Below are 131,659 nucleotides of genomic sequence, written 5' to 3' on the forward strand. Positions count from 1 at the left end.
AGATTTGCAAGCGTGATCAATGGGTTGTTATGAGATTACCAATGCGATGCAGCACCCTACAGGTCCATAGAAGATAGTCTATTGTAGTCTATAGTCGTAGGCTGTCCATCAACTACGTACTCATTTTTGGCCATCTCAGACCCCCCTCCCCCCTCGTACACTTTTGTCCATACAAAATTTTCGAAATTTGTATGGAGCGTAGACTTTGGCCAGATCCACCCCCAGCATTGCGAACGGCCTGTTTACAACTATCAGAATAAATCTTATGAATCCCATTGCAACTCTACATAGATTAGGTTCACTCTTTAAGGACAAACTTGTTAGAACCCCAAAATTGCCGACTTTGGCACCTCCTCACGATATCGATGGCACAAATCTCTTCGTAAACAAAACCAGCGCACCTGATCTTCTTATTTTAGGTTTTTATTACAAGTGAGCAAGAACAGAATAATGAAATGTTTTGTTGTGAAGCTTGTTTCTTGAGATTTGTGCGTTTGAAGTTTTGATGCACTGTTAAAGCGGGATGTCAAGACGTTTGTTCTTAAACCAAGCCTTAAACCCTTTGAGTTATAGGCATTAACATCTAAAAGGCTCTGGCAGCATCCTTTTATTACATAACGCTCAAATCGACGTTTTTCGACCCCCCTCTCCCCTCCGTAATGCTTTTTTGTATGAAAATCTTTTTTGTAAGGGCCGTAAAGCTTGGCCGTACTCGCCCCCTCCTTGTAGATCAGACGACCTTCACTCGCGGAAGTTCTTGGAGGACCTAGAACATCGTTGAAAATTAGTTCTTCACAGAACAATGCTCCAGTTATGATGGTGCACCGTGTCAGTAATGTAACAACAATCCATGGATTACGCTTGTAGATCTCAAGGCTTTTACTCTCGTCCTTGGATGACCTAGAATATCTTTGTAAATTTGTTCTTTAAAGAACAATGCTCAATGGCTCTGTATGTATTGCTCTGTATCATTTATGTAACAATCTGTTGATTACGCTTGTAGATCTTGATGCCTACTGGCCTGGCCTGACGTACTATTGTTGGTTATGTCTTGTCTTAAATGTGATGTTGAACAAATAAATGTATGTATGTATATGCATGTATCTTGATGCCTATATTCGCGAGAGCTTGTGGAGGACCTTCTACATTTATGGACATAACTCTATAATTCATAGACCTATAGAATGTTGCACATCAGAAGAATGGTAACAAAACCCCATTGATAACGTATGTAGATCTGCTGAAAATGTCCTGGAACACCCCTAAGCCTTATGTCCCACCCAAACAACGCCTTATATCCTCTTGAACACTTTATGACAGTGTCCTTGATCTTTTGATTTGTCCGTCTAAAGTCTGAACCGTCCTTGACACCTCTAAAAATAACTGTGGAAGTGCTAAAAAACACTAAGTTGAAGCGAGGCAGGCCAAGTCCCAGTGGGGACGTAGAGCCCTAAAGAAGAAGAACCTCTAAAAATTCTCTGAAACCCTCCTTAAAACCAGTATGGATTCTCCTCCTCCAAACCCTTCAACCTTCCCTTGCCACCTCTACACTAATCCCTAGAATCCACCCATGCTACATTACCACCTCCCTTTCTGCTTGAACTCTCTGAAACAATCTTCGGATATTCAAAGGTGAGAACATTTTCAATATTTTCAGATTTTCCAGTGTTTCTACACGGTCCCCCGTGTAAGCATAGTTCCTAGGATATGACCGATGCCTTCGAGGTGCTATAAATCCTATAAATCACATTGGAAGACTACAGTGCCTTTTAAAATATGAAAATTTTGGTAGAGCAAACGACAGCTTAGAAAATCTTGGTTGAACACTTTCTTCGTCAAGGTCCAATCCGACGGCTCCAGCTGGATGGCCAGATCATTTACACATCGTCCCACTTGGCCAGCTGAATGTGGGGAATCTTGTTTGCACCGATTAAGGTCGGTAATAACCGACTGCCGCCTGAGTTCCGATAACATGGCGAGAAGTATGTCCTTCGAGTCCACCAGATGAACCTGGAATTCATCCAGCCGGAGCGTATGCGCGGGTTCATTCTCGGGGACATCCCATTGTTCGCCCTCGATATCTTGCCGCAACTACTTGGTTTCTCCTGTAATCGTGTCAAAGAAAATTTGAATGTCAATTACCATCAGACACCAGTAGCCGCTCGTGTTCCAATAGCCGCTCACCGACTTAAAAATGATGTTTATTGGCATAAAAATGTACGATTGTCTTCATCCGTGTATAATTTGGCACGCATATTTTGAATATCCGTGGAAAAACAATTATTTTTGCAGGGAACTCTGTTTTCTACACTCTTGATCGGCGATTGGAACACGAGCGGCTACTGGTACACTGAGGGTATGTCATTCCCACTTAACACTTACAGTAATCTTGCACAAGTAGGGGAAGATCGTTCCGTTTGATCTGATAATGGGAGGCCTATCTGATAGCCTCCAGTTGATCCTTAAAGTTCAACGTTCAACCAAACACACCAGTTCCAGCTGCAGTTCTCGTTCCGTTTCCGAAACAGTGTCCCACAGTCGGCCCTATTCAGGCGGTCTTCAGCAATCGACATCTTATCTTGAATAAACAGTGGCATCACAAAGTATGCTCATCGAATCCATCTAACAGGTCCAGATCTAACGGAATCTAGCCAGCTTCTGTGCTGTCGAGCAATTATCTTCCGTACTTTGTACTTTCGGGGTGATCATCTCGCGGCACCGTAGTTCACAATTATGCAGAACATTACGCGGCGTCTCATCAAGCTCTGAAAATCAACGCATATCATATGTATTCCAAATTAAGGGACCAGTATTTGAAACTCACCCGTGTACGCCAGCTAATTGTTCTGCGGTGAATTATGGTCCGGACAGTTAGCACACAGCTTCAGTTGCACTTATATGGATTTCGCGTGTTCGTATAGAACATCCGCAGTCGCTAGGAAATCCGCGGTTCCTAGATTGTCTTATAATTATCGTGGAAGTTCTCACACCAAGCGGCAATATCGTCTTCCAGCTCGATATCAAAGCCACGATCCCCATTCCAGCCAGCTAACCGATGTGTGGTACAATCTGGATTCTTGAAAGCACCTTCCGGACTCTCCGGATGCCGATTTGTACGGCATCACCATCTCGTCTTCGGATTTGTTATTATCCTCACAGGCAATATGTATAAAAATTTAATTTGTATTAAAACTAGTGAAACTCCAAAGAAAAATAAAACGCGTAAATTAATAATTCTCGGCAAAAGTTTCGGATAAACAGTACTGCGAGAACCACCCGGATGATCGTTTTGTTTTGGATTATCAAAATCCAGGTTGTCACTAATACCAATGCAACTAGTGGGAAATGAACGATAGTCGATAAAAACGATACAAGTCGACGATTTGAACGTCGACGAATTTTGATGCATCCGCGCAAATGCCAAAATTGCTCGTTTTCCCGTCAAAAAGATTTTCGCCTTTTGTTGTCTCTCGCACTTTTGACGCAATTCTCGCCAAAAACATCGCATTTCTCGCGCAGCTTCCATCACGGATCGCATGCATTTCGCCGTGGACAAAAACGGAACGAAGAAGGAGCAAAAAGCAACAAGAGCAGCAGCAGCAAGCAGTTCAGAGGCCATCAGCCATCGTATCGCACGCAGAGTGAAAATAAGACGAAAACGACAAACGCGAGAACCATCATCCGCCGTCGAACTCCTATCGCGAAAAAGGAAGAGGAAAAACCGATTTTCGATGGACGATCGTTTCCTAGGTGGTGAAAAGTTGTGAAGCCCATCCAGGTGCTCGGTGGAAAAGGCTAAAGGAAATCTTCGGAGTGCTCGGTAAGAGGTGAAAAGTGGCCCCAAAAGCGACCGACGAAAACGTCGTCGCCGTCTTCGGAAAAAAGTGGTGCTTGTGGTTGATTGGTTGGTTGGTGATTGTTTCCGACTCTGGCAGCAGTGTGAAAAATCTCGGTCGAATCTCGTCGCGACCCGGAAACTGCACATCCGCGGCCGTGCAGAGTGGTTGGTCGATGCGCATCCGGAGGATGGGTTTTTCTGGGGAAAATATTTAGTTCAAACGTCGCGTAAAGTTTGGCTGGCGGAACAGCAGCTGCAGCAGCCAGAAGCAGGAAGCTGCCAAAAAGGTGCCGTGGAGAAGGTTCGATTTTTGCTTTTTTTTCCCGTGAAAGCTGCTACGATTCAGTGCTATCTGGTGTGGGTTGTTGGTGTGTGGGGCTGCTGGTGGGTGAAGTGAGACGGGGGAAATAGAATTATTGGTTTTGTGCGGAGCTTCCAAAACTTTCCACGAAGCCCCAAGCCAAGCAGATTTGGGGTGGAAAATCAGTGGCGCTGCGCTGGTAGAAAATTATTTTGACAGTGAGAGTGTTTTCTCTACGGAAAAGAAGCAATTTTCAACACATTCGATTCGACGACGTTTTCGTCACTCGCGTCAGGTCCATACGATCCCCCAGGGAGTGCTGGCTGCGGGCAGGAGGCGACCGAGGGGAATCCGGCGTAACATGTGAAAAGAGTCGGGAAGTCGTTTGAACAAGTTGTAAAATTTGCGTTTTTACATATTTTTCATAGATTACAATAAACAAACCTACATAATACAGGTCTCGCGTTACATTTGAAAAGGGCCTATCCCTAAAATGTAAACAAATCGATTTTAATACCATTCCATAGCATCCCCCAACAGTAACCTACTGTGCAAAGATCACCTACCTAACCGTTAATCTTATCAGAATAAACCCCACCTTCAAAACGGCCAATCCCTGCTTTTTTCCCAATCATTCATAAGCCCGTGCTCCAAATGGGCCAGTAACGGTAAAATTTTGTTTACATTGGTAAGCCTTCTCGTTTAAAGGGCCGACAACCGAAAATTTTCCGAGCGGCTCCCGGCCCGAGCGCCGGGAGAGAGAATTCTCTCTCTCAAAAAGGACCGAGCCTTGATTCGATGTCAACAACGGACTCATTCGGGGGGCCGAACCACGCTAAGAAAATTTCAGAAAGACTCACAATAAGGCCGATCCCGGGTGAAATATTTCAAATTAGCTTAACATGTTTATCATTTTTCATACTTTTTTGATAAAATTTAATGCAACTTTGATTATTGATGCATAGATACATCTAATCTTGTGTCATCATAACGAAAAGCATGTTGAAAAATCCTCAAACTGAAAAATACGAATAGGAAATGTGATGGAAAATGTTTGCATCGGTTTTTCTCAATGTTTACGTTCTGGGGATAGGCCCTTTTCAAATGTAACGCGAGAGGTATTCTTCGATATAACGTACCCTCGATATAGCGAATTCGATATAACGTACAACATTGAAAAATTTCATTTTTTCCAGTAATATATTCCTTGACATGACTTAAAGTTAAAAACTAACATGTTGCCGTTTCGTAAAATAAATACAATACAATAACCACCATCTAATCTACGAAATGACTCAAATCAATGTTTTGTTGCAGCATTAGCCTTGCTACCCAGAATTAGCGCAAATTGGGAAAAAATTAGTGTACGTTATATCGAAGCACAAAAAACAAAAATACTTTTTCGTGAAAACTCATGCGTTTCATTATTGATTTTGTGAATTTCACCGAAATCATTATTTAGGGTTAATTTCTCGTCGAATACATCAACACTGGGATCGAATCCCACTCCCGACATACTCACAAAAGGGAAGTAAAAAGTGGGTCCCGAGATGAACTAGCCTAGGGTTAAAATCTCGTTAATACAGACAAAAAAAAAAAAAAAACACTAGCATAAAAAATACTAAATTTATCTCTGCTTCGATATAACGTACAAAGAGATTTTTTTTTGTACGTTATTTCGAAGAGTACCTGTACATACATACGCAAAAATAATAATACATGTATGTATTACATACATATATTCTATATACCTATTAAGAAACTCAACATTTGTTATGATGATCGTTTATTCGATTCCAAATCGGTCCAGGATAGCATTGGGCAAGTTTGGCTGAGAAATCGATTTTTGTTATACGATTCGAATCTGGCCAGCAGAATCGATTCACCGATTTTATGGATGCTTTGAATCGATGTTTTCACATCGATTCGATATTATAAAATGTTGCAAAACCATAAAATGATCCTTTGAGATTGTTCATCGAGCCGTCTCTGGAGGAATTCCTGGATGAATGCGTGGAGGAAACCCTAAAAAAAATCCTGGAGGTATTCCAGGAGAATTTCCTGGGGGACTCCCTGAAGAAATTCTTGGATGAATGCCTAGTGCATATTTTTGAAGAAATAGAGGAAATCTGAGAGGAATCCCTGGAGAAGAAACATATTGGGGAATTCCTGGAGGAATCCTTAGAGAAATTTCTGAAGAAATTCTTGGAAGAACTTCTGGAAGACGTTTTGGAAACTCGCTGGAGGAATCCCTGAAGCAATTTCGGAAGGAACCTGAGGAGAAATGCCTGGAGGATCTCCTAGGCAAATTCCAGGTGGAATCTCCAGTGGAACTCCTGGAGAAATCCCTAGAGGACTTCTAGAAGAAATCTCTGGAGGAATCTCTGAAAGAATTCTGGGAGGCATCTCTGGAGAAATTGTAGAAGAAATTCCTAGAGGAATTCCCGAGAACTATTTCTGGAGGAATCGTCGAAGAAATTTCTGGAGGAATGTCTGGAAGAATCCTAATAGGAATCCCTGGAGAAATTTCTAAAGAAATTCCTGGAGGAATTTCCAGGGGAACTCCTGGAGTAAATCCTGGAAGAAATCCCGGAGGAATCCCTGGAAAAAATCCTAGAGGAATTCCTGAAAGAATATCTGAAGGAATCCATGGAGGATTTCCTGGGAAAATTGTTGGAGGAATTGCTGTAGGAATTACTGGATCAATTCGTGGAGGAATTCTGGGTTAATTACTGAAGAAGTTATTGATGGAACTCCCGGAAAAGTCCTGGAGGAATGCCTGGAATAATTCCTGGATAAATTCCGGGGGGAATTTCTAAGGGAATCCCTGGAGGATTCCTCAAGAAATCCTTTAAGGAATTCCTAGAAGAATCTCATAACCCAAGTCAAATTTTATAGTCGAGTAGAAGAGGTTCTTAGAACCATCATAAAACCAAAATAAAAGGTACTGTGTTTTAAAACGAACCTCTACAAGACTAATTGGCTATCAAAATGTTACTTGGGAAGGAATTCATGGAGGAATCGATAGAAAAAAATCTTGGAATAATTCGTGGATAAATTCCGAGAGGAATTCCTAGGGAAATTTCTAAAGGAATCCATGAGGATAAATTCCTCGAGAAATTGGCGTAGGTATTGTGAAGGTGTTTCTTGAGAAATTCCTGGAGGCTTAGAGCAACCCCAAGAGGAATTCCTGAAGGAGTGCCTTGAGGAACCCCTGGAGAAATTTTTGGAGATATGCTTGAAGGAGTTCCTGGAGGAATCTCTAGAGAAATTCCTTGAGGAATCCCATGTTCAGCCCCATATTTTGATTGGCACCCTAAAAGAAGTAATTGGTCAAAATTTCAGCCAAATCCATTGAAATTAAGAGGTGCATCAAAGCAATTGAGTGTTTTTCGACTACATATTTTCGAACTTCAAAAATTATTTTTTTTTCAGCACAAATGGAACACACAAGATGAAGATTACTCCAGGAATTCCTCCTAAATGAGTTCGGGCATTCACCATGCAATGTATAGTACGGTGAAACCCAGAAGGAAGTACTGAAGAAATCGATGAAATTCCAGAGGAAATCCTGGAGAAATCCTGAAAAGAGTAAGCAGAGGAACTTTTGGAGCAATCCCTGTAGCAGTTCCTGAAGAAACCCCAGGAGGAAGCTTGAATGCAATCCCAAGAGGAACTCTTAAGAAACTCTCTAAACAGTTTCTGCAGGAATTCTTAGATTAATTCCTGGAGAAGTTTCTGGAAGAATTCCAAGAAGAGCTCTCGGAGGCAGTTTAAAAAAAAATCCTGGAAGTTGTTCCCGAAAGAATCACAGAACGAATTCCCAGGTAAATCACTGAAGGTATCTTGGAGAAATTTGTGAAGCAACCCCATGATGAATCCCGGAAGCAATCCCATGAGGAATCTCACGAGAACATTCTTAGTGAATTTCTGTAGGAATACCAGGGTAAAAATTTGAATAAATCCATGGACGAATTATTGAAGAAATACTCAGATGGACTCCTAATGGATTTTTAAGAAGTTCCTGGATTAATTTTTGAATAATCTCTAGTAAAATTTTCTGAAAAAAATTCTTCAATATATTCCTGCATAAATACTTTGAAAGTCTTTGAATAATCCCAAATAGAATAATTGGAGCAATCTCCAGCGGAATACCGGAAGGAATATATGTAGAAATCCTTGAAGAAATCTCTGAAAGAATACCTGCAGAAATGCGTTAAAGGATCTATGGAGAAATTCCTGGAGGAACCTTTAAAGATATCCCAGGTCAAAATACCGAAGAAATATCTGGTGGAATCCCTAGATGAATTCTTAAAGGAATCTCTGGATGAATTCAAGATGGAATCACTGCAGCAAGCTATGGAAAAATTCCTGGAGGAATTGCTCATACTCATACATACTCATATGGTTTACGAAACTAGAAACAAATCTTAACTGTAATTTTGATTCCTCCAAACTGCAATGTCTATTTGCATATTCACATATCGGGCGCCCATGCCGCTTAAAGGGCGAGGACTTTTCACTTTTAGGGCCCATGTGGATCCTTTATTTAATGGGCTTTCCGACTCTTGGCATATTTGTTATTTTTCTCCCAGCATTTGAAGAATATCTTCGGAATTTGACTACTCCATGGCCCCTCCTTGCGTCGATCATATCTTTCGATAATTCATCAAGAGAGGTGCATGATACGATCACTGTGCTACAGTGGAACTGTTATAGCTTAAAACCTAAATTATACCTGTTTAAGGTTTTGATTCACAACTTTGATTGTGATATAATTACACTTTGTGAAACATGGCTTTCTTCTGAAGACGAACTCAGCTTCCACGTTTTCTACATTATACGTCAGGATCGAGATGGCAAGACCTATTCATACGAGAGGACCTTCGTAAGAATTCCTGGAAAAAAAAAACTGGGACATCTCGAAAAAATGTTCTGGGAGTAAACCAGGGAGTGAATTTTAAGGAAGTCCATGGAGCTCTGAAAAGAAAAAAAAAATCGGGAGGGACTGCGACCGAAAACCCGCGAGAAAATCCAAGAGAAATAAAAGAAACCTCTCTGAAAGAATATCTTCTGAGATTTTGATCGAAATTAGACAGAACATTTATTCAAAAGTTCCTCCACGAATTCTTTTTGCAACTTCACTTCTACATGAATATTTCCAGAGACTTCTTCAGTAGTTTATGGATTTTTCTATGAATGTCAGCAAGGAGTTTTATCAGAAATTCATCCAAAGTTAAAAAAAATCTTTAGTGATTTCGGAAACTCTTCCAGGGCTCTTCCAGGAATTCCTTGAAAAATTTTGTCAGAGGTAACTGAAGAAATTTCTAGAAAGTTTATTTTTGCATATATAATGGGGCACGTTCGGTGTAGTACTAGATTTGTAGTAATGAGCTGAATTTTTGTATGGTGAGAAGGTCAATTCTCCGTTTCTGCAAAAAAAAATGGTGCAAAAAGCGTGGGTATTATGATTCCTTGCCTAATTTGATACTGTTTGAGCAAAACTTTGGATAACTATGTTGTTTATGTTGCAAGAAATGGAGAAAACAACAACACTGTTGCCCAAAGTTTTGCTCAAATAGCATCAAATTAGGCGAGGAATCATAATACCCACGATTTTTGCACCATTTCATTGCAGAAACGGAGAATTGACCTTCTCACCATACTAAAATTCTGCTCATTACTACAAATCTAGTACTTCACCGATCTGTCCTATTGCAGAAATGGAAAATTGATCATCTCACCATTCAAAAATTGAGCTCACTATTTTCAATTTAGTACTTCACTGATTGCGTCCTATGGGAAGCAATCAGTGAAGTACTAGATTGAAAGTAGTGAGCTGGATTTTTGTATGGTGAGATGATCAATTCTCCATTTCTGCAAAGAAATGGTGCAAACAGCGGGGATTATAAGATTTCTTGCCTAATTTGGTGTGTTGTTGAAGATGCAAGAAAAATAATACAACACAGCTTCCCAAACTATTGCTCAAACATCATCAAATAAGGCAAGAAATCATTTAACCCACGCTGTTTGCACTATTTCTTTGCAGAAATGAATAATTGATCATCTCACCATACAAAAATCCAGCTCACTACTTTCAATCTAGTACTTCACTGATTGCGTCCTATAGGATAGATCGGCGAAGTACTAGATTTGTAGTAATGAGCTGAATTTTAGTATGGTGAGAAGGTCAATTCTCCGTTTCTGCAATGAAATGATGCAAAAAGCGTGGGTATTATGATTCCTTGCCTAATTTGATGCTGTTTGAGCCAAACTTTGGGCAACAGTGTTGCTGTTTTCTCCATTTCTTGCAACATAAACAATATAGTTATCCAAAGTTTTGCTCAAACAGCATCAAATTAGGCAAGGAATCATAATACCCACGCTTTTTGCACCATTTCATTGCAGAAACGGAGAATTGGACGCAATCAGTGAAGTACTAGATTGAAAGTAGTGAGCTGGATTTTTGTATGGTGAGATGATCAGTGCTCCATTTTTGTAATGAAATGGTACAAACAGCTGTTATATGTTATATGATTTTTTGACTAATTTGATGCTATTTGAGCAAAAGTTTGGGTAACTGTGTTGTTGTATTATTTATTTCTAGCAACTTCAACAACACAGTTACCCAAAGCTTTGCTCAAACAGCATCAAATTAGGCAGGAAACCATATAACCCACGCTGTTTGCACCATTTCATCGCAGAAATGGAGAACTGATCATCTCACCATACAAAAATCCAGCTCACTACTTTCAATCTAGTACTTCACTGATTGCGTCCTATTTAGTCCATTATTTAATGAAATTCTGCGGTGTAATCGTGTTTATGTCAAAGAATGCTTATGCCAAACGCATCATATCCGGATACTAACACCTGGCGAGGTCAGAAGAGTTTACAAGAATTAATTTTCGAAACCTACTGAAATAAAATTCATAAAAATGTTTGATTCTGATCCATACCTAATAATGCTTGCGTTCTTTTCACATGCTACGCCAGTAGGGGTACCGAATGAGTGGGTGCTAAAAAAGAGCAAAATAACACGGGAAAAAACCCCTCAGCCGCCTCGTCCGCACAAGAAGAGTCATTCTAAATTTAACGCCGCGAAAATCGGAAGGCAAAAACAAGCAGGAAAAATAGTTTGCCCCTTTGCAGCAGCAGCAGTGAGTTTATAAACGCGAGAAGAAGAGATCCGTCACAGTCACAGCAGCGGCGAAGAAGTCCCAGTGTCCAAGGATCCCCGCGTCGGTGGAGGGCGGAGGTGTGTCGTAGCCGCAACCGTCGTCCAGCTTGTTTGTGTGAGTTTAGTGTCCCAAAGCCGTTTCAGGCGGCCGGCGGGAGATCATTTCGGTGGAAGCGAACCCCAAACGGAACAACCACGGAGACGGCACGGAGAAAGCAACGCGGATAATGAAGAGGAGAAATGCCGATTGTGGCAAGATTCGGCGACCCATCAAGAGGAACAAAATAGCGGAGCAGATTGGAAGGTGAGTGTCATTCCACTAAAAACAGCACAACACCAAATGAACGGGAAAATTGAAGGGATTTTTCAGGGGGGTGCGGGAGATAGGAGAGATGTGGGTGGGAACGGGAGGACGTTTGCGTGGGGTATTATTTTATCGTGATCATGATATTTTGGCTGGCCACGATATATGTTGGACACTTTTAAATGGACAATTGCATCTCGATAAACACGAAATGCAGCTTCCATTAAATGTTTTAATATTGAAAGCATTTTTGTGTAAAATAAACTTAATATGTATATAACTTTTTGGAAAAAAAAATTCAGAAATTTAAATAAATCTCCCTACTTTATGCATTTTATCATCTAGAATTGGCTTCTTTAGCTGTGTTGAGATAATTCCATATTCTGAATCTGCATGCCAAATTGAGAAGAAATACAAATTTTCATGAATGTGGAGCGGACCTGGTGTGATGGTTAGAACACTTGACTATCACGCCGAGGACCTGGGTTCGAATCCCACTCCCGACAAACTCGCAAAATGTGAGTTCTTCCTTCGGAAGGGAAGTAAAGCGTGGGTCCCGAGATGAACTAGCCGAGGGCTAAAAATCTCGTTAATACAGATAAAAAAAAAAATTTCATGAATTTTGGTGCCCGGGAACCTATTTTAAACTCATTTTGAAATTTGCCTGGAAGCGATTTGTTGAATCCCCCCTCGTCGCATTTTGTACTGGCCGGAGCTGTCAAACAGTTGCCCAGCTGTCAAAAGGTGATTTCAGAAAATCTCTTTGAATTTAATTTTAGTTACCAAAATGAAGTTCTAAAAATCTGAAAAAAATCGTAGTGGCTAGCCATGGCTCTGAAAAATATGCTCTTTCGTATAAAATCGATCAAAAAACAGTACATTTTTTTAAATTTAAAAACCGAATTATAACAATATATCGTATCAAACTTCAAAATAATATACAAGTACAAATTCCAAAATGTTTGTATGAACAAAGTCTACGAGAAGGGAGATTATGGGGTATGAGATGGGTTAACTTTGACCTACGTGGTTTATGAACATCCAGTTCCTACAGGTATTTTTTGTGAAAACCTTTTGAGGAGTTTCGGTATAAATCCCATGAATAATTTCTGAAGGAATACCTATTGCAATGTCCGTAGAAATCTCTAGGGACATTCTTAGAGTTATTCCTGGAAATCCCTATCAGAATTTCATATGAAATTTCTGGAGAAATTCACGAACAGTTCCTTATCAAAAATTCTGAGGGAATATCTGGAGCAATTCCTGGAGGAATCCCAGCAGAAATGGCTTGATAAATTCTAGCATGAATTCCAGGAGAATTCCCAGCAAGAAATTCTAAATTTTCTGTAAGAATTTAGGAAGAAATCACAACAGAAATTCCTTAAGTAATTCAGTATGAGATATTCGTTTAGGAATAACACGAGGAAATCCCCTAGAAATCCATACATGAACCCATTGGGAAATCTATAGAGAAATAACTAAAGAAATCTACATATTTTTTATGAAACCCTAAGAGGGATCCCCGGAAAGAAATCCCTGGATGATTCCTCGGTAAAATTTCTCGAGGAATCCCAGTAGGAATTCCTCAAGGACTTCTAAGAGGAAATTCTTGAAGGAAATTCTGAAAGAATCCCTAGAAAAAATCCTGGATGAATCCACTGAATAATTCTAGGAGGAATTACAGGCGAAATCGCTATAGCAATTTATGGATACATCTCTGTGTTCCTGCAGAAATTCTTGGAAAAATACTGCAGGAATACCAGAAGTAATTTCTGGAGGAATCCTTGCAAGAGTTTGTGACGGAATCCCGTGAAAAAACTTCTGGAGGTACCTCATGAGCAATGCTTGAAAAAAAAATCTTAGGGACACATCTAAAGGTATTCTTATAAAAATCCTCAGAAGAATTCCTGGAAGCATCCTCCAAACATTTCCTGGTAGAATCCCCTTAAGAACTTCTGGAAGAATTTTCAGATAAATTCCCGAAGGGACAAGCAGAAATTTATGGAAGAATCCCTTCCAGAAATTCCCGGAGCAATCGTAGCATGAATTTCTTGCTCTTGAAAAATAATAATTTTTGAGTAAATGTATTAGGATTTCTCCGAGAATGCAAATTACAACTCTAAACTTTAGGTAGCTTTCAACAAAATCAAAATGTCTCATGATGATTAACCTGGGCTTGTTAGGGGAATATCTGTAAGTAAAAAGAAAATCGCGTTAAGTACTGTTCCTTTGAATTCCACTAAGAATTTGCATCCTTTGACAGATACGTATTTCGACCTCAACTGTCGTCTTCAGTGTCTTGTAAATGTCTCGTCGTTTATATATTTTTGTTATGTGTGGCTGGATCTCCGAAATTCATAGCCGTTGTAAGTGGGCAGCGACATGTAGAAGTTTGTGAATTACTAGTTTAGAGGAATTTTCAGCTAAAATCTAGAAAAATGTCTGACAGATTTCCTACCCAACAGAATTTTGTTGTGACCTGCTAACATGTTCGTATCGCTATGGAAAGGTTGATTCCAGAAATCGTAATGGTCATGATGATTTTCAGTTCTACGGCAAAGAAAGATTCAGATAGCAACACGCCGTTGAAACATCCTTGCGCACTCTCGGTCGCCATTTCATATGCTCTGGTTTCCACTTGATTCTGTAGCAATTTCACCAACGAAGGCGTAAGGTGTCGCAGCACTTGGGCAGTAGCTGCTCTTTTGAGCACTTTTTTGCTATAACTCAGTCATTTCAATTAGACTTGATTTTTAGTAGGTACACGGCCAAATACAGTAAACAACCTATAATTGCAACATATTTACATTTCATTTACCGATTGAAATTCGTTAACGCAACAACTAACAGACGTCAAAGAGCTGACAGTTGCTGCAGACTACAGCCAATGTTCATTAGGAAAACATCGCACAACAACAAAAGTGCATGCGAAACACATCGCATGGCTGTTGCCGGATAGCGTTGCGATAACTGTAAAATAGTTGCATTTATGCGGACTTTCAGTCAAAAATCACTGTAAACACAGTAGACGTTCGATAACTGCAACAACTGACAGACGTCAAAAAACTGCCCGTTGCTGCAGAATGCAACCAATGTGCGTACAAAAAACATCGCATTGCAACGAAAGTGCATGCGAAAAACATCGCATCGCAGTTGACATTTGATTTTGACGGATAGCGGTGGGATAACTGCAAAATTGTAGCACTTAGCGAACTTGCACCTAAAAAGCTTTGCAGTTAAACCGTTTGCACCGAGCGAACGTCTACTGTACCTAATAGAGAAACCGAAATTGAGTGTGTAGATACAGTAGACGTTCGCTCGGTGCAAACGGTTTAACTGCAATACTTTTTAACTGAACAACAACAATTTTGCAGTTATCGCACCGATATCCATCAATCTGAAATGTCAACAGCGATGCGATGTTTTTCGCATGCACTTTTGCTGCAATGTGATGTTTTTTAAAGGCACATTGGCTGCATTCTGCAGCAACTGACAGTTCTTTGACGTCTGTCAGTTGTTGCAGTTATCAAATTTTATTCGGCAAGTGAAACGTAAACATGTTGCAGTTATCGAACGTCTACTGTACTCATAAAACGAGGTCTATAAAACACTAAATCGAATCTTGAATTACATTCAAATGTTTCCACTGCTACTCCAAGCTTGGTTCGGTATTTGTTTACCTTTTAACTGAGTTCTCAACGGCTGCTTTAACTAAGTACAGTTGACTTTCGATAACTGCAACATGTTTGCGTTTCACTTAAAATGCCATTACACTGTTTGTCATTATACCGAATGAACTTCGATAACTGCAACAACTGATATACGTCAAAAAACTGTAATTTACTGCCGAATACAGCCAATGTGCATTTGGAAAACAACGCTTCACTGTTTTAACGTCTTGTTTCGGAGGTTAGCATTACACCGAGCGAACGTCTATTGTACACATGATTGTCTACAGTAGACGTTCGATAACTGCAATTTGCATTCAGAAAACATCGCATTGCAACAAAACTTCATGCGAAAAACATCGCATCGCTGTTGACTTTTCATTTTCACGAATAGCGGTGCGATAACTGCAAACTTTTTGCGTTTATTGGACTTGCAGTTAAAAACCATTGCAGTTAAAGCATTTGCAACGAGCAAACGTCTACTGTATTTTCCTGAAGCAGATCAGTGTCCAAAATTTACCGTGAACAGGCTATATTTGTTGGTTTTGCTCCCGTTTCTCCTCTCGGGGTGGTGCATGATGGACAAACGCATGCACGCTCGCACGCACATGCTTTTCTGTTCTGTCACTAAATTGCAGCAGCACAAGACTGGATTGCGTTACGTACGACGACGCACGGCTCTCTTCACTGACTCGGACTGTTGTTGGTCTGTCGGTCGTGTGGTGTCGTATATGTACGTTTGGCGACTATTTGACGCCACCGTTGTTGTACCGTCCGCCGACGTACATAGATGTTGTACGCGTGGATTGATTTGTGTTGTTATGACTAATTTTGGAAATTCTCGAGATGTTCACTGTGATTTGTGGGACCTACTGCTATGGGTCAAGGCTGGTTGTACCCTAATTGTGGCAAGATTTGTGCATTTTGGTAATGCCATACGGTGTATAAAACGTGTTAAATCTATACACTTGAGGTTAAGCTTAAAGGACTCAATGGTTGACTAATATTCCCCTGTACTCTTTTCCAAGGACCCATATATATGATTAGGTATTCTAAATTGTTTGCAAGTTGAATAGACAAATGCCCAGTAATTGTAAAAAAAATTCATAGGGTTAATATAGACTGTTTCAGAAATTATAAATACACTAACGATTGACCGCCATTTTAATTTGAGCACAATATCCAAAAAAGTTTCTTCAAGCTCTTTTAGTTAACATTCTAACGATGCAAATACTTAATACCAACTTTGTTGATGTTTCTTTTTTTATTCTTAATCATTTAACCTAGTTTACAGCTCAATTGGCAGCGCCTAAATGTATTCTATTCTAATTCTACTATTATATCGAACTGGTGCCTTTGTGCTGCTTTCACTTTTCTACGCTGTCCACGGTAGAATGATAAGCAGGATGAAAGTTACTGCTGCGATAAGGAGAGATATTTTACGATTGATTAAAGTAATTTTCACTGGAATATTTGGTCAACAACCATCATTACGGGCCTTGTCAATGCAAAAAATTTTGTTTCTAATTTCTCAACAACACAGGTAACAACAAACGTTAAGCAAAAAAAATGTCTTCCTTACTGCTCAATGCATTATTTTTTATGGAATGACAAACTATGCCATTAATGAGAATAATGAGATGAAAAAATAAATTAGTTCAAATCAAATGTGTTCAGAAAAGCCAAGAAACTGTGTGGTAGTTCTTATGTTCTGTAGAACACCTTAAAAAATAAGAAACTTGATATCAGAAAAAATGTTGCGCAAATGCATTTACAGTAGACGTTTGCTCGGAGCAAACGCTTCAACTGCAATGTTTTTTAACTGCAAGTCCGCCAAGTGCAACAATTTTGCAGTTGTCGTACTGCTATTCGTCAAAATAAAATGTCAACACTGATGCGATGTTTTTCGCATGTACTTTTACTGCAATGCAATGTTTTTCGCATGTACTTTTACTGCAATGCGATGTTTTACACATGCACATTAACTGCATTTAACAGCATCTGACATTTCTTTGACGTCTTTCAGTTGTTGCAGTTATCGAATTTCATTTAGTAAGTGAAACGTAAACATGTTGCAGTTATCGAACGTCTACTGTATCGACTTTTCCCATGTTTTATTGAAGGCATTTCTTGGCCAACTTGTTGAGAAAGCGAATACAGTAGACGTTCGGTAAGTGCAACATGTTTACGTTTCACTTACCGAATGAAATTCGATAACTGAAACAACTGACAGACGTCACATAACTGTCAGTTGTTGCAGAATGCAACGAATGTGCATACGAAAAACATCGCATTGCAACAAAAGTGCATGCGGAAAACATCGCATCGCTGTTGACATTTCATTTTGACAGATAGCGGTGCGATAACTGCAAAATTGTTGCACTTTGCGGACTTGCAGTTAAAAAACATTGCAGTTAAAGCGTTTGCACCGAGCGAACGTCTACTGTATGATAAAAAGTTTAATTGGGTATTTTTTTATTGATAAATAATATTGTTTGTGCAAATGCGAATTTGTAGAATGAAGTTAATTGTTAGAGAACTCGACTGTTCTTCAAAATATTATGACAATTGAAAGGAAATACAAGAATGTGGATTGCTGTATTCTAAACTCATCAGAACAGCTCATTTTATTTAACAAACAAAGTGTATTTATAATTTCTGAAACAGTCTATATAGTCGTAGCAACGAAGACGCGGGAGTTCAACAAGGTCATGCAGGGTCCGAGATCTAGAGGTCCAAGATTTTTTTGCAGTTTCCTGGACTTTCTTGAGCATAGACTAGAGTATCATCGTGTCTGTCACGATTTCTAAAAATGGTCAATGATACAGGCAGTCCTCAGTAAATACATAACTGTTGAAGTGCTCATAGAACATTAAGTTGAGAAACTTTGCTCTGTCCCTATGCCGTCAAGAAGGAGAAAATTACTCTATTCGATTCTCGTTTGGTGTATAACAACGCTGATGTCACACTCGAAACGTTAAGCTTAGCAAGCGCACACCACACCAACTGGATTGAGACTGTAACGGTAACGAAGGCCTGCACCAGAGATAGGTACCAGATGTAAACAAAAACAGAAACGCAAAACGAAAAGGTAGCTATACAGCTACAATAAAACAAGAACGAAAAAGACGACGCGCGCTGGTTGTGCGAATCAGCTGTCGGTCGTTTGTGCTTAATAAAAATGTGCATAAATACCAGCCGGCACGGTTGGGTCGTCCGTCTGTAACCAACCACGGACAGGCGTCAGAGCGAGTGGTTAACATTCGAGGATATAAAGTGGGAACCCAATAATATTGTAGAATGTCGTTGAACGAACGCTCGTGCGTGCTGGTTCAATTAGTATAAAGAGGCCACTACAGGTGTCATTCATAAGAAAGGGATAGTGGTCAACGAACAAAGAGGAGCTAGATCGTATCCGCAAATGCATAGGGTTTTTTTTTTTGTAAAATTGTTGTTATCGATCGTATTGGTGGTTTTTACCACATGTCGCTTGTATTTATAGTTACCAGCTGACTTAACATGTATCATTGTGATAAATTTATGGTTCCAAGGCTTTATGCTGTTGAACTATTTCACCTATATCTTCTTTTCCCTTGTACTCACTCTGAACCCACCACAATTTCTCAGATGTATTGCTACCATTATCAATATACAAGACTTGTAGAAGACTTTATAGTAGACTAGCTGTCTTCAACTTTGTCTTGCCGTCTTGTGGTGGTTTGACAACTGTTGAGCTCAAAATAGCACCGCACTCTAGATTGGTATTATTTCAATCATGTTGATTTTCTTCCCAGTTCATAAAAAAATCAGTACTTTATATTTTTTTACTTTCTTAGTTGATTAGTAATTAGTAATTTTTAATACATATAAACACAGCTACCATGAATACGAATCAAATCGTGCAAGACTCATGCTGATCGGTTCACCCGTTCGTGAGTTTTGTTGCCTCAAAGGAACTTCAAACTTATTTTTATATATATCTGGAGCTCGATTTGAATAGGTCGTATGTGCTTTTGTCGATATAAAATTCGATCAGGTTATTTTAGTTATTTTAGCAATATGGGAGATATTTTGGTGAGTTTTGATATTGGAACGGAATGCTTGTTTTGTGAGGATTCTGCTGTATGTATCAACTTTGTTCAATTTTAATGATTTGCGCTGTTATAAGCGAATCTAACTGATCGAATTTTTATTCGACAAAAGCACATACGACCTATTCAAATCGAGCTCCAGATATATAGATTTAAAACAGGGGTTCCCAACCTTTTTGAGGTGGCGACCCCCTTTAAAAATTGTCGAAACATCTGGGGCCCAATGATTTTTTTTGGAAAAAAAAATTGAAACCGAGTTTTTTTTTTGGATACAGTAACGTAGCCAGAATTTTAGTGTGGGAGGGGTTTTCGACGGTCAACGATACGTTTTTTTTTTATTCGACACTCAAATTTCGTAAACAATGATGTCATGTACATTCAATTTAAGTAATAGCTGTAAAATAGCAGCGCAGCCGAAAGTTTTTTTCTTCTGAAGGTGTTTTATACTTTTTTTTTTGCTAAAATTGTGGGTTTTGGGGGTGGCGGTATAAAAAATTAAAAACTGGTATGATTTGCACAAAATAGAATGAAAATTTTACAATTTTTGGTAACATCGCGGCCCCCTTGGACTTGCTTCACGCCCCCCAGGGGGCCGCGGACCACCGGTTGGGAACCCGTGGATGAAAAAAAAAACTGCGGTAGATTATCCAATTTTCGTAAACCTGTACTAAAATAACTTAAAAATCGCTTGAAATATTGATAGTAGCTTGGAGGCCTAATAGCTACCGCTTCTGATTAGTAAACAGAAGGTTCTGAGCTCAACCCATGTCTCGCTCTCCTTTTCTGCTACAGTAGACGTTCGATAATTGCAACAACTGACAGATGTCAAAGAACTGTTAGTAGCTGCAGGATGCAGAGTAGACGTTCGCTCGGTGCAAACGCTTTAACTGCAATGCTTTTTAACTGCAAGTCCGCTAAGTGCAACAATTTTGCAGTTATTGTACCGCTATTCGTCAAATCGAAATGTCAGCAGCGATGCGATGTTTTTCGCATGCAATTTTGTTGCAGTGCGATGTTTTCCGTATGCACATTGGCTGCATTCTGCAGCAACTGACAGTTCTTTGACGTCTGCCAGTTGTTGCAGTTATCGAATTTCATTGGCTAAATGAAACGTAAACATGTAGCAGTTATGGAACGTCTACTCGTGATTCATGCGACTCCGCCAGACACCACCGAGTATTGTTTGCAACACCTTATGTTCAAAGACCAAGGATCGGTATATTCGCCTCACTCCATTCATATTCACTCCTCTTTGCTGAAGCGAATCGAGGAAGATGCAGCAAACGGATCGTCGTGATCAAACACGCAACCCCATCACCAGTGGGAAGCGATGAGCCAGCTGCTTGACATGAATATTCGTTGCCATTCGTCGCAGTTTGGATCGCAAGCGAATGAATGAATGGCGAATGGTGAAGAATGCTGGTGAGCGATTGAAGCGGCTATTATCATAAGTATAAGAGAATTTCTGCATGTAATGCATACATTTTTACTGTATTGTTATTGAAATGCTAGATTAGCAAAGAAAATAATTCGAAAACATCAAAAATTCGTATGCACAATATCAATCGCATCACTCACGAATCGCATTCGCTTACGATGCGAATGTGGACGAATGCGTAATTTCCAAGTGTGGCTTCCCACCGTTCGCCGGAGTTTGCTGTCGTCGCTGACAAGCATACACACGAATATAAAGCGACAACCGTTCGCTGCTGACTGTCTTCGAATGTGGAAGAAGATGAAAAGTGGAAATCAGGAACCCTGAAAGACACCAAACGCTCTCCGTTCGATATCTTGCAACTTCCAAGACTTGGGACCTTATTGAGCAACCGGGATCATTTGCGTTTTATACATTGCAAATTTTGTCTTCATCTGCAAACTACGGGAATTCTGCTTGTTATGACGGCTGCAGAAAGTCCTAATTGACAGCTGCAAAACGGTTTTTAATCTCCCGAGTACATGTACACTCCCGTTCAAAAGTTTGGGGTCACCCCCTCAAAAACATGTCATTTTTTTAGGCCCATATCTCCGCCAATTTGCGTCCGATTTCAAAACCCTAGGTTTCATTCAAAAGATAATAAGTCAAAGAAACTTTGAACATGATTTAAAAGAAACTTTTTCAAAAAATTTTGTATGTAAACTTAACCCAAAGTTGCCAAATTTTCTAAAAAATGAATATAAACTTACGGCAGTGTCGTTGGAAGTTGGGTCGACCAAATTTTAAGATGGCTACGTGTCCAGCCCACCGCAACCTGCCGTGTTGTATTTGCTTCACTATATCCATCTCTTTATATACCTGGTACAATTCGTTGTTCATGCGACGCCGCCAGATGCCGTCCTCCAGTTTACAGCCGAGTATTGTTCGCAGCACTTTACGTTCGAAGACTCCAAAAGCTCTCCTATCAACTTCTTTCAACGTCCCTGTTTCATGACCGTATAAAGCGACCGGGAGAATCGGAAGGTTGTACAACGCGAGTTTTGTCTTCGTTTGCAGCCTGCGTGGTGCAGCTGGTTTCGCAGACTGGAAAAAGACAATTACACCGTCTTCGACCTTGCGGCCTCTACAGACTGAACAATACTAACATTTGACAACGGACAACACATATAACACCCAGTGGCCCAGTGGAGAATTTTTCGTTTGACGAAAAGTTTTCCCCGACTGGAGCGGGAATCGAACCCACACTCCGAGGCTTATGAGACACCTAAACGACTGACGCCGCTAACCGCTCGGCCACGAAGCCCACCAAGTACCAAGTACCAAGATAAACAAATTCATCCACAACTTCAAACTTTTCTCCACCTAGCACCACTCATGTACTTAGTCTTTGTGGTGTTAATCATAAGTCCAATCCTCGCAGTCTCCCTCCTCAAACGCCTCCCTCCTCGAACGCCTCTTCCACGGCCCGACGGTAAGTTCGAAAGAGCATCGCCCTGCTTCAGTCCGTCAAAGTTTACGAACGATGACAAAATTTCATCCGCAACCCGTACACTTGATTTCGATCCGTCAAGCGTCGCACGAATCAGTCTAATCAGCTTTGCCGGAAATCCATGTTCGATCATAATCTGCCATAACTCGTTTCTCTTCACTGAATCGTACGCCGCCTTGAAATCGATAAACAGATGATGGGTCATGGGTCTGCAAGTTGTACTCCCGAAATTTATCGAGAATCTGCCGCAGGGTGAACATCTGATCCGTCGTTGATTGGCCCTCACGAAATCCTGCCTGATATTCGCCGACGAAGGACTCCTCAATCGGCCTCAGCCTGTGGAACAGAACTCCGGACAAAATTTTGTACGCTGAGTTGAGGAGTGTTATTCCTCTGTAATTCGCGCACCCCAGTCGATTTCTTGAAAAGAGGGCAAATGAGACCATCCAATCAACTAGCAGGCAGTTCTTCCTCCTCCCATATCTTCATTATAATACGGTGTAAGAGTGCTGCTCACTACCGTGCTTGAGAAGCTCGGCTGGGAGTTCGTCCTTCCCAGCAGCCTTGTTGTTCTTCAGTCCCCTAATGGCTGTCTTGACCTCGTCTAGCGTTGGAGGTTCCACAGCTTGTCCGTCGTCGTCGATTCGAATTCTGTCCGTCGCTCTTCCACTCCCACCGTTCAACAATATCTCGAAGTGCTCTCTCCACCAGGCAGCCACCATTGTATTGTATGTCAGCAAGTTTCCATTGCGATCGTTGCACATGACGGGAGAAGGCGCTGTTTTTCTCCGCACATCATTGACAGTTTCGTAAAATCTCCGCATATCATTCTGTTCCATACACTCTTGCGCCTGAGCAATCACATTTTCCTCGTGCTCTTTTTTTTTTCTTTTTGCGGTGGATTCATTTTTCGGCTACTCTTGCTACCCTATATCGCTCCCTGCTCTGCCGGGTCCCCGACACCAACATCCGGCTTCTGGCAACATTCTTCTCGTCCGTTACTCTCTGGCACTCCTCGTCGAACCACCTGTTTCTAGGTCGTCTTTGAGCAGTACCTATCACCTCCCGCGCTGCTGTACTCATCGCTCCGTGGATAGACTCCCACAGAGTGTTGAGATTATCGCTCTCGTTGATTTCACTTATCCGCTCGTCCAGCTTCTGGTGATAGTCGGCTACCGTACCGTCTGCTGAAAACCGCTGGATGTTGAAACGCATCGATCGCCGGTTCCTAGAGTCCGACACGGTTGATAACCGAGCTCGAATCTTACTAACTACGAGATAGTGATTTGAGTCGATGTTGGGACCTCGAAAAGTTCTAACAGTTCTAACATCAATTACGTCCGAGAAATGTCGGCCATCTACCAGCACATGGTCGATTTGGTTGCAAGTATCGCCGTTTGGATGTCTCCAGGTGTGCTTGCGGATATCCTTGCGTGCAAAGTAGGTGCTACTAATGGCCATCCCCCTGGCGGCAGCAAAGTTTACTAATCTCAGGCCGTTGTCATTAGTGACGGAGTGAAGGCTCTCCGTACCGATGATTGGACGGAAAAAGTCCTCACTTCCGACCAACGCGTTGGCGTCACCGATGACAATCTTAACGTCGTGTTTTGGACATTCTCCATAGGTCTTGTCAAGATATTCATAAAACGCATCCTTCACATAATCAGTTTTCTTGTTGGTCGGCGCATAGACATTGATCAGGCTGTAGTTAAAGAATTTGCCGCGGAACCTCAATACGCAGATCCGCTTGTTGATCGGCTTCCACCTCATAACTCGCTTCATCTGTTTCCCGATCACTATGAATCCGACCCCATGTTCTGCCTTTTCGCTGTCGCTGTCGTAGATGCTATATTTGAACGATGTGTTGGCGACGGGATCCACCGCCCTGAATTCACATTCACCAGTTTTGGACCACCGAACTTCTTGTATAGCAGCCACGCACACACCAACTTTCTGCAATTGACGAGCCAAAAGGCTCACTCGTCCAGATTCATTTAAGGTCCTGACGTTCCAGGTACCGAGTTTCCAATCATAGTCCTTATTTCGTTGCCGGGTCGGTTTCCGAGAGTATCGTTCGCATATTATATTTCTTACTTCATTTTTCGTAGTGTTGAAAGGCTTCGACAGGCTACCTAACCGGGGTCGCACTGCATACATCGCGTTGGTGGGGCTGCCACCTTTGGTATAGCTGACGTGATACAGCGTTTTATATTCAGCCGCTGGATGCCAGAACAGACGCTGTTTAATCCGCACCTTCTTGGTGAACAGACGCTCGGGACGTACCTCCTCAATCTAGCTAAAGTCAGAGGGACAACAGTACCCAGGCTGCACTACCAGCTAAGCACACAACTCTTAGCTGGCGGTCTTTGTCATCGTTTGACCCGTGGAAGCATGAGGTCACATAACATAAGTGGAACTCTGGCTCAAGAAGTTGATGCCTTTCCGATTTCGTACGCTGGTATACAGGGCATGGAAATGTCAAACGCGTTATAACATTATTGCCATACCATTTTTCAGTATGTATACCATTTTTCATTGCTGTGAAGTAAAACTAAGACCTCATAGATCTAGACAGGCAGCGCGTGTAAATCTTAAAAAGGACATACATTATGATGAATCTTTGTAAACTCAAGTCAAAAATACGCTTTCTAGCCTCAAATATGAAGGGAGATCGATATGTGAAAAGTGGATGTGTTATTTCGAAGATTTCAATGAATTTAAGACAAAATGAATAAGTGGATTTCTTGCAGCTAGTTTTGTATGTGTATAGGTGGATGCATTGCCCACTGAAAGGACAACGCAGATGGGCGAATGTCAGAGAATATTTTGATAATAGCAGACTAGCAGAATAGCATTGGGGCTCGATTCGAAACAAAAATGGAGCATTTGTAGGGTTCTATTCATTTAATTCATTATTTATGCAATCATAGCTCAAGCAACTTCAAGCACTGAAGAAACTAAACTTCTCGCTTGTGTTCTTTATACTTGTAACAAATAATATTGGCACCCTACAAATGCACAGTTTATTTCTCATATTGGGCCCACGTTGGGAGCCAATGTAACAAATAAATTGGAACCTTACATATGCTCATTTTATTTTTCGTATCGGGACTCACGTTTGGGAACTAGATACGAACAATAAAATGGAACATAACAAATGCACAAAACACACAACATTAATTGTGCCCAGTTATCTAAATAGATAACGAAGTCCAATCCCAGGATGACGAGGTTTCATTATTGTTCTTGGTCCATCAGTCATTCATGTGATCGTTTTTCTTCTGCCTTTTGTTTGCAGCGTTATTTGCTTACATAGCTTGTGTTAGGTCTAGGAATTTCTAATCCTAAGGGGCAGAGATGGCATAGGGTAATTGTTCCCTTCGTTGTGGTAGTACCTAATGTTGCGGTAGTGGTAATTGAGCACTTTTTCGACTGAAATGTTACCAAAAGGCATTTTTAATAGATGTATTATGCTTAAATTATGAGATTGCATCATTTGTGTACTTAAGATTTGCCCAAAAACTTATTTAAAAAAATATTTTCCTTAATTTTTTTGCTGCTGTGTTCCTATTGTTGCGGTAGTGTTCCTAATGTTGCGGTATCCCATATGATTTCAATGGGATACCGCAACAATAGGAACCAAAATTAAATTTTACCTCCATAATAGGAACAGTGTGCCTAATGTTGTGGTAAGCGATTTATGATCGAAAACAGAGAGAAACGATAGTTTTTATATTTTTCCAAGCAAATTTGGATAGAAAACTACCAACTAACGTTTTGCAACCCTTCAATAGATAATACGATCATTGTTTTAAAAATGAATTTACCTTAATACCACAACGATGGGCACACTTACCCTAGATACACTGATAAACAGCTCTGCGTACACAATATCTTCAATAAAATGTGCGCCGCTTTGTTTTGCTACGAATGTGAACCGCCAACAAACACACATCGCGCAGCCGTAAAACTTTGCGTGAGAGTGCGAATGTGTAAGTTGCCACCAGTGTCTTAATTTGTCAATTTACAGTCATCCAAACCGACGCCCAGAGGCTCTTGCGTCGTAGATTTGTTTTTGTTTTGATTATCGCCTCGACAACCCCTGCGCCACTCTGTGAAGTTCAAGCGATGAAAAATTCATTACTTCGCTGTCTGCTGAATTTTTACCACGGACTGATATTCAAAGTCAGCATATTCATCTTCAATTGATATTTTTGGTTTAAGCACGATTTAAAAGCAAAAAGTGCTGCTGGTGCATACCATTCACTCAAAGCAAGCATAATTACAGAATTAGGGCAACATATCGACATTTGCGTGCTTTAAATAGCCTAAAATCACAAAAACTCATTTCCATATTAAAAATTCATATTCATATTCACCGAGCTCGGACTGAAGATCAAAACAGAACTTCAGCTACAGTTGATTACACTACGAGGCGTCGCTCTCATTGTCTTGCTTTCTCTTTGTCATGTTCATTCTCTGTGTCATGTTGGTGGGAGACTGCATTCTTTTATTTGTGTGCGTTTTCGCACTGATTGAACATCATTGGGCTGAATTTTTTAGGCACTGGTTGCCACACCAGCTGCGTGAGACGTCGGAGAGCTCAAACTTCTTCTGCGTGAGCTTCGCTCATTTCTAGGAATGTGCTACACATCTGCGCTGTCTGAGCTGCAAGTTGTAGGCTCTCGGCAATACAGAGTAGCGCAGCGCTGCGATGTGAGCTGTGTGTTGGACTGTACCGTGAAGGTCCCATATTCTGCGCACCTAAGCCTTTTTAAATTTCAATCACATGCTATAAATTACAAATAAAACATAATGGTCTCAAATTTTGTCTGTGAATACCTGTGGGCCTTATGAATAATGTAAAAATATAAAAGTAATACAAAATTTTGAATTTCAATCTAAAAAAGCAAAAATTCTGAGGCGTGTCTGTGTTCCTTATTCTGCGCACTTTTTCTGCGATGTTCCTTATTCTGCGCATTGATGTTCCTAATTCTGCGCATCCCAAAATTGTTCTAGAATAGGGAATCGCGCTACTTGGGCGGTGGCTTCTATATTCGTCTGTTTTCCACTATAACTCAGTCAATTTTGAACCAATTGGCACAATTTTTGGAATGCGGTGAGATAGGTATAGTATCTACCCGTGCACAAAATTTCAAGTCAATTGGTTCACAATTGACTGAGTTATAGTGGAAAACAGACGAATATAACAGACGAAGAAAGCCACCGCCCAAGTAGCGCGATACCCTATATATATAATTAAAATGGAAACATGATTATTCGATCAAATTGACATGTACTCTTTATTTTCTTTTATAGACGGCTTTACACTCCCATTGGAACTTGCCATGTCTTCGACATAAGTGTTTACTACCGTATTCTGAGCACATGAAACATTTTCAACTGAAAGCAATTGTAATAAGCATAGCAAAATAAAAGGAAAGTTCGGAAGACGGGATAAATATGAAAGCTTCTTAAAAGAGTGTTTTCTTAGTATAACAAAATCTATCATTATTTATTTTACTGTTACTCTTTCTTTAATTCTGTGGACGATCTACACGTCCACCGGCATCAGTTGCGGTGTTCTACTTTTCTTTTCTTCTCTGTGAGTTTCGTTACTGTCCCATTGGGCTTTCTCTTCAAAGATTCTTGTTGTTTCTTACACTTTTCGGCTCGAGCTTCCAACTTTTTCTTCGCTGCCAACTTCCTCTCTTCTCGGATCTTCCTCTTTTGTAATTTTAGCTGCTCTTGATTATGTTTTTCCTTCTCCATCTTCTCATGATAAGCCTTGAATGCCTCGCTGGTTGCCACCGATGGGGGTCTTGGCCGGTTCCTTTTAGCAGTACACATTTTGCGCGTTGCTAGGGATGGTATTTGGAAAGCTTTATCAAAAAAGTCGTCTTCGATGCCGTGCTCTGTATTGGCTGGGCTTTCCAAAACAGTTTCTGCTGCAGCTGATGTTTTATTCCCTACTGCAGCGTGGTCAACAATTGAGCAATGAGCGTGACGATCGGCTGGAAATATAGAAATAACAAGCATGAACGGATAGGTAATTACAACAAAAGTTATCAATGAATATTACCGGTGCGTTTCTCTGGAGTATCATTTTCCGGTAGAACATTTGTTTCCACTGGGGTCAAACTCTGTTCAGTGTTGGTAACTTGGTACTTTTCATGAAGCTTCTTTCTTTCAGCTGAAATTATTGGTTATATTTAGTGGAATATTTAATTTTGTACCATTGCAAAATATTACCGTCTAGTTCAAGTTCTTGAAATCCACAGAAAGAATTGTCTTCAGATGAAGAGGTCGTGTTAGGATGGAACCTTTTTTCATATGCAACATCTCGTTTGGCACGTTGCCACACGTAAAACAAATTAGTATTTTCAACGTGTCCCATCCATTTGATCTTATTTTGATTTTGCTCAAAATTCTTCAGCTGTCGCAAAGTAAGATGAGACTCCAGTCCTTCTAAGATTGTAACGGCATTGTGAGTTGGTGTGGCGTCAGTCGAATTGAAGATTGCGTCGGATCCTGTTGTATTTATACCGGATTGATTCTGATTTTCCTTGTTCAACAGCATGTCATACTGGACAGCGTCCGGGTTCCAGGGACACAATCCGCATTTGCGGAACCCGTTTATGAGGTTACCAGTTATGTCATGTACGTCATCAACAGCCTGCTTTATCAAAGGTGCAAATTCGTGCCGTTTAATGGGTTCACCTGCATGAAAAGTACGCCACCTTATTAGGTGTTTATTCCATTCCACCTTCAGACTTCGGAAAAACGACACATCAAGCGGCTGAAGAACATGTGTCGCATTTGGGAAAAGACAAATCAGTTCAATATTCTTTGCTCGGCAAAAGTCTGTAGTTTGAAACGATACATGGGATTTGTGGCCATCGACAAATAGCAAAATTGGCCGAGGAATTTTGTTTTTCTCAATCCACGGCTCAAAAACGTGTTTCAGGTAGTAATAGAATGTTTCCTGATTCATCCATCCTGAATCATTTTTGCCGATGGACCAACCTTCTGGTGCGCTGCTAATAATATCTGCTGGAATTCGTTTCTTGTACGGGAACAAAACTAATGGAGGTGCCAGCGTGCCGGCTGCATTTGCCGAAAATAGCACGGTGTATCCTTCCTTCTCTGAATTTGCGTTAGCCGTGTGTACATATTTCTGTCCAGTTTCCGCTAAAACTGTCTCCTTCGTTGGCACCAATCGTAATGATGTTTCGTCCATGTTGAAGATGCGTTGCGGGTTGGCAAAAACGTCGTGTAGTTCCTCCTGGTGGATGAATTCGTCGATTTCACGGAACCATTTTCTAATTCCGCTCTCCGTAACACTCACCCGCTGCTTAGATAAGGCGCTTGGTATTCTTCGAGCAATATTCGGATGTCGTCCCAGAAAGAGTTTCATCCATTTACGTCCAGGAGCTTTCCCACAAAAGGGATTATCGGACTTACGTGTGATACTTAGATAATATGCTACAGAAGTTTTCAAGCGCAGGGAATCTACTGGCAAACCAACTCTCGCCGAATCAATTATCCACTTAACGATGCGATTCTCCTCTTCCTTAGTCAAGACGGTCGGTTTTCCCGGAAGGCAAGATACGGATCCACGATCCAACGCAGCTCTTAGAGTACTTTCCGGAATATGATGTGTTTTGGATGCTTGCCGGATAGAAATGCCTCTCCTTGCCATAGAAATAGCTGATTCAACTTGCTGTGGAGTATACAGCCTTGTTTTTCTTCCGGGACTCATGTTGTCAACCTGTGCGCAGATTTACGAACATCCAATCAAAATGTGTGCCATATTCCGCGCATAGAAAAATGGTTATTTTTCGGCAGAAAACAGCGAGTATGCATGTAATCTTCCATGAATAGAGTGGTGAATACTTACGTCCAGCGATTAGTACAGAAAACAATTTTTAAAACATTTATTTACGAGCGAAAATGATAAACTTTCACGAACGATCGTCTAAGCACTGCCGCAAAGGGAGGCCATTTTTTGACATTTGCGTTGTTGTCGATTCATTTTTTATTTATTTTTTCAACTAGCGCTGCAGTTTTTCGATTTTTCGTTCAACGTAGCATAGGAATACATGTGTGAGATTATTATCTGTAATAAGTTTAGTTGATTACTATAATAACAACGGTTAAATATGACTTTTTGTGCGAAAGTGCGCAGAATTAGGGGCCGCGCAGAATAAGGCACCCTCACGGTACTTTCTCTTGCTTTCCTGCGCTCACCGTCGTGCGCGACGCGACAACGATGCCGAGCGCGTGCAGTCGGACCACACAGAAGATTATTCTTTACACGCACTCTTTCTCATCTGACAGGCTGTGTGTATTCTAGACGAACATTTGAAAAGGGCCTATCCGCTTTGCGTAAACAAACATGTTTTGTCTCTGTAGGGCCCATCTGCATCCACCCACGCACATCAACACCCTTAACAGATAGCTTGAAGAACACTCTTTCTGATAAGGGTGTTGATATGCGTGGGTGGATGCAGATGGGCCCTACAGAGACAGAAACATGTTTGTTTACAAAAAGCAGATAGGCCCTTTTCAAATGTTCATCTAGTATTGTGTATTTTTTTATCTTCTCACTTAGCACTCTGAGGAGCATGTCATCTCTGCTAATGGGGCATCCTGATTTGGGAAACAACACAAGACCGTCTACAATTTGATGTCCGTGTTAGGGGACGGCTTGCGTGTTTTGTACTGGATTGCTCCTGAAATGTTTGAAGCGCTACAAATGCACATTAAATTTCAGAGACAGATGTACAAACCTTAGTATAACATACAAAATAAACTGACAAAATGTTCACAACAATTTACTATTTTTTTTTCTTTTTATTCGTGAATATTAACTTAGGCTAATTCTTCACATACAACAATTTACAAACGTAACACACTCCCATGAAACAATCGACGAATTTTCCATGAATTGCATTCTCCAATTCATAGAAAATTCTTAAATCTACTTTACAACGTATCAGCTGTATTACAAACGTATTTAACATACTATTTATATATTATTTAGGCTTTATCCAAACTGAATGAAAACTTTAAAATATCACCATCAGGTATCAGGTATCAGTAGGTCGGCTCTAGAGGCACGTTCTCCTCCATTCGGGAAATTTGTGCCATCGCCATGAACACGAGCCTATTCATCATTTACCTGACGGAGAAGGGAAGGAAAAAGGATAGGACATGGGAAAGGACAGGTAAGGGAATAGGATCGTCATACTCGCAAAAGCGTACCACAATGGGTTCACATAGCGTCCTGAAAAGGACACTGTAATAACGCATAAGCGTGCCACAATGGGTTCGAACAGCGCCCAGAGAAGGGCACTGTGAGAATGCATAAAGCGTAAAGAGAGCCTATAGCTCTTTACCACAGCGGGTCAAGAACAACAGAACGTCCTGAAGATTCAGGTTTCTGAAGTCAGTTTCACTTAATAAGTGTTTCCCGAGTACTCGGAAACGCAATTGCGCAAAAACTGGACAGTTACATATTAAATGATACGAAGTTCCATAATCGGATTCACAGCTATCACATGCAAATGAATCAGCTTGCTGAATATTCGCCATGTGATAACTGAGTCGGCAATGGCCAGTCAATGCTTTGACCAGCATGCTGCAATTCTGCTTTGACAGATTTGTTAGATACTTTGCCACCCCTAGAGATGGCTCAGTACAATACAATTTTGTTTGACGACATGACTCCAAACTATTCCAGTATTGTTTGTGCTGAGTGGCAGCCCAGGTGTCAATCTGAAGCTTCACCCAACACTTGGATACCGGAATAGCTGGCTCAGGGCCAATGAAGTCATGTGATGCTCCAGTGCGAGCTAACTCATCAGCCAATTCATTTCCAGCGATGGAAGAATGGCCAGGTACCCATACAAGGTGAACAGTGTTTGCTGAATTCAGCTCCTCAATTTGAGTTCGACAAGCGATAACTATCTTCGACCTGGAGTTGGCCGAAGCAAGTGCTTTAATAGCAGCCTGGCTATCTGAACAGAAGTATATTACTTTGCCCATTACGTGCTGCTGAAGTGCTGATTGCACTCCGCACATAAGAGCAAAGATTTCGGCCTGAAAAACGGTGCAGTGTCTGCCAAGTGAATAAGACTGATACAGCCTTAGCTCACGAGAATAAACACCAGCACCTGCTCGACCTTCGAGAAGGGAGCCACCAGTGTAGCATACGATGCCGTCTGAAATACTTCTCTCCAGATAACCAGATGTCCACTCTTCCCGGGAAGGGAATTTCGTGGAAAATGTCCTATATGGAAAATTACAAGCAATTGTAAGATCACTTGGAGCAAGGACAACTTTGTCCCAATTCACCAAAAGTGGAAACAACGAGGTGTGTGTTGAACTGCGGTTCACAGGAGTTTCCTCTAGTAAACCGAGTACCCATAGGCGGTAAGTGCCAGAAAGTGCTTCTTGTTTGAGATGAATGTGTAGTGGGGCAACGTCAAAGAGAACTTCGAGCGCTGCCGTAGGAGTTGAAGAGAACGCTCCAGACATCGCCATTAAGCACATCCTTTGGAGATGGCCTAACTTTGATTGGACCGTTCTCACTTCCCCCTTTTGCCACCACACAAGACATCCATAAGCCAATATTGGCCGAACAACAGTTGTGTAGATCCATTTGATATACTTGGGTTTTAGACCCCAAGTTGTACCAAAGGTTCGCCGGCATTGCCCGAAGGCCATACAAGCTTTCTTGATTCTGAACTCAACATGAGGTGTCCAGGAAAGCTTGGAATCAAGAATGACTCCAACGTACTTTACCTGTTCAGTCACATTGATTTCAGAATCAAAGAGACGCAAAGTTCGAACACCATTACGGTTTCGCTTTTCCGTGAAAAGAACAATAGATGTTTTACTCGGATTTACCGAAAGGCCATATTGGCGACACCAACCCTCAACTACCTGAAGAGCGTTTTGCATCAGGTCGAAAAGGGTGTTGATGCACATACCGACTAACAATGTTAGGTAGTCGTCGGCAAAACCATAAGTAGGAAAACCGCTATTATTGAGTTGCCTCAATAGCGTATCTGCTACGAGATTCCATAAAAGTGGTGATAAGACTCCCCCTTGGGGGCATCCACAAACACTCAATTTCCTAATCGCCGCTTGACGCAATGTCGAGAAAAGATGTCGGTTTTTGAGCATTTGGTGAATCCAATTGGAAATCATTGGAGATATACCATGACCCCATGCGGCTTCCAATATGGCATCGAAAGGCACGTTGTCAAAGGCACCCTCGATATCTAAGAAAACACCCAAGCAGGATTGCTTTTGAGCGAATGCCTTCTCGATATCGTAAACAACTTTGTGTAAAAGAGTCACAGTGGACTTTCCAGATTGGTAAGCATGTTGGTTCACATGAAGAGGCACATTGGCCAGATGAACATCACGGATGTGATGATCGACTATGCGTTCTAAGCATTTCAGAAGAAAAGAGGTCAAACTGATAGGTCTGAAGCTCTTTGCTTCTTCATACGACGCGCGACCCAATTTCGGAATAAACTTCACAGTAATATCCCGCCAGGATTTGGGAATATACCCTGTAGCAAAACTGCAAACAAGTAGTTGTTTCAAAACATATTTGAAATGATCAAATCCCTTCTGAAGCAAAATAGGATAAATCCCATCTGCCCCAGGAGATTTGAAAGGAGCAAAGCTATTAAGTGCCCATTCAATCGATTCTAAAGTTATGATACTCCGAGCCGAAGCTAAAGAATCATAACTACAAGAAAAGACATCAGGTTCATCCGAAGATGTAATATCCACACATCCGGGGAAGTGTGTACTGAATAAACATTCTAAAACTTCCTCATCAGAGGAAGTGAAATCACCATTTGGCAAACGAAGTTCGTTCACTTGAAAATCCTTAGATTTTGCAAGGATTTTGTTCAATCGACTGGCTTCACTCAGACTGGAAACATTTGTACAAAGGTTTTTCCAGCCGGATCGTTCAGCAGACCGAAGAGCTTTCTGGTAGGCCTTGCGAGCCGACCTGAAAGCCTCCGATCCAGCCGAACGTCGTCTGTTCCAACTCTTTCTACATTGTTTCCTGAGCTTCGCCAGATCGGAGTTCCACCAAGGGGTTCCTCTTGTGGTCTTCACAGACCGCAGAGGGCAGGCTTCTTCAAAAGCTTCCATGATGAAGGCCGTTGTAGTATCAACGGCATCATCTAAATCACTTGGGGTGTCAATTGATGGTGAGTATCCATGAAATTTGGCTGCAACCAAATCGGTAAAGAGATCCCAGTTGGTTGACCGGGGATTCCTGAAACGCAAAGTTTGCGAAGTAACATTCACATGTTCAAACAAGATGTAACGATGGTCAGATAAAGATTCTTCATCTGACACATGCCAATTGGTCAGCTCATGACTAATTCTGCTAGAGCAAAGCGTTATGTCTAACACTTCCTCTCTACCAGATACCATGAAGGTTGGGCGGTTGCCTATGTTAAGTAATCCAAGATCTGTACTACTTAAGTATTCCATCAAACTGGAGCCTCTCAAATTGATGTCTGAGCTGCCCCAGATTATATGGTGAGCATTAGCATCACTACCAACAATTAGCGGAAGGCCTTTTGAAGTGCAGTATGCGATGACTTGTTTGAAAGCATCCGTAGGGGATGGTTCATCATGCGGTAAATAAACCGAACAATAAACGTATTTCCTGTTGAGGTTTCCAACAGATACATCTATTATGATAGCACATACATCTCTGGTAGTTAGTTCAGAGATGAGTGTAGCAACGATTGCGTTGTTGACAAGCACACATGCTCGAGGCATGACACGTGAGTTTGCCATTTCATTTTTACTGAAAGAAGCAAACACCGGATTCACAAGGTTTCCTAAATAGAAATTCCCCTTACGAAAGTAAGGTTCTTGGACTAACGCCACTTGGGCTGTACCATTTTGCATAAGTCTACAAAGATTGATCGTTGCTGTTCTTTTGTGCTGAAGATTGATCTGAGCTATCCTAACCGTAGCCACTACCCAAACTAGGCAAGATTAAACTCTTAACAATCACAGCACAAAAAAGAACAGCAACAATAAAGCCAGATCGGTATCGATTTGAGTGCGCCAAAGGCGAGGATGCACAGAATACACTGTGTAAAACGCATAATGCGAAACCATATAGGTGAAAATCTAAACTAATTAATAACATCTTCATAATCCCGCCCTTATTCAGCCTCAAGTATGAGATTGAAGAAGGGCAGCTGATTGTCTCGGAGAAACACAAGGTCCACCGCGCTATTGCTCCGGTTAGCACAGTAAGGGCAAATACTGTGGAGGGTGCCCTGGTACTCCACAGGCTCCGTTTGCGATTAGGTTTTTATAAGACCCCCCTAACCATTCATTCCTAGGCACGGTAAGCGTAAAGCCGCATAACACCATGAATTAGGGGTCACCTGATTAGTGGATTCCTACCACTGGAACAGGCGGTCCGTAGTGCTATTCTTAGCCAGTTGAACTAACCGCTACCGACACTACACAGCTATCTAGGCTGATCGGGAAAAGAAGTTAATATTGGTGATCTACTACTACTAAATCTACTTTACAACGTATCAGCTGTATTACAAACGTATTTAACATACTATTTATATATTATTTAGGCTTTATCCAAACTGAATGAAAACTTTAAAATATCACCATATAAATGTGTTCAGTAGATCTCCAAATTAATCTACTATATTTTGTCCACTCTCTTCCAGCAACACACTGCTGTACGTAAAATTCCTTCTACTATGGGCGTTCGTAATCACGGCTGACTTCTTGCTCGAGTTCCGGTTTGAATTCCTGTGGCCGTTCTGGCTGCTACTCCGCTCAGTCTATGACTCGTTCAAATACAAAGGACTGGTAAGATTTGGTTAAAACCTCGTAAATATCATAGATCTGGTACACCCATGTAAACACATGCGTCTCCATTTCAGGCTTTCTCGGTACTGTTCGTCTGCATTGCCATCACCTCGGACCTAGTGTGTTTGTTCTTCATCCCGGTGCAGTGGTTGTTCTTCGCTGCCAGCACCTACGTGTGGGTGCAGTATGTTTGGCATACAGGTGAGTTCTGCTTCCTTCAAGAATTTGCGTCGAATTTAATGATGGATACTTTTTCGTTTCAGATAAAGGAATCTGTCTGCCAACCATCATTCTGTGGATACTGTTCGTCTATCTGGAAGCCGCCATCCGGTGGAAGGATAGTCGAAACATTCCACATCTAGATCTCTGCCGACCATTTGCGGCGCACTGGTGAGTATTTCGTATTAGCATAAGAAATAAGTGTAGTATCTCTTGAAAATTGTACTAATCTTGAACCCCATTACAGCATTGGCTACCCGGTGGTAACGCTCGGGTTCGGCTTCAAGAGCTACGTAGGCTATCGAATAAGGCAGCGCAAGCAGCGCGAGGTGGCCAAGGACAATGACTTCTACATGCAGTTGTTGCAGGAGGCTCTGCCAAAGGACGAGTCCACCCTGAACGGTGAAACGAATTCGTCCGTCGACCAGCCGCAGCCGGATCACCAACTATCGCCTTCTGCCCAGCAGAAGGAACTCTCGGTGACGGCCACGGCGGTACAGCTGCAGAGCAGCAGCACCATCAGTACTAGTAGTAGTAATAGTAGCAACAGCAGTGGCGGTGGAGGACATCACCATCACCACCATAGTAGTAAGAACGCTCAAAGTCATAACAAATCACAGAGCAATGTGACGCCCACGAGTCACGCCAATGGTCATGCCGGAGTTGGGAGCACGGCAGGATCGAGTTCAACGCCTACCGGCAGTAGCAGCGGAAACAGCACGATGAATGGCGGAGTGAGTCATTCGAAGCACCTTCATCGGAAGAGTTTGGACAAAGATGGGTCCGGTACGCCGAGTGGGAAAGCCAACAGTTATTCATATCACCAGCAGCAGCAGCAGAACAGTACTGGGAGCAGTAATTGTGCTAAGGAGGGCTCACGATCGCACGATAGTTCACACACGAACGGTGCTGCCATGTCTCCGAAGGAGAAAAAAGACTGCGACTTGACGACGGGCCAAAAGTCTCACTTTGATAGTCTCTCTTCAAATAGTTATCATCACACAAACAGTGGCGGCGGCGGCGGCGGCAGTACCAACAAGTCTACGCAGGTAATAAGAATGGTTCTAGGTCGCTTAGTTAGGGAGCATCCATTAAGTACGTCACGCTAAAATTGGAAATTTTTGACCCCCCTCCCCCCTTCGTACGGGTTTTTCCTATACCTAATACATTGCTTGTCACACCTTCACAAACCCCCCCCCCCCCTCCCCCCTAGGACCGTGACGTACTTAATGGATGGCCCCTTAGTGTTTTTTAGGGAATTTAAGAATAATTGTAAAACATTTCTTATCATCTTTTTTGTTCATTTGCAGGCCAATGAAAGTAACCATGACAGTGGAGGAGGAAATCGAAGCAAGGGTCAACAAAATGGCCACGTGATCAACTGTGACGTGGATCTGCATTCTCACCAGCAGCAGCAACAGCAAGTACAGCAGCACAATCACATAGAGAACGATCCTCCGGCAGAACCGAAGACGAATCGTTCCGGCCGCAAGAATCGCGTAAAACAAAAGGAGAACGCCAATCACTTGGCAGCGGTACGCCTCGCAGCAACCCTTGCTTTGGCTTCCTCGATCACGACGCTGACGACGACGGCGGCTGCTGCGACAGCGACGGTATCCACATCAGCGGCTACTACGACCACCTCCACTGCGACGACGTCGATGACTTCCAAAGACAATCATCTGCACAACCATCACCACCATCACAACCACCACGATCAACAGCAACAGCAAGATCTGCACGCCGCAGCCAGCAGCAACAGCAACAGCAGCACAGTCTCGAACAATACTCAAAACGGGGGCCCGAACAGCCCGACAACCACCGGTTCTACGGTGATCAGTTCGAACGCTGCGGCACTTGCGCCGCAGACCCAACCGGTGCCTCCGCCGGTGGTGCCGAAAGTGTGCGACGCTTGCAGCCGGCTGGAGGCAGACGCCAAGAAGCTCCGCACCGAGATCAACAGTCTGAAGCAAGGGGATAACGAGATGCGGCAAAAGTACGATTCGAATATTGGGAACCTGAAGACCTGTTTGCAGGCCAAACAGAAGGATTTCGATGAATTGCATAACAAGTAAGTGGACTTTTGATTCAGATGTTACACTCATTTAGATTAATTGGTGGGCTACAATTTTCCTTTGAATCTACAGCGAATGAAGAATCTTTCTCCACTGGAACCGCTCCTGGACCAACAGTTTTCAGCCGGGACTTTAAGTATCCATAAGTAGGTCTTCCTCAACTTCAAGGAGTCTGGAAGCTATCCTTCCACAAATTGCCCCACAAGGATTTCTTCATAAGGATTTCTTTCTTGAACGTTTTTAAAAGAAACCTTTTGCAGACATTAGAGAATATTTTAAACAATTCTTTTCAGAAATCAGAAATCATGAAATATTCTCATCCTGCAGAATTTGTTTACAGAATTTCTTCAGTATAGCTTCCAGAGCTCTTCCTGGAAATTTTCCCGGAGTTTCTCATGCGTTTCACCCAAACAAATTTTTATAAAATTTCGACAAACATAACATATTTCTTCCAGGATTTATTCCGAGATCTCTTATGATATTTCTCAGATGTTGTCGCGGAATTTCTCTTGAAGTTTTTCTCGGTATTCCTGTTTAATGATTTTTCGCTATTGCTTCAGCAACAAATTTCTCTAGGAGTTTTTCACTGGATTTCTCCCAGAGTTTCTCTAGGATTTCTACTAGAGTTTTTCCAAGGACTTCTTCAGGAAGGAGCTCCTCTCGGGATTTCCAGGAAGGGCTTCACTGTATTGTTCCCAGCAGAATTCCTAACGGGATTTCTTCCGGAGTTTCTCCTGTAATTTCTTTAAGAGATTTCCAAGAGATTTCTTCTATAGTTTTTCCCGGAATTTCTCCGAGTTTCTTTGATGTTTTCGTGGGATTTCTTTTGAAATTTCTTCCAGAATATTCCTTAGTTTTTTCCGTAGTCACTCCCGGGTTGTCTCTTGAAGTTTTTCAAGATTTATCCTGAACTTTCTCCAAAGATTTTTTTCTGAAATTCTTCTGAAGTTCATTTTTGGGAGTTTTTGCTGATATATCTCATGGAGTTTCTCCCGCCATTTCATTCAAGAGGCTTCTTTGGGAACTGTCTAGAGATTCCAGTTACTTTTGAAATTTCTCTTTTAGTTGCGTGTTCTTCCAGGGATTTTTACAGGAGTTTTTTTCGGAATACATACCTCCTGAGATGAGCTACGATATTTGTTGTCACAAATCCCAAAAAAAAAATATCGAAATGAATCCAGGTGAAATGTTGCAGCTACTCCGGGAAGATCTATTGGAGAAATCTCGAGAGGAACTTCGAAAGATATCGTGAAAAAGTGGAACCTCTCGGAAAACAAAATTCTGGTAGTCTATTGATTGCAAGACCTATTTTTGCCGTCTTCCATTTATAATCGAGGAGTACGACGATGTTATCGCTACTTTTCACGTTAGCTCTCCTTTGTCTTCTTCGAAAGTATAGCACTGCTGAACAACAAATGTGAATGCGTAACAATCCGTCTAAGGTTACGAAGGACGACGAACGCTCATCCGCAACCCGTATGCTTGACAGTGTTGTACGAATCAGCCTAATCAGTTTCGTCGGAAAACCGTGTTGAACTATAACTCGTCTCTTTTGTGGTTTATGTATTCTATGAGGCGTTTGAGGCGAGTATTTAGTCTGTCTCTTTTCCATCTTTGAAATAAGTTGTTGGATATTTTACTCAATTTCCAAATGTCGAAGTTGTATCATGAGCAGAAGCTGGGTTTAATCTAGTCATTGTACATAGTCGATTTGTTATATCGCCTAAGAGTACTGATCGGCGATTAGCGAAACAGAGAAACATGTGAAGACTCATCAACAGCGCGATCCAACCTATTGCATCTCACTTTCCGTGGCTCACTTATTTCTTTCCCTCTTCCATTCCCAGATTCCAAGACCTGACCACGCAACGGCAACAGGAACGACAGAATATGCAAACGGTCGAACGACGGCTGGGAGAAGAGCGACGCGTCCGCCAGTCGCTGGAGTCCCAGCTGCAGAACGAACGCAAGCACCGAAAACAGGCCGAGGAAAAAGCTGCCCGGGCCGAATGTGGCGATTCGTGCAAGCTCAAGCGCCAACAGCTGGAGATGGACATCCAAAAGCTGCGGCGGGAGCTGATCAACTCGGAGGACGCAAAGCACAACGCCGAAACGCAGAATCGGAACTTTGAACAGGAGGTATTACGGATGGGAAGGTGCTGCTAGCTGTGTGATTGATCTCTAAACATTTTTGCTTTCATAGATGCGAAAGATCGAAGTGCAGCTACGAAACCGCGAATCTCAGCAGAGCTCCGAGGTGCTCATGTCGGCCCTGGCAGCAATGCAGGACAAGAACGCCACTCTGGAGAAGAATCTGTCGGCCGAAACGAGAGTTAAGCTGGACTTATTCTCGGCCCTCGGCGACGCTCGGCGGCAACTGGAGATTGCTTCCTGTGAGGATTTTCCGCTCAATTTAAGCGCAACCCTCTCCAATAATCATTATTTTTCGTTGTAGGTGCCGTTCGTACTAAGGAGAAGGAGATTATGGACCTGAAGGCGAAAATCGTGCAACTTTTGGCAGTAATGCCTGGGGTGGCCGGTGAATCGCTTTGCCTGTCGGTTCCGGGTGGACCATCTTCGGGAGGCGGCAGCGGAGGTGGAATGCGATTGGCTGACGCCCCGCAGTTGCTGTCGCAATCCTCGTTGAACGGACAACCCAGTCCCATGTCGCACATTGTGATGAACTCGCCGCCATTGATCAGTCAATTGAGCCAGCTGGGAGTGCTGACTTCGACGATCACGACTCCGACCGCGGCCATGTCCTCCGGTGTCGTGGGAGCTGGAACAAATGTGGTCACCGGAGGTGTCGGAATGATTCCGCACTCGGTCCATCAGCAGCAGCAATCTGCGGCAGGAGTGGTGACAGTGGCCGCCGCCGTTGCCGCTGGCTCCAATGGCCAAATAGTACAAATGCAAAACTCAAACAACTGTCCCTCCAGTCTGGATCCAAACGCGTCGGTCTACACGCCCAAGAACTGCTCCTCGTCGATGGTCGGCGGGACCGAGGCCTGACCTGCACCGTTGGAATTGCAGCAACAATTCCTTCCAATCAACAGCAGCAGCAGCACATCTTTTCCCAGTCTTGATCTAATCAGCAGCTCGAGCTCTAGCGGTACCAATCAGTTCATTGTTCCAGCACACGCCCTTCTGCATCAGCCAACGACGCAGCAACAACCGCCAGGTAACCCCTTCGCGTAATCACCCTAATGGAGATGAAAGATGGTGTATTTATCTTTTTATTATGATCTCAATCCAACTCGCGAGATTTTTTAAACACAGAGAGATCCATTCGAAGAAAACGTTCCTAGTCTTTACCACAAAACAGCCTGCTATGTGTTGCGCCCTTGTCTGATGCCCCCGGGGAACTTTTCCGTTTGCATATTTTTAAGAGAAAACCAAATTCATCCTCTTCCCGTTTTTTTTTCTTATAATTTTATATTTCTGAAAGCAACTAAAGTTTCCCCCCCCCCTTTAGTGTTAGGATTAATGAGTTTCCTACTCGAATTTGAACTTATCAACTTTCAACGCACACTAGATCACGGTGAGTGAATACGAAAAATGTTAATCTAGCAACCATTTCGTTGTATTAGTTTTATTCGAAGAAGTCAAACCAAATAATTCCTTCGAATCCCCAGAAAAATCAATGAACGTACTTGTTCCTCCCTTGCAGGTGGAACACATTTGGTATCCTTCACCAAGGAGATTTTTTCGCCCATAACGAGAACTGAACTGAGCTATTTTTCTCTCACTTTGGAAATGGGGCAAACCCCATTGTTGAGCGCGATTGGTGTGTCGTACATACACGAAAATAAACTGAATTTCTTTTAGCGTGCACTGTTCCTCTAAATCTTTCTCTCTATTTTTTTGTGAGTTTGGAAAAAACTGAAGTAACTTTTTTGTGGATGATTCCTAATTTCAAAATTGGACTGCTTAACACAGATTATCAAAACAATTCCAATTTTTTAATGTATACCCTATTTGGTACAATGCCGATTTGCATAACGTTGTTGTTGTTTGACAAAATACCCATTCGGCATACCTTTCCATAATGCCGTTCGACATAAAATAACCTCGGTTCTTCATTTCAATTTAGCTATCAGGCTTATCCTGCAAGTCGTGCCACTTTCGTCTAAAAAAAATGAGACGACTAACGTATGTAAATCGAATGGGAGCGAATCGACTTTTGCAATCTCATTCGAATAGTCTCACCTCACACGACTCGCAGAATTAGCTCGCTTATGCCAAACGACCATTGTGCTAAATGACCGAAAAAGCAAATTTCATGAAATTTTCTAGAAGTCTTCATTTTCCATTTGAAATTTAATTTTCTCGACAAAAATCAATGACTTCGGTACTTTTAGGTATAAGTTTGTTCAAATGGTTTCCGAAATATTTCGTTGTTTTCCGCCAAGAATCACTCCGCTGCTTGTTTCTTCAGTCACTTTCCATCAAAGCCACAAAACGAACTAAATCTTTTAAAACTAAGGGATAAAAACAAGAAATGTTGTGATATTCATATTACTTAAAATTAATGATTTAACGTTTTAATTTTAAAACAAATTATAGCTTATTATTATTTATATAAATCGCAAACACAAACAGAAAACGCGCGTGTGAAAATCGAAATCAGCTCCTATTTTTATAATTACATAATTAAAGGCAAAAACCATTATTACTCGCGTTAACCGACGATTATCAATTCATTGAATTTGCAAAGAACTAAGGATCTGCTGAAAACAGCTTTTTTGTGTTCTCGACTGGAAGGAAAGCCCCCCTACTTATACACATTATTTAAACGAGTAAGCGAACAGCGCCAGACAGAGCCCATTCGAACAACTTTCTCTCTCTATATATATAGATCGACGACAACAACTGCGAATCCGAATTCGTCATCCACCCACAGATGATTATATGAAGAAACGTTAAAAAACATTAGATCAAGCTGACGTGTGTGCAGTGTTTAATCTCACTTTATGAAGTAATAATACCTACTTAAGGAGGCAAATCGAGAGAGAGATTGTGTGTGCGTGTTTCAAGAACTGACTCTACTACAGACAATGGATAAGGATCGCAGTTTTTTTTGTGTGTGCGTAAGAGTATTGCATTAGTCTTATTGAAATCCCTTCGGCTTCTGCGCAGATGATGCGGAAACGGTTGGGAAAGTAGATTTACATGAAGAAAAAGTAAATGATATGTGTGTTGTGTTAAGCAAAAGTAAGGAAGCCGTTGGAAACAATGGCAAGCAGCATACAATCTACACTAGGGTGGCCCACACTTATATGAAAAACAAAAATTTCAAAAAATGCCCAGTCTTACCTCCTCAATCAGATGTTTTGGACTCCCAGAAGCTACGTTCAAAATTTGAGCAAAATCAATTGAGCCTAAGGGGGCGCTCAAAACGCTTGAAGTTTGTATGGGAAAACTTGGCCAAATGTATGCAGAAATTTTAAGTTTTCGAATTTTGCCGCTAGGAGGCGCTGTAAGCGTTCAATAATCACACCCTTTGGTATTATTGTAGGTGACTATATGCCAGAGAACTTTGTCGAAGACCGTGAAGTGATCCGACGGCTATGAAAAAAGTTATACCCTAGGTAAAGTGAGGTAAAGTATTGAGATTTCATTATTGATATTATTCCTTTACATGTATTGGAAAAATAACAATAAAGTTTATCCTCACTTTTCCTAGGGTATAACTTTTTTCGCAGACGTTGGATCACTTTGCGGTCTTCGACAAAGTTGTCTGGCATATAGTCACCTACAATAATACCAAAGGGTTTGATTATTGAACGCTTACAGCGCCTCCTAGCGGCAAAATTCGTAAACTTAAAATTTCTGCATACATTTGGCCAAGCTTTCCCATACAAACTTCAAGCGTTTTGAGCGCCCCCTTAGGCTCAATCGATTTTGCTCAAATTTTGAACGTAGCTTCTGGGAGTCCAAAACAACTGATTAAGGAGGTAAGACTTGGCATTTTTCGAAATTTTTGTTTTTCATATAAGTGTGGGCCACCTTAATCTACACTTTAAGGTATGAACAGAAGAAGGTTTACTTGCATAGTAGAATGAAATATGGACAGAGTCACCACACCCATTGGAATAAAGAAGCCCAGAAGAAGAAAAAAACACGCAACATGAGAAAAATAAAGCAGTTACATTTACTATCTTAACGGTAACCATGCATTGTGGCGTGACAGCAAACCGATAATGAAAAAGCGCGCTATGCGATACACGTAACAAAACCGACACAATTAATGAATGACATTTGACAAGACATGAAAAGTAACGATAATGATAAGAATACACTGAAAATGCAAAACAAACCATGTGTTCCTTTCTTGGAGTTGAGTTGTTTTCTTTCCGTTGCTATTCTATTTTTATAAGTGAAGTATCCGAAGTAATCCCTGTTTTCAAGGTTAAGGTTCTTTTTAAAACTAACATGAACTAATCCAACCGAGTTCAACACAGCGGACAGCACAACACACAATACTTCATTTTATTGAGAAGTAAATAAACTTTAATGGTGCCATTAGACTGTTCGTTGTAATGTCAAATATTTGTCATTGCAGTCTGACATTCATCCAACGTTGCTATGATTCACGTTGTGTTGGCCTTTTGTCGGGCTTGTTTGGCTAAATATGTGCCATGTGTAATGGGAGCTAAACGTGTAAAAACGTCTATTCTTGTGAGATTTCTGCCAGGAAGTCATGCCGGTTCCTGGGTTTTCTGAACTTATTCGTTTTCGTCCTTGCTCGGCACTTCCTTCCTGGACAACATCATTCGGTGATAAAAACACCGCCTCTTCGTGTTCCAGAAGAATTAACTCATTGGCGCTATGTACTTGAACTTTCTTGGTTTAATACTTAGTGTCACACTTCTTGCGTGGCTACCGCTTCTGATTCGTATGCAGTAGTTTCTGGATTCAATCCCTGTCATGTCTCTTTCCTTCTACTTTGTATATTTCCTATCTACGTTCTTTTCTACATGTTTCTAGCCATCGCTAGAACTAGAAACGGGTTGAAGGATCTATTGGCACAGTCCGCTATATCGTTCTTGTTCCGAGGTACATATACCATACGCTTTCGGTGTTCGATGGCCCATTCCATGTTTCTTCAGATACTTCGCGTTTAAAAGATAGTCTGTTCTTGTTGGAAATGGCCGTAGATCGATTAAGGTAAACGTCTGTATTGTTTAAGGTTCTAATAACGAATGAACATTTTATTAATGGCTGTCATAGATTATAAAAGTCATGGCTTGCTTGTTCCTAGCTCGTCGCTATCTCCCACACTCCTCCTCGACGGCAGGACACCGGCAGCCTCCCGGAACAGTTTCAGCTTCACGGCTTGAAGTGGCTTGGTCAGCATGTCCGCCACCATTTCTCCCGTCGGGCAGTACCGAAGTTCGATTTCGCCGTTCTGCTGCAACTCCCGGACGTAGTGATATTTTGTTTCGATGTGTTTCGATCGTCGTCCCACGGAAGGTGAACTTGATTGTTTGATACATCCTTGGTTGTCTTCAAACACGATCACCGGACTTGGAATCTCCACGGAAAAATCTTCAAGTATGCGTTGAACCCACCGGAATTCTTGGCAGCATTCAGTTAGTGCGACATATTCGGCCTCTGTACTACTCAAAGTCACACACGTTTGCTTTCTGGCACTCCAGCTAATTGATCCTCCAGCAAACCGAAACAGGAATCCTGAGGTTGATTTTCTGTCGCTTGAATCGCCGGCCCAGTCAGCGTCAACGTAGATGTGCAACGGAGAGTCATCCACACCCAGCACCAGCTCGTAGTCCATCGTCTCCTTGAGATACCGTAGTACTCTTTTGGCTTCAATCCAGTCGGCTTGAGAAGGGTTGCTTGTTTTTCTTCCCAGGATAGACACGCTTACAGCAATATCCGGGCGAGTGTTGACGGCAACATACAACAACCCACCGATCAGACTTGCGTACTGATGGTTGTTCGGCAAGTTGTCTGACTCCTCCTCCTTTGTTTGGATGTGGCCGGGGCTCAGGGGAATTTTGGATGACTTTGCATCTTGCATTCCAAAACGTTGAAGTAGCTTGTTAATGTATGTTTTTTGCTTCAGGGATACTCCTTGGTTTGTTCGTTGAACTTCAATGCCGAGAAAATGGCGAATGTCTCCCAAGGACGTAACTTAAGTTTTGATTCAGTGTTCGAATAATTTCTTCGTACTCCGCTTCTTCCTCACAGCCACTACGAGATCATCCACGTATACAACCAGATAGGCGATCTTTCCACCGTTGTTCCGGATGTACAAACACGAGTCGTTTTTTGATTGTACAAATCCCATTTTCTTGACGACGGTATCGAAGGTTTTGTTCCACACACGGGCGGCTTGTTTCAATCCATACAGACTTCGTCGTAGGTGACACACGAGACTCGGATCGACCTCTGATCCCGGTGGCGGCCGCATGAAAATATTTTCCTCCAATTTTCCATGCAGGTAGGCTGTCTTCACATCCGCATGCTTGATGATCATACCCTTCTGACTTGCGACAGACAGCAATACCCGGAAGGTCATCTGCTTCACAACTGGCGCAAAAACTTCATCGTAGTCGGTGCCGTATTTTTGCGTAAATCCTTGCGCCACTAAACGTGCTTTGTAGCGAACAACGTTGCCATGCTCATCTTCTTTCCGCTTGAAAATCCACTTCGATCCTATTGCCTTCCTCCCGGGTGGTAACGTGGTCATCTCCCAGGTGCAATTCTTGTTGAGTGACTTCATCTCCTCCTCAATTGCGGCTTTCCACAGGGCGCTTTCTGGTCCACTAATAGCTTCATCGTAAGTTCTCGGTTCAGGAATAAACTTCTTTGCCATGTTGATGGTTTCACTGTACCTTACCGGCGGCAGTCCTCGTGTAATTCGCTCCGAACGTCGTATTGGCGTCACTACCTCTTCAGACGATGATGTTAGCGTCTCCTCGCCGGATTCGTACTCCGATTCGCTTTTAATCTCGTTTGCTGCAACGGCTGGCACCGCCTCAGGATCACTCTCGGAAATAATCGCCGACTCGATTTCAACTACGTGGGGATTCTTCGGGTGTTGCTTGACGGCCTTCTCATTCTCCAAAAAACGTGCATCTCGACTGAAGGTAATCTTGTCGCTCGCTGGATCGATGAAACGGTACGCCTTGTGATGGTCCGAGTAACCCACAAACGTCATCTTCGTTGCCTTCGGTTCCAGTTTTGTACGGTTCTGCGCTGGGATGTGCACGTACGCTTGACAACCAAAAACGTGCAGGTGGTTAACGTCGGGTTTTTGTCCATGCCATATTTCTTGAGGAGTCATCTTGACGGATCTGCTGGGCAACAGGTTTTGCAAATACGTTGCAGTATTGACCGCCTCGGCCCAATAGCGATAGCTCATTCCAGCGTCCAGTAACATGCATCTTGCCATTTCAACCAGGGTTCGATTTTTCCGCTCTGCAACGCCATTTTGCTGTGGCGTGTAGACGGTGGTGTATTGCGGTGTTATTCCCTTCTCTTGGTAGAATCTTCCCAGCTGCTTCGCTTTATATTCTCCTCCTTGATCCGAACGGATGGCAGTCGGATATCGTCCAAAACGGGTGTGCACCATCTCTGCATACTCCTGGATTTTCTCCACTGCTTCAGATTTGCGCTTCAGGAAATAGACTACAGTATAGCGGCTGAAGTCATCTATCATCACCATGAAATATCTTGCTCCTCCTGGGGTTACTGTATTCATCGGTCCGCAGATATCGGTGTGCACCAAGTCGGCTATCTTCGTGGATTGTGGTCTGGTGTGATGCGGAAAAGGCAATCGGGCCATCTTACCTGCCAGACAACACTCGCAATCTTCCTGGATGGAACAGTCTTGAATGAGCAGGCCAGTCGTGAGCCCCTCGCGAACCATGCGTTGAATTGCTTCCACATCACGATGTCCAAGTCTTCGGTGCCAGTTATGCAAACAATTCTTCGGATGTTGTTCCGCAACCGTCATCGCATTGCCCTTCGAAACTTGCAGGTTGTAAAGGCCGCCTCGTCTGGCAGCCACCGCAGCTACAAAGTTGTTGTGCTCGATAGAACATTCCTTGGCAGTGAATCTGACCTCCGCACCCTTGTCGGCCAGTTGACCAACCGATATCAAATTCGCGTCGAGTTCTGGAACATGAAGCACATCCGACAATGTGATAACCGTTTCCTTACCGTTTTTGTTTCGGCAGCGCAGCTTTCCTGTTCCTCTTGCAGCTACTTCAGCTACTCGACCATCAGCTAGTGTTACGGACATGTTTGAAACGGGTTTGATGTCTTCGAAAAAATCTTCATCGCTGCACATGTGGCTGGATGCCCCGGAGTCTACGATCCATTCCTTCATCGCCGGACGCTCCCGAACTGTGGGTGGGACAGTCGAAAAAGCAGCAACAAACGCAAAATCGGCCGGATCGTTCTCCTTAACGGCTCTAGCTCTTTGTTTGGACATCGGTGGTTTCGGTTTGAACTTTCGCTTTTCATCCGTCTTCTGATTCAGCAAACGACACTCTCTTTTCACGTGACCGGGTTTCTGGCAGTGATGGCAGATGATACTCTTGGGTCCAACTTCGGCACGCAGCATGGTTTCCGCGCGACCCGATTTGTCACTTCGCTTCAGACATTCATCCAGTAACTTATGCTTGATTACGTCCATCGTCAGTTCGTCCTCCGGGCGGCTCTCCAAAGCCGTGGTTAGCGCTTCAAATGATGATGGAAGGCTTCTCAGAACCAACACTACTGTCAGGGTTGCCCCGAGCTCCAATCCCGCGTTCGTCAGCCTCTGGAACATGTCTTCCATTTCATGAAGGTGGTTCTCCATATCGTCCCCATCGGCGTACGTCAGATTGCAGATCTTCTTGAGGATCGATACCTTGGTGGTGAGCGACGTCTTCTGGTAATGGTTCTTGAGCGTGTCCCAGATCTCCTTGGCTGAATTGCACTTCCGAATCAACGATTGCTGCATGATCCCAACGAATAACGAGATTGTTCCCTGGGTCTTGGCATCTCCATTCTTCCAGGCTTCGGTGACGGGAACCGGCGGAGCAGTCGTGGCAAACTTCCAAAGCTCTTCCCGCATCAGCAAACTCTTGACCTGGAAACTCCAATTTTCATAATTATCGCTTCCTAGCCTCTCGATTCCAAATTTGTCCATCTTGATAGCTTCCGGCAAATCCAATTGCGGCGGACTCTTCACAGGACTTGAAAATTCGACTTCAATATTCTCCAAATTCACAGCTGGCCCATAACCTGTTGGAAATGGCCGTAGATCGATTAAGGTAAACGTCTGTATTGTTTAAGGTTCTAATAACGAATGAACATTTTATTAATGGCTGTCATAGATTATAAAAGTCATGGCTTGCTTGTTCCTAGCTCGTCGCTATCTCCCACAGTTCTGAGTATTATACGTGTGATCATTATATCACTGGGGAAAGACTATACGAGCTCAAAGTTCTAGGTGACGCCTGTCTCTCTCTGTTGTGTGAGAGTGAAATTGAGAATACTCTGAGTCAGCCTGGCCTTACTGAAGACTAGCTACTACGTAGTTCGCAAGAGAAGATGGAAATAGGCTGCCCCTCAAAACCTACCTTCCGAAGCAGTACATGTTTCGACAGAGGTACTGGTCCAGATCCGCAGCACCCCTTATCTACCGTCTCCAACCTGCTAGACATGGAATATAACGAGGATGATGGAATAAGGAATAAGGAACAATCTTTAGCATATATAGCAAAGGATCCGAAAACATAATGGATTCTACGGAACACGCTCACACGCCTACAGAGAAAGCAGCTCAAAACTCTTCGGAAGAAGAGATAAGACCGGAAAGCACCAACTGTCTTCAAACCGTGTGCCTCAGAAAAACGATTTTGGATAATGATACCCACTCAGGATTGCATGCAGGATTGAGTCACCTGGTATAGACTATGGTGATATGGCCAAAAGCGTAAACGGCGGGATAATATCCAGAGACTTTCCACCGTCCAACTCATTACAGCTCAACTAGACCTTCTACAAGAAGCACTTCTGCTCAGAGTAGTTTAACAGTGAAACGAGCCGGTAAAACCCAAATTCAACAACTTCATCTACAAATCTGGTAACATGGTTCTAATCTGTAGGGATCGAGAGGCGGTTGAGTGCTTCTACTGAAGGCTAGCCTGTCCACTTCTAAAGGAAAAACTCGAAGCTTACATGCGACCCCCTGCTATAGTGATACCGAATCAAAACTACATAGTTATGATTTTTTGAAGTTCGAAAATAGTCGAAAACACAACATTGGTTTGATACACCTCTTAATTTCAATGGATTTGGCTGAAATTTTGACCAGTTACTTCTTTTAGGATGCCAATTAAACAATAGGGGTGGACATGAGAATCGGAGAATATTTTTGAAAAAGTGGACAGGCCTAGTGTGCATCCATACTGCTCTGTAAAAATGGAAGTGAACAAATATGTACTTACTACTTTCAGTCCTGAGCACCCACGGTAGTACAGAGGACCGAATTGAATGATCTCCATCCTGGGCGATTGTCCGCCATCGCCTTGACCTGTGAAATTACTGTCGACTTGCTTTATTTCCTTGTTGAGGCTGCTGCACCGCCATGAGCCTCTGGGTCTGCCTCTGCTGTGATGTTCTGCTGGGTCCAATCTAACGCTTGCTTGCAGATTTCGTTTCCGCCCCTGAGTGTGGTCAACCCACCTCCACTTCCACTCCCGATTTTTTATCGCCATCGGCTTTTGATGACATCGACGATGGAGCTCCACGTTGGTGGTCCAATTGTGAGACCATCATGGACGAATTATACCTATACCGCAGGCATCTATTGATGAAGACCTGCAGCCGTTGAGTGTTCTCCACTGATACACACCAGGTTTCACTGGCGTACAGCAGCACACATTTCACGTTCGAGTTGAAAATTCGGATTTTGGAGCGTCGACTAACCTGGTTGTTTTTCCATACTTGCCCTCGCAAAGGCAGTCCTCTCTTTCTTGATCCGTACACCTCTGTCAATCTTGATGCCACCATCGGCCGCCATTTGGCTACTAAGATATTGGAAGCTTTCAACATTCTTCACTGCTTGTCCAGCTACCGTGAAGCTGGAAGGGTTGACCGTGTTTACATCCAACGATTTGGTTTTGTTGACGTTGATGGTGAGACCTGCCGCCGAGGAGCGATCGTCAAGATCATCGAGTATACTCTGCATATCACAGCTCCGTTGAGCCAAGAGAGCAACGTCATCAGTCAGTTCGATTTCATTTAGATGCTCCATGGTAATGGTCTGTCACAGCAACCCACGATTTGGTACACGATCAATCACACCTACCAGGATCTCGTCGATTACGATGAGGAACAATAGTGGTGATAGGATACATCCTTGCCTCACTCCAGCAACGACCCGGATGGGATCTGTCAAGACACCGTTGTGCAGTACTCTGCATGAAAATACTCTGTACAGTAAGGAGATATCAAATTTATTAATTCTAAAAGTACACGATTGCGGATGGAGACAGAGGCTAGCCTAGTGATACTTATTCTGCGGTAGCGAGTGTTGGAGATGTATTTGAGATTGTTGAATAATTACCGTTATCTAAAGGGTTTCTTCGGATATTTAATGATTAGAATGACTTTTAATGCTTGCAATAGATTGTATATTCCGGTATAGGTAGTTACGTTCAACAAAAATGTTATTTTCATAAGTGTATAAAAAGGTATGTTATATTTTAATCTCGCTTGGGTTGTTACTGCCCTCACAGGGTTCAGAAATGGTGTCCCATTAAAACCGTTGATTAGCGTAAAAAGATGTGTTACGACATTGCTCGATAAGGAATCAACATAGAAGCAAAAACCAAAAAAAATGCATTTTTCCTAGTAGTCCGGTACCTACACTAACCAGTAGAGTGATTGTGCTTTGTTCGTAGATCAGTGTGCAGTTATCTAAGCTGCCATTACTCTTTGGAAACGACTACATTATTACGCCCAACCTGCACCATAAGACTTCCCTTGACCGCTGGCCCTCCAGTGACGTCATAGGCAAAATTTAGGCCCACTGCAAACTCCTTCGGGAAGCACACGTCGTTTGCGCAGAGGTTCAGCTTGAAGTTGACCGTACCCTGCACGGGTTTCTGCTGCTCACTTCCCTTCGGGACCACCAACGTTAAACTGAGTCCGTCGTTGAGAGAGCTGATGGAGCCGTTCATGGTATCGCAGCGCCACTTGTCCGACGGAAGCGTCAAGGACCACTTCTGCGGAGCTCCCTGCGTTAGTTTCACGTTCGATTCCAAATAGCCGAACTCGAGAGTCAACAGAACTTTGCCGCCGTCGGGGAGGATTTTGAAGGCGTTCTCGTACAGGTACGTCTCGCCGGGATTGTCCAGCTGGTCGGCTTCCGTGTTGTTGAATCGGACTTTCAGCGGACGGATGCTGTTGTCGGACAGATCGGCGACCATGATCTGGTGGTTGTTGGTATCGGCGATGTAGAGAAAACGACCCGTGGGATCCAGACATAGGCCGGCCGGTTCGTTGAACTGCTTGCTGGAACCGTTCTCATCCTGGAAGGAACAGGTCGTTGCCACGTTGGTGCTGGCGTTTATTTTCTTGATTTTGTGATTATACGTATCGGCTACGTAAATGCAGTTGTCCTTCGAATTGTAGGCCACCCCGAGGGGGTGCTGGAACTTGGCCGAGTACTGCTTCCCATCCACGTCACCAAAGGAAAATAGATCCTAGATAATGAAGAATGATAATGTAGACAATGTTGATACATCGGTGTCCAGGCCTGGTCACATTACAGATAAATTAATAAGTATAAGTAAATAGGTAGTTGAATTAGTGATAAACTAGTCAACGAATGAAACGTATTTTTGAGTCAAATAATCTTAGTTGTTTAAATTTTGATCCTTAACGGGTTTTTATTGTCATGGACTGTGTTATGGCAACTAAAACTTACCAACGGATTACGATCACCGCCAGCAACGGCCAGTACTTTCCCATCGGCCAAAGACATTTTCCGCACCGATGAGCTTTCGCTATCGGCAAGGTAAATTTCCTTGGCGTCCTTGTTGATGGCCAATCCGGACGGCTGCGAAAATGCCGCATTATTCGGATAGGAATTGTTTCTGTTCTCCTCCCGCCCATTGCCAGCGATGGCCAAACAGCTACCGGCCGAGTATTTCTTGAACTTCCACCAAATGGTGTCCTCCAGGAACAGAGCCCAGATCTGATGGATGCCAGCCATTGCCACGAAAACCACATCCTTCAGCGGGGTTTTCGATTCATCCGCGTGGAACGACATGTCCAAATCCTTAGTGCGGTACACGGCCACATCCCACGGCGAGGATATGATCTGATCCCGGCCGACTTTTCCTCCGATGCGATCGCATCCCTGCTGACCGTTGCCCACAACTGTCGTCACCTGTTGGCTCTTCAAATCTATCTTTCGGATAGCGTGGTTTTCGTTGTCGGCTACGAACAGGGTGGTATCGTTCTGGAATGCCACACCCTGAGGGGCATTGAAGCGAGCCTTACGGAAGTCACCATCCACGAATCCGGCTCGCTTTCCACCGATTCGATAGAGAATTTGTCCGTCACCGTTAACAATCAAGATGCGGTGGTTGCCCGAGTCAGAAATGGCATATAGAGCATTATCCGTGTTCTCCCCGCCGCGGTAAGAACAGCAAATCTTGGCTGGAAACTGTAAATGACTCGTTTCGATGAGGTTCGTTGCAACGTTGATTGGAAGCGTATGGGCCATAATGGTTCCTTTGTCCTTGTAAAATTTCAAAGCTGAGCTAACATAAAGCTTTAGATCATCAAAATGTCCTTCACCCATGATAACAAACAGAGGATTGGCGCGTGGACCCAAGATCATCAATGTTGGCCAGCATTGCACTCGGAGATTCCGCCACATAGAGGACACATTATCGTTCACAACCGGATGGCCAATCTCATATCGTTGTACGGCCGACAAAATGTTTGCCGAGTCCTTCTCGTTTTCGAACTTGGCGCTATGAACGCCAATCACCACCAAGCCATCTTCCACGGAGTACAGATGCTCCAGCCGCTTCAGATCCGGCAAAATATGCATGCAATTGATACAACAGTATGTGAAGAAATCCAGCACCACTATTTTCCCACGAAGGCATCCATCGAAGGACAACGGTTCCGTAACGTTGAACCAATCGAGCCCTTCCTTGAAATCCTTGATGCTCTTACCTTCACGATCGGCATTTTTCAGATACTCCGCCACCAGCTTCCGTTTCTCGCCCAGGCCGGATGCTTCCCACAGGTCGTTCGACAGCTTGCTACAATTGTAGGCCAGGTAATCCAGCATGTCTCCGCTTTCCGGCGACGATGAGCTCATTCTGGTACCTATTTTGGGAGATGTACGAAAACGGTGAGTCAATGGGAAGGGAATCTGCGCCGCTCGCACTGGACGAAACAGGGAAGTGTCGTGAAGGAATTTCTGATGGACGGGTTTGTTTTGGTTGCTTTGCTGCTGCTGATGATGATGACGGCGAGGATGGTGGCCGTGGCGTTCAATGACGTTTCTCGCTGTCAGTCTGCTGCCTCCAGTAGTCAACAAACCAACGTATCTAAATACCCAAGGTAAGAGATTCCCGCAAATGTCAAAAATGAGACTCACCAACACATCTGCGTTAGTTATGAAAAGTTGGTGTTTTTACACTAAAATGTCATTATTTCAGCAAAGTTTGTGAAGTTTTAGTAGTTTGGATGTTTCTAAATGCTGAAAAAATATGTTTAGAACCATATTGGGATTTCGTTACCGGGACTCGGGAAGAAAAACGGGAAAACTTCTAGAACAAGAGATTTATTAAACGCGACTATACAGCACGAAGTGCAAACTTAAAGAGAGTGAAAAAATTCAAATTCAGTCGTGGCTTACTACGACCTTCTAAGGTTGGTTGCTAGGCAACGAGTTGGGTGGCGGCCCAGGGTGGACAGTGCAACCAGAATAGCCGATTGCTGCTTCGATAACACCCCCTCTCAATCCGATATTCCGAGGCGGCGTCCAAGTTGTCCCAGTCGTCCAGCATCCATTGGTTTGGTGAAGAGGTCTGCTAGTTGATCTTCGGTTCTCACATACTCAATCCTCACGTTGCCGTTCGAAATGTGATCCCGAACGAAATGATGCTTCACGTCAATATGTTTGGATCGTTTCGATTCGCAGTTCTTGGCCATTCCAATACAACCTTGGTTGTCCTCGTAGATTGTAACCGGACTTGAGTTCTTCAATTTCAGATCATCCAAAATACCAGACAGCCATACAGCTTCCGATACTGCCGAGCTGAGGGCGATGTATTCGGCCTCGCTTGAAGAAGTAGCTACAGTGGTTTGCTTCTTGCTTGACCAGCTGACAAGATTGCCAAAAACGAAAAAAGCAAACCCACTCACCGATTTACGATCTTCGATGTCCGAAGCCCAGTCCGCATCGACGTAGCCTACTAATGGTTTGGCGGATCGTACCTGCTTGTACTCCAAGCACCTCGCTTTTGTCCCTTTGATGAAGCGGACCACCCTCTTCAGACTTTGCCAATGTTGTGTGGTTGGCTTTTGTTGGAATCGTCCTAGGAATCCTACGGAGTAACAGATATCCGGCCTGGTGCACAGCATCACATACATCAACGACCCAAGAAGTTCTCGATAGGGATGAGCCGTAGGGTCCCCGGCTCGGGCAAGCTGTAGTCCTTTTTCCATCGGAGTTTTGACCGGATTGCAGTCCACCATCTCGAAGCGCGTCAAGAGCTTCTCCACATTTGCTTCTTGTGACAGCCGCATTCTTCCACGCCTCACATCGTAATCCAAACGCATGCCAAGGAAATGGGTGACTTCCCCGCAATCGGTCATCGCAAACATCGCTGTCAGTTGTTGTTTCAGCTTCACGATGGTCTCTGGTTTCCTTCCGCATATCAGCAAGTCATCCACGTACAAAACGACATAGATTTCGTCACCGTCCTGAATCCTTGTATAAAGGCAATAATCATGCCGGGATCGTACAAAGCCCAATTTCAATAACTTCTCATTGAACTTTTCATTCCAGCATCTCGGCGACTGTTTCAAGCCATAGAGTGACTTGAGAAGCTTGCAGACCGTATTCGATGGCGCCTTCACTCCGTCCGGGACGGCCATATAGATGTCCTCCTTCAGTTCGCCGTAGAGGAAGGCCGTTTTCACGTCCATGTGGTGGAAGGAAAATCCCAGATGGACGCCCGCTGCCAGCACTGTCCGGATTGTGGCAAGCTTAGCCACGGGGGCAAACGTCTCGTCGTAATCCAGTCCATGTTTCTGGAGGAAGCCCTTGGCGACAAGCCGAGCCTTGTATCGTGCTGGATTTCCACCGACATTGTCCTTGACCCGGAACACCCACTTGGCCTTAAGGGGTTTCACGCCATCCGGGCACTTGACGAAGCGCCACACGTTGTTCGTCGCCATCGATTGCAGCTCGTCCTGAACTGCACCAAGCCATTCACGCCGGTCGTCACGGCGCATGATGTCGTCATAGCACATGGGAACATCTGTGGAAATTGATTCGCCAGAAGTTGCTCTATAATTTACGAAAAAGTCGAACAACTTACCAGGAAGCCGGCGCTCCCGTTCGCTGCGCCTCAACACCGGCTCACTAGGAGGTTCGTGTCTTTCAATTTGCGAAGGGAGCGCATCAGTTGGTTCTTCCTCGGGATCAGCAAAGTTGTCTTCATCCTCGGTTGTGCCACCAGCAGCCTCCTCGCCACCGGAATCGCTTGCAAAATCGTCATGTATGGTGGCACCGGCTTCATCTTCAGAGATTTCCCCCTCTTGCTCGAACGGGAAATTCACCACCAGTGGTACCTCGTCGACAGGCTTCAACTGAGCATAGGGAAACGTAGCTTCATCGAATTTCACGTCACGAGCAATTTTCACCTTCTGCGCTTGTGCATCCCAGAGCCGATAACCATTTGGTGCGTAGCCGATCATAACCATTTCACGGCTCTTTGAATCCAGCTTCTTCCGTTGTTGACTTGGAATCCATGCGAAACATCGGCATCCGAACACTCGCAGCTTGTCCAGATTTGGCTTCGAATTGAACCACCTCTCAGCCGGGGTCATACCGGCAGGTAACGCGGCCGTGGGGCTCCGGTTCAACAAGTACACGCACGCCAACGCTGCTTCGGACCACAAATATTTCGGCACACTCGAACCGATTAGAACTGCACGAACCTTCTCAACCAGAGTCCTGTTGAATCTCTCGGCGACTCCGTTTTGCTGAGGCGTATAAGCAACAGTGCATTCAAGTTGGATACCTTTCCGCTTGTAGAACTTGTTCTGGGCGTTGGAACAGTATTCTCGCCCTTGGTCGACGGTGATTTTCGAAATCGGCAGCCCAAATGCCGCCGAGACTGTGGCTTCATACTCACGAAACTTTTCGAACACGCCCGATTTCTTCTTGAGTAGGTAGATCATCGCAAAATGGGTGTAGTCGTCGATGAAGGAGACGATGTACCTGGACCCGTCCCAGGCAGGCGGATCGATCGGGCCACAAACGTCGGAATGAATGCGCTCGAGGGGGCGACTGGCACGACTACGGGTCCCACTGAACGGTTCGCGGCATTGCTTCCCTTGCACACATGCTTCACAAAAGCCGATCGATGGTAGCTTCTTGATTCCGGACAGCATCCCTTCTTTAACCATGGTGTCCATGCCATGCTGACCGATATGACCCAGCCGCCGATGCCACAGTGTCCCAGGGTCCGTTTCGCAGGCATTAGCGCAAGCGTGTTCCAACGTCAGCACTATTTCATACAAGCTGCCTACTAACTTGCCGGTCGCTAGGAGCTCACCACCTTTCTTCAGAAACGCCAAGTTGCCGGAAAACACAACATCGATGCCAGCTCGGGCCAACTTTTTCACCGACATCAGGTTTTCTCGTAGATCCGGCACGAAAAGGACATCCTTCATGTTGAACAGGACCCCTTTGTTGCTGACTCCATCAATTACACCGGTTGTCCTGGCAATCATCGCCTGGCCCTCTTTTGCCACTTTTATTTCAATCGGGCACGCCAACGTTTCAAAAGACGAAAAAATCGATTTTTCACTCACCAAATGATCGCTGCAGCCAGAGTCCAATTTGAAAGCCACCGTGTTGGTTCGGTCACGTTTTGAATTTTCTGCGTCTGCCATGAAGCTCACCGCACTTCTGTTCACACAGTTGGCATCGCTTTTTCCACGTCTGTTGCTATGCCCGTTGCCACGGCCACCGTTGCTATGCCCGTTGACATGGCCGCCGCCACGTTGCTGGCAGTCTTTTTTCATGTGCCCACGTTTGCCGCATTTGTGACACTTACCAACGAATGTGCGTTGACTGCTTCCAGAAAATGCGGCCGATTTGTCCTCGCAGGTATCCTCCTGACGGTCCGAGCGTTTTGATTCCTCCGCCAAAAGCCGTTGCTTAACCAAATCGAGCGTCAGGTCTTCCTCATTCACGTTTTCCAACGCCGTCACCAAGGGGTCGTACGAATCCGGTAGCGTCAGGAAAAGCTGAGACACCAGATCCCCCTCCGCGAGGGTTGCGCCGGCCGTTTTGAGCTTTCTCACTAGCCCATCGAATTCGACCAGATGACTCCTCATACCGCTACCTTCCTTCATCCGGAGCCGCGCCAGTTGCTTCCTAATCAACGTCTGGCTGGCTACGGACTTTTTCGCGTACGTCGCCTCCAGGCTCTCCCACATATCTTTTGCGGTTGTCTTTTCCCGAACGACTTCCAGGCACTCGTCGGAAATAAAACTCACCAGCAGTGATTTTGCCTTCCGGTCCATTTCCACGAATTTCGCTCGCTCAGCTTCTACTGCCGGGACTTCCTCGGTGAGAACTTCTGACACGCCAGCGGCTTCGATGAACAGCTTCACCCGATAACTCCAGTTCTGGAACTCGCTTCCATTTCCGCGGAACTGCGGAATTCCGTGCGCCAGCTCTTTTTGTGTGGTGCCCATAACCTATTGGGATTTCGTTACCGGGACTCGGGAAGAAAAACGGGAAAACTTCTAGAACAAGAGATTTATTAAACGCGACTATACAGCACGAAGTGCAAACTTAAAGAGAGTGAAAAAATTCAAATTCAGTCGTGGCTTACTACGACCTTCTAAGGTTGGTTGCTAGGCAACGAGTTGGGTGGCGGCCCAGGGTGGACAGTGCAACCAGAATAGCCGATTGCTGCTTCGATAACAAACCAATTAAAAAAAAATGTTACCGATTTTCAAATGGCGATATTTCCTGTTTTATTGCATGGAAGTCACTTTTAATCCAGTGAGATGCAATTAAATAATTGCTTCTATGATGGGAGTGCTTAATTTCTTAAGAAAGTTTGCTAAATAGTGATGCGCCCATACAAATCAGCGCAAGCTTCATAACTATTTTTTGCTTTTTTCCTTTTCTCACTAATCCGCGAATATTAGCGGGAATCTCTTACCTTGGTATTTAGATACTTTGGTCAACAAACCGCGCAGCGTAAAAAGAAACGAAAACAACACCATGTGCAGCGATAATTCGCTTTAATTCTGCGCAGTTTTTAACAATTCCATCCGTCTTCAGTTCAGCAAACGCATAAAATCGTAAGTAATAGCAAACAACTACCCAACTGTTTGAAATTCAGCTGGTTATCAACAAAACTAGTGCGACGACTCAAAAATTGTTCTCCTTTCTTTGCTTGCACAAAACTGCAACTGAAAACATCGAATCCCATTATCAAAACGTAGAATGTCACACAACACCTTGCCAGAATCCAGCTCACCACCAAAGATGTCGCACTACCAAGTGCTGGATGTTGCGCCCGATGCTACACTGGAGGAAATCCGTCGCTCGTATCAATCGTTGGCTCTTCGATTGCATCCGGACAAAGTGAGATCGGAACCGATTGCCCAGGGACAAAACGAACAGCTGACGACAGATCAATTCATAAGAATCGACGAAGCCTGGAAGGTGCTGAGAGACGAGGAAGCCCGACGGGTGTACGATGCCGAGCTGATGCAGCGGACGTGTCGGGAGGAGTATTTCGTAAATGAGGTCCTACGGAGGACGGATTTTAGGCACGACCCGGATGAGGATTTCTACTATCATACGTGTCGTTGTGGTGGATTGTATGTGCTGCCCGAACAGATGGACGGAGATGAGAGTTGTTACATTTCCTGTGATGAATGTTCGCTAGTTGTGCAAGTGGACCAAAAATAATGGAATTGTTATTTGCAATAGTCTCTTTTATACCTCTAGACATTCCGAAATTTTGAGATATATTGGCTTTTTCAATTTCACGAGCATTTTCTGTAGTAGATGTTTGATAACTGCAACATGTTTACGTTTTACTTCCCGAATGAAATTCGATAACTGGCAACAACTGACTGACGTCAAAGAACTGTCAGTTGCAGCAGAATGAAGCCAATGTGCATTCAGAAAACATCATCAAACTCATGTACAGCCTGAATTCGCTGGTTGAGTCACGACTGCGCCCGTTTCTGTTCGTTGGGGCAATATCTGACAACTGATCAAAATGCTCTAGACACACAAGTGATAAGAAAAACGTCACAAAACACTCACATACTTGCACAAACGTTCTGTATATAAGGACTTGGCCGGCGCCGTTAATGATCAAAACTGTATGAGCTGCTTAAATTGCAGTTTAAGAATAAGTGGAATGCCCCAGTCCCCAATTCCGTTGAATCTCAGTGCAATTGGTACCAGTTCAAATCAATCATGGAGTAGCAACCATTTGCATTGTTTTTCGCATGCATTTTTGTTGCAGTGCGATGTTTTTTGAATGCACATTGACTGCATTCTGCAGCGACTGACAGTTCTTCGACGTCTGTCAGTTGGTGCAGTTATCGAATTTCATTCGGTAAGTGAAACGTAAACAAGTTGCAGTTATCGGACGTCTACTGTAGCTACAATGTACGAAGCTTTTAGCGAACCATTCCATCACAATACATTTTATTGCGAGCTTTATTGTAGCTGGTACACTGTATGGTACAGGAATGGTTTTCACCTAACACCTTATGGTTAGTTTTTATCCGGATATTTCTAGCATAACTTTTCAATCCGACGTAACTCGAGAATGTAAACAAATCCGGGTTAACTGTTGCATGCATGATTCATAAAGCAAATTAAAAAATCCACATCACTGATGATTTATTGCTTAATTTGTTTAACTAAGGGCCGATTTCTTCACCCTGGCTTAGGCGTTAAGCCAGGTTTAACTGTATGGGTAAGCCTGGCTTACCGGTTAAGCCGAGGTGAAGAAATTGGCCCTAAGGGGCAATTTCTTCACCCTGGCTTAAGCGTTAAGCCAGGTTTAACTGTATGGGTAAGCCTGGCTTATCGGTTAAGCCGAGGTGAAGAAATCGGCCCTAAGCATTTTTTTCGAAACGACGTATCTAACTATTTTGATGTTTACAACTTTACTGATAGATACACCGTTTTGATATATGAGAAAACCAAACGACGTATCTAGCCAAAATCAAAAGTAACAGATACACCAAACTGGCACCATACAAAAGCGACATTTATTACATTTACATTTATTCACATTTACATTCATCTGACATTTTTAGTTTGGCATGACGTATCTCTAACCAACCCGGTGTATGTGTATTTTTGTCAAAATTCATTGTGAAAATGATATGGAATGAGTAGGTTTTGTTTCTTATTTACCTAGTGCATGCTATATTAGTATGGTACACGCTTGTATGAAAAAAAAAAATAAATCCTCGCTCCAGTCGATTTTTTAGATCCCATTTAGGTCCCATATGAACTGTACAAAATGTCAGCGCAATCGGTGAAACTATAATTTAGCGCAAGCGGTTCAAAGTTTTCATAGGATTTACTATGGGAAAAGTTACACTTTCAGGTAAAAAATCCCAGAGGTCGTCCCTTAAGGGTCTCCTTAATTCAAATCGATCAATGTTTCTTGTAGAAAAATCAATTGGGTTTTTAAATTAAGAAAAATGTTTTGATTTTTTGATTTTATACGAAAGAGTACCTTTTTCTGAACCACCATGATTTTTTTCAGATTTTTAGAACTTCATTTTGGTACCTAAAATCGATTTCGAAGAGATTTTTCAAAATCACCTTTTGACAGCTGACCAACTGCTTGACAGCTCCGCCCAGTACAAAATGCGACGAGGGGTGATTCGACAAATCGCTCCCGTACAAACTTCAAAATGATTTTTAAATAGGTTCCCGGGCACCAAAATTCATGAAAATTTGGATTTCGGCTCAGTTTTGCATGCAGATTCTGAATATGGAATTATCTCAACACCGCTAAAGAAGCCAATTATGAAACTTTCCTTCGAAGACCGCAAAACAATTGGATGCTTGTGGAAAAAGTTATTGATTTATTACCGATTAGTGATCTAAAGAACGGCTTTTTATTTTGTTTTATCAGCAGCACTGCTGCTGCCGTTGTTGCATGGGGTGGCGGGAGGAATCACCACCCCCCGAAACAGCAGCAGCCAAGGCAGCAGCTACAGTGCTGCTAATAAAACAAAACAATAAGCCGTTCATTGGATCACTAATCGGTAATAAATCAATAACTTTTTCCACAAGCATCCAATTGTTTTGCGGTCTTCGAAGGAAAGTTTCATAATTGGCTTCTTTAGTGGTGTTGAGATAATTCCATATTCTGAATCTGCATGCCAAACTGAGCCGAAATCCAAATTTTCATCAATTTTGGTGCCCGGGAACCTATTTAAAAATCAATTTGAAATTTGTATGGGAGCGATTTGTCGAATCACCCCTCGTCGCATTTTGTACTGAGCGGAGCTGTCAAGCAGTTGCCCAGCTGTCAAAAGGTGATTTCAAAAAATCTCTTCGAAATTGATTTTAGATACCAAAATAAAGTTCTAAAAATCTGAAAAAAATCATAGCGGCTCAGAAAAAGGTGCTCTTTTGTTTAAAAATAAAAAATCATTGAATTTTTCTTAATTTAAAAACCCAATTGATTTTTCTACAAGAAACATTGATCAATTTGAATTAAGGAGACAAGGGACGACCTCTGCGATTTTTTATCTGAAAGTGTAATTTTTCCCATAGTAAATCCTATGAAAACTTTCGCTCGGTGCAAACGCTTTAACTGTGCTTTAACTGCAATGCTTTTTAACTGCAAGTCCGCTAAGTGCAACAATTTTGCAGTTATCGCAACGCTATCCGTCAAAATGAAATGTCAACAGTGCTGCGATGTTTTTTGCATGCACTTTTGTTGCAATGCGATGTTTTTCGTATGCACATTGGTTGCATTCTGCAGCAACTGACAGTTATGTGACGTCTGTCAGTTGTTGCAGTTATCGAATTTCATTCGGTAAGTGACAAGATTGTTGTAAGAAGATAGGTTATCCGGATCGCCAATGTTGCATGGCGGCCATCTTCGATTTTTTTGTTGTTGCAACACAACGCTGCCCGTTGTTGGGTTGCGGTGTTGTGGTGTTGTGGCACTTTTCACGTTGTGATATTGTTAGCGTTGCCGGGTTGCAACACTAAAACAACACCAAACAACACAAAAAAACGCCAAACAACACCAAACAATACCAAAACAACACCAAACGTCACCTAAACACCACCAAACAACACTAAACAACACCGAACAACTCCAACAACATCAAACAACACCAAGCAACAACAACAAACAACAGCAACAACCTACCTCCCCTACCACCCTCCCCCGCGCGTCCCTCGCCTATAAAATGACCAACTCATACAACCTATCTTCTTACAACAATCTTGGGTAAGTGAAACGTAAACATGTTGCACTTATCGAACATCTACTGTACATAATTTGTTCTTTATAATATGTTCAGTGCTCACACGCAATTTCTATTGCAGCATCGGAATCGATCACTTCACGGTAAAGTATTGAACTTTGAAAACTGAAACAGAGCTCCGTCACGCCAACACCAGTATCCGGAACAGTATTCCCAAGTGCTGAAGGAACGGTCGAGTTCGCGACGGGACCACTTCAGCCTCTTCACCTACAACTGCTTTATCTTTGTGTAACTGGTGCATTGTTCATTAAATAAAGTTAGCTAAATTGCGAATTATCCAAATTTTGCATTTATTTACATTTTGAAGTCAATCCCACGTGGAAATGGTTTTATTATTGGTTCCAATGTAACCTATACGCTGAACGGTTGAAAACCGTCATGATTGAATCGACAAAAATTCGATAGCGCTGCACATAGTTTTCAAGTGTAAAAGCAACTGGTCATAATCTAAGTGCAGAACTTTTAAATTTAATAGGGTAAAAGCTCCCTTAGTGGAGGCAGTACCAATAGTGGTGGTGGTGGCAATTTAGCACTATTTCGACCAAAAATCTTGCAAATGACATTTTTAAAAGATGCATCATATTGTCTATCCAGTTGGAATCAAGACCGACATTCAAACAAAAATTGCAAATTTCTTGGTCCGCAATTGTTGCAACTGTTTCGCATCTAGTGCGCTGTGTTGCTGACAACAACGGGAAGGATGCGCACTACTTTTGACATGATTAAAAAACGTCGCGAGTTGGGTCGCGTCGCGACTTGATTGTGCGAAGTCCGGTTTGGTGGCGGCCCGACAATATCTATTTAATAATATTCATTCGGTTTTATGTTCAGGATTTGCCGAAAAACCTATTTTAAACAATTATTTTCCTTAATTTTTTTGAAGGTGCAAAGCTATAGTGGCGGTAGTGTTCCTATAGTGGTGGGTCCCATAAGAATTCAATGGGATGTGCCACTATAGGAACCAATGTTAAATTTTACCTCCACAATAGGAACCGTGTACCTATAGTTGGTGCAAGTGATTTATTAGCAAAAACTGAAATAAACAATGGTTTTAAATTTTTTTCTAGCAAATTTAAGTGAAAAACTACCGATTAACGTTTTCAAACTTTTTATTTTATAGTATTATCAATTTTGTTCAATTATTTTATTGTGGATTCACCGGCTACTTGTATTCTACCGGTTACTTGAGTAGCCGTTACAAAGTAGCCGTTTTCATATAAAAATCAACTTGATTGTCAAAAAATGAATGTCGCTGAATAGCTAGTGGCAACGAGGAATAGCGCATACAATAAAAATGTTTAAAAACATTTTTAAGTTACTCTTTTTATAAAACGGCTACTTAGGAGGCCATACTGAAGCGACCGGTAGAATACAAGTAGCCGGTAAATCCACAATTGGGGTTTTAAATTAAGAAAAATGTATTGATTTTTTGATTTTATACAAAGGAGCACCTTTTTCTGAACCACCATGATTTTTTCAGATTTTTAGAACTTCATTTTGGTACCTAAAATCGCGTTCGAAGAGATTTTTCAAAATCACATTTTGACAGCTCTCCAACTGCTTGACAGCCCCGCCCAGTACAAAATGCGACGAGGGGTGATTCGACAAATCGCTCCCATACAAACTTCAAAATGATTTTTAAAAAGGTTCCCGGGCACCAAAATTCATGAAAATTTGGATTTCGGCTCAGTTTTGCATGCAGATTCTGAATATGGAATTATCTCAACACCGCTAAAGAAGCCAATAAATACTACAACGTGCTACTAATAGCACCACTATAGGGCACTGCATTGTTTTGATTTTGTATGGGATTTTGACGTTTCTTGGCCTTGTTGTTTACAAAATTTCTGTAAGAGTGAAAGAGAAGGCGCGAATTCCATGCAGTGCCCTATTGGTACATTTACCCTATGTTATTTTTTCTGAGTGTACTTGTTATGACAATACTTTTTCGTGGACCGGTCTAAGCGTGACATTTAAACATGTACAGAATCCGTCTCTGACCGTTGCGATGTTATTTTCCGCCGAGCTGTCAATCCGTCATCGATCTCGCTTAAAATTTTCTCCACTCGCGAAGCTACTCCCCCGATCCGAAAAGTTTGTGTTAGCTGTGCTGCTGCTTTTTGTGTGCAATTTAATCGTGAAATCCGACCGAAAAATGGACGCATTCGGTGATGGAAAGTTTGACCAACCGGAAGTCGACCCGGCGGCCGAGTTCTTAGCCCGAGAGCAGAACGCCCTGGCCGGATTGGAGGACGAAATCCCTCCGGTGACGACAGGAAATGGCTTCGCCGAAGGCGATGACGTGACTCAACCAAAAGCTGATTCTGGTGCAGGTACGGGAGTTTTTGTTTCTGTCACCATCTAGTAGCTAGGCTATCTTTTGTTTTAGTTTGAGCGATGAGCTGTAGGTAGCTACGATAATGGGACGATGTTAGCCTTATTGCTTTTTCATGCGTAGTTTGATAACTAGAGGTTAATTCAATTAACTAGTCATTCTGCTAAAATTATTGTTTTTGTGCTTTCCGGTGTAGCTTTGTACTATCAGTGGCTTTATCGTTTCGGAGAAACGCCCACACTGGGATAGGAATGAACAAAGCTTCAGCTATCCCTGTGGCTTGCTGCGAATGTGATTACATTCCAGCGAGCTTGAAGTTTATTTCATATATTACAGTACGTCTTCGTCGTAAAATGTCATTAAATTTTAATCTTTTGTATATAATTCTCATCCAGACGTGTAACAGTAGGATAACTTTTTTAGATGTCGTAAAAGTAGCCTAATGCTTCTTCCAAGCATGGATGATCGATTCTGTTAACCAAAGTTTATTTGCTTCTTTCTGTTGATTGCGTATCTACTTCTTCCTTGGTTTCGACTTTGGTTTGCCAACAATCCATACTACTACTAACCAACCGATACAACAACCACCACCACCATCATCGTCATCAAGATCCCCTGGGACTTGAGTTCGAATCGACCGGAAGTTTCGAAATGATTAATCATGATGCCGATCCGATGATGGCCGTCAAAAGCGAACCGGGCGCTGCTAACGATGCTGGGCTGTTCTCAAACAGTCCCACGCACTCCAACGAAGGTAAACTACTGCTAATTTGAGATTCGGGCCGCCTTGAATCTGGGTTCTGGGTGGTTTGAAACTAGGGACTAGGACATGTACGTTTGTTAGCATTAGTATCGTTACTAACCATCTCAGGTGTTCAAACTTTGTGTGACATCTCAAAATATTTTACATGCATGAATGAATGGAATGAAAGTTAAATAACAGTGAACATAACAACACAAGTAGGTACGTATTTATAAGGGTAATTCTACATCAAATCGTTTTATTCTGTTCTACAAAAAATGAATGATTCGTATGAAAGTTCAGTGATGCATCACGTCACCAATTTCATCTGGGTAGGTCTCCAGAAATTTTTCCTGGAGATTTCTACCGAGATCTTATCACGGTATTCCTTCAGGTACTCCTGCTGGGCATTTTCCAAAAAAAAAAACTATTTGAGATTTCTTTATGTGTTCCTTATGAGTTCTGAAGATGGCTTTCTTTAGAGAATCCTTCAGAAGCTTTTTTTAGGGATTCGTATTTGCGTTTAGTTAGAGATTTCTCAGAGAATTCCATCTGCCGATCAATCCAGGAATTCTATCTAGGGATTTCTTCAGGAACTCTTGGAGGATCCCCAGATTGAAATCTATTAGGGTTTTCAGAAGAAACTTTTGGATGATTTCCAGAAAAAAAGTTCTTAAAGATTCCAAGTAGGCACTCCTAGAGGAATTCTAGGGAAGGAACTCCTGGATAATTCCTAGGAAAACTCCAAGAAGGAACTCCTGATATAATTTCACAAAAGATTTCCTGGGAGATTCCCATAAGTAACCCCCTTGAGGATTCCTACACTAAGAAAAATCCGCATCTAGTTTCCATGTGCCCACACATAGAATTTTACTATCAAGCTTTGCACTCGAAAAATAAATGCATCGCACATAAATTCAAATTACGCATTTAGAATATAAATGCCGCTGCACATATTTTCCATCCGACTATTAGATTTTATGTGCAACCTTGCGTGGAGAACGTTTATGTGCGCGCATATAGATTGTAATAATGGAGTGAGATGGATTTTTGCCAATAAATATGTGCGGATTTTTTGAGGTGTAGGAATAAATCCTGAGAAATTCCCAAAATAAACTTCTCTTGGATTTCCACAAGGAATGCCTGGAGGATTTCCAGATTTTTTTTTTAGAGAATTCGTAGATAGAATTCCTGGAAGATTTCCAGGAAACTCCTGGAGAGATAAAAGATTCCCAAAAGAAAGTTCTAAAGAATTCCCAGAATGTACTCCTGGAGGATTCCTACAAGAATTTTTTGAAAGAAACTCAGAAGTAAATCGTGAAAAAAATCTGAAGACGACTCTGGAGGGAAACCAGCGGAAGTGATTGCAAGAATCCAACATCGTAGTCATGGATGCATTCCAGCAAAAACTCCTGCATTAATTAAAACTAAACGCAGTAGTCTCAGAAGAAACTCCTGGTGAAATTACTGGACGAATCCCAAAAGGATTTCCTGGAAGAATGAGTCACAGCAAGAACTTCTTGAAAACCCCAGAAGGAGTTCCTAAAAAAAATTCAGAAGTAACCTCAGAAAAAAAAATCATTGGAAGTGTTTTCTTTGGAACTATTGAAGAGATTCCCGGAGGTATTTCAGAAAAAAAAAGCATCTGGGTGCATCTCAGAAGGAATTCATAGATAAATTTCAAGAGGATCTCTTGTGTAAACCCCAGAATGGTTTGTTTAAGGAATTTAAGGAGTTTAAGGAACTTCTGAAAGAATCCTCGTAGAAATCCAAACAGGAATTTGTAAAGGATCCTCTGGGTTAATTCTAGACGGTTCTTCTGTAGAATTGACAGAAGCAACTCCTGTAGAAATCCTAGGGTTCAGGAACGAAAACTACTCTTCGAATTTCAAGAAGCGAACCAAGCGGAATCGCACGAGGTCACCTAGAGGAATTGCAGAAACATTCATGGAGAAATTCCAGAAGAAACCCCTTGCGGGGGCCTAGTAGTAATAGGAGAAATTACTTTCGAGAGAATAATCCCATTAGATTTGCTAGAGGCATCTCAGAAGAAACTCCAAAAGAGCTCCGTAAAGAAATTCCTGGTGGAATATCAGAAGAAACTGATGGAGGGTTCCTGCTAGAAGTTCTAATGGAAACCCTCCGGAGGAACTCCTGGTGGATTTTTGCAGGAACTCCTGGAGGTATTTCAGAAAGAGCTTCTGCCAAACCCCCATAAGAAAGTTCTTAAGGAATGATTAAAGATTTTCTAAAAATATTACCTGGACGAATTCCAAGGGATGAATTTCAAAGAAAGCGAAAATGCTAAGTTCATGCTGACTTAGAGGAATTCTAGAAACATTCTTGGAGGAAAACTAAAAGGTTCCCAATGAAAAAACCCAAAAGTACTTCTGCAAAAATTCCAACAGATTACTTGCAAAAAAGTACTTGAGGTTACTGGAAGGAATCCCAGAAGAAAAGTCCTTGAGGAATCCTCATAAACATACTTCTTAACCAATAATAAGGGATCACCAAGCGGAATACTACGAAATGTAATTCCAGAATCATTCTTGTAGGAATTCCAGAAGGAACCCTTTGAGTAATCCCAAAGTAACTTGTGGAAGAGATTTCCTAAAAACTACTTAGAATAATGCCACCTCCTTCTTCTTGGCTTAACGTCCCCACTGGGACAAAGTCTGCTTCTCATCGTTCAATGAGCACTTCCTCAGTTATCAACTGAGAGCTTCCTCTGCCAATGATCATTTAGCATGTGTACCGTCTACCCCCGTTGGTTTGACCTCATCTAATCTGAACACTTTTTAATTTGACCCCCTCTAATCTGCACATCGTTCAAACTAAAAATGGTTCAAACGTCATTCTGCTAATGGAACGGGATGAAACGGAACGCAGAATCAAAACAAAACAGCAAAAAGGGTTACCATCAGTGTGTTTTTCGATGTTCACAGGGTTACTAGAAGTTCAAATTAAAAAATGAACCCCGTTGGTTTGCATGAGGTGTCGTTCAAACCAACGGGGGTAGACGGTATATCGTGTGACAGACACGAAGATACTCTAAGGAAGTCAAGGAAGTTTCCTTTACGAAAAGTTCCTGGACCGAGCGGGAATCGAACTCGTCAACCTCAGCAGGGTCATGCTGAATAACCACGCCTTTACAGCTGTGGCTGTATTGGCCCTTGAAGAATAACCCCATGCGATATCCTAAAGGTATTCCTATACCAGAAGAAACTCATACAGGAAAAAATGTGTTAGAAGAATATCTGCCTATGATCGCATAATTGTCCCATATGAATAGGAAACCCAGAAAATATGGGACTGATATGCGATCATGGGCAGAATTCCTGTGAGAAATTGCTGCAGAATTTCGAAATGAGGTGTAATGGAAAAAGTTGTGCAATATTACAAAATACATTGAAACCCTACAAATTCTCATTTTTATTTCCCGTATTGGGCCCCACGTTGGGCGCCAATGTAAAAAAAAACAAAAGTTACGCAAAACACTACAAATGCATCGTGCCCAACGTGAGGCGACATACAACGGATAACTAGGAATAAAACCCTACAAATGCGCTATTTTATATTTCGTATCGAGTTGGACGCTACTACATATACGAAAATAAAATACAGCCCTACGAATGCACAAACGGCTACTTTGGCTAATGTCACCTAACTGTCTGATGGATGAGACATGGGTCTCCAATTCGCAGACGGTGGGTTTGATTTTTCGATCCAGTTGGGAAATTTTAATGGCTTTCTCGGAAATTTTCTCCACAAATGCAGTGTCGGATAAACTGTTTAACTAATTACCTAGTTCAAGGAACTCCTGGAAGAATATCATACCGAATCCCAAATTCAAAATCCGACACAGCCAGTAGATATTTTTCTGTAACAGGTGAACTGGAACTGGTTGATGATAACGAAAAAAGAGAACCAAAAACATGTGGCAAATTCGTCGATTATATGTTGAATTACCTACCTAGAAAGCTTATGTTCAGTGGCGAAAGTATAATTTACAGTAAATAGTATCGCATGGGATTAGGGACTCTTATCACGAAAGGATACCACTTTGAATGCATATAGTAATAAGCCACTACGGGAAACGGTTTGTATTTAATGAAATGGAAGCCAGTTTGCATGCTGTTCTACACTGGGAAATGTACTAACATATGTATCGTGACTCGTGAGTGTTCATTACTTCATGTTTTAGCTTATTTTGTCCCGTCTTTCGTTTGCTACGTTTTAATTTCCTAATCGTAAGCCATTTTTGAATGACAAATGTATAAACATAATTCTTTTTTTTCCAATCCCATAGAAGATGGTAATGATGATTTTTCAGGGTACACAGGTAAGAAAGTTTTGTTTTTTGTTCCGAATCAATTTTCCACCCTCCCTGTCTGAAATCTTAAAAATGCTTCCGTCTCTGTTGTATCTTTTCTTTAATCTTGAAATGTTTCCATCATTCACTCACTTGAATCACAAAACTCCCCGACTTTCAAGACACTCTTCCACTTTTGGAATGGAATTTCCCTATCGGCTATCTGATTGACCAGGAAATTTACCAACGAACTCTCCCACAACTTTCCAGTACCCAAGCAAGTCACGGAGGAACCGGAAAGGATCCGCAAGTGGCGTGAGGAGCAAAAGGCCCGTCTCGAGGAGAAGGATCGCGAGGAGGAACGCAAAAAGGAGGAACTGCGCGAGCAGGCTCGCAAGGAACTCGAGGATTGGTACAAACACCACGAGGAATCCATCTCCAAAACCAAAGCCGCCAACAGGTGTGTACTGGGGGTTTCCCTGAATTTTTCATTACTTTAACCAGTTTTGCTAAAGTTTTGCGGGTTAACAAGCGCGCGTAAAAATGCTGTTCAAATGCTATATTTCTTATTCCTGTGCGATCGATACCTTCGTTTGAAAGCGGTGGCTTTGTAGCGCAATAAGCTTGTGCACGGAGAAAAACGTGTTGGTGTTGATTCAAATGTGAAAACTCAGTTGAAACAACTATTGTTTTACAGCTTCGCTCCAACAGGTTCCTTCGTGTACCCAAGTATGCTATTGTTGAATCTTACCTCAAACTACCTTTGTATTGTCCATCCTACCTTTCTATCCGATTGTATCGCGCTGCTAATCATATTTCCTCAATTCTCGTGATTATCCCTTTCTTCTTCTTTTCTTCTCTCATGACTGAACCGATCAGGGAATCGGCCAAGTAAGTAACCACGCAGTAGCACAGCGTTGTTCACACAGGGTAACACCTTCTGGTTAATCTATGGTGAACAGTGTCAGTTTTGTAGATCTCTCTTTTTCCATACACCACCGCCATTAATGTACACGTTCAGTTTGATTAGAAACAGATAGAATAGTAGATGCACTTTTATCTGGTCCAAGGTTTTTTTTTTCTAGGATCTTCCGTAGGTATATTTTTTTCTGGTTGAATACGTAGAATTATTGAATAGCCAAAATTGTTTTCTTTTCAAATGTCTCGGTAACACTCTTTCAATGTTTTTTTTTATCTGTATTTACGAGATTTTTGGCCCTAGGCTAGTTTATCTCGGCACCAAGAACTCGGGAGGAAGAACTCACATTTTGTGAGTTTGTCGGGAGTGGGATTCGATCCCAGGTTCTCAGCGTGATAGTCACGTGCTTTAACCATCACACCACATCCGCTCCCAGCATTACGATGCTTAAAACTGTTGTATCCGTATGAAAACCTAGATTTTCGAGTAAAATGTAACTGAAATTTCTTACTACACCTCATTAGGAGTTTTGAAATGATTTCGCGAAAAATACTTTTTCAATCAAGTACTGCACTGCCCCACTCGCATAACAGTCTCATCTTTGCTGGGTTTTGTATTCATATGGGACTGTTATGCGAGTGGGGGCAGTGCATCCATGTTGCATTTATAAAAAAAAGGCTAAAACGCTACTAAAAAAGCAAAAAAAAACTAGGCAAAATTGATCATTATTTCATCGTAAAATCATTGCAATCTTGCAATAATTCAACCATGCTCGTTGAAGCTGCATCTGTTGTAACGTACACTATACGTCTGTGCCATTTGACATAAGTTCGTATGGTATAAGGTCATTTGGCATAAACAGTATTGTTCCGATTTTATCACGCCCCATTTCAAAAATGCTTTTAAATATTCTACAAAAGCTATACGCATTTTTGATATTTTTAACGTTGCAAAACGCGCTTTCAACATTCATCTTGAAGAAGAGGGGAAACACTTGCTCTCAAAGGTAACAGTAAATGAATGAAAAATGAAGGACTATCGCGCGGAGGGCGTGATAAAATCGGAACATTACTGAATGACATTTGCCATATTGTTCAGTTGGCATAAAGGATGCTTGTCATTAAAAAGAAGGGTACATTTTGATTATACCAAATACCCGTTATGCCAAATGTCTTTATGCTAAGTGATCTTATGCCAAACATCCTTATACCAAATGTCCCGCTCTGCAGAACTATTACCTTCCATTAAAATTCCCCTTCAGTTCTTGCTGTCTGTTATTACGATTGTTACCGTTTGTCCAATTTTTTTTGACGATTTAGAATTATTACTTTTTATAGAGATTATGCCTTCGTAAAACAATTTTTTGACGATTTAGATTTATTACTTTTTATAGAGATTATGCCTTCGTAAAACAATTCTGTTTTTCCCAAACAGTTTTTTTTTTGTTTCTGATGCAACATTTCAGAGAATTACACGTGATTTCGTTCTATAGCTTTTATTTTAACTTTCTCCGAATCTTTATCATGTTTACGATGAAATGATTCATTATCTGTGATATTTTTCTAGATGTCTTGATGGCAGAGACAATCTAGAGGTCCTCTGACTTAGTTGGCTTTATTCAAAACCCCCACTCGTAAGTCCAGAGCAATGATCATGAATAATATCTAATTCAGTAAACATCTCAAAGAAAGGCCGAAGTCCGTGAACTACACAAGACACCCCGTCTTCATTTGTTCTTTTCTAATGCTGTAAACACAGACAAACAGACGTATCAGTTGGAACAAATTGTGATAAAAGTCATCGTCACGAAAACATAATCGCCCAATGCTAACCAAGCTATGTTACGCAAACCACTCAGTAGGTGGCGGTAGTGAGCAAACGTCAAACAGGAGTAAAAACGATGCAAGCGCCGTGATCGAGTGATTTGCGAACTACAAAATATTTGAACTAACCGTTAAAAATGGTAACGATGAAAAGTGAGTAGAGTGAGACGTCTGTTTGTCTGTGCTGTAAATATTAAACCTTGGCTTTTGTGTTGTCGTTTATCTTATACTCCCTTCAAATCGCACCTGAATGTGTTGCTGAATGTTTCTCCGCTTTTGAGTCTCCTCTTATCATTGCCTTCAACTGACCATCAATTGTTGTTCTTTCCCCCCACAATCAACTACTCAACCCGCCCCCACCAGAAACGCCGAAAAGCAGTTCGTGGCGGAAACGGACGAAATCGAACCGGGCACTGAGTGGGAACGCATCGCCAAGCTGTGCGATTTCAACCCCAAGACGAACAAGTCCAGCAAGGATATTTCCCGGATGCGGTCCATCATTCTGCAGCTGAAGCAGAATCCGATCTCGACCAGCAAGAAGGTCTGAATGCGCAGCGCAATAGAATCCTGAACAACAAACAAGGGGGGAGGAGCAGTTTAATTGTGAGTAATCAATCCCTATATTTATCTGGTAAGAAGACAACCTACATCGATAGGTCAGATACCCGTCGTTGGTTTATGTGTTAAAATAAACCCTAATGAGAATTGTAAGAGACAAAACAGAACATATATTAATTGTAGATCAGAAGAAAGTTTTTCTTAACGATTTTGTTTGATATCTACTCGTTTGAATATTTCACTGTATATCGTTTGGCATTGTTATGCATCTGTATCATGTAAAACTTTTCACCATTCCTCGGAAAGTATTTGCCCCGGTTTTTGTTTTATTTTTTTTTTTCTACAAGTATTATCAGAAAAATTGTGAAGTGAAACTTATTATTTCCGAGTGCATTTACTGGTTCGAACTACTTCTACTGATTTTCGAGTCCGTATGTCTACATCGGGAGGAAAAGTGCAAGCTGAATTGTGCTGAAATTATAAGTTATTGTAACCAATCGTAACTATGGTTGAAAATGCTCTAGACATCAAAATAAATCTGTTGAAAAGCTTACCTCCGTGGATATGTTATCGATGTGTTAGTGATGTATCACTCACCGAAAGGGCTGTCCTTTGTAAGGACTGTTCATTTTATAAAGAGGACAACTTTGCAAGGCTATAAAAAGAAAACGCGTAGTTCAAATTTGAGCAGCCTTGGTTAGTTGTTCAGTACATTATATTAGCAGATAATAACCATAAATAAATTGGTTTAAAATTATTGAACTTCATAGAAATGTGGCAAAGTGTTTCGAGAGATCAATTTTTCAATTCCCAAAAACTAAAGATGAACACAAAATTTCTGTAAAACATCGGTTTATCGTTTTTAATTGCAAAAAAGGGTTTGCCATGCTGCAGCAGTTTGAGTGATACATATTCTGGCAAAATATAAACCTAATCGGAATAATGGTTGTTGAGGTATTAAAGTTACAAATTGGACTCGATTTTCAGAATAAAATTTATTTGTTAACAAAAATGTATAAAAATAATAAATTTTGAATGTTTTCAATGGATCTAGTCGAAAGTACTAATAATGCAATTTCAAATGCAGAAAACCGCTTCTTGATAGCATTGTTGGCTTGGTTATTGTGCTTCATGGCAGTTACCGGAGATAAAACCGCTTCGTTCTATGAAGGTTCTTCTAAATAACGATGTACTCTATTGCAAATACAACGTAACAATGATGTCGAAAATAAAAATTAACATGTAGTTATTTTCAAATAAGGTATATAATCACATAGGGTCAGACCTTGCTGAAAATAAATAATAATAAGCTTCTCTAGAATCAAAAACTTGCATTTATGGAGCAAAAATTATGCAATTTTTCATTATGGCCATCATTAAGTATTAAATTTATGATGAATTTATGATACTTTAAAGCATATTTTTCTTCGGTATCATTTAGAATGCGATTTTCTTCTATACTGGACAAATTTTGAACTGATTCCGTAGTGTTATTGCATCACTGGACTTAAATAAGTATTTTTAATCAATTTCATTGATAACAAGGCAACTCACTATATCAAGCTGTATAATGATTGGTGTATTATTACTGACCAACTATTACACTCTACCTTTAGAAGAATAGTATTGCATCCCAACACATTGAAAAGTTCATGAAAATTTTAAAGTTATGTATGTGGAAAGTTGTGTAGAATTTTGAGAAATGGGGTTTTATTGGGTTTTAATGAAAACCGCTTCAGTTCCATAACTAAGGACAATTTGTATAATGTTATATTTTTCCTACACTGTAGAATAGCTATGGAAATTTATGCAAAAAACCGATAATGATTTTATTGAAAAATAAAAAAGATATCACACAAATAAGGTGTCCTCTTTATAAAATGAACAGTCCTTATGTAGATGGTATGCCAAAGAAACCTGGTTTACTATTATCAGAGTTTGGCGAGGGAGGATGGATATTTATTGGTGAGCTCGTTCCATGAACGAAAGATTAAAATGCTATATTGTGATCGTTGTTAGTTCATGACTTTTATTTTCTTTGGTAACAACCATGTAGATTCAGTGGTGATCTTTGTCTCTAGTAGCAACGCACGTTTCTTTTTGGAGCACCTTCAGAGATAGCGTTTGGAATTCCTTCCATGATTTCTCACAAGCTTCCTTCCGTATTTTTTCACGGCATTTTTCTTAGTATCCCTTCTGATCATACGTTTTCTTTTCTCCGCGTTGTTTTGAATATGGCCAGCTGAATTAAGAAACGGTTGGTTGTGCTGCGCCTTCCGCAAATTTGACCTCGAAAAATGATTGCAAATTGACCTTCGGTGTTACTTCTCTTACCTGACGATTTAGCGGATCGCGTAGTGTTTAGTAGGATAATTCGCGATTGTTGTGAGAGTTTGTCTTATTTCCATCGGGGTGCCGGAGTTCGTCTTGATGTTCGCGTGATTTCCGTGTAATTTTTGATAGTAGGTATTGCTGCTGGATGTTCGGAAGACACAAATATTTAAAAGTAAAAAAACTGGAATACATATAATTTGGTGAGTTGGTTCCTATATATCATTTTGGTGCCTAAACGTTGACCAAACGTATCCTTTGAACTTAACCCTTCCACTAAACAACACCTGAATCCCCGAGACATCTAGGCTTGAGAGGACGTAGAGGTCTCTACATACTTTTCATGGGCGTGCAACTAATCTTCCTTTCCCATCCCACAGCTGTCGCAAGGACGTGGCCAGAACAGCTCTCGATCGTTGGAGGATTACAACAATCTTGCCTTTGAGTCAGTGATTTATTAGCCCCAAATCTTTGTGCTTTGGTAACGGACGGCAAGAAGGCAATTATCATAACAGCGGTTTGGGAATGTATCACCACCGAATTTGTGCGACCTGCGCTAATACATTTTTCTTAGTATCTTTTCTTGAATTTCTCCCAGAGGTTCTTCCGGATTCTTACCGGCATTTTTCCACGATTCGAGCAACTCTTTCCAGGATTTTTCCTTAAAAATCCTCCAGGATTCCTGAATTCCGATCGATTTCGTCTTGGATTTTTCACGGGGATCCTGCAGAATTTCTAGCAGAAGTTTTCTTTGTAATGCTCCCAGAGTCCCTCGTGGGATTTTCCCAGAATTCCTGTGCTTTATAAAAAAAATCGTGGAATTTCTCCAAGAATTCATCCTGGGATCTCTACAAGAGTTTTCTTTCGTGATATTTTTCAGGCGTTGTGGCGGAATTTCTCTTAGAGTTTCTCTCGGGATTCCAGACTTGAAGGATTTTTCACGATTTCTTCCGGAACGGATTTCTCCCGAAGTTTTTCTCGAGATTTCTGTAAGAGTTTCTACATGTGTTATCTCTGGGATTTTTACTAGAGTTCCTCCAACGGATTTTCACGAATATTCTGCAGGAGTTCCTACCGGGATTGGTTCCAAAAGTTTCCCCAGTATTGCTCACAGAGTCCCTCACGGGATTTCTGCCGATACTCCTACTGTAGGTTCTTCAAGAAATTCCCGTGAGCTTTCTTCCGTAGTTTCCTCCGAGATATTTCTTTTGAACATTCGTGGAATTTCTCCTGAATTTCATCTGAGATTTCTCTCCGGACATTCTCTCAGAAAATTCCTTCCTGAGTCGCTTTTTGGAATTTCTGCAGGAGATTTTGCTGATATTTATCATGGAGTTCCTCCCGCGTTTTATTCATCAGAGATTTCTAAGATTTTCCTCGTAGTGGTTACTAGGATTTCTGGCAGTGGTTTTCCTGAGATTTTTTGAGAGATTTTCCCAGGGCTATTGTCCCTGGATTCCAGGTGTTTCATTTGGATCTCTTTAATAGTTACTCCCGAAGTTTTTGACGTTTTTTTCTAGGGATTCTTCTACTGCTGCGATCATCTGTGAAATTCCTCGTAAGAAAATCCTGGAGAAATGCTGTGAGAAACTTTAGAGGAAATTTGGAAAAAATCTTGAGAAAAACGGGAACATTTTGTCAAAAAATCTGGGAGTAATCCCGGGAAGTAATTCATGGAGGAACTCTGGAAGCATATCGGACTTCTCTGAAAGAAATCCCAGGAGGTACATTTGCAGAAACTCCGTGAAAAACACCGACAGAAATCCTGGGATGAACACTGGTAGAAATCCGAGGAACAACTCTCAGAAATTCTGGAAGGAACATCGAAAAACATCTCTAGGAGCAAATTTGAAAAAATCTCTGGATGGAGCAATGGGAGAAACTTGTGGAGAAATCCAGAAAAAAAAACTCCAGCAAACCCCCAGGAAAAATTTTTTTGCCAAAAAAATGAAGGAAGAATTCTGTCAGATACTGCGAAAGAATTTAATCAAGGAATTGCGGTAGAATTTCTAGGAAAAAATCCGAGAGGAAGAATCTTGGATAGAATTTCCAGAGAAATCCTCAAAGAAATTAAATTCAATTTTCTAAGAGAAATCAATAGGTTTACACATTGTACCGGATGTCTGGAACCCAAATGTTGAATGCATCTTTATAAGAGCTAGCTTCCTTATGTTGACCGAGTCGCGCATATTGTTGAGCGGTTCGCTCCGGTGTTTGAAATCTGTCAGTTTTGCATTTTTAAGATTCGGAAGGGTTTCGGAGGGTTTCAGGGGGCTCTCAGGGGGGTCTCAGGGGTGTTTCAGAGGAGTTTCAAGGGGGTTCCAGCGCGGTTACGGAAGGATTTCCGGGGAGTTTCATATAGGGGTGTGAAGGGTGCCTTAGTGATTTTCGAGAGGCGGTTTAGGGAGCTTTCAAGTGAGCTTCAGAGGGGCTGCGAAGCGCTTTAGGGAGCTTCGTAGGGTTTCGGAAGGGTTTCTGAGAATTTCAGATGGTAAGGGCTCTCAACGGAGTTTCAGATGAGTTTGTCAAGACGTTTCAGGTGGGCTTAGAGGTTTTGGGGGGTTATAGGATGCTTTCGAAGAGGTTTCAGGGATGTTTCAATTCAAGGTTTTTCAGATGGTCCCTAAAGAGCTTCAGGTGATTTCAGAGGATTTTAGGGGACGTTCAAGGAAGTTTCAAGGAGTTTTCAGAAAGGTTTCAAGTCGCTTCAGATGGTTTCAAAAGGGCTTGGGAGGGGTTTCCGAATGTTTCAAGAAGCTTTCCATGAGGCTTCAAGGATGTTTTAGAGGTGTTTCAAGCACGTTAAAACCGCTCAGCACCTAAAATGTGTAAGCCCTACACATAAGTGCATAATTTCCAGACCACACCAAAAATGTGTAACAGTTACTCATTCACAAAAACAGCTCGTACACTCTTCTAGATGCGAAATGTCGTTTTTTTTTTTGTTTTCCAAGGTCACTAGTAAACCTAGCTAGATTGCCGAACAATTTTTTTTTTGCGAATTTCATGATTTTGCGGACGCAGAAGCTGATTTTGTGAATGTGTAAGTGTTACACATTTTTGGTGTAGTCTGGAAATTATGCACTTTAGTGCTGAGCGGTTTTAGCGTGCTAGGGTTTCGGATAGTCTTAATGCATTTTCATGCACTTAATAGGGCTTAACAGGTGCTTCAATGATCAAGGGAATTTTACAGAGACTTCAAGACATTTGAGTTGGTTTTAGGGAGTTGCTGACGGGCTATCAAGGGGGTCAGATGGCGGATGTATTATATCTTGAATTGGAGCTTGATTGATCGCATGTAGTTCCAGTTCGAGTGTCGTCAAATGAGCTACACTCACACAACTGCTTGGAATTCAGCGCATCTTCAATGTCACGTCAGATTGCCGGTCAATGTGGTGCGGAGAAAAGGAAGACAGTGCTGACGCAATTTCTTGCCCACGGAATACCTTACATACCACTACGACTACCTACTATGTAATATGTATGAGCTGGTCAATTGCATGTGGATGTCGGAGTATTTGGGGAAATGACTTGGCAGAGGTTCAAGGTGGTGCGTGGATTGTCGTTTGGTAGTCGTAATAAGAAAAACTAATCATTGCTTTGAGAAGAAAAGGTTTTCTCATCCGCTTCTGGTTCAGAAGATGTGTAGTATGTAGGCATAAATTTCGGTTAATAAATAATACTGTACATACAAGTTTTGTCCTACTCGAAAACACTTTATTGGGTTTTATCGGGTTCAATAGTTATTTCGGTATTCCTCATTTAGTAAGATTACAAGAGAGTTTTTGATTTGATTATTTAGTTCTAGAGTAAATATTTTGTTGTTGATGCTTCTTAGGACGCTAATCGAGTTAAAATTGCTCCTATCAATCACTGCTGTATGTAATAGCGAGAAAAACAGTAGAGAATTTTCTGTATCTAAAGTTTCATCAATATTTTATAATTTCCTAATTAGTTTTCCTTCGTTTACGCTTGTTTCGTTTAAAAATTTTGAATAAAGCCGAATATAATGGAAATACATAGTAATTTAAAGAGCTTTTCTTGAAATTTGTTTCCGTTACTTGCTGTATTCGTTATTTTTAGTTGGACCGGGTGCATTTACTTGCTCATTGTGCCTTTTACCATTTAACTCGTTCATTCGGTATGAACATAATTGAACTGAAAGTTTTGGAATTTGAAATTATCAATTACATTTTTAGATACGTTAATATAATCATATATTTAGAAAAAAATGTTACAATAATTTATATTTTTTTCCCATACATAAATTAGAAAGGCTTTCGCTTTTTTTCTCGCATCAGTAATGCACTGGGTTATAAGTTTGGGATACTCTACAGAATTAACGCTCGTTCACAGTATGCAAAAATGGTGTTTCTTGATTCACGTGACAGATTTGCGTTAAAATTGACAGGGTGGCCACCCAGTCGGGAATTTCGGGAAAACCGGGAAAAGCTCGGGAATTCGAAACCACCGGGAAAAAGTCGGGAAAACCTCGGGAATTGTTGCTAGCCATCGGGAATTTCCAAAATTCTAAAATTTGTACAGTCTCCAGGAGCATAAGTACGAGAATCTGTGGGAAATACAGTCAACAACTGTTGAACTATATAACATAGTGGGTGAACTGGCGTAAAAACCATTCTTGGAAATTAATATCTTGTCGTCGAGTCATGACAGTTTAAGTTAATCATAGTGATGTTACCTAACATCACAATTTGAACAATTTTAAAGATATTCTAAAGAACATTCTGGTGGAAGGACTGGTTGAGACACATTCAAATATTTATAGATTCATATGTCACTTATGCATTTCAGGATGTACATGTTTCTGAAAACATCAAGCGTCGAATAAAAGTTTTAAAAAATATAACAAAAATTATAACTTCTTTCTAAAATATTATCCTTGTACAATCTCTAGGAGAATATTTGATATAGCCTTTGTCCTTTGAGCGATAAGTCTTTGAGAAATTTGGATAGGATACTTACAAAATTTTGAATGAATGAATGAACTGTCCCAAGAATAAATTAAAATTAAAAATTATGATATTGTGGATGAGTAATTCTGGTGAAAACATTTCTACAATTTAAAAATAGTTAGTGAAAAACAATTGAAAGAATATTTGAAGGGATTTTTAGTATCTGATGGAATTTCTCAAAGCACGCCTATTGTAGCTCGTAAAAGTATTTCTAATATTTTGTTTGAAAGATTTCTGTTGTTTTTCTTGAAGTTTTTGGATGTACTTATTTATTGAACTTGTGATAAAAATGTTCGGAGAAAACCGGAGTAAGGTATCGGGAAAATCCCTTTTTGGCGAAGCTTTAGCAGAAGTCCCTGGTAAAACTCCTGGTTCAGGAAATTCTCGAGAATTTTGAGTATTCGTAGTTTCCAGTTAAACTACCAATTGAAATTTTCGCGAGAGTTCCAGTGAATATTCAAAAGCATCTGGAGCAATATAGTTGTATGATTTATGAAAATAAATAATTCCCAAATAATGAATCTGCCTCTACATTTTGGGGGAAATACTTTCACAAAAACTAATCTTTCAGGAATTCCTGGAGAAATTCTTGACATATCTGAAAATGTGATCAGAAATTAAATCTCGGAGCGCTCCATGTTGCAATCGCTGATGAAATAACTGAATGCTAAACGAGTATCAGACAAAATCTAAGATTTCTTTGATCTCTCAAATTTCTCCTAGAATTTACGATTCCAGCCTAAGTAACCTGCCTGACTTTCTGCAGTAGCCATTTACGGTACCATAAAGTTCGCCGCTGGTTTTCTATTAAAATATCTTGAAAATGACCATCAAAAATACTACACTGAAAATTTCCCAAGAAATCGTTTCCAAAATTCTTTCACGAGTAATCTTTCCAGATATTCCACCCGAATTTCATCCAGAATGTTTTTTTTTTGGACATTCTGTTATTTCCTAGTTTCCCAAACAAACCAACCAAGAATTTTTTAGAAGAGTTTTGGAATATTACTTAGATATCCACTAATGAAAGGTTCGTAAATCCTATAATCATACTGAGAATTTCGACCCCCTCAGGATTATCTTTTTTATTTTTATTTGCATAATTTATACTAGTTGGTCATCTATGAATTTAAGGAATGTTTAACCCTCGAACAGTCGCGTCTTCGACTACCTGCTGCTCCGCCACGCTCACGTTGTATACCACAAGCGTGCATTTTTCATGGCGCGTGTACTCAGTACACGACGCGACCGCTCCCGGGCTAATGAAGATGTCATAATTTCAATGCCCACCATTGGATACGAGACAAACAGCACATAACTTATTTTCAAGTTCGTATGAATACTATGTTAAATCCGTGGATTTGAAAATATTCAATATTAATTCTCTTAAATTTTTCTTAATAAGTTACGTTTAATTTTCACTGTAAATCATTCTATTTTAGAATCGGGAAAAATTTCAAAAACCTATCGGGAAAACCGGGAAAAACTCGGGAATTTTATTTTCCGCTCTGAGTGGCCACCCTGAAATTGTGATGGTGCACTTAAATGGTATTTTGAATTTTTCAAATTTTGAAGTGTAATTTAAGACTTTTTAAAACAACCATAAGTCAAAAATAGGTGAAAAAATACCATAGAAAATAATTTTATGTGACGAATAAGTTTTAGAACGAACGATGCAGACCAAAACAAATTGCAATGGTACATTGTTGTGATACTTCTTGTAGTATTGCTAAAATTATTTCTGAGTCTTAGTTAAATAGTTGCATGTTAGATAAGTATACTTTATTGCTTTACTTAGTTGAGTAGGTGGAACTAGTGGTATTGTATTGTGACTGACCATGGTTACACTTAGTTTAGTAAGAATGCTTCATAATCGGCTCTTGATTGGAGTATAGTTAATTTGGGTTTGTTCCAGTTCAGTCACTATTTTAGTTAGGTTCTTCTTTGTTCTGTTAATTTCATGTTACTTGAAATCTCTTGATCATATAGGTGGGCATTGGATACACAAAATATTTACAATAGACGTTTGTTAAGCGCGAACGCCTAAACTCAAACAATAGTTCCTCCATGCCAAACTCGTCTAGGTAACCAAAATTTAACAAATTTGCATTTATGGCACAAATATCTATCAAAACAATATAAAAAATGTCAGCCATTAAATGATAATTATATTTTAGATGTTACAAAAATGTTTTAACGCGAATTTTCAAACTTTCAAAAGAAAACGAAGAACCGGCACTATCTTTACATCTTGATAAAAATTGTTTTAAAGAACATGATTACAGACGAAGACAGATGCAAATCTACTAGTTTGAATGCTGTCGAGGAGAAATTTAGTCTAGGGAAACCAATTTGAGAAACAAAAAGATATCATTACCGATGAGTCTTCAATACCCACCGTAATGATCTAAACATTCGATTTTTAGCAACTGTTCAAGACCCAAAATTCCATTTTGCTTGTGGTGTTATAATTTCCTTGTGTTTTGACTGTTATGTAGTAGTTGGTAGTATCTAAGTTTTGTAGTTTATTACTATTAGTTCGCTTAAAATCCCACTAAAAGGTCTAGTTGTACCACTAGGACATCACACAGTCATAGGATAAGTTATCATTTTTCATCATAATAGGACGTACACGAGTAGGTAGTAGACAGAGATAGAACAGTTATAGTGGAGGTGAAAAGATGTATTAGAATCCTTAGATTGTTATTCAATATTGCCGCATTTTAGATCTTCCTATATTTTCCTAAATAGAGTTTGGAATTTTGATTTGATCAACAATCCCTTGTTTAAGCAGTTACATTACGTTTAGAGCTATCACCTTGTGTAAACTTGTGGTTTTGTTCGCAGTTGGGATTAAATATTGTTTTGCTTTCTTTTTGTTCCTAGATTCCTAGATACTAAACGAGTGTTACATGCTTTCTCTAACTAAGAGTTTTTTTTTCTCGCGTCGCCATCGAAAGCGCGACGAGCGAATGGTCCGTGACTGTATTGTGTCGAATAGTTTTGTGTGCTTTTAGTATGTTCTTGTTATAAGACATCGTTTGAATTTGTTCGGCTATTTTGCTGTGTACTTTTAAGTTATTTTTAGGTAGTTTTCTGGCGCATTTGAACGCTATCAAAGGGCAACACGTGATTTTTAAGGGATTACTAACGTTATATAAAAAAGTACGCATACGACATTGAACAAAGTTGGTTTTCTGTTATTAACTCAATTAGGAAGATGGACAGTTGAAATTAGAGTTTCAGAAGAGAGACAACTGTTTGCGAGTAAAGTAAACATCGAAATTGGTCCTCAAAAACTTTTTTAATAGCACTGAATGAATAATGGTAATGACTTCATATTCCCTACAGACTTGTTCCATGTTACAGCTAGGCAATTTATTTGAGAGTCGTAAAGTTTTCGATGATTTATTTTATATTAGTAGTGCATATAACTCATCTCCGATAAGTAGTGTTAAAAGTATGTGCTACTAGTTGTCTTAGTCGATAATATTAAATACTTTCCTATAACAGGAATAAACGTGAGTCACACTAGAATCTAACGTTATATAAATACGATAAGTTAGTAGTATATATGGGACAAATAGTATGTAATTGCTTTTAAGGTTGCTTCTTTAGGGTGCTTTACTAGTTAATGAATTATAGTTACTGGATAAAATAGTGACTCAGAATGTAAGAATCGTTCGGTCTAGTCTGGGAAATATATAGATCTCTGAAACTTACACGATAGTTAAATATTGCATGTCCACTGTGCGTGGCGGAATATCCATCAGTTGGATATCGTCCATTGGATGTACTTGAGGTTTTTGTTCGTGCCAATAAAGTCCAGATCTGTAGGTGAAAAGTAGAACGTATTTTTGAGACTTGCATCGAACCTAAAATATGTTTGGATAAGAAAATAGACAATAATCAAATTTGTTTGATGTTCGGAAACGGACGATAAATGATTCTTCATCGATGGCCCTCTATTAATTTCAACTACGGTACAACTGTAGTAAGTACCGTGAGGTCGCCATTCACCGCTCGTTTCATATGATTTATATTAGCGCATTTACCCAAAAGTACACGCGGCAAATCCCTGAGGAAAGAAACAGCCGCGTTTTTTGCTCCCCTTTTACTCCATTCTTATGGGAGATAACATTGTGGCGTTTCCTCAAGCGCGGCTGTTCCTTTTCAAGAAGATTTGCCGCGTGGAATTTCGTGCAAATGCGCGTTTGGAACATTACAAAGACGCGCGGTTTATCATATTCAGCAAACCAATCAATATTCAAATCGTATGAAACGAGCGGTGAATGGAGCATGAGCGGTGAATGGCGACCCTACGGTAAGCGAGTATTTTGCATCCAGAAACCTGAGAAAATTGTCTACACAACTGAGTGCCTTGTGAATTGACAACTGCTGATTAGAATAGTCCATACTCGAAGTATTTTTACGTACATAGTTCGGTGTATCGATAGTTGTTGGATTGAAAGATTAATGTTGCTTGCTCGAATTTAAGCCTACAATAACAGCTACCTACATGCATTTACAGTATGTTTTTAAACAAATCTCGGTTCTTGATCAACCAGGTAGTCGCTCCTGCGTCAAAATACCATTCCAATAGCTCTTCCATCTCCATCGTCCTTGATGGAAGAATGAATGGTACAGAAAGCATTTCCTTTCCTTTCATCTTGACGATATTTGTTCCAGCAATTCTACACTTACCGAATTTGAGACAGCAACGAAATTTTGGTCTTTTCGACGTCGGTTGTTCTCCACAAGATTCTCCCGATTGCTTGCCACCATGGTGATTGGTGGTGCTACTTTTGATGATTTTTTGACACAAATTCCGTACCTAATGGTTCTTACACCTCTTGAAGAAGTTTAGTATCGATGAACTCTTCTTTGATCGCTATTCCGGAAGTTCAAATTGACATCATCATAGGTTTGTACCTTCTGCTCAAATATTAACGAGACTCATTAAATAAAACACAAACGGTTAATTATTCTTCAATATTTGTTTTATCTATTGCAAATAAATCTCATTCGGAGGCAAAACACATATGCCAATTTTTTTTTCATTTCTTATAGCAGTTTTCATACGCCTCTTTTGGTATCACATTGCGCTCTCTCTTCGAATTTTCTTTTATGACTTCAATCGTCTGAACAAGTTAACACGAAGTGGCAATTTGAGTTTTAGAAAGAGGTAAAAGTCACATGGTGCCATATCAGGTGAATACGGCTGTTGAGGAACAATGTAAACGTTGTTTATGGTCAAATAATCGCGATATAACTTAATGTGTGAGCTGGTTCATTATCGTGACGCAAAAACCATGACTTGTTGTCCCACATTTTTTTCATTTAGTGACAAATATTCTCACGTAAACGCTTCAAAACGCCCAGATAACATTCAGCGTTGACAGATTGACCATCCAGAAGGAATTCCGAGTACACTACACCTTGCAATTTTCGATGATTTCTTCGTTTTTCGATGTTGCTAGACGAAGATCATGAGGCAGACTTTCAACTGATATACGCCCTTCTTTGCACGACTTTTTCCAACCAAACAAACGTGCATGGGATAGAGCAGATTCCAAATATGCTTTCTACCACATTTTAAATTAACTCGAAACACTAATTCTGTTGAAATAACAAACAAAATCCTTTGATGAACTTTGATTCCATAGAAAAATTCGAAAAACACACTGGAGGTTAACTTGTTTAAAGTGCCATTGAAAAAAAACTTCACGACAAATCGTGCTCTAATTTGACATGTAAACGTATAACAGTCCTATAAATCTAAGAAATAAAAATGTTGACGATATGTCATCCGCGGACCATGTGCGTCATAAAGTCTCGTTCATATTTGAGCAGAAGGTATTTTGGAAGCAGTCCAGCAAGTAGTAATGCTTCCTACCAACTCGAATCCGAGAAAATTCGGTTTACGTAGTTAATCATTGACGATAACAGAAATCGATCATTTTCGATACTCCTGTATGATACATACTAAGCGCGAGATATTGATCAGCTTGCTCCACAGTCCGCAGAAAAACCCGTAGCTTCCGGGAAGGTAAGCCCAGCTCCCTGGGTTAGTGGGTTGGTGTCAGGCCCTGCGAGCCAGCCGTAAAAAAGACTAGCACCGGAAAATCAACAAGAGAAGAATGCGAACCGATACCAATGGCGACGACCACAGCGACGAAAAGGGACTTGCGATTGGAAGCTCGGTACGTGGAACTGCAGATCTCTCAACTTCATCGGGAGCACCCGCATACTCGCCGATATACTGAAGGACCGCGGGTTCGGAATCGTAGCGCTGCAGGAGGTGTGTTGGACAGGATCTATGGTGCGAACGTTTAGAGGTAATCATACCATCTACCAGAGTTGCGGCAACACACGTGAGCTGGGAACAGCTTTTATAGTGATGGGCGACATGCAGAGGCGCGTGATCGGTTGGTGGCCGATCGACGAAAGAATGTGCAGGTTGAGGATCAAGGGCCGATTCTTCAACATTAGCATAATAAACGTGCACAGCCCTCACTCCGGAAGCACTGATGATGACAAAGACGCATTTTACGCGCAGCTCGAACGCGAGTACGACCGCTGCCCAAACCACGACGTCAAGATCATCATAGGGGATCTAAACGCTCAGGTAGGCCAGGAGGAGGAATTCAGACCGACGATTGGAAAGTTCAGCGCCCACCAGCTGACGAACGAAAATGGCCTACGCCTCATCGATTTCGCCGCCTCCAAGAACATGGCCATTCGTAGCACCTTCTTCCAGCACAGCCTCCCGTATCGTTACACCTGGAGATCACCACAACAAACGGAATCGCAAATCGACCACGTTCTGATTGATGGACGGCACTTCTCCGACATTATCGACGTCAGGACCTATCGTGGCGCTAATATCGACTCCGATCACTACCTGGTGATGGTTAAACTGCGCCCAAAACTCTCCGTTATTAACAACGTACATTACCGGCGGCCGCCCCGGTACGATCTAGAGCGACTGAAGCAACCGAATGTCGCCACCGCATACGCGCAAAATCTCGAGGCAGCGTTGCCGGACGAGGGTGTGCTCGATGTGGCCCCTCTAGAGGACTGCTGGAGTACAATCAAAGCAGCCATCAACAACGCAGCTGTGAGCACTATCGGGTACGTAGAACGGAGTCGACGAAACGATTGGTTCGACGAGGAGTGCAGAGCGGTTCTGGAGGAGAAGGATGCAGCGCGGGCGGTAATGCTGCAGCATGGAACCCGACAGAATGTGGAGCGATACAGACAGAAGCGGAAGCAGCAGACCCGTCTCTTCCGGGAGAAAAAGCGCCGCCTGGAAGAAGCGGAGTGCGAGGAAATGGAACTGCTGTGCCGTTCACAGGAAACACGCAAGTTCTACCAGAAGCTCAACGCATCCCGCAAAGGCTACGTGCCGCAAGCCGAAATATGCAGGGATAAGGAAGGGAGCCTCCTGGCGGACAAACGTGAGGTGATCGAAAGGTGGAAGCAGCACTTCGACGAGCACCTGAATGGCGAAGAGAATGTAGGCACGGAGGACCAAGGCAGCGGAGGAAATGACTATGTTGGTGCAGCAGAGGACGGGAACGAACCAACTCCCACGCTGAGGGAAGTTAAGGATGCCATCCACCAGCTCAAAAACAACAAAGCGGCTGGTAAGGACGGTATCGCAGCGGAACTCATCAAGATGGGCCCGGAAAAGTTGGCCACCTGTCTGCACCAGTTAGTAGTCAAGATCTGGGAAACCGAACAGCTACCGGAGGAGTGGAAGGAAGGGATAATCTGTCCCATCCACAAGAAAGGCGACAAGTTAATGTGTGAGAACTTTCGAGCGATCACCATTTTGAATGCCGCCTACAAAGTGCTATCCCAGATCATCTTCCGTCGTCTTTCACCTAAAGTAAATGAGTTCGTGGGAAGTTACCAAGCCGGTTTCATCGACGGCCGGTCGACAACGGACCAGATCTTCACCGTACGGCAAATCCTCCAGAAATGCCGTGAATACCAGGTCCCAACGCATCACCTATTCATCGACTTCAAAGCGGCATACGACAGTATCGACCGCACAGAGCTATGGAAAATTATGGACGAGAACAGCTTTCCCGGGAAGCTGACTAGACTGATAAGAGCAACGATGGACGGTGTGCAGAACAGCGTAAGGATTTCGGGTGAACTATCCAGTTCATTTGAATCTCGACGGGGACTACGACAAGGTGATGGACTTTCCTGCCTACTATTCAACATCGCCCTGGAAGGTGTTATGCGACGAGCCGGGCTCAACAGCCGGGGTACGATCTTCACGAAATCCAGCCAATTTGTATGTTTTGCGGATGACATGGATATTATTGCTAGGACATTTGGAACGGTGACAGAACAGTACACCCGCCTGAAACGTGAAGCAGCAAAGGTCGGACTGGTGGTGAATGCGGCTAAGACAAAGTACATGCTGGTAGGTGGGACTGAGCGAGACAGGACAAGCCTTGGCAGCAATGTTACGATAGACGGGGATACTTTCGAGGTGGTAGAAGAATTCGTCTACCTCGGTTCCTTGCTAACGGCTGACAATAACGTGAGCCGTGAAATACGAAGGCGCATCATCAGTGGAAGTCGTGCCTATTATGGGCTCCAGAAGAAACTGCGGTCAAAAAAGATTCACCCCCGCACCAAATGTACCATGTACAAGACGTTAATAAGACCGGTGGTTCTCTACGGGCACGAGACGTGGACGATGCTCGAGGAGGACATGCAAGCACTCGGAGTTTTCGAGCGACGGGTGCTAAGGACGATCTTCGGCGGCGTGCAGGAGAACGGTGTGTGGCGGAGAAGGATGAACCACGAGCTCGCTGCACTTTATGGCGAACCCAGCATCCAGAAGGTAGCCAAAGCCGGAAGGATACGGTGGGCAGGGCATGTTGCAAGAATGCCGGACAACAACCCTGCAAAGTTGGTGTTTGCTAACCATCCGGTTGGTACAAGAAGGCGTGGAGCGCAGAGAGCACGATGGGCGGACCAGGTGGAGCGTGATCTGGCGAGTGTTGGGCGTGACCGACGTTGGAGAGCTGCAGCTGCAAATCGAGTATTATGGCGGCAAATTGTTGATTCAGTATTATCATGAATTTGATGTTAACTAAATAAATGAAAATGAATGCTCCACAGTCCGATCTTCCATTCAGTTCCCGAATCTTCAAAGGCGTTTTCAAGTTTTGTCGAAGTACACATGGGCATATCTCACAGGATCAAGTAGCAGTACAAGAAGCTTCGCTTTCGTTCTTCTATCCTTCTTTCCATCAACGACCGGCATTGTTTCATCGGCATTTAGTAATGGCTTGACGACGTTCCATAGCTCCTCTAGCTCGAACTAATGATTTCATTTCATTCATTTAGTTAGTTCAAGAATTTATTCATGATATTATCGTCGCACCACCAAATCGAAGTCGTCGCTAGAAGCACATGCGAAGTTGCAGCTGCGAAGTAAATTTTAATCTATTTTTTCTGTTGCGCATCATTAAGCTAATTAAGAGCAACAATATGCACTAATCCAAATTGAGTTGCGACATTTCTAAGTAGGTTAAAAATCAATTTTCGCACGTTTGGTCACTTCGTATTTCGACCAAAAGCATAATAACACTGAACAACAGCGTCGGTCACGCCCAACGCTCGCCAGATCACGCTCTTGTGACAACTGGATAATTGGCAAACACCAAATTTGCAGGGTTGGTGCCCGTCATTCTTGCAACATGCCGTGTGTCCACCATATCCGTCTAGCTTTGGCCTTAGGATGTTAGGTTCACCGTAGCGTGCAGCGAGCTCGTAGTTTATGCTTCGCTGCCAAAGATCGTTCCTGATGTGCGTCGCTCAAAAGCTCCGAGTGCTTGCAGGTCCTCCTCGAGCATGGTCCATGTCTCGTGTCCGTAGAGGACCACCGAACTAATGACTGCACTGCAAATTTTCTGGTCGTCCAGTTTTCATGTGCCAACTACGCCTGTATTTCAGATAGGCTACAGGAGTCGCTCAAGCAGCATCTCCGCTTGAAAACTTTACGCCGCTGCCTGAACTTCTAGGGTCAGCCATCCTTCCAATAACTTCGATTCTCAAAGCATCATTTTACTGGGCCCATAACCTATTGGATATGACCAGAATAAACGCAGTGCCGCGTTGATTGGGTAACGGAACAATAAAAAAAAAAACGATTTGACACCTTCGTTATTTGGTCTATTTCATTGGATGTTTGCAGATCGGACTACTCCTGTACTCTTGCGTGGTCGTCCGCAGCAATACGCCTGTGTTTTTGTTAGACAACAATTTATCTAAGCATTGGTCGTCTCGAGCAACACGTCTTTATTACTCTTGCGCAGGGATGCCACATATACAGATTTTTCTGTAATCATGCAGATTTTCTCGCAGCTTTTCATACAGAATTCTGTATATCAATATTACAGATTTTTGGAAACTATACAGAATATACAGATTTTTCAGAAACTTACAGAATTTCAAACAGATTTTCCACAAAATATTACAGATTTCATACAGATTTTTGGCAAAAAATGGTGATACAGATTAAAAAGATTTTTGAAAGGCAAAATACAGATTTAAATGTGGCACTGCTCTTGCGTGGTCGTCCCGAGCAACACGCCTTTGTCTTATCCGTAATGTATCGAAGCATGGTCGTCCCGAGCAAGGGGCCGTACACAAATTACGTCACGCTTCGTGGGGGGAGCGGGGGGGGTTTGCAGAACGTGACGACCCTTACAAAAAATATTGAGGCCCCATAAAAAATGTGACACAGGGGGGAGGGGGGGTTGAAAAAGGTCGATTTTTGCGTGACATAATTTGTGTATCACCCCCAACATGCTATAACTACTCTTGCTTACCGACCAAAACGCTCTCGTACGAAATTATCGAATTTCGTAAAACCGTAACTTATGCAACATCCCTCAAACACCTACTTACCGTTAATCTCGCACCCCTCGAATCCAATGTACTTGATGGTGTCCCAGGGCAGCTTGCCCAGGCCCGCCCCCGTGATCCGGCAGTGGCCGACATTGAGATCTTCCAGCGCGCAACCACACTCCTCGTTGGCGATTGCCATCAAAAATTGGTCCGATATGCGCGTCCTCGAGAGGTTCAGCTTGGTCAGTTTAAGTCGTTTGATGGCATCCGCCGATCGATCGGTCACGTTCGTACAGCACTCCAAATCCATCAGGTCCAGCCTGGGACAGTTTCGTGCCAGCAGTGCCACCAACTCGTCGTCCACCAGGGCGCAATTCCGGACGGACAGCTGCTGCAGGTGCTTGAGCTGCCGGACGATGGCCTCCAGGCCACGACGGCTGAAGCGGTAATCTCCCTGGGTCAGTATAAGGCTTTTAAGGTTTGGACATTTTTCGGCCAGCGAAAGCAGCGTCCGGTCGGTGATGGTCGAACTGGAAAAGTTTATTCGGGTGAGCGTTCCGTTCAGCAGCATTTCCAGCAGTTCGTCATCATGGAATCCTCGCTGGATGCGGGTCACGTTCAGAATCAGCGCATTTTTGATTAGCGGTGGTATCACTTCCAGATACTCGATGTGTTTGTACCTTTTCAGATTTCGAGCAACGTATCTGATGCACCTGGTGTAATGGAATAGACGATGATAATTGGGTATCAATTTTGGAAGCGTGAAAACTTACGTATTGTACAGCGACGATGGTTGCTTCTTCAGTCGACTATCACAAATGAGCTCGGTCATGTTTGTTAGTAGATTTCTATGGATTTTGGGAGAAAAAAATTGCGTTTCACTGGATAAAAATCATTTTTAGTCGAGCTCCGATCACTTTTTTCGTTTGTTGGGTGAATGCGTTGTTTGTAAACAGACTCACCTGAGCGAAGACGAAGAGAAGAAGAAGCTTATCGTTTTCAGAGGGGCCTCACAATAGGGCACTGCATTGTTTTGATTTTGTATGGGATTTTGACGTTTCTTGGCCTTGTTGTTTACAAAATTTATGTAAGAGTGAAAGAGAAGGAGAGAATTTGATGCAGTGCCCTATATCGGCTGTAATCAAGTGTGCTGTCTTGGGTGCTGTATTCATTACAAACTTGACCATTTTTCATCTTTGGACCATGCCAGGACATTCGGTAACAAGTTTGGTACTGTTCTCTCAAATTGGCTTCTTTAGGGTCTGTTCCAATTGGTGAATTTAAATTAATTTCTACTTAAATTTGACAGTTCGACTCTTAAATTTGACAGTTCTCCTGAGGAATTAATTATCGAACTGTCAAGTTTAAGTGAAATTAATTTCAATTCTCCAATTGGAACAGATCCTAAATGGTGTTGAGCTGGGTACTGCGAATAGGGAACTGCATGAAAATCTCTCCTTCTCTTTCACTCTTACAGAAATGTTGTAAACAACAAGGCCAAGAAACTTCAAAATCCCATACAAAATCAAAACAATGCAGTGCCCTATAGCCCTCACGGCGAAATTCTATCTCTTTCGCTCTTTCAGAGAATTTGAATACAACAGGACCAGTACATGTCAATTTTGACAGGTGTTGGTCCTGTTGTTTTCAAATTTCCCGTAGGAGAAGAAGAGAGCGATTCTTAGTGACGTCACCGTGCATTGGAGTATAGTGTATAGCGCTAGGTTTTATGTTGTTCAACATGACAACAAATGTTTGTGTTACTGTTACATTAACAGTTAAGAGAAACTTAGTGTTTAGAATGTATGACAAGTTGTATTCTTCTATGCGGGTATATAATCACCAATATCTCGAATCCCACTAATTTGATGCAAAAATTAAGATCAGATTATTGAAACATAATATGTATCTCGATTTCAATCGATCAATGTTACTTTCGTCCTTATTTAAACTCAATCTAGATTTTTGAATCGAAAGACGATTGTTTTGACCATCGTTCAATGCAAGGAGACAATAATAAAATAATACAAATAAACAGCTGAGATATTAACGAAAGAGAGGGAAACCAAAGAGTGTCTTTCTTCTGCAGATAGGACCTTTAGACATGTTTGGCCTGAAGTAAAAAAATCAATACATTTAAAAAACCCAAATTCGGATTTTTTTTTTCTGTGTCTTATGCATATTTTCGAAACCTTATGGTCCACTGCACGAATTTGTGCTGGCCTGCTTACTCCCACACGAAATTTGACGTTTGAGCGGTGTCGGCACCGCTCAAACGTCAAATTTCCTGTGGGAGAAAGCAGGCCAGCACGAATTCGTGCAGTGGACCATTCACTCTCCCCCCGGTGCTAAACGGTAAGTTTTTGACAGTTTCGATTACGCAACAAACTTCAACGGAGCGAGCGAAGCTGTCAAAGTCCTTGCTGATTCTTGCGATCGTTCCATGTTTTCTGCGAGTTGCATCATAAGAACAGCGTAGAATCCGGAATTGTCCGCAGTTTTCTGTTGAAAGACGCATCCAATCCAACCAAACTCACCCAGAAGAAATGGCAGACTTCGACGCTGCTAGCAAAAGCTCCGTTGACCCCGAGCTCCAGGACTTCCTGATGGCCGAGAAACAGAAAGCTCAACTTAGCGCTCAGGTGAGTGGAATATTGGATCGCTCTCGATCCCGGTTATCGCACTAAAGTCCCGTTCCGATTCAGATTCACGAGTTCAACGACATCTGCTGGGATAAATGCATGGACAAGCCGGGAAGTAAACTGGACAGCCGTACGGAGATCTGCCTGAACAACTGCGTCAACCGATTTATCGATACATCGCTCTTCATCACGACACGATTCGCCCAAACACTGCAGAAGAGTCAGTCGGGGATGTGAGCCGGTATGGCGAAACGTGCGATTTGACCGGATGCTGGCTGATGGATGGATGGCGCAGGCAGGATTGTATTTAAAATTTCAACTTTAGCTTATACAAGTGCAAATGGATGCATTTCTCATAGTGCTGGGAAATAAATAATTGTTAGACATGAGAGCGTGTTTCAGGTGCCTCGGCATTTCATGTTTTATTGACTAAGCAATCAGAAATCTGGGTGTAAATTATAATCGGACTTTATTTTTTTTTTTCAAAAATCTTTTATTCTTATAAATTGTTTTCAAATTTAGTTTAGCGAAACCTAGAAATTCTGCTGTTCGCGGTCAGACATACCGTATGAAATTGAAAATTATAATTTCTCTAAGGACACTCACCTACACTCAGTTTCACTTAAAAAATCTCCTGATTCCCTCAGATATTTTTTTAGAAGTTCTGACGATTGGTTGGAGAAATTCCAGCTGACACGCCTTAAAAATAGTACAACTGTAAAAGCGTGGGTATTCAGCATTACCATGTTGAGGGTGACGGGTTCGATTCCCGATCGGTTCAGGAAAGGAAATTTCCTTGACTTCCTTGGGAATAAAGTATCTTCGTGCCTGCCTCACGATGCAAAATGGTCACTGACAAAGGAAGCTCTCAGTTAATAACTGTGGAGGTACTGAGAAGTAGGCTTTGTCTCAGTTGGGACGTTACGCCTAGAAGAATTAGAATATCTTCAAAAATTCCCAACGAACTCTATCTGCACATTTATTTACCTGGGACAATCATACTGGGATTAATCCGGAAATTCCTTTATCAAGTATTCAAGAAATTCCGCCATGTATTTCTAAATGAAATCCACTAAAAATATCTGCAATTCTCTGTTGTCTGAGTTTCATCTGAAACTGTTCCAGATGATTACTGCTTTACTAATTATACTCATTAAAAATTCTAGAAAAAAATATATCTTAAAGATTTTCTGTCCAATCAAAACATAAATTGAAGTCATTGTATACATAGCTGGATGCCTTATTTCAACCAATGTTTTTTTGAGTATAGTGCAATACATATTTAAATTTGCGTATGAGTTTGAGCCATCGTTTTTTTTTTCGCATTAGGCGCAGTAATTTCGGTACAAATACTCGTAGGTGCAACCTGCACGGCAACATTCCTCCACGATACCCCTTCTCATTCCACGTTTTCCCAGCATGAAACGGTCCGATATGATTTCGTCGCTGAAACCGTAGTCATTATCACCATCGAACACGGTATTCTGGGTATCGTGCTTCGGGTAGAACTGCTTCATCCAGTTTGGCTTGTCCTTCAGCGTTATCACAGTGTAGATCCGGCTGTCGATCGATTGGTCCTGTACGTTGGGCCAATCCGGGGGGTCTGAGTCACCACTCAATACCATTTCTTGAAGAGAATCATTTAGAAAACGAAAATGTTTTAAGCAACAAAGTGGAAATTACCTGGGAAATTACCTTTGACGTTGCTGCTGGGTCGTTTACTCGGGGGTGGCGAGAGCGTGGGATACGTATCGCAAAGCTCTGCCAGAGCACGTGCCAATTTTGGGCCGCAGAACTTCTGCTTTTGAGATGCACTAACACCGTCGTTGGTGCAAATGATACCGAGAATCAGGATTAAGATGGAACGAAGAGCCATTTCTATAGGCAGCAACGACCCGCGGTGTGAATTAACGGAAGGATTAGGTACCATCTGTGGTGTATATGATGTATGAAAGGTAAATTATTTACCTTTCATACATCATATACACCACACCATCCTTTTATATGCACTTGCCTGGTGTGTATGCACGTTGTATTTGTTGGATATGATTATGATTTGCTGGTGGTCTAGTTATGAAGCGATTGTTAGTGCATGAGAGAGTTTACATATTCTTGAAATAACGTCAGTCATTGATGCAGAAAATTAATATCGACAGGCCGACATCGTGGGTAATGAATGACTCATGCTCATATGGCTCATCGTGATTGATTATACTATTAATAGTGGTCGACGAAGGAAAAGACTAGCAGATGACGGAAATGACCCATCTCCCACGCTGAGAGAAATTAGGCATGCCATTTACCGGTTCAAACTTTATCGGCGTCGGTGCTGTAGTGGTAAGCGCGGATGCCTTCCACCCCCGTCGGTCTAAGTTCAATCCTAGTCGACGCCGTCGATATTTTTGAAACAAAAATATCTGATCACGCCTTCCCTCGGATAGAAAGTAAAGCCGGTAGGTCCCTACCCAAGTAACCAAAAGTTCCGCTTCCCATGACAAAATGCACTTTCAAGTTCCGCGAAGTTCAGATAAAGTTCCAAATGGAACTTTCTGACTGCTAACGATGCTGACTGCTAACGGAACTTTCTGAGGCTAACGATGAGCCTTGCTGGAACTTCGGTCACAAGTTCCGGCAAGGCTCATTGTTCCGGCAATGCTACTCGGAACTTTGTCGGAACTTTCAAGTTCATGGAAGTTCAGTTCAATAGCATTGTGTTTCAATGAAGATTAAATTTATTATTTCTTTTACAGAAAACAACTGATTAAGCATACACGAATAAAAGGCGAATATGAATTTATCAAATCAATGAATACTAGGTTTGAGCAAAAAAAAATTGCCACCCATCGGATTCGAACCGATAGTCGCTGCGTGAAAACTCTACGCTCTACCACAGTACTACATTTGCGATTGAGTGAACAGCAGGTAAAGTCTGACTTGAATCGATTTTCGGTCGGCAGCTAGTTTTGCACATTTATACAGTAGTGAAGTTAGCTTGCCTTCGTTAAGTGTTCAGCAGCGCAGCGGTAAGTCAGCAGGCTATCACGCAGGAGGATCCAGTTCAAATCTACATAGCAGCGACATGTGTGAAAATATAATTACCAGAACAATTGCTTCTGATAATCATATTTCACTATGCTATGATGATTTGAACTGGATCCTCCTGTGTGGATAGCCTGTCGACTTACCGCTGCGCTGCTGAAGACACTTGACAAAGTCAAGCTAACTTCACTACTGTGCAAATGTGCAAAACTAGCTGCCGACAGAAAATCGATTCAAGTCAGACTTTACCTGCTGTCCACTCAATCGCAGCTGTACTTCCTATGCAAATGGGACAGGTATGCGATTCACGACAGTGTAGTACTGTGGTAGAGTGTAGGGTATCGCAGCGAGTATCGGTTCGAATCCGATGGGCGGCATTTTTTTTTGCTCAAGCTAGTATTCATTGATTTGATAAATTCATATTTGTCTTTTATTCGTGTATGCTTAAATAGTTGTTTTCTGTAAAAGAAATAAATTTAATCTTCATTGAAACACAATGCTACTGAACTGAACTTCTATGAACTTGAAAATTCCGACAAAGTTCCGAGTAGCATCTAAGGCAGCTTTATAGTTCCGCGAAGTTCACATAAAGTTCCGAATGGAACTTACTGGCTGCTTAAGAGGCTAACAATGAGCTTTGCCGGAACTTGTGACCGAAGCTCCAGCAAGGCTCATCGTTAGCCTCTTAAGCAGCCAGAAAGTTCCATTTGGAACTTTATCTGAACTTCGCGGAACTTGAAAGTGCATTTTGTCATGGGAAGCGGAACTTTTGGTTACCTGGGAGGCTACTTAGGCTGTACCATTTTGTATAAGTCTGCATAGATTGATCGTTGCTGTTATTTTATGCTGAAGATTGATCTGAGCTATCCTAACCGTAGTCACTACCCAAACTATGCAAGATTAAACTCTTCGCAATAACAGCATAACAAAGAACAGCAGCAATAAAACCAGATCGGTATCGATTGGAAAACGCCAATGGCGATGATACACAGAATAAGCTGTGTAAATCGCAAAATGCGAAACCATACACTGCAAAATATTTTTGCTGGTAATCAGCAAACTTTGCTGATTTTTGGCGTGCTGATTGCATTCAGCAATACAAATTACTGAGTATCAGCAATTATTTTTCAACTTGCTGAACCATCCAGCAGTTTTGACAGTTGATCATCAAAGTTGTGCTGAAATTCAGCAAAAATATTGCTGAAATTCAGCAATTTCTTTTGCTGATTTTTTGCGTGCTGGAAGCATTTAAAAAATTATGGTGTGTATACACATGTTACATATACAGGGTGTTAGGTTCCTGAGTGCAAACCTTTTAAAAGGTGATAGAGGACCATAAATGCTGACAAAAATTGTTCTACGCATATGGTCAAATCTCAACCGTTACGTAGTTATTGAACTTCCCATGTTTTTGACTCCCATTGCCTTAACTGGCTATAAGTTGAAAATGGTCAAACTTATCGCAATTTTTTGACCCTTATTCGAATGATTATTGAATTTTCTATCAAATGGCATCTTTGAATCGATTGGTTTAGTTAAATAACTAAGTTTGCTAGAGCAAATTAGCTCAAAATAGAGTGTTTTAAATTGTTTTTGTCAATTATCTTTGAAACATGCGTAATAAATTGAAATTCTTTCTTTGGCAAAGTTGTGGCTCCTGTTTTACTCTACATTTCATTCTTTGACATCAAACGTCTATCTCTTATCGTTTTCTTGCAATTTTGATTTAAACATCGCATATCAGGTCAAAAATTAGCAACTGTCAAGATAAGCACTTTTTTGCACACTGTGCCGCACATTAAAATCGAAATTGTGAGAAAACGATAAGAGCTAGAAGTTTGGTGTCAAAGAACGAATTGTAGAGTTGAACAGGGGCCACAACTTTGCCAAAGAAAGAATTTTAATTTATTACGCATGTTTCAAAGATAATTGACAAAAACAAATTTAAACACACTATTTTTAGCTATTTTGCTCTAGAAAACTTAGTTATTTAACTAAACCAATCGATTCAAAGATATCATTTGATAGGAAATTCAATAATCTTTCGAATAAGGGTAAAAAAATTGCGATAAGTTTGACCATTTTCAAGTTATGGCCAGTTAAGGCAATAAGAGTCAAAAACATGGGAAGTTCAATAACTACGTAACGGTTGAGATTTGACCATATGCGTAGAACAATTTTTGTCACCATTTATGGTCCTCTATCATCCTTTAAAAGGTTTGCACTCAGGAACCTAACACCCTGTATATATTTAGAAAAAACAACCCTAATTATATCAAATACAAAGTTTCTCACACTATCAGACAGCCCCCTCTACGTCGTTTAATCCTTTGGAGCCGGAGGGTGACCCTGTCGATGAAACCAAGCAAAACAAATGTGTTCGAGATAACCGAAGCTGCGGCAGCTTTGGCGAAACAGTAAGACTCCAAAAGGTTAAGGAAGATTTCTGACACTGTATACCATTAATCAAGGGTTTCCAAAGCTACATGGAGAGAAACAATAAGTCCGCAATAAAATAACAACTAGTAACGTTTTCATAACTATGAAGTTGGATTTATTTGAGCTTTATAAAAAAGTTACAACATTCGTCGACAAAACCATCGTTAGAAGTTGTATTATATGTTATCACTAGAAGCGTTTATGATAAGTTTTTATTGCGAAATCGTTGGAACGTGCCACGCATCTGTATCGATATGTATTATTACCATTCACAGGGTGACCTTTCCACGCGCGCAAAAAGGTGAGAAAATTTTGCATTTAAAGTTTATGCTAAACAACCTAGTGAGACAAACAACACTATTTTTAGACTTTGGATCAGACAGATTCTCCGAATTCACACCAACTATGTCAGCAGTCATTTTCCACATCGCCGGTGCATTGCAGCGGTTCAAAACGAGATAATCACAACAAGAGCATCTGTAATGCATTCAGGGCCATATAAAAGCACTCGGCTGGCAAAGACCCGGCTCCATTAGACCGAAAAGACAGCATCAACCAAGTGCCACTTGAAAATGGCTTATCACTTTACGAAGGCCAACGTTTCGTTGTGGTTGCTGGTGTTCTGTGTCTTCGGTATCCTTTCGAGTCGCATCGATTCGGTGGACGGCCAACGGTTTTGCGGCAAGGTGCTGACGGATACGTTAACTGCCTATTGTGAGATATTTCCCACGCCTCGCCCAAGCAAACGTACGCTAAGCTTGAATTCGTTTTCTTCAAATAATAATCAGATTTAACATCTAAATTTTCGTTCAACAGGTCGAGTTATCGAAGCCGCTGACTTCCGATATGCGCTGTTTCCGAACGTTCCACCAGCAATAGATGATCAACCGCATGTTGTTGAGTCTCTTCATTCCGTGCCCGGATTCAAAACTGAGCCAAAGTGGATGAGAGCACTTTTCCGGATCAAAGATGACGCCAACTACGACAAAACTAAAGTGGTGGTGGATGGCACTGATAGTTTGTCTAATTCGGATGGTTTCCAGCTGGGAAAACGTGGAGTTGTGGATGACTGTTGCTACAAACCTTGTACGCTTCAGTACCTGTTGAAGAATTATTGTGGCTAGGAACGTAGATGAAAACCATTCCCTTCATTGTGATTTTGCGAAACTAGCTGCTAGCTAGTGCTGTGTTTAAATGTCTTATTATCAATTATTGGATTCAAATAAAAAGACATCGTACAATTAGAAAAACGAAAAGTTTATATTTGATGTAGCAAAGTTTGAAAATACAAAAAAAAAAGATTTTCTGCTAAGCAGGATTTTATTTCATAGTGGTAGTAGGTAGGTAGTTTATAATGCTTCTATAAGTACTAATTAGCTATGCGTTTTTAGAAATAAATGTTTTAATGAGTTATCTTCTATACGAAATCCACGAGGGATTGTTCGGGCTTATTGCTTATTTTTTGTCAGAACATACAGAAGATTTAGATAATAAATCTAGACATGCTAGTGGAATACGTGTAAGTGAAAAGAAAATCGAGTTAAATATTTTTTTTTTTATAAATTTTTCCTGCAAAATTGTTATTGTTTTATTCAGTGCAATGGTTTGATGCGGACTCATATGCACAACTGTAATGTTATTCTTAGGTTCTAATGACCATTGAAAAATAATTTAGTTTCTGTACTATTTCATCAACACACAGATATTTGTCATTCTTCAAGCGCTTTTCCTGACTTACATAACCTTCTATTCAAATTTATTAATTATTTTTCTAAGAAAGGCCGACACGCTCAGTAATCATGATTATTGTGTTTATAATAAGATTTGCCATATAAGGCTAGACTGTCCCAAAGAAAACGATGTTCGAAAAGTCAAGGTGCTCAACCCTTGATTGATAGATATGCATATTTGAAGCATTTTTGTACAACATTTCGATTTTCTAAAAAATCATTAAGAGGTTCCGCTAGAGCGATTTTTGAAAAATGGCTTTTTTTCATGAAAAGTCTTAAAAAAGTCATTTTTTCGTAATATTTTTTCAATATTTTTGTATTTTTCTATAGACCTCTAGGCATTCTTGAAGGGGATAAGTTTTTGAAATATTGTATTTATATTGACGGCATAACCGTTTGTATGTTAATAAAAGGACTATTTTTTGAGAATTTTTCATCTAAATTTAAGAAAAAAATAAATGCACGATTTTTTATTTTCAATTTTGACAGTTTTATCTGATAGTACTATTTGTATGCGTCATTTCTCTAAAAAAAGATTTAAAATATCTTGTCTAGAAGCTGAGATATTAGGATTTAAGTAAATGGACAATTTTTAAAATTTTTGCAAAACTTTGTATACCCGTCATTGTTGTAGTTATTCAGATAAAAGCTCTTCTTGAATCTACTGCCAATCACCCCAGATGAAAAGATCCATGTGTAAACTAGCTAGACCATCCAACAAGAAAAGCTGTTTTCTTTTAACTTTTTTTAATATACGAACATTGGAGTGTCACAAAGACCTTACAATACTCCAATTATCCTTCCTTTGACATCACGTCTGTGCAAGCTCGCTGACGTAGTGCACGGTTTGGGTCAAAAATGACCCTAATGCCAAAGGAGGGTTATACAAAGTTTTGCAAAAATATGAAAAATTGTCCATTTACTAAAATTACATATGTACATATTCTATCCAAATTATTTGCAATTATATTTAATTGAAAAATTACACAGGTATTAAGAAAAATAAATATAGGGTCTTATACCATTTGGGCAGGTGTACCTATTTTGAGCACTTGCCGCTATAACTAAGTAAATTTTAAACGGATTGATTTGAATTTTGAGTTAGGCACGTACAGTATCTTACCTACTCTAAACGAAAACTCAAATCAATCGGTTTGTAATTGACTTAGTTATAGCGGCAAGTGCCCAAAATAGGTACACCTGCCCAAATCGTACAAGACCCTATATTGATTCTGCAATTTATGAGATTCAGAAAGTCGCGTATTTCTACAAAAGCTTAATTTTGTCTATAATAATATTTTAAGTTCAACTTTTCAGTAAAATCATGACTTAACTATGTTTTTTTTTAATTGATTTTATCAATATTATAGAATCTCTGCATGGAATGGTCGTTCCTATTTCAGAAAAAAAGGGGCGCGGTAGTCGGGAATTCCACGACGTTATCTCGAACTAAATGCGTTGCTACCAGTAACCACAATGGCCGTCATATTTGTAGTTATTCAGATAGCTTTTCATGAATCTACTGCCAACCAGCCCAGAATAAAACATCCATATTCAAAGTAGCTTGATCATCCAACAAGGAAAGCTGTTTTTCAAACTTTTTTTTAATATACGAGCATTGGAGTGTCACAAAGACCTTACAATATTCCAAATATACAAAGTTTTGCAAAAAATCTAAAAATTGACCATTTACTAAAATCCTAATATCTTAGCTTCTAGACAAGTTATTTTAAATCTTTTTTTAGAGAAATGACGCATACAAATAGTACTATCAGATACAACTTTCAAAATTGAAAATAAAAAATCGTGCATGTATTTTTTTCTCAAATTTAGATGAAAAATTCCCAAAAAATAGTTTTTTATCAACATAAAAACGGTTCTGCCGTCAATATACATACAATATTTCAAAAACTTATATCCTTCAAGAATGCCTAGAGGTCCATAGAAAAATACAAAAATATTGAAAAAATTCAGAAGTTGAAAAAATATTATGAAAATATGATTTTTTTAGACTTTTCATGAAAAAAGGCCATTTTTGAAAAATCGCTCTAGCGGAACCTCTAAATGATTTTTTAGAAAATCGAAATGTTCTACAAAAATGCTTCAAATATGCATATCTTTCAATTAAGGGTTGAGCACCTTGACTTTTCGAACATCGATTTTTTTTGGGACAGTCTAATATAAGGCATGCTTTGGTATAAAGAGTGAGAACAGATTTCTTAATCTTCTATCCATCCTCATCCTAGGAAAGAGATCTTCTAATAACTGAAAATGTTGCAAACAGGTTATTATAAATGTCTTTATTAATGAGATTCAACATATTACATAAGGGAGCATCCATTAAGTACGTCACGCTAAAATTGGGAATTTTTTACCCCCCCCCCCCCCCTCCCACCTTCGTACGCGTTTTTCCTATTTCTAATACATGGCTCGTCACACTTTTGCAAACTACCCCTCTCACCCCTAGGACCGTGACGTACTTAATGGATGCCCCCTAAATTTAAAAAGGCATAAAAAGAGGGAAATTCGTGCATAAATCAAGTTTGGGTTTTAATGAGGGAATCTAGTTCGCGAGAACAGGTCTTGATCCTGGGCATTTAGGGTGAGGGTAAGATGGTTTCCAGAAAGTTCCCAAAGAGATCAAAAAGGGGGTTCCAAATGGCTTCAGGGACGTTTCAGGGAGTTGTTTCGGGGGATTTCAGGAGCCTTTTAAGAGCGTTCTGTCAGGTTTTGTTGGCATTTTAATGAGATTACGGGGAATTCAGGGGCATTTCAATAGTATTAAGAAGGTTTCAGAGACGTTTCAAGGGGCTTTGAGGGCAATTCAGGGGATCTCAGTAGCCTTTGAAGGGCGTTACAATGGGTTTTAGGGGCGTTTCAAGGCAGTTCAGAGTCATTTCAGAGAGTTTCAGGTGTTTCAGGAACATTTTAAGGGCATTCCTACGGGTTTTCAGATGCGTTTCAAGGAGTTTCTGGGGCCTTTTCAAAGCGTCCAAAGGGGTTTCAGAGGCCCCCTTAAGACTCACTCGGACCCCATGTAACGCACGTGAGACCCTCGGAAACACCCGAAAACGAACCTGTAACGCCTCCAAAACTCGTCTAAAATCCTCTGAAACTCTGCCATGCTTTCAAAAACCCCCTCAGACCCCCAAAAAAACCCGTGAGGTCTCCTGATACCCTGCTGAAACCACTTGGGACCTCCTGAAACGCCCCTGAAACCTCATTTTGCATTCTCCTATAAACACCCTCTGGCCGCCGTTGCAATAGTTACCGTCATTATTAAATTTTCGTATGCACAATATTGGTTCTGAGTAGTTTTCCCTCTTTTTATATAGGGCATAAAAAAGGTCCATAAATTAAAAGTGCATAAAAATAACATGCATAAAAAGAGGTTTTAGTGTAGTAGACACTCTGTAGTATACAAACATACAAAGGCGACCATAGGAATGTGTTTTAGTGGGTCGAGGATAGAGTAGTCCTGACTTTTACTATTGTTGTAGAAGACGGCCTAAGCTCCACACTACCCTAACCTTCCTGTTAGGGTGTTTGTTGAGCAGATTTTTTCCCCCTATGGTTTAGAAGGAAAAAAACATACAAAGTCATCAGCCACGTTTCACGAGAAGCTAAAGACGAAGCATAAAAAAAGATGTTAACAGCAGATAAAGTATCTTAAAAAATTCTCTTCATCATTCTATGCTAAGCTCAAACAAGGGCATCAGTAAGGCTATTCCAATGGGATTCAGTCCCACTGTGTTTCAAGCAGACGTTCAAGCCATTCTAAAGTGTGCCAATATTTGTCTAAAAAGAAATCATAAATTTGCCAAGATCTGTATTTTTTTCGGACAATCAGACGGCTTAAGACTTTCACTCGTCGATGTGGAGTTCCTGAGTGTGCTCTACGGATGAAACTGAAAACTTGGAAAATGTACATGGCAGCATCTAATTGGAATGCCACGGGTATATCCAAGCAAGCGGAAAGGTTTATAAGACCCAGTGCTGAAAAAGCCAGATTCATATTAAATCTAAACAAAAGAGATCTCAGGGTGATTGCTGGTCTGATGATTGCCCGACTAAGTATCATTTATGTAAGATTTAAAGCCAAACCCCCGAGTGTCGTTTCTATCAAACGGAAAACGAAACTGCTCAACATTTACTCTGCCACTGTGGAGTGTTAGCCAATCAGAGATTGGTGATATTTGGTAAAGGGTTTCTAGAACCCTTGGAAATTTGGCGAAGTAATTCCAACAGGGTAAACTTTATAAAACGAATCGTGCCTAGTTGGGATCAGGTGTAACCATCATACATTGTCCATCACAGCTCAATAGGGCACGATCGGTGAAGTACTAGATTTGTAGTAATGAGCTGAATTTTTGTATGGCGAGAAGGTGAATTCTCCTTTTCTGCAAGGCAATGGTACAAAAAGCGTGGGTATCAGCACAAGAGACAAGAAATGGAGAAAACAACAACACAATTTTCCAATGTTTTGCTCAAACAGCACCAAATAAGGTATCATAATACCCACGCTTTTTGCACGATTTCCTAGCAGAAACGGAAAATTTACCTTCTCACCATACAAAAGTTCAGCTTATTACTACAAATCTAGTACTTCATCGATTGTGTCCTATTGTGACAGGATATCTGATTAGCATCAAATATTTGTCAATTTCTTGATTTTGCTTTGGCTGACCAAGCCATGTGGGAAATTACACTGTTGAAAATGCTTTGACATCCATGTGCACAACAGAACATGTGCTCGATGAACAAATTGAGATTTGAAATTATGAAAAGAAATCCACGTACTCCGGTGAGACTCGAACTCACGACTCCCAATTCGCTAGACGGGCGCTTCTATTCCTTCAAGCTACGGAGTCACTCGACTATCTCCGTCGCCAGCAGGCCTAGAACTGAACTCGATTCCACAATCGCACATGGTTATCTTCTTTTCACAATCCAAACCCCCTTCGGATGGGATTAGATGAACATCTAACACATTGTCTGTTGTGCACATGTATGTCAAAGCGGGAGAGGAAGTTATTTTTAATTGTCGAGAGCTTCGGGCACTGCCTTCCAATCACTTATTGGTATGGCAATTAGTGTGCAGTCGGACTCTCGACGGGTCGGTCCTCGGCCGACCGAATACGGTAAGGGTGACCGTAGCACCTTACAAATGTCAATTTCTTGATTTTGCTTTGGCTGACCAAGCCATGTGGGAAATTACACTGTTGAAAATGCTTTGACATCCATGTGCACAACAGAACATGTGCTCGATGAACAAATTGAGATTTGAAATTATGAAAAGAAATCCACGTACTCCGGTGAGACTCGAACTCACGACTCCCAATTCGCTAGACGGGCGCTTCTATTCCTTCAAGCTACGGAGTCACTCGACTATCTCCGTCGCCAGCAGGCCTAGAACTGAACTCGATTCCACAATCGCACATGGTTATCTTCTTTTCACAATCCAAACCCCCTTCGGATGGGATTAGATGAACATCTAACACATTGTCTGTTGTGCACATGTATGTCAAAGCGGGAGAGGAAGTTATTTTTAATTGTCGAGAGCTTCGGGCACTGCCTTCCAATCACTTATTGGTATGGCAATTAGTGTGCAGTGTGCCGAGGACCGACCCGTCGAGAGTCCGACTGCACACTAATTGCCATACCAATAAGTGATTGGAAGGCAGTGCCCGAAGCTCTCGACAATTAAAAATAACTTCCTCTCCCGCTTTGACATACATGTGCACAACAGACAATGTGTTAGATGTTCATCTAATCCCATCCGAAGGGGGTTTGGATTGTGAAAAGAAGATAACCATGTGCGATTGTGGAATCGAGTTCAGTTCTAGGCCTGCTGGCGACGGAGATAGTCGAGTGACTCCGTAGCTTGAAGGAATAGAAGCGCCCGTCTAGCGAATTGGGAGTCGTGAGTTCGAGTCTCACCGGAGTACGTGGATTTCTTTTCATAATTTCAAATCTCAATTTGTTCATCGAGCACATGTTCTGTTGTGCACATGGATGTCAAAGCATTTTCAACAGTGTAATTTCCCACATGGCTTGGTCAGCCAAAGCAAAATCAAGAAATTGACATTTGTAAGGTGCTACGGTCACCCTTACCGTATTCGGTCGGCCGAGGACCGACCCGTCGAGAGTCCGACTGCACACTAATTGCCATACCAATAAGTGATTGGAAGGCAGTGCCCGAAGCTCTCGACAATTAAAAATAACTTCCTCTCCCGCTTTGACATACATGTGCACAACAGACAATGTGTTAGATGTTCATCTAATCCCATCCGAAGGGGGTTTGGATTGTGAAAAGAAGATAACCATGTGCGATTGTGGAATCGAGTTCAGTTCTAGGCCTGCTGGCGACGGAGATAGTCGAGTGACTCCGTAGCTTGAAGGAATAGAAGCGCCCGTCTAGCGAATTGGGAGTCGTGAGTTCGAGTCTCACCGGAGTACGTGGATTTCTTTTCATAATTTCAAATCTCAATTTGTTCATCGAGCACATGTTCTGTTGTGCACATGGATGTCAAAGCATTTTCAACAGTGTAATCAAATATTTGTCATACCATATTATTCCTAAATAATGGACGTAGTGCCAGCCGCCAGCCGCCAGGTGTTGCAGAAATGCCGCGAATACAACGTGACCACACATCACTTGTTCATCGATTTTTAATCGGCGTATGATACAATAGATCGAGACTAGCTATGGCAGATTATGCACGAATACAGATTCCCGGATAAACTGACATGATTGATCAGGGCGACAATTGATCGAGTGATGGGCGTAGTTCGAGTATCAGGGACACTCTCGAGTCCCTTCGAATCTCGCAGAGCATTACGGCAGGGTTATCTTTCGTGCTTGCTGTTTAACATTGTTTTAGAGGGGGTAATTAGGAGAGCGGGGATAAACACGAGTGGAACGATTTTCACGAAGTCCGTTCAGCTGCTTGGTTTCGCCCATGGGCGTAGCCAAAGGGGGGCAGGGGGGCCGAGCACCCCTCCCCCCTCCCCCGGGCTGCCAGACATATTTTTTTTTATTTCGACTCAACTCCGAGACATCCATCATCAATAATTAGGAGTTCCAGAAAAATTATCTCAAGAAATAAACTACGTTAATAATTGAGGGTTTAAAATCTTTTATGCATAATTATCAAACCTCTTTTGCTCGAAAACCACAAAAAAAATCACCAAGTATTTCTCCAAGAGAACCACCAAATAACAAGCTTGAATGGCTTCATTTTGGATGTTTATTCACGAAATACAAAAACATCATGCCAAATATTCCAGATGTGCCGGAACCGATAAAGAAAAAAGGAAGACTTTGGAGCAAAATGGCAGCTATAGAGTTAGTAGCACATAATTCATGAATTTCCACTAGCATTCAATTCAAACAATTCAGGTATTTCTTCAGGAACTTTTCCAGGGATTCTTTCAGAAATTTCTCAAGGGACATCTCAATGAATTTCTCCATCGTGAATTTTTTCATGGGCATTGTTCCGATAGTGATTGTTTCAGGGTTTGTTTCAAGAAATGCTTCAGTATTACCTCCCACGATTTCTTCAGACATTTTTACAGATAGTTCTGCAAGGATACATTGACGAATTCCTCCAGGATTTTTTCCATAGCTTCCTTTAGTGACTCCATCATGGATTACTCCAGAGATTTTTTCAAGAATTCCTCTAGGGGTTTCACCAGACATTCCTCCGGGAATTTCTCCTGGAATATCTTAAGTGGTTCCAACAGTGATTTTCCCAGTGCATTTTTTTTGAGGATTCCTTCAAGAATTTCTCCAGGGGTTCCCAGAGGAATGTCAACAGAGATCCTTTTAGGTATTTCTGCAAGTTTTTTTTCAGGGATTTCTCCATGTATTTCTTCAAGAATTCCAGTAGAGATTGCTCCAGTTATTCAATTTTGAATTATTCGAAGTATTTCAGCAGGAATATCTTCCAGAAACCTTTCAGAAAATTTAGCCAGAAATTGTTTCAAATTTAATCCAGGAATTCCTTAAAACATTGGACAAAACATTCTTTTGGGAGTCCATCCAATGATTCCAACAATAATTCGTCCAGAATTTATAGCAGACATGGATTCTTTAATATATTTTTTCTAGGTATTCCTGCAGAAATTCTCCCAAGAATTTGTTAAAAAAGCTTTCCTGGGATTCCTAAGCAATTTTTCATAGGATCGCTTCAGGGATTCCTCATGGAATTTCTTCAGGAATTCCTTCAAGTTTTCCTCCAAGAATTCCTCCAGGGATTATCCCGAGAATTTCTTCTGTGTTTCTTTCAGGAACAACTCTAGGGATTATTTTAAAAATTCCTCCAAGGGTTGACTCAGGAATTCATTTTAGAATTCCTTCAGGGATTCCTCAAAGAGTTCCTACACGAATTTTTCTTAGGATTCCTTAAGGATTTCTTCAAGATTTCTGCCTGTGGTTCCGCCAGGAATTCCTCAAATGATTCCTCCACGAATTTCTTCAGGGATTCCTCTGGGAATTGCTGCAGGGATTCCTCTTAAAAATCCTCCAGGGATTCCTACAGAAATGTCTCTAGAGAATCCTTTAGAAATTCCTCTAGAGATTCGTCCAAGAATTCTTCTCGAGATTCCTCCAGGAGCTTCTCTAGAGATTCCTCCGGGAATCCCAACAGGCACTCCTCTAGGATATCCTCCAGGGATATTCCTCCAGAAGTTTTTCCAGGAAATCCTCCAGGAATTCCTCCAAGAATTTCTCCAGGGCTTCACTCGGAAATTCTTGCTGTGATTCTGTCTGGAACAACTTATTTTAAAAATTCCTTCAAAGATTCCCCCAGGAAGTCTTCTTAGGATTCCTCCAGGAATTTCTCCTTGTATTCTTTAATGAACTCCTCCAGGAAATAATTCAGGAACTGTTTCAGGGATTCCTCCAACAATTCCACCAGGAATATTCCTCCAGGAATTGATTCAGGGTCTCCTCCAGGAATTCCCCAGGAGTTCAAGAGTTTCTCCTAGGATTGATTCAGGAATTCTTCTTGAGATTCCTCCAGGAGTTCATGCAGGTATTCTTCCAGGATTTCATCCAGGAATTTCTCCAAGGTCTCCTTGAGGAATTCCTCCAGAAATTACCTCAGGATTTTCTTCAGGGATTCCTCCAGAAAGAGAATCTAGGAATACCTTTATAAATTCTGTCATCAATTCATACAGGAATTCCATCAGAAATTCTTTCAGGATTTTCTCTAGGAATACCTTCTGGAATTTTTCCAGGGAATTCTCCAGGAATTCTACCCGATTTTTCTCCAGGAATTGCTGCAGCAATTCTTCCAGGAATTCTACCAGGATTTTTCCAGGGACTTCTTCAAGGATTCCTTCAGGGATTTTCTTCAGAAATTCCTTCGAGGATTTCTCCAGAAATTTATCAAGGGATTTTTTTTAGAAATTGCTCTCAGAGTTCCTCTAGAGATTCCTTCAGAAATTCATCCAGTAATTGTTTCAAGAATTCCTCTAGAGATTCCTCCAGGAATTCCTTCAGGGATTCCTCTTGCAATTCCCACAGGAATACCTCCAGGCATTCCTCCAGGATTTATTAAGGAATTTCTCCAGGAATCCCTCCACAAGTTTCTTCAGGAATTGATACACGAATTTCTCCTGAACATCCTTCATAAATTATGTAATCAATTTCTTCAGGAATATTTCAAGGAATTTCTCCAGGAAATCCTCTAGAGATTTCTTCAGAAATTCTTGCAGGAAATTCTTGAGGAATACTTTCAGGAATTTTTCAGAGATTCCTCCAGGCATATCTCCAGAAATTTCTCCAGCGATTTTTTCAAAAATTGCTTCAGGGATTCCTCCAGAGATTACTCCACGAATTCCTCCAGCGATTTTGCCAGGAAATCCTCCCTAAATTCCTCCAATGGTTCTTATAGGAAATCCTCTATTGATTTCTTCAGAAATTCTTCCAGGAAATACCTTCACAAATTTTTTAAGCATTTCTCCAGCGATTCCTCCAGGAATATTTCAGGGATTCATCTAAGGATTCCTCTGGGGATTTCTCCCCAAATTTCTCCAAGGATTCTCCCAGGGATTCCTTCAGGAATTCTTTCGAGAATTTCTCCAGGAAGTCTTTCAGAAATTCCTCTAGAAATTGCCCCAGGAATTTCTCAACGGATTTTCTCAGAAATAGAAAAATAATAGAAATAGAAATCTCCCAGCATTCCTCTAGAGATTCCTTCAGAAATTCATCCAGTAATTCTTGTAAGATTTTCTCTAGAGATTCGTCCAGAAATTTCTTCAGGGATTCCTCCAGCAACTCCCACAGAAATACCTTTAAGAAATCCTTCAGGCATTCCTCCAGGGTTTTATCCAGGAATTTCTTCAGAAACTCCTCTAGGAATTCCTCCAGAAATATATCCACAAAATTGTTTCAGACATTTCTCCAGGGAATCCTTCAGGAAGACTCTTTCGGAATTCTTCCAGAGGTTCTTTCCGGAATTTCTCTAGGGAATGCACAAGGAATTCCTTCTTAAATTCCTCCAGACATTTATTTTTGAATAAATTCCAGGATTTCTTCAAAAAATCCATTATTTGAGAGTTCTCCGGGAATACCTGCAGGAAATTCTTCAAGAATTTCTCCAGGCATTTCCTTCAGGATTTCGCACAGGAATAACTCAAGGGTTTCCTCCAGTGATAGCTTCATGGCTTTTACGAGAACACCTTTAAAAATTCTTCCAAGGATCCTTCCGGGAATACGTTAATTAACATATCTTTAGGGGTATTTCTTTACGGAGTTTCCGGCAAGGATGTCCCCGAAACAATTCAACGGAAGGTATATTGTTATAGAAATAGAGATCTAGAATACTCCATGATTGCTAATAAGCATAGAAAACTGGATGATTAATTACTGAAAGAACTCCAGTTAGTCATGGAAGACATTATGTGGACATTTTGAAAAAATCTTCGGACGGGTATCCATTATGTTCTACTGGAAACAAAATTTGAAGGAAATCATGAAGAAAATTCTGGGTTAGTCCTCAGAAGATTCGTTATTTCCAAAAGAGTTCAGCAATAATTTCTTACGAATGATTTGTAGATATTAGCAAAAAAAAAATTGAGCTCCAGAAGAAATAATGAACGAGTAAATAAAAATCCTAAATAAGCCCGAAATTGACCAGCGCTACCAGCACCGCGTTGATTTGTGTAGAACAGGCGAGATTTTTTCAACGTATTGTACAAAATACAATAGCGTGACTGCTGATGGTTAAATAATGCATTTAGAACTTAATGTTATTATATTAGATTTCATCGTGTTGCGTTTAGTTGTAAAAGCTAGTAGGTACAAATTTGCTAATGGTGCTTAACCCCCCCCCCTTGCCGGAAAGCTGACTACGCGCTTGGTCGGATGAAATTGATATTATAGCTTGAAAATTTGATACGATGCGATGGCAGAAACGTGCATACGACTAAAGAATGAAGCCAGGTGAATCGGATTAGTCATTAATGTGACGAAGACAAAGTACATGTTGGCAAAGGGCTCCAGGGAAGAATCACCGCGCCTGGCACCCCGAATTTCTATCGACGGTGATGAAATCGAGGCGGTTGAAGAATTCGTGTACTTGGGCTCACTGGTGAACAAACTCTAGCGAATTTCGGTTATAGTTACTAACTTTACCGAATTTTTCCGGTAAAAATATATATCGGTTGTAGAAATAATACCACGATTGGTGTTTTTTCTAAGTGTATTTTCTTCCATATAGAATTCCGGTGAAGCACCCAAAGCTCTTCATGAGGTTATCAAACAGTCAGAACTTGATCTGTCGTATCCATGGGTTTGGTTTTTGGCCACTTCCGGCGGGACACCCGGAACCGATTTATTGACGCTACCGGTTGTCCCATATATGGTCTGAGACTGTTTTCTTGTTAACTGTTCATCAGGTTACCTAAAAAGCCGCGAGTTGATGTGTCGCATGCATGGGTTTAGTTCACTTTTATATTTGGCCACTTCCGGTGGAACATCCGCAACCGTTTGGGCCCATGTAACCACATCTGTAAAGCCGTTGGTATTCAGCATGACCATACTGAGGGTGACGGGTTCGATTCCTGGTCGGTCCACGATCTTTTCGTAAAGGAAATTTCTTTGACTTCCTTGGACCGAGAGTACCTTCGTAACTGCCACACGAAATACACATGCAAAATGACCATTAGCTGAGGAAGCTCTTAGTTAATAACTGTGGCAGTGCACATAGAAGCTAAAAAAGGCTTTCTACCAGTGGAGCGTTACGCCAAGAAGAAGGAGAAGAACCCGCAACCGATTCCGGAATACTATTACTAGTCTTAGATGTGACCTGAAGCTATTTTAGCGCTGATCGTTCATCAGATTATACACATACAGGGGATAGACAAAATGATCGGGACAGGCAAAATTTTCAATTTCCAAAAAATGTTCAACTAGTTGTAACTTTTCGGAAAGTGCATCAAATATTCACAAATTTTCACTGTAAATAGTTCAACTAGTTGTGTATCAGTGGTCAAAATTTGAAAAAGATCGGGCTATTCTGCACGAAGTTATAAGGAGTCTAGAAAAAGATATAATTAGCCGATAGCCAAGTCATTTAGAAATTTCACTAAGAACACCTTAATAAAGTCTGGCACGGATAGCTTCCAAAAGGTAAAAAAAAATTTACATAGATTGTTCCAGAAATTTATCTACGAATTTCTTCGGATTTCTTTAATAGAGATTCTTTCAGATTTTTTTTCAAAGCATGGAAAACCTTCCATGAAGTTTCTAAAAACTATTCCATGAACTGTTGTTTTAGAATATGATTCACAGATACATTGAGATTCAGAAGCTCAAAACTCTTTCAAAATTTTCTCAGAAGCTTTTTAAAGAACTGTTTCCAAGGATTGCTTTAGGAATTCTACAAGAGATTAGTAAGGAAATTCCCAAAATATATTCACATTTCTTTAGGTATTCCTTCAAAACATTTCTCTTCCAGAAATTGCTCCAAAGATATCTTCAGAAAGTCTTTGGAAATCCTCCAAGATTACTTCAGAAAATTTTCTACAGATTTTGCAGACTTCTACAGAGGATTGCTATGGAAATGCTAGAAGACATTCTTGTAGAGATTGCTGCAGAAATTGACACAGAGATTTCATCAGAAATTTCGCCAGGTATTCCTCTATGTATTTTCCGAGAAATTCATTCAGGATTTCCTTCAAGCATACCTCTAAGAATGTTTAGGATTTTTATTTGGGGAATTCTTCAGGATTTTTTTTAAATAAGAGGTTTTATTAGGTATTGCACCAGGAGTTTCCTAGTTATTCCTTCCGAAACTTCTTCAGAAAACCAATCTATGGATTCTCAAAATATTCCCTTTTTTCAGAAATTCATTCAGAAATTTATTTAGAATTTTCTTCAGTTTTTTTAAATTCTTCTAGAGAAGTCTCTTGATTCTTGAATAATATTAGAATTAATTCAGAAATTTCGGCAGGGATTTCTTCAAAAGTTGTTCCATGGATTCTTTCAGAAGTTGTTCCAGCAGTTCCTTCAGGAATTGCTCAAGCGGTTCCTTCAGAGATTCTTCCAGGAATTTATCCTTGGAAATGTACACGTGAAGGGACGCTGGAATCGGGGAACCTTGACTAACAATGTAGCTCTGATTCTACCATGACAGCACTAGGAATAATTTATCACACATCTTGTCATATGGGTGCTCCACAAAATAATTCATTGATATAAAGTGCTCCGCGTGTCATCTTCTTCTTTGTGGCTCTACGTCCCCACTGGGACTGGGCCTGCCTCGCTTCAACTTAGTGTTCTTTGAGCACTTCCACAGTTATTAATTGAAGGGCTTTCTTTGCCTGCCATTGCATGAATTTGTATATTGTGAGGCAAGCACAATGATACACTATGCCCAGGAAGTCGAGAAAATTTTCCCGACCGGAACGGGGATTGAACCCGCCGTCTCCAGATTGGCAATTCATAGCCTTAACCACTAGGCTAACTGGAGAACGCTCCGCGTGTCAAAAGGGCTGAAAACACCTGCATTATAAGTCACAAACTGCAAGTATTGAACTGATTGAATATTACAAATTTTATCATTAAAAATGTATGTACATAAAAGCGAGGTAAAATGTACATGACACATTCTACCGTGACGTTACAACGTTTTGACGCCTTTTTGGTCAGATTTTCCTCTATAACTTGTAAATTCGACCGTAAACCCTCAAATATGATTGCATATTCGGATTCCTTGTAAAATTTTCAATAAGTATGATCTGTTGAACAGTTAGTTTCCATCGGAAAAGTTTGTTAAAAATGGGAATTCCCATTTTTAACATACTCTTCTAATGAAAACTATCTGTTCGACAGATTATAGTGATTGGAAATTTTACAATGAATGCGAATATGCAATAATATTTGAGGGTTTACGGTCGAATTTACAAGTTGTAGTGAAAAAATCTGACCAAAAAGGCGTCAAAACGTTGTAACGTCACGGTAGAATGTGTCACATAAAATCGAGGGTCTATATAATCGAGAGTCCTCTAAATCGAGGTATACCTGTATATTGTAGATATATAACAGACAAACAGACGTAACACTCTAGTAATTTCCATCGTACACTGATTTAACGGTGGATTTTAGTATTTTATAGTTGGCCAGCTCGCCATACGCCATGACTATGATTTGAATCTAAAATTGATCGAAGTGTTACGTCTAATTTATTCGACTGATTATGAGATATTAAACAAAGTGTATCTCGATGCTTTTCTTATCCTAACAAATCGGTTCAAGATCTATTGGCAGTTAATAAAAGATGAAATATTCCAGAATACGTAAGCTATTTTTTACCATTCCACACAAGATTCTAGGAGGTGCCTGGCATTTCTGGTAGTTTAGCCCATGGTTAATGAAACCAATCCACCAGATGCCAAATCCACAATATTTTCTAGAATGACCAAAAGACACAACCACACAAATTTAATATGTTAAATACGAATAATACGTGAATAATTTTAATAAGTGTAAGAAGGGTTCTGTTCACCGTAGGTGGATTAAATCGTTTTTTTTATATTCGGATTCCTTGTAAAATTTGCAGTAAATATGATCTGTCAAACATTTTGTTTTCACAGGAAAAGCTTGCTCAAAAGCTTATAGTGAGTAATTCTCGCTGAGACCGGCCCACTATTTACACCTTGTATTCAAACATGTTTTAGGTGGCGATTTTCTGAAAGTCCTCGCTAAAAAGTAAGGAAAATGCATTTGGCTACTCAAATTGATGCCCCCCCCATTAGTTAGAGCCACAACAATTTTTGCAGACCTCTCGATTTCGGTAAAATGGTGACTCATTTAAACCGTTATAACTCGAAAGATTCGCCTAAAACCACCTCAAAACTAAATGTTGTTAATGGATACCTGGGATCCATTTGGACCCCAGACAACTTTGGAGTAATGGCAAACAAGTTAGGTATCATATACTCACTTTATTTTTTCAATACCTTCAAACTAGACCTAGTTCTATTATTTAAGCAAAAATAAAGTTGATTTCATGGTATACTTGGATTTTTATTCCATGTCAAAGTTGAACCGGGCGATTTTGTATACCTGGGCGATTTTGTATACCCCAAATTGAATTCTCTATATCTTTTGATTCTGATGTTTTAGAATATTCATGCCTTCGGCAAATTTATTCGGTAAGTCATGCGCCATCTGGCGATGAATTGATTAATTCGAAATTTCCCCACTAGACGGCGCTATTTGGCATAAATAATTTAGTAATGGAATGTCTTCAAACGAAACTATCGGAAGAACTAGAGCTTGTAGAAGCGTCTCGTCTTCGGGAAAGTTGCTCAGTAAGTCGAGCGCTTACAGATAATGGACCGATTGATTCGAAATTCCACCACTAGGTGGTGCTAGTGAGCATGTAAATTTTGACTCTCATATATCACTGGATCCTTATCACTTAGAAAGATGACGCCATCGAGAAAGTTGTTGTGTCTATCAATTACTTCCAGATGATGGGCCGTTTGAATTGAAACTCCACACATAGGTGGCGCTAGTGAGCATGCAAATTTTACATCTCATATATCTCAAGATCCTGATTACATAGAAAGATAGTGTGTTCAGCAAAGTTGTTTCATAGGTCAAGAACTTACAGATGATGCAAAATTTGATTCTGAAATCCACACTTAGGTGCCACCACTGAGTATGCAAATTTTATACTTCAAATATCCCAGGGTGCTAACCGTCTCTACTATCTTCAGCAAAGATGTTCGGTAAGTCACGAATTTACAGATAATGGACCGTTTGATTCGAACCTCTATCACTAGATGAGATGATGAGTAGTTATACTCTGAATTTTGCTCATAGGTGGCGTCAGAGGGCATGCAATTTGTATATCTCACATATCACAAGAGCCTGCAAGTCATAGTCCCAGTGAACAATTTCTGCGCGCACTCAGAAAAAAACACCACTCAGTGCACAAGCAGAGTGTTCACAGGGGGCTGTTCAAATATTTTGATGAACCAAACGCATACCAGTGGATCCCAAAAAAAGCTAAGAGACATCACACTTGTAATATCAGAGACAAACATACACAACAATAGCACAATTTCTCACCCATATATCTCAGGGTTTTAATTACTTGAAGTGTTGGTGTGCTCGGCAATACTGTTAAGCTGGTCGAGGACTAACAGTTGATGGTAGCGTTGGGCAATTTTGAATCGATGTTTGCTACATCGATGTTCTTGTTCCGATTAATCGATTTTTTGAATCGATGCTGAAGCCCCACGGAATCGGTCAAATCGATTTTTTACATTCGATTTTTCTTTCGATTCACATATATTAAATTTCTTTATTTTCGGAATGATTCCGAATGGATTCCGAGATTTTTTTTTGATAATCCCTTTTAGGATTCTAGATGAATGTTTCTTAATAATGTGGCAGATCCACTCTTAGAATGCCTCTCGGGGTTATGGGGCAATATCTGGGGATTCTAATGGGATGTCTTTCAATACTGCAGGAGAATTTCTCTCAGGATTCTAGGAGAATCTCTCTCAGGATTCTGGAAGAATCCGTCAGGGAGTTCTGGGGACATCCGTCTAAGCATTCTGGGAGAATCCCGAGGAAAAACTTTTCTCAGGATTCTGAGGGAATCCATCACACGATTCCGGGAGAATCCATCTCGGGAATCTGAGGAAATCCCTCAGGACTCTGGAAGAATTCCTCTAAAGATTCTGAGAGAATCCATGTCAGAAAACTGGAGTCTCTCCCAGAATTCTGGGGAAATCCTTTATAGAATTCAGGGTGAATTCCTATTGGAAGAGTTTTTCTCTCTTTTCTGGGATAAGGTCTCTCAGGATGCTGGTGTGATAATTTTCAGCATTTTGGAGGAATCTCTCACAGAATTATAGAGGAATACTCAGAATTATGGAAGAGACCCTTTAAAAATTCTGGAGGATTTTTTCTCAACTGTATTATGTATATGAGAATACCTATCAGAATTCCTGGGAATCTCTGGTTTCTAAGGGAATTCATTTCTGGATTTTGGGGTATTCCTTACCAGGGTTCCCTACCAGGGGTGAAATCCCTTTCAGGATTCTAAGAAATTTCTGGATGATCTGGGTTGATTCCTCTAAGGATTCTGGAAGACGCTCACTTGGGATCCCACTCAGAATTCTGAGGAAATCTTTCTCAGCATTTTCAGGAACTCCTCTCAGACTTCTTGGAGAATCATACTCAGCATTCTCAGAATTTAGGCGAAATTTCTCTCAGAATTGTGGGGGAATATTTCTTAGGATTCTGGGGGAATCCCACACAGGATCACTAGAATCCTTCTCAGGGTTCTGCGTAAGATCCTTTTAAGATTCTGGGGGAATATCACTAAGTATTCTACGGGTACGCTTCCCCAGATTCTCTGAAAATTTGGTTTTCTGGGGTAATGCCCTTCAGGATTCTGGGGAAATTTCTCTCAAGATTCTGGGAAACTTGTCTCATGATTCTGTAGAAATCCTTGGGATTCAGGGGCTATATTTTTCAAGACTCTAGGGCACTTTCAGAATTATTAATTATTGAAGAATCTCTCACGAGATTCTGGGCAGAATTCTCTAGAGAAATTTGGATTTTGGAGAGTCCCTCGCATAGATTTTGTGATTCCTCTTAGGGTTCGGAAGAAGTCCTTCTCAGCATTCTACGAGAATCCCAGTAGAATTCTGTTTTCTGTGTTCTGGAACAGTTGCTCCCAGAAATCCCTTTCAGGATTCTGGGAGAATCCCTTTTAGTAATCAGGGATAATTCCTAACAAGTTTATTGGAAAATTATCTTGAGATTCTGGTGTTATAGTTTAAAGAATTCTAGAGGAATCACTCTCAGAGTTCTGGGACAATCCCTTTCAGAAGTTTAGGGGAGTCCTTTCAAGTATTCTAGGGGAATGTATTTCAGAAATCTGCGGTTATTTTCTGTTTTATGTGAGAATACCTCTCAGAATTCCAGAGAATCGTTCTCCGGATGCTGAGGAAGTACATTCTAGAAGTTTTCGTAATCCCTTCCAGGGAAAATCCGTAACAGATTTTCGGAAAAATCTCTCTTAGGTTTCTAGATATATTTCTCTCAAGAATCTGGAATTACCCCTCTTATGAACCCTCTCAAGATGCTGGGGAATCATTAGTAGAATTCTGAGGAATACCTTTCGGGATTCTGGCAGAATTGTTCTCAGCATTCTAATGGATTCCACCCAGGATATTTTAGGAGTTTTGGGAGAATACTTAAAAGGATTCTAGAAGAATTCTTCTCAAGACTCTGGGGTCCCATGACCTTATTCACCACACACAATCTATCACCCTAAGAACACTATAAATAACCCCTATCCATGGATCGCATCACCGACCCAACGGTGACTCCAGATCTCTCCCATCCTTTCCGTCTAACGAATACCCCAGTCCGTGCTGGTTGTGGGGATGCAGAGGTGCTCTCGGTCTTTAGTAGCAACAACCAGCACACTCTAACATTCCTTCCCAACTGACTATGAGGGCGTGGCCGGCGCCGTTATTGATCCAAAATGTATGAGCTGCTTAAATTGCACTTTGAGAATAAGTGGAGTGTCCCAGCCCTTATTCATTTGGATCTCAGTACAATTGGTACCAGCTCAGATCAATCACGGAGGAGCAACCATTGCACAGTGGGAAAAAACCGACCCAAAAAGGCACCTAATTATTGCGGCTGATTACGATCTTTGAAGCCCATCTTTTACGAATGGAAAAATGCCAAGGAATCGATTGGTGATAGTTTCATTCACCGGAATTGAGTGTAAGTGTCCATTTTGCCCCATTTTCCCCTAAAAACACTGTTTTTCTGAATTCAATAATGGTTTCAACTGAATGCGGCTAACCAACCAATTGTTTATTGATGTAGAATTGACAGGTGCATTCTATGGAGCATACCTCGATCTGTATCTTTGACTGGAAGTGTCCATTTTGCCTCATTTTCCCCTAAAAATACTGTTTTTCTGCATTAAAAAATAGTTTCAACTGATTGCGGCTAACCAACCAATTTTTTCTTGATGTAGAATTTACAGGTGCATTCTATGGGACACACCTTGATTTGTGTCATTGAATGAAAGTGACCATTTTGCCTCATTTTCCCCTAAGATACTATTTTTCTGAATGAAAAAAATGGTTTCAACTGATTGCGGCCAACCAACCAATTTTTACCTGATGTAGAATTAATCGGCACATACTTTGCGGTGCACCTCGATATATGTCATTGACTGGAAGTGCCCATTTTGCCTCATTTTCCCCTAAAAATACTGTTTTTTTCTGAATTAAAAATTAGTATCAACTGATTGCTGCATACCTACCATATTTTTCTTGATGTAGAATTGGCAGGAACATTTCATGAGGCACACCTCCATCCGTGTCATTGACTGGAAGTGTCCATTTTGAACCATTTTCCCCTATAAATACAGTTTTCCTGGATTAAAAATAGTTTTAACTGATTGCGGCTAACAAACCAATTTTTACCTGATGTAGAATCAACCGGCGAATGCTTTGGGCACACTTTGATCTGTGTCGTTGACTGGAAGTACCCATTTTGTCTTATTTTCCCCTAAAAATACTATTTTTCTAAATTATACAATTGTATCAACTGATTGCGGCTAATCAATCAATTTTTACTTGATGTAGAATTAACCGGCACATACTTTAAGGTGCACCTCGTTCTGTGTCTTTGGGTGGTAGTGCCCATTTTGCTCCATTTTCCCCTAAACTATGGATTTTCTGTATTTTAAAATAGTTTCAATTGATTGCAGCTAATCAATATTTTTTTCCTGATGTAGAATCGACCTATGCATACTATGGGATACACCTCGCGATACACCTGCTTGGTTAACCGCAATTAGTTGGAACTAATAAGGGGAAAATGGGGTGAAACAGGCAATTTCAGACTAACGCATAGCGCGAGGTGTATTCCATAATATGCATAGGTCGATTCTGTTTCAGGAAAAAATATTGGTTAGTTGCAATCAATTGAAACTATTTTTAAATCCAGAAAACCCGTAGTTTAGGGGAAAATGAAGCAAAATACGCACCACCACCCAAAGACACAGAACGAGGTGTGCCCCAAAATATGCGCCGGTTAATTCTACATCAAGCAAAAATCGATTGGTTGGCCGCAATCAGTTGAAACATGTCTTTCAGAAAAAAAAGTGTTTTTAGGGCAAAATGGGTACTTCCAGTCGAAGACACAGATCGAAGTGCGTCCCAAAGTATGCGCCGGTTAATTCTAAATCAGATTGAAAATGGTTGGTTAGCCGCAATCAGTTAAAACTATTTTTTAATCCAGAAAAACAGTTGTTTAGGGGAAAATGGGTCAAAATGGGCACTTCCAGTCAATGACACGGATCGAGGTGTGCCTCATGAAATGTTCCTGCCAATTCTACATCAAGAAAAATATGGTAGGTATGCAGCAATCAGTTGATACTAATTTTTAATAAGAAAAAACAGTATTTTTAGGGGAAAATGAGGCAAAATGGGCACTTCCAGTCAATGACATATGTCGAGGTGCACCGCAAAGTATATGCCGATTAATTCTACATCAGGTAAAAATTGGTTGGTTGGCCGCAATAAGTTGAAACCATTTTTTTCATTCAGAAAAATAGTATCTTAGGGGAAAATGAGGCAAAATGGTCACTTTCATTCAATGACACAAATCAAGGTGTGTCCCATAGAATGCACCTGTAAATTCTACATCAAGAAAAAATTGGTTGGTTAGCCGCAATCAGTTGAAACTATTTTTAATGCAGAAAAACAGTATTTTTAGGGGAAAATGAGGCAAAATGGACACTTACACTAAATTCCGGTGAATGAAACTATCACCAATCGATTCCTTGGTATTTTTCCATTCGGAAAAGATGGGCTTCAAATATCGCAACCAGCCGCAATAATTAGGTGCCTTTTTGGGTCGGTTTTTTCCCACTGTGCATTGACATGTATAGTCAGATTTGATCGAATCTTTATAACTTCGTGGAGAATGGCCCGATCTTTTCCAAATTTGAACCACTGATGCACAACCAATTGATGAACTCACAGTAAAAATTTGAGAATATTTGATGCACTTTTCGAAAAGTTACAGCTAGTTGAACATTTTTTGAAAAGTGAAAATTTTGCTTGTGCAGATCATTTTGTCTATCCCCTGTATGTGTGAAATTTTCTAACAAACGGTCCATCATTAGTAAACACTTTACCTAATAAACAACTTTGCTGAAGACACCAAAATTCTATGTGGTCAGGATCTTGATATATATGTGCTCAAATACTGAATACTTATATGCTCACTAGCGCCACCTCTATATGAAATTCCGAATTAAACGGTCCAGCATATGTAAGTCCTTGACCAACCGAACAACTTTACTGAAGACACCGATATTCTAATAAGTCAGGATCATGCGATACAGAAGAACGAATTTGGGGTCGAAATGGACCCCAGGCTTCCGAAATTGACCATCATTTAAGGTTTCCTGTAGAGAGTTAAGAAGAGGAAAGATAGAGCTACTATTAACAATTATAAAAAAAATGATTCGGCCATATTGATTTTGGCCGCCATCTTGGATTTTTATACAAAAACTTTTTTTCATCATGATGGCAACCATCGATTTTCTAAATTTTTGCATCAATTGAAAGCTGAGACATTTATACATAACATATAAAAAAATTAGTGATGTTTTTCTTCTTTCAAAAGTTATCTGCCGTTTTGTAAATCATGCCACTTTTGCGCACTGGGCCCGGTGCCGGTTGTTTACATAAATGCAGCGTTATTTCGGAGTGTACGAATTTAAAATCTGACTAACGAACTTAAAATCCACTAATGGAAAGCTGAAGGCTTAAGCTTTTCAAAACACTATAAAAGTTATAAAAGCAATGCCCACGTCATTGAGAAACAGACAAAAACAGAAACGAACCTCCGATTTAACCAAATTTTGCTGCAGCTGCCTTTGTGTATACATGCAGGCGTAAACTCTGATGCTGTTGCATGTCGTTGCCGGAGCGCATGGAAATATATGGAGAAAAAGTGGCTTGATTTACAAAACGGCAGATAACTTTTGAAAGAAGAAAAAGACATCTCTAATGTTTTGATATGTTATGTATGAATGTCTTGAATGCAAAAATTTGAAAATCGGTGGTTGCCATCATGAGGCAAAAAAAGTTTTGGTATAATAATCCAAGATGGCGGCCAAAATCAATATGGCTGACCCAACTTTTTATAATTGAAATAGACGAATTTCACGCCAACTCGACCAGCGGTTGGCAGCACCCTCTCAGAATCGAACGAAACTTGGTGGGCATGAACAATAGGTCTTTCTAAGCAACTTTGCACATTTTGGTTTTCGAAATTTTTCAAGAGTAACATTTGAAGAGGGCCTAACTTTTTTCATAGATTTTTTTCAAATCGATGTAACCCAAAAATGACAAGACCTACAAAAAAGTGTTGTATGGCGGACTATCGTAAAATTCCATGAAGTTTTTTAGAAAAATAACCAAAAATACAAAATTAATTCCTACACTGAAAAATAAAGGTTTTAAAAATTAAAATCGATATTACAAAAAACCCTATGTTTTTAAATCGATAATTTTTTTTCTGAAGAAAGGTATTTCAATTACCTACATCAGTGGTGCTCAAACTGCGGCCCTCAAAGCTATGGAATGCGGCCCGCAGAGTACTTCAGAAAAAAAAAATTAACGTTCAAAATAATGAAAAATATTATAGTGCTCAATACTTTCATAAGATTTGTTTTTCATTTTTGATAAAATTAACTAAAAATGGCAATATCAATTCTTTTTTATAATTTTCTATGATTCAAGAAGAAATTTTTAAAAACAAAATACCAAGTTTATATTTACTGTAGATAATTTAGATTGTTTTCATTTTTTAATCATTATTGTAAAGATTATTATAAACGACTTCTAAATATTCATTTGAGAAGAGTTTTAATACTGTCCATATCTGAGTCAAAAAGTCTTACAATTAGTGGGAAGTTTGTTTATAACATTTTGATCAATTTTGTTTGCTATACGAAATTAGCTCCAACAATATTAAATATTAATTTCTTCTGTAGTTTGATGCTATAGTTTGAAAATGTTTGGTAGATAACGTAGCCTGGTAGGTAATAAATATGTCTATCACGTGTTCAATGACCAAACTGAGTTCTTTGAGGCAGAAGTATTGAAGTGAAAAGTGTCGAGAATTTCCGAAAATCTATGATTTTCGTTTAAAATTGAATCTGTGAAAAACTTGGAGCACTCTCAAGGCATCGTACATTTATTATTTAACTCTAAAATCGGCATTTTTGACACCCCTCCGCCTCCGTAACGCTTTTTGTATGAAAATCCTATTTTTTGTATTTGTATTGGCCAAGCGTTACGGCCATACTTCCCCTACCCCTAGAGTGTTAAGAAATTTGTGGACGGCGCCTAATACGTGTGAGAGTTAATTAAAGTTTTTTTTGTTGAAATGATTATTTTTATTCAGCGGCCCGCGGGGAGCGGCAAAATCCCAATTTGGCCCGCTGTATGTTGCAACCTGAGCAGAGCACCACTGACCTACATTTTCTCCAAACAATGTTGTTGTGACATATTAAAGCAAAAAAAGTTTCTCTAACAAAAACTTTTTTCATGTCTATATTGAGTGAATATTTTTCATCGTGTTTCGTGCCAACCAAGCCATATGTAGGTTCAGTAGCCTCTCATCAACCAATGAAACTTTATGGATGTTAAAAATTTTGTTTAAGAAGCAATTTTGCATAATCTAACATTTATCTAGACTAACATTTGAAAAGGGTGTATTAGGATGGCCCACTCTTATATGAAAAATATAAAATTAAAAAAATGCCAAGTCTTACCTCTTGTATCAGTTATTTTGGACTCCCAGAAGCTACGTTCAACATTTGAGCGAAATCGATTTAGTCTAAGGGGTGATACACAAATTATGTCACGCAAAATTCGACCATTTTAAACCTCCTTCTTCCCTATGTCACGCTTTTTGTATGAGACCTCACGATTGTTTGTATGGGTTGTCATGTTCTGCAAAACCTCGTCCCCTCCCCTCCTAAAGCGTGACGTAATTTGTGCATAGCCCCTAAGGGGGCGCTGAACGAGCTTGAAGTTTGTATGGGAAAACTTGGCCAAATGTATGGAGAAATCTTAAGCTTTTTATTTTTGCCGCTAGGTGGCGCTGCAAGTGTTTAATTAATAAAACCATAGCTATTCTTGTAGGTGACGATATGCCAAACAACTTTGTCGAAGACCGCGAAGTGATCCGCAAAGTGATCCAACGCCTGTTAAAAATTTATACCCTCCTAGGTGAAGCGAGGTGTAACATTATTGTCGTTTTTCCAATACATGTAAAGGAATATAAATAATGAAATCCCAATGCTTCTCCTCACTGACGGATCACTTACGGGTCTTCAACAAAGTTGTTTGGCATATAGTCACTAGGGCAGTTCAGACTTCAAATATGTTAAAAATTCAAAGCTCCCATATGTTCATTGCAATCCTTGGTGCAAAACTAGAGTCCTGTCAAATTTTCAGCCATTTCGGTGGTGGTTTAATGGTGGCCCAAAAGCAAAATAGGTTTGTATGGGAATTACTATGGAAAATTTTCGAAAAAGGTTGTCCACGCTGTAGAGCATTAACACATGGATAAAGTCATAGGGTCAAAGTCAAATTGAATTCTTCAGATCTCAATGATGAATGTTGCCGAAGACCGCAACTCATTTCGACTTACGAAAAAGAAGTTATTAATCATTATTCATCCATGCATGCTTGAACAGAAGACCATAGCTCGAACGACACGCTTGGCACGCAATCATAGTATGCGTGCTAGCTTCTTGCACACCTTGCTGGATATCGTATATGAAGATGCGCATTCAAGTGAGAATTTGTTAAATATCTTTTTTTCCGATTGTCGAAATAAGTTCCGGTCTTCGGCAACATTCATCATTGAGATCTGAAAAATTCAATTTGACTTTGACCCTATGACTTTATCTATGTGCGAATGCTCTACAACGCGGAGAACTTTTTTTCCAAATTCTCCATAGTAATTCCCATACAAACCTATTTTGCTCTTGGGCCACCATTAAATCACCACCGAAATGGCTGAAAATTTGACAGGACTCTAGTTTTGCACTAAGGATTGTAATGAACATATGGGAGCTTTGAATTTTAAACATGTTCGAAATCTGAACTGCCCTAATAGTCACCTACAATAATACTAAAGTTTAAATGATTTGAACGCTTACAGCGCCACCTAGCGGCAAAAATCAAAAGCTTAAGATTTTTGCATACATTTGGCCAAGTTTTCCCATACAAACTTTAAGCTCGTTGAGCGCCCCCTTACGGGCTATGCACAAATTTTGTCACGCTTTAGGAGGGGAGGGGGCGAGGTTTTACAGAACGTGACGACCCATACAAACAATGGTGAGGTCCCATACAAACAGCGTGACATAGAGGAGAGGGGGTTGAAAAAAGTCGAATTTTGCGTGACATAATTTGTGTATCACCCCTAGACTAAATCGATTTCACTCAAATGCTGAACGCAGCTTCTGGGAGTCCAAAATAACTGATCCAAGAGGTAAGACTTGGCATTTTTCGAATTTTATGTTTTTCATATAAGTGTGGGCCACCCTAATACACCCTTTTCAAATGTAAGTCTAGATAAATGTTGGATTATGCAAAAAAGCTTCTTAAACAACTCACTTGAAGTGCAAATTTTCGGTAATACTAATCCGTGTGGTCAAATTATTAAATTCAAATAACTCAACGTACATATGTACAGATGGGTAAATTATTGGTTAAATTGGGAAAAAATCCACAGCTCAGGTGAGATTTGAACTCACGACCCTTATTCGCTAGACAAGTGCTTTACCAACTAAGCTACCGAGCCAATTAATGACCCGACAACTTAGTTGTCATAAGGTTCAATTCTAATCTCATCGATCTATATCATCTTCCCCTAAACCGCAATTATAACCATCTCTGTTGTACATAAGTACGAAGAGCGAAAGCGATTTGTTTATTGTTTGAAACTGTTTGCCTATCGTACAGGCAACGCTTCCTCAACCACTTGTAGAGGAAGAACAATGCTACCTGGAAGGCGATCAAACGCGTCGTTCGCATTCTATTTGATACGACGGGTAACTACGTAGAGGTAGATGCTCGAAAACGACTCACTTGAAGTGCAAATTTTCGGTAATACCAATCCGTGTGGTCAAATTATGAAATTCAAATAACTCAACGTACATATGTACAGATGGGTAAATTATTGGTTAAATTGGGAAAAAATCCATAGCTCAGGTGAGATTTGAACTCACGACCCTTATTCGCTAGACAAGTGCTTTACCAACTAAGCTATCGAGCCAATTAATGACCCGACAACTTAGTTGTCATAAGGTTCAATTCTAATCTCATCGATCTATATCATCTTCCCCTAAACCGCAAATATAACCATCTCTGTTGTACATAAGTACGAAGAGCGAAAGCGATTTGTTTATTGTTTGAAACTGTTTGCGATAGGCAGTAAAACTTTTTTCCTTTAATATGTCACAGCAACATTGTTTGGAGAAAATGTAGGCTTAGCTTAGCTTAGACTGACTGTACATATCTATGGTTGCTACTCCATGATTGACCCGAACCAATGACAGTTGCACAATGAATCAACTGAATAATTGACTGAGAGTGGTCAAAATTCTCACTGTGCACGCTTCAGAGACTCTATTTAACGGTACAATAACGGCGCCGGCCACGTCCTTGCAGTCAGGTTGGAAGAGGGAAGGAATATTAGTATCAACCTTTGTTATGTGAAAGTTGGCGTTTACCGCACGTCTCCACCAAAGGTTAAGGGAAGGGTTGGTTGTTAGTAAGGAAGGTATCGTTGGGTCTGGATTCACTTTGATAAGTAATATGACCTTTTGTATTTGAATCATGCCATGCAGACTGTCGCGCTATTGTTCGTTTTACGCGGAAAGCAAACAATCGACTACCCACGTCAGGTGGTCTCATAATAAATTTATACTACACATAACGGGACAGAATATGCAATCTGACGCGCTATTGTTTGCTTGACGCCATAAGCAAACAATCAATCATCCACGTTGGGTGGTTGTTCAATATATACTACAAACCACGCGACAAAACATACAAACTGATTCGCTATTGTTCGCTTCACGCGGGAAACAAACAATCAACCACCCGTACGGGTGGTCGCTCAATGTTTACTACATGAGATGTAACAAAACCTCTCCGGCACACGCGAATGGCATTACGACAAAAAACAACAAAAACTGAACCGCTTTCAGCAGCACCGGCCTCCGGCTTCCACACGAACGAACCACGCAAAGCGAACTTAATTCATCTTCCCTTCGGCACACGCGAATGACATTACGACGAAAAACAACAACAAAAACTGAATCGCAATCAGCAGCACCGGCCTCTGGCTTCCACACGACCGAACCATGCAAAGCGAACTCCATTGTTTGGAGAAAATGTAGGTAATTGAAATACCTTTCTTCAGAAAAAAAAAAAATCATCAATTTAAAAGTATGGGGTTTTTTGTAATATCGATTTTAATTTTTAAAACCTTTATTTTTCAGTGTAGGAATTGGTTTTGTATTTTTTGGATATTTTTCTAAAAAACTTCAAGGAATTTCACGATAGTCCGCCATACAACACTTTTTTGTAGGTCTTGTCATTTTTGGGTTACATCAATTTGAAATAAATCTATGAAAAAAGTTAGGCCCTCTTCAACTGTTACTCTTGAAAAATTTCGAAAAACAAAGTATGCGAAGTTGCTTAGAAAGACCTATTGTTTAAGCTCTCAAAGTTTCTTTCGATTCTGAGAGGGTGCTGCCAGCCCCATAGAACATTTCGTTTTAAGGTGGTTTTTGGAGAAACTTTCGAGTTATAACGGTTTAAATGAGCCACTATTTGACCAAAATCGAGGGGTATGTAAGAAGGGTCCTGTTCATCGTAGGGTGGATTAAATCGGGTTTTTCATATTCGGATTCCTTGTAAAATTTGCAGTATATATGATCTGTTAAACATTTTGTTTTCATAGGAAAAGCTTGCTCTAAAGCTTATAGTGGAAAATCTGACTAAAAGGGCGTCAAAACGT

The 131,659-nt window shown here is 41.1% G+C and overlaps 9 protein-coding genes across 24 annotated transcripts; 5 read left to right on the top strand and 4 right to left on the bottom strand.

Annotated features, from left to right (window-relative positions):
* The first annotated feature begins 3,516 nt into the window (after positions 1–3,516).
* Positions 3,517–43,238, top strand: LOC109403162 (macoilin-1). Of its 13 annotated transcripts, none has more exons than XM_029875690.2 (10): positions 3,517–4,139; positions 11,136–11,623; positions 36,061–36,205; positions 36,280–36,406; positions 36,469–36,595; positions 36,672–37,473; positions 37,735–38,495; positions 40,347–40,638; positions 40,703–40,892; positions 40,955–43,238. In XM_029875690.2, the coding sequence occupies exons 2-10, from the start codon at positions 11,547–11,549 to the stop codon at positions 41,509–41,511; spliced, it is 3,078 nt and encodes a 1,025-aa protein (XP_029731550.2). In that variant the 5' UTR covers positions 3,517–4,139; positions 11,136–11,546; the 3' UTR covers positions 41,512–43,238. The 13 variants fall into 13 exon arrangements, with proteins under 13 accessions (XP_029731550.2, XP_019531448.3, XP_019531449.3 ...); XM_019675903.4 differs by having other exon boundaries at positions 11,198–11,623; XM_019675904.4 differs by having other exon boundaries at positions 11,254–11,623.
* On the bottom strand, positions 27,561–29,885 carry LOC109402167 (uncharacterized). Its single transcript, XM_062860647.1, has 2 exons — positions 28,389–29,885; positions 27,561–28,320 (listed from the first exon to the last, which is right to left on the bottom strand). Exon 1 carries the CDS (start codon positions 29,721–29,723, stop codon positions 28,506–28,508), a length of 1,218 nt encoding a protein of 405 aa, XP_062716631.1. The 5' UTR covers positions 29,724–29,885; the 3' UTR covers positions 27,561–28,320; positions 28,389–28,505.
* Positions 43,239–52,131: 8,893 nt separating the features above from the next.
* LOC109622178 (NHL repeat-containing protein 2) lies at positions 52,132–60,226 on the bottom strand. Of its 2 annotated transcripts, none has more exons than XM_029875700.2 (3): positions 60,131–60,226; positions 53,453–54,873; positions 52,132–53,228 (listed from the first exon to the last, which is right to left on the bottom strand). In XM_029875700.2, exons 2-3 carry the CDS (start codon positions 54,863–54,865, stop codon positions 52,452–52,454), a joined length of 2,190 nt encoding a protein of 729 aa, XP_029731560.2. In that variant the 5' UTR covers positions 54,866–54,873; positions 60,131–60,226; the 3' UTR covers positions 52,132–52,451. The 2 variants fall into 2 exon arrangements, with proteins under 2 accessions (XP_029731560.2, XP_019931966.3); XM_020076407.3 differs by having other exon boundaries at positions 60,136–60,220.
* Positions 55,062–60,749, top strand: LOC109403176 (dnaJ homolog subfamily C member 24). Its single transcript, XM_062856323.1, has 3 exons — positions 55,062–55,079; positions 59,987–60,108; positions 60,253–60,749. Exon 3 carries the CDS (start codon positions 60,254–60,256, stop codon positions 60,722–60,724), a length of 471 nt encoding a protein of 156 aa, XP_062712307.1. The 5' UTR covers positions 55,062–55,079; positions 59,987–60,108; position 60,253; the 3' UTR covers positions 60,725–60,749.
* A 5,606-nt stretch (positions 60,750–66,355) lies between these two features.
* Positions 66,356–75,544, top strand: LOC109622177 (clathrin light chain). Of its 3 annotated transcripts, XM_020076403.3 has the most exons (5): positions 66,357–66,635; positions 67,248–67,391; positions 71,689–71,721; positions 71,962–72,151; positions 74,797–75,544. In XM_020076403.3, exons 1-5 carry the CDS (start codon positions 66,458–66,460, stop codon positions 74,978–74,980), a joined length of 729 nt encoding a protein of 242 aa, XP_019931962.3. In that variant the 5' UTR covers positions 66,357–66,457; the 3' UTR covers positions 74,981–75,544. The 3 variants fall into 3 exon arrangements, with proteins under 3 accessions (XP_062712309.1, XP_019931962.3, XP_062712310.1); XM_062856325.1 differs by lacking the exon at positions 71,689–71,721 and having other exon boundaries at positions 66,356–66,635; XM_062856326.1 differs by lacking the exon at positions 67,248–67,391.
* Positions 75,545–81,045: 5,501 nt separating this feature from the next.
* Positions 81,046–94,142, bottom strand: LOC109622176 (F-box/LRR-repeat protein 15). Its single transcript, XM_062856324.1, has 3 exons — positions 93,953–94,142; positions 93,240–93,892; positions 81,046–86,126 (listed from the first exon to the last, which is right to left on the bottom strand). Exons 1-3 carry the CDS (start codon positions 94,009–94,011, stop codon positions 86,065–86,067), a joined length of 774 nt encoding a protein of 257 aa, XP_062712308.1. The 5' UTR covers positions 94,012–94,142; the 3' UTR covers positions 81,046–86,064.
* Positions 94,143–95,572: 1,430 nt separating this feature from the next.
* On the top strand, positions 95,573–96,210 carry LOC109622277 (mitochondrial import inner membrane translocase subunit Tim8). Its single transcript, XM_029876363.2, has 2 exons — positions 95,573–95,821; positions 95,885–96,210. The coding sequence occupies exons 1-2, from the start codon at positions 95,726–95,728 to the stop codon at positions 96,056–96,058; spliced, it is 270 nt and encodes an 89-aa protein (XP_029732223.2). The 5' UTR covers positions 95,573–95,725; the 3' UTR covers positions 96,059–96,210.
* Positions 96,211–96,293: 83 nt separating this feature from the next.
* Positions 96,294–97,708, bottom strand: LOC115268336 (uncharacterized). The gene is made up of 2 exons (XM_029876365.2): positions 97,517–97,708; positions 96,294–97,448 (listed from the first exon to the last, which is right to left on the bottom strand). Exons 1-2 carry the CDS (start codon positions 97,695–97,697, stop codon positions 97,147–97,149), a joined length of 483 nt encoding a protein of 160 aa, XP_029732225.2. The 5' UTR covers positions 97,698–97,708; the 3' UTR covers positions 96,294–97,146.
* Positions 97,709–101,447: 3,739 nt separating this feature from the next.
* Positions 101,448–103,016, top strand: LOC109403160 (uncharacterized). Its single transcript, XM_019675900.3, has 2 exons — positions 101,448–102,046; positions 102,116–103,016. Exons 1-2 carry the CDS (start codon positions 101,872–101,874, stop codon positions 102,421–102,423), a joined length of 483 nt encoding a protein of 160 aa, XP_019531445.3. The 5' UTR covers positions 101,448–101,871; the 3' UTR covers positions 102,424–103,016.
* The last annotated feature ends 28,643 nt before the right edge of the window (positions 103,017–131,659 follow it).

This window comes from Aedes albopictus, chromosome 3 (assembly GCF_035046485.1).
Source record: "Aedes albopictus strain Foshan chromosome 3, AalbF5, whole genome shotgun sequence".
NCBI classification, from domain to species: Eukaryota; Metazoa; Arthropoda; class Insecta; order Diptera; family Culicidae; genus Aedes; species Aedes albopictus.

Excerpts from the sequence above, each read along its gene's own strand:
- LOC109403162 (XM_029875690.2), top strand. The coding sequence starts at position 11,547 with ATGAAGAGGAGAAATGCCGATTGTGGCAAGATTCGGCGACCCATCAAG. Across the intron at positions 11,624-36,060 it reads ATAGCGGAGCAGATTGGAAG|CAACACACTGCTGTACGTAA; the intron begins GTGAGTGTCATT and ends ACTCTCTTCCAG. Across the intron at positions 40,893-40,954 it reads GCAACTGGAGATTGCTTCCT|GTGCCGTTCGTACTAAGGAG; the intron begins GTGAGGATTTTC and ends TTTTCGTTGTAG.
- LOC109402167 (XM_062860647.1), bottom strand. The coding sequence starts at position 29,723 with ATGAAACTCTTTCTGGGACGACATCCGAATATTGCTCGAAGAATACCA.
- LOC109622178 (XM_029875700.2), bottom strand. The coding sequence starts at position 54,865 with ATGAGCTCATCGTCGCCGGAAAGCGGAGACATGCTGGATTACCTGGCC. Across the intron at positions 53,229-53,452 it reads GCGGTGATCGTAATCCGTTG|GATCTATTTTCCTTTGGTGA; the intron begins GTAAGTTTTAGT and ends TTCATTATCTAG.
- LOC109403176 (XM_062856323.1), top strand. The coding sequence starts at position 60,254 with ATGTCACACAACACCTTGCCAGAATCCAGCTCACCACCAAAGATGTCG.
- LOC109622177 (XM_020076403.3), top strand. The coding sequence starts at position 66,458 with ATGGACGCATTCGGTGATGGAAAGTTTGACCAACCGGAAGTCGACCCG. Across the intron at positions 66,636-67,247 it reads AAAAGCTGATTCTGGTGCAG|ATCCCCTGGGACTTGAGTTC; the intron begins GTACGGGAGTTT and ends ATCGTCATCAAG. Across the intron at positions 67,392-71,688 it reads TCCCACGCACTCCAACGAAG|AAGATGGTAATGATGATTTT; the intron begins GTAAACTACTGC and ends CCAATCCCATAG.
- LOC109622176 (XM_062856324.1), bottom strand. The coding sequence starts at position 94,011 with ATGACCGAGCTCATTTGTGATAGTCGACTGAAGAAGCAACCATCGTCG. Across the intron at positions 93,893-93,952 it reads CCATCGTCGCTGTACAATAC|GTGCATCAGATACGTTGCTC; the intron begins GTAAGTTTTCAC and ends CCATTACACCAG. Across the intron at positions 86,127-93,239 it reads CGAGGGGTGCGAGATTAACG|ATCTGGACTTTATTGGCACG; the intron begins GTAAGTAGGTGT and ends TTTCACCTACAG.
- LOC109622277 (XM_029876363.2), top strand. The coding sequence starts at position 95,726 with ATGGCAGACTTCGACGCTGCTAGCAAAAGCTCCGTTGACCCCGAGCTC. Across the intron at positions 95,822-95,884 it reads AAGCTCAACTTAGCGCTCAG|ATTCACGAGTTCAACGACAT; the intron begins GTGAGTGGAATA and ends GTTCCGATTCAG.
- LOC115268336 (XM_029876365.2), bottom strand. The coding sequence starts at position 97,697 with ATGGCTCTTCGTTCCATCTTAATCCTGATTCTCGGTATCATTTGCACC. Across the intron at positions 97,449-97,516 it reads ACCCAGCAGCAACGTCAAAG|AAATGGTATTGAGTGGTGAC; the intron begins GTAATTTCCCAG and ends ATTCTCTTCAAG.
- LOC109403160 (XM_019675900.3), top strand. The coding sequence starts at position 101,872 with ATGGCTTATCACTTTACGAAGGCCAACGTTTCGTTGTGGTTGCTGGTG. Across the intron at positions 102,047-102,115 it reads CACGCCTCGCCCAAGCAAAC|GTCGAGTTATCGAAGCCGCT; the intron begins GTACGCTAAGCT and ends TTCGTTCAACAG.